This window comes from Halichoeres trimaculatus, unplaced genomic scaffold, assembly GCF_033239565.1.
Source record: "Halichoeres trimaculatus isolate MK-OKI-2021-1 unplaced genomic scaffold, fHalTri1.1 fHalTri1_scaffold_9, whole genome shotgun sequence".
Classification (NCBI taxonomy): domain Eukaryota; kingdom Metazoa; phylum Chordata; class Actinopteri; order Labriformes; family Labridae; genus Halichoeres; species Halichoeres trimaculatus.
Window position 1 is genome coordinate 15,434,026 of NW_027437188.1, and position 132,230 is coordinate 15,566,255.

Genomic DNA, 132,230 nt, shown 5'->3' on the forward strand with positions numbered 1-132,230 from the left:
GTTATGCAACAAAAATAAATCACTTCATACTAAATCCAGAAAACTCATCTGTCGGTAACTTTCACTGGCTGAGTATGAAGCTATAGGTTTAATACTGTCCTCTTCTACTAATTGTAAAATGTGAATGCTGTTGCTTTTATTTCTTTTGTCAGTTTCTATGGAAGCCTAAAATGGCCAACAAATTCTGTGAAATGTAGTAATTTGAAAATCATCTGTTTGTCAAAAACAAGTTGTCAGTTAGTGGCAACTGATTTTCTGCTGAAGGATTACTATCAATCAATAGTTCAGAGTGTACCCATTTCACCCTCGAATATATTGATATTGTATTTGTTGTTTAGTTAGTATAATTTTTTAAAAAAATGTAATCTTGTATATTTAATTGGTACTCTGACAGTGGTTATGAACTCTCCTCAATCCATGCCAGCAAACAAGTGTGATCATTTAAACCTGACCTTCATTTTTCAGATCCCATAACTATTCAGGGACCTTATTCAGGAATTATCTATAAAACAACAAAAGTTGTTGACTATCCTTAGGTAAATATTATAACTATGACAGTTTAGTGCAATAGAGATTAAAAAAAGTAATGTTTACTGATGTCATTGTGGTTGCGCAATACTGTCCTCTTTGTTGGTCACTGAACTTTCTATCACCTGTGTGTGAGTTTTTTCCAGATAATCCAGCTACCTCCCACAGTCCAAAAACATGATCATCTGGGTTATTCTAAGTTGCCTGTAGGTGTGAGTGTGTATGTGATAGGTTGTCTATCTCTGTGTGTCAGCCTTGTGATTGACTGGCGACCAGTCCAGGGTGTACTCTACCTCTCGACCAAAGAGTTGGGACAAGCTCCAGCCACCTGTGATCCTGAACAGGATTAACAGTAGAAGATGAATACATGAATGAATGAATGAATGAATGAATGCTAACGCTGAATCAAAATGTACAGCATAGAACAATAAAATATACTGAGATGTCATTCTGGTTTATTCTTGTGAAAAGGACACAAAGAGACACACAGATCCAACCACAGCCTGCAGTTTATCCTCCTGTATGAGTTTGACAACACCCATCATCTGATGGCCCTTTGACGACAGCTCCTCTCTATGGAGAGATCAGACAATCACAGGCTGTTTATTTCCAGCGTGTAGCTCAAGGGTGGCCAACCTGCGGCTCAGGAGCCGCATGTGGCTCTTTGCCTTTCATTGTGCAGCTCTTCGATCCATTCATTAAATATATATATAGTTAAGAGTAGTGGTGTTCAATCTAAAATATTGATATACTGATGCTAAAGTTGGGACCAGTGTTGATCAATGTTTGAGTGTACAGATTGATTCTTAAGTTTCAGTTTCTCTTCTCTCGTACAAATTTAAACACACTTACAAACACAATAAATCTTGCTTTGAAGCTAGAAATGTATTGATTTTCATTTTGTGTCATTTCTTTTATCTGTGAGAGGAAGTGTGTTTGTAACCCTGCATGACGCGGCTCTCTATAGTACCACGGTCACTTTTGTGGCTCTTGGTCTCTGACTGGTTGGCCACCCCTGGTGTAGCTGTTGCTCACATCCTGGATGAGTACATCTCTCTTTTGCAGCTCTCTCTTGGTCACATACACATATATATCATGTAGGACTCTTCGTGCTTTTCATGTATGATATGGGACAAATTTTCCTTGTTTTGGTCTCATAAAGGCCAGTGGTTTGTTTTATTATTGGACTGTGAAAAACACATTTGTCATATGATGAAAAACACAGGCCAAGTCAAACATTTTTCTTATCACTCTGTTGCTCAGTGTCTATCACTGGGCAACATGCTTATAGATTATTTACACTGAAAAGAAATGTATGATCAGCTTTCCTGCAGCTTTCATGTTAGGCTGTATTCACACTTTATACTGTCATAAAACACTTTTAATGACTCATGTGCATTTGAGGAATTAATCTGGGTTGGCTGTGTGACAACAAAACATTCACAATCCACAGGTTTTAAAGAAACATGACAAACCATAATGAGTACATTAAGAATCATTGAACCAGCACGTATTTGAATTGATGGTATATTCTATTTTGCTAAGCTCATGCTAAAGCTCATGGGCCCTCGTTAGTCTTTTTATATGCAAATCCACTTTCTGTCAAAACATAGCCCACATTATAAGAATAGAAATAGAAATATTTAAAACAACACATAGTTAATTGATTTTTTTATTACTTTTACCAGAGAAATAAAATGACAGTCTGACAGACACAGAGGAAAACAAAGCATATGAGCTGTGTCCTACTGCAGCCAGCAGAGGACGCCAAACTGCTACATGTGAAATGTGGCTGTTCTACAAAACATAGAAGTTGTAATTTATCTCTCATCTTCTGACCACCCAAAGCACTTTACTTTACCCTTCCCATTCACCCATTCATAATACATTCCTAAACTGATGATAAAGGTTATATCCCGTTAACAGACCACACTTGGAGCAGTTCAGGGTTTGGTGTCTTGTCCCAAAAATGGAATTGAACCCCCATCCCTTTGATTACTTATCCCATCAGTAAAGCATAGCTACTCTGCATTGCTGATAAAAATACGCATGACATTATTGTCATTTTATCACTGTGGTTCAATTTAGTAGGGGATTTTTTTCCCCAGTGCTACTTAAGAATGTAACTGTCTCTTGCATTATTGCGTGACACTTAATGATTATGTTTGCTTAGCTAAAGCAGTTTAAAGATGACAAGCAACATTTGTGATGCAGCATTTCTCAAGCATAAGAAGAAATCAAGAACAACTACTTGTATAATGCACAGTTTATTGTGAAAGCAAGCAGAAAAAAAATTGTCCAAGAGCTAGTATACCATTCAGTACCTTTATGGTTTTCTATATCATATAGGAGTCATTAGCCCCTTAATTATCTGCTTTACTGTACATGCCCACGGCCTACAGTGCCATCTCTTCATGAGCTTCCCAGTGTATCCTCTTTCTTCCCAAACTAAATCTGTATTCTCCCCTGGGCCGTGTTGGCATTGTTTTCTTGCATGGCTGTATGTTCAAAAACACTGAGCTTGTATGTTCAAAAACACATGCTATAATAGTCAGCCAAACAATTACTTTACAACTTTAGCTTCTCTACATAATAAATACATAAACTGACAAAGTGAAAAAAAGACATCATTGTTTTTTCATGCTTTACTAAGACTAGCCTTGAACAAGGCAACAATTTACCCAAAAAAAATAAAAAATAAAATTTGAGACACATTTTGTCCTCGTGGAATAACTGAATGCTTTGTAAAAATAGAACTAATGCTTTTAGGCATGTGATATGTGCACTTCAGATGCTTATGTAATATTCTGATGTTCTGACCTTTCAACCTATGGACAGTGAACATTGTTCTCCAGACATCTTTGTCTAGACATTATTTCTGACCCTGCAGCCAGAAGGATTACAGGAAAAATGAAAAGGAGAACATGGTTAGAGCACAAAAGAATGGCCAGTAAGCTGCTTCCAAACTGGTGATCTGGGATGTTAAGTCTCGGACATGAACAGGGACATTTTAAAGGAGTGACTCATGTGTGGATAGTGTAACAAATGTCTTCTCTCACCATGGGCACTTTAGTAAAAACACTGATGCTTCTTTACATTCTATATTTCAGGGGAACAATGGGACGTCTCAGTTGAACTATAACATGCCTAGCCAATAGCTAATGTATAGAATGAACCTGCAATGCAAGTCTGTGAAGATAATACAAGACAGAGTTGACATGCAACGGAAATTAACAAAGGCTGGTCCTGATTGGCTGGGGAATCCATAGCTTGTGGCAAGTGTGATCAACTTTCAGGCATTCAAGATGTTTCGCCCCCAAGATGCAAGTCTTTGAGTTAACACTATTTACACAAAGATTTATATATCTTCAAAACTTGCTTTTCTGTAGTCATACTTAAAATTTGGTTGTTTCAGGGTTTGTGATTTTTCTGTAACAGGACAAACTTGACAGTTATTTTGCACATTTTTTCCTTGTCATTGAATTTATACTGACTGAACTGTGTAGGAAGCAATCTCTTCTAAATTTGACATAAATTATGTTAGTTCAAAAAAGTTTTCAAGTTTTTCAGTTTATTTTCTATGTGATGGGCCAAAATATCACATTTCCCTCCCAACACTTTATGATGATCTTAATAAATGTCAGTCACAAAAAAACTATCATTTAAATCATTTTTTGTTTGTTGTTTGGAGGGAATCCAAAAAGATCAGCTGCAGAGTGAATGTGTAGAATCCACTGACATGTTAATCTGCCATGCATGAATGAATGCTGTCTTGAGATATGATGGAGAAAGTTTACAGTTATTGTATCTGTGTATACATAGGGGTCTATAATTAGCTGAGGGGAGGGCTTGAGAGTCACACCTCCGTGGTTTTGGGTGACTTGTGGCTGTCTGACATTATAAAAGCTGCACTGAATGACACCTGCTCAGGTACCAGTCAAGGTAAGATGGTGACTTTTAACATTCAGTGTAAAAATGCAGCATTTTAGAGAGAAGATAAAAGTGTAAAACTGAAAAACTGGCAGTAACATATGACAGTTCAGCACTGTAATTACTTGTCTTAAAGTTAAAGTTTTGTGAAAATCTTTTGTTGCAAATAATCTCTAGTATTTTTACTTATCAGGCTAAGTTGAAAAGATGTGCAGTTGTTCTTTTTGAAAAAAAAAAAATTTATTTGCTGATATTTTCTCTCCATAGAAATACATATCACCGAGCCTTCTCCAGACAACATGACTCTTCTGTTTTGTCTCCCTCTGCTGGTTGTGCTCCTACAGCCTGCTCTGTGTCTCTACAACTGCTCTTCTGTTTACGAGAGGACCCCAGGTAGGTTATCTATTACTTGGAGTAAGCCTCGGCTTCCAATCCCAAATTTACATTATAGACATTTTTTCTTATGTCTACTCACACAGGCATAACTGTATCACATTATCAAACCTCAGCTAAAGAACCCCAAAAAATACATAAATAAACGAGTAGAAGAAAAAAAATGAAGTTTTGATGTGAAAAATTTCTATTCTCTTTTTACCACTCTCTTAGACAACTCTGACTTGACAGTTGACTGTGGCACAAGTGTTATTACCCTGGAAATCAACCTGTGCACAGCGCAATGGTCCGGCTTTAACACCACAGACCTAGCTCTGAATGGCAACCACAACGTTTCAGACTGCCTGGGCACTGTTGACAGCAGCGTGGACCCTCCAATCATCCGTTACCAGCTTCCTGTAAACCACAGCCAGGATAATCCCTGCCGCCAATCCCTACAGGTCAGAAAGTCACTGCTAAAAGATGTTGTGTTTTGTTTTTCATTTGAGCTTTTAATTACAGTGTTATGTCTGACTTTATTTTGTGTTTCAAATAATTGGCCAAAACTAAGCTCTCTGGAAAAGAAATAAGCATTTTTAAGTAATGCTTCGTTGACAAGGGGAACCAAAACAAACAGAAATCTAAAGTTATTAACAGTAGCTTTAAAAATCATGAAGTTGTGTGATGAGCAACCAGCAAAATTAGCCAGTATTAGGATTTGAACTAAGCTACTACTTTATTAGCAAGGCATTGGTCAAAGGTGTTAATTTTGCAATGTATTATTCAATGAAACAGGAGTTTTCATTGTAACATAATGTTAGCTTGGATATCGCTCAGCGCTAAGAGAAACAAGAGACCTCCTCAGATGTTTGCTAGTTTCTGAAAAAATGAGAAATGTACAAAAAATAAAGTTGTAGGACACTCTAAATAAGAGTACAGACAAGCTAGATCAAAGCAGCGTGATAGCAACATGAAGATGTGATATAAATGATATGAAAAATGTTAGCACCAACTGACAAATGGTTATAACAAAAATGTATGTTGCCATATAGGAAAATGTGATGTAATATCCTGTTCAGATCGTAGATGAGACGCCAGACCCCACAGGTCCTTTCAGCAGCTTCTCAAGCATCCAGTCAGTTATCATCACAGGGTACATCGACACACCCAGATCTGACCAGGGGCTGATAAGTTACTCCACAGACCTCTACTACCACTTCTCCTGCCGCTACCCGCTGGAGTACCTGATCAACAACACAGAGATTATGGCGTAAGTATCCATTAACCTGATCAAGTTCGACATATTATCTGAGACACAGTGTCTAATTTGATAATCAGTTTGCACATTTAAGCTTTACTATGTTGTCTGTAGAAATGAAGAATAACTTTCTTTTCCAATGCTCTAGATCATCAGTTTCTGTGGCGACCAGGGACAACAACGGCACCTTTGTTGACACCCTGATGATGGGTGTTTATAATGTAAGTATCTGCGTCCAACTGACCAAAGAGCTTTTATCAAACTTGTCCTCTTTTAAAATCTGATGGGTTTTTTTTTGCTCCAGGACTCTAACTACTTCCACCAGTTGGTGGTACCTCCTTTAGGACTTGAGCTACGAACCAGGATCTATGTGGAGGTCAAAGCTGTCAACCTCACTGGAAAGTAAGCAAACCCTTTTGGACGAGTACATTCTTGAGGTACATCTTTGATCGAGGAATTTGTATTTAAGTTAAAGCACTTTGACTTTTTCCCGTTTTCAGTTTCCATATTCTGCTGGATCATTGCTTTGGTACTCCCACAGCATATAACATGTCCCAGACTGAGCAACACAACTTCTTTCTTGGGTAAGGATATGCTTCAGTAAGCATCAGCATCAATGGTGTTTACACTGTACCTTCACGACTCTGTTCCCCGTTAGCTGTTCAGTGGACAAGAGGACAACTGTGACAAACAATGGCCTTTCGAGAGAAGCACGGTTTAATTTCGAGGCTTTCCGCTTTGTTCAGCACCGTGACCAGTCCAAGTCAAAGATCTACCTACACTGCATACTGAGACTCTGTGAGCCCACCAAATGTCAAGAGCTGCTCTCTGTAAGTCAAGAACAAACTACATTGCTTAACAGATCACAGATAAAGTGACGGACATTTGATGAGTCTATCACACAAAATCTACATACATCATATGCATTGTGGAAGTTGATAAAAATAGACATAAAAACAAAAATATAACACTTAGCCAAAGTATAAATAAAGCATAAAACAGAGAAACAGAGAGGTAGAAAATGGGACCCACACAAGGCAAAATAATGATTGGCCAAGATCACCAAATAACCCATTTTAGCTTCATTCTGTACTTAGTTATTTGCATATATAAAACGAATAAAAAAATTGCACAAATAGAAAAAAAACAACAAAAGAAATCACATACCTCTCTCTAAAATTGAATACAAACAGAAATGTTTAACATCTATATTGTAAATCAGACTAACCTCAACTATCTATTGTTTTTCAGGCCTGTAATAACAGAAGAAAAAGATCTCTGATTCCTTTCGGAGAAGAAAGCTCTGAATCTGCTACTATTTCAGTCGGACCCATTTACACTGCCAGAGAAGGTTAGACCATGCCAAAACAAAAACACTGCTGTGATGAAAGGTTTGCCTTTTTATTGACTGTCCTTTTTCTCTCTCTATGCTGCTGCTGTTACCACTCCCCTGAAACTCCTCTGACTTATAAAGACAGTCAGTATTCAGCAGGCTACAGTGAGTACATGTGGATCACACTAATTCAGAAAAAAACAAAACAAAACAGGCTCATATCTCAGAATGTGTCACAACTCATAAAAGTAACTCTCATTTCTCTCCCCCTGCATATATCAGGTAACAGCGTGGCACCTGGTATGGAGGAAGTCAACGTGACGGGCCTGGTGGTGGGGGTGGTGTTTGGATCGGCGGCTGCTGCCATGCTGGTTTTGGGTGGCTGGTTTGCCCTGAAGAAGTTTTATTGGGCTGGAGGATTACCTCATGCCTTTGACTGACGAAACACCTGGAAAATGTCTTTGTGCTCCATGATACACTGTTTGTAGATGTTCAACTTAAAATCTAATAATGATGTGACTTTAAAGAGAATATAAAATGTTTTTAAGGTCAACTTGCAAACCATGTTGCAAACTGTTTATAAGTTACTTTTTTAATAATAATTATTTTATTTTAACTTTTGGTCTATTACTCTAGTTGTATCTGGAGTCCTTTGCAAGTTATGACCTCAGCCACCGAGGACTGAATAACAATGAATTTAAAGCTTATATATGAGTCATATCTGGTCTTACCAGTGCATTATGTACAGAATACTAATTCTATTTCTTTTAAGTGTTTGAATGTTTTGTGCTTTCAATCTGTATTGTGTCATGAAAGTTGTTTTTGTGTAAAGAACTGATACAAAATAAATTTTGATCTCATATTGTGGCTGTTTATTTACATAATTTGAAACAGGACATAATTTTCATTCTAATAACTCAAGTTTTACAAGCAGCATCTATTTACATGGTACAATCCATCCTATCCTACTTAATCCTATTCATCAATTTAAAACCATGCATTCAAAAATATTTACTCTGTATGTACAAGTGTATAAAGAGGTCAACTCATGGACAGTCATATGAATCACTTAAATGTACAGTTTTTTTTTTTGTCGCTAAACGCCCTGTGGTCTGTCACTACACCGAGTGCAGGATGTCTTCGATCAAAGCAGAGAGTTTGACTGAGAAGTCCTCTTGCAAAGAGCTGCCATGAAAGGAAGGAGGAGGGGAAAAACTGGAAGCTCCCTGGACCTGGAGATCTTCTCCCAGACCCTGAAACAGCCTCTCCATGCGAGCCTGAAACACTTCACTCTGCAGGGCTGCATTCTGGCAAAAAAGCGCAAGACTGGCTGTAACTTCAGAGTTGTGTGGGTTAGATTTGTCCAGTAGAGCAGCAAGCTCTGTTTTCAGAGTGCCAACCCTGGTCTGCGCTTCCTTCCTCAAGGAACACACTTCTTGTCCCAACCTGGAGCTCATTTCCTGCCACAGCTCTGAGTTCTCCTCCTTGAGATGTTCAACCAGCCTAGTTGCTTGAGCCTGGAAGTCACCAATGATGTCAGCCACCTTAGAGCTGCTGAGCTCCAGAGTTTGGCTCATCCAGTGGGAGGCTTCCTGGTAGAGACCTGGACTTGCCTCACCTGCCTGGACCTCAGCCGTCTCCAGCCCCTGTAGGTAGATGCTCAGCTGGCCACATAGTTCTTGAGTGTTGCTGCTCAAAGAGCTCTGCAGCTGCTGGGTGAGGGGGGCCAGGCGCTCCCGCATGCTGGCTAGGGTGGAGTCGAGCTGGGATGGATATGGAGACAGCCTCTCATGCAGCTCGGACAGCTCCTGACGCAGACGTGCACGCAAACGCTCTGACTCCATGTTGAGTTTTTGTTGCATCTCTTCTGCGACAGGGTTCTTGTTCTGATCATCTTGGATATAAAGGCTGCTGCTGTCTATGTGGCTCTTGTAGATTATTCTGAAAAAAAGGAGACAAACATTGTTAAATCCTGTCTTTACATGCATTGAAATTCTTATTGAGTGAGCTGATGCAGCGAACTTACTCGACATCCTTTGTTTGATCAGTCTTGTCATTGGCCTGGTTGGCCTTTGGGTCAGTCCATGTTGCTTCTCTTGTGTTACGATGGACTGGGTAAGCTACAGGCAAAAATAAAGATGAATTAAAAAAGGATAAACTTGCAGGATAGGGAATCATTATTTAAGGAGCAATGTTTACCTGAAGTTATCATGAAAGATAGGGCGAGGATCACAAGTTTTGGATACATATTCATCTTTCTGTGGAGGGAAAAAAAATCTTAATTATGTGTTAGACAAAGAAACAGCTGTAAGCTTATCACTTCCAATGATAATCTTTGATTCTGAGAGAAAAAGACAAGATCAATATGTAAAGAAGCTGCTGGCTTTTACCTGAGGATCAGATCTCTGAAGGCTGACTTCTTCTACAACCGAACTTATAAAGCTCTGTGTTATCAGAGGGGCCTGCCCCAAAATCTGCCTGTGTCAACAGTCAACACGTGGAGGGTCATAGTGGTGACTAAACACAGGATGCATAAACACACACACACACACACACACACACACACACACACACACACACACACACACACACACACACACACACACACACACACACACACACACACACACACACACACACACACACACACACACACACACACACAACTAACTAAGAGGAATTCTTTCTGGATTGAGTTGTGGAGATTATGTCAGTCTTGAAAGAACAGTGATTGGTTGTGCAGCAACAGAAAAAGAAATAAAAGACAGGTGACTTGACTACAATTCTGCAAACTTTATTTGGTAAAAGAAAAAAGAGGAAAAATTAAGTAAAAGTTCATTTGAAAATTGAACAGAAGTTCAAAGAGTTCAAGTTTATATGTCTGCAGCTAGATAACAAGTGTGACTTGGTTTTTGGCTTTTTACGTCAAAGGCCCAGTTTTCCATGAACCAGAATGATATGCGTATTTACAGTGAGGTCCCTTGTTTGACCCACAGTGTTTGTTGTGTTTTTTTTCCTGAACCTTTGATGTTTTGATGTAGGCTTTTCTGTAACTGCATGTTTTTTAAATTATGAAAGAATTTGGTGCATCCACATTTGGATTGGATCACAGAAGCATGGTGAGGTAATCTTGCTCAGGATGCTTGACAGTCAACAGTTTACACATAAATGTCTGCACTGTTTTTCAGGCCAGAGCTGCTCACGACAGCCAAGGTAAACACTGCTGATTAAGATAAAACACTGTTTATTTGTACTCGCTACAAACAATTAAGAAGTCAGCGTAAGCCAGCTTAAAGGCCATCACTGTGTTTTACTGCATGTCTTCAATTTCTGACAGTTATGGACTAAATGAGTTCATAGATCAGGTGCTTCTTACCTACGTGTAGTGTATTTCATGAATGTGATGTGGCGGGTTCTGATATGTGGGTGAAAGTTGAATCCTGCTTAGGTAAGGTACGGGACGTCATTCCAGGGTCAAGGTCCATGGCTACCGTGATGAAATATCTAGGTTATTCCACTTATCCAAAGTCCAACATTTATTTCAATACAATAACAGTAGAGTGGGAGACCTTTCACTTCTCTGCTGATGAACAGTTTAATGTTGTGGGTAAGAAATAAGAGAATGGTATGTACTCCATTGCAGGCCTTTTTTCTGTGTTAGCAGGAATATGTTGTTGACACACAAACTTGACAATATTTCTGATGTCTAAACACCTCAAAGAACCTGGTGTTAAAAACATTGAAAAACACCAAAAACACTGAAAAAAAATGGACGTCATCTTGCTCAACTCGAAGTGAGGTCTCCACAAAAACTGCTCCCCCTGGTGGCTGGCTGCAGTTTAGGTAAAAAAAAATTGGCTCTCCAGCCATTCCAGATGAACTGTGGTCAAACGTTAAAAAAAATTAATGCACCTCGTAGAAATGTTTTTCACTTTCGATTGTTGTGGTGACTTGAAAAAAAAATTGGCTGCCTTGTATTCAGGCCTGAAAAGTTTTATTTTCATTAGTTATAAGAGGTTAAAAACAAGCTTTGATGTCACGTTTAACGATGATTGACAGCTGCTGTTCTCGTGTATTTTTTTTTCGGGGATCATAAAATATGTCGGGAGGTAGAGTCAAGAAGTGATCAGACTCACGAAAAAAAAATAAAAATAAAATAAAATTATATATATATATATATGTATATATATATATATATATATATATATATATATATATATATATATATATATATATATATATATATATATATATATATATATATATATATATTTGTCACCCGACTCCACTCAGATTCTCCCAGAATCCCTCACAGTCTCTACTGCTGCAATTGCAACCAATGGTTGCGCCTGTGACGGGGGTATTTTGGCTTCAAAACCATGCAATGATAAATGGCGGGGTCACGCTGTCCACTCTATACACAGTCTATGGTTAAAAAAAGGCAGAGAGTGGATCTGCTGCTTCAATTAGTTTGCAGGAAAAACACAATACCAAGATTAAAGCCAAGTTGTTTTATAAATAGAACAAAGGTTAGCATGAAAAACAAAAACTCTTAAATATCAAAACTAAAAAAACAAAGTTTTGTTTGGGTTTGCAACAACAGCAACATGTTAAACACACTTTAATTGAGGTCCAAAGTGAACAAGTGAACTATTTTATCCCTTGAAGCACACGTTCTTCCTGCTTCTGTTTGCTGTTTTAAAGAAAATGATCACATTGTTTTGAACACAGAATTTCACTTTAAAAACTCTAGGATGCTCAGTTTAAAGGTTAAAGCTGATGTGCACTTTGTGTGGGATGGTATAAAAATACTTCAGTGCCTCAAATTTTAGCTGCAACTTGCTAGCTTAGCAGGTGAAGCCAGTCTGACCTATGTCAGCGGGAAACTGCATCACCTAAGTCAGCAAAGCACCATTTCAAGACTTGTTAGATCCCGAAATGTGACGACCCAAAATGTAACAAAAGTGCTGAGCCAGAAATTCAATAAAAACTGTAATAACACCCCAAATGTAATTGGTTTTTTGGGGTTTGTTATGTTTTTTAAAATAACATTTCGGGCTCAGTACTTTTGTTACATTGTCAACGGGTTATTTTATCTCAGGCTTAAAACATTTTTTTTTTCATTACATTTTGAGTCATTGTTATATTTAAGGTAATTGTTACATTGTAACCTTTCAGGCCCAAACAAGCCTGGTTTATACAGCTGACCATGTGCTGAAGCAGCCAATATGAGACCCTTTTCCACCAAGTCGTTCAGTTCGATTGGTCTCAGTACAGCACGCATCATCTCAAAGAACCTGGTGTTAAAAACATAGACCAGAAAAAAAAATGGATGTCAACTTGCTCGGCTCGAAGAGAGGTCTCCACAAAAACTGCTCCCCCTGGTGGCTGGCTGCAGTATAGGTAAGCACGCATTTTGTGGTGTTTCCAAAAGACTAATCCTGTGACAGATCCCCAGATAACCATGACGGACTGTCTCACTTTTTGGGACCCTTCCCTGGGGGTGCCAAACTGTACTGATCCAATCCCAAAAGGTTGATCTACAACAAGTACAACGAAATTGAAGTCACAGCAGCAATCAAGAAAACAAAAGTAAGAAAGTGTATAGAAAGTGCAAAAAGGTCCATAAGAAAATAGATGATGACAGCTTGTCCATCATTCTCCAGTTCAGCCAGCCTCCACCTCCACAGGGTCCAGGACTGAGCTTCTTCAGTCATGCTCCAACTCTGTCTCCTGGATCCTGTCTGCTCACAGCAGGTGAAGCTCTTCCAACGTTGGTGTCTGATGTTAGCTCTGTTAGCCATGTCTGTGAATAGCATGATGCTACTCTGCCCTCTGGTATGCCCTCTGTTGCTGGGTTAGCACAGCTAGCTCGTACATCTTATGGAGATAGATCTTATGTTCCCAATAACGATAGATTGAAGGACAGGTTGATGTCGTCACTTCTTAGCTCACACCTGAGAACCAGCACTGACATGACTTGCTGGCATATGAAGTTGTGAATTTAACTGTGCTTTAAGTTCAGTTGACATCCCTAAAGCAATGCTGTGTTGAGGTTCATCAAATCATTAATCAGTTTCACGGTGGGACTGAGAGAAACAAAGCAGTAATATGATCCTGGAGCAGCAGGCAGCTGTACTCTTTGCTTGTGCAGGTTTTGCAGTCCCTCCACTGTCACTGTCACCTTACCTCACAGGCTTCATGAAACATTCAGAGGGCCAGTGAAAGCTACACAGCATAACTAACCTGCTACCTAACTCCCTGCTCTGCCTACCTGCAGACAGATCAGGTCATGTGTGCAAGAGCACTTCAGACAGGAAAGGTTCCCTGAGGTAGTTAGGCTGACAAAACTGGATCATAACTAGTTCCTTTGCCATGGCCTGAGAAAGACAGGATGTTGAGAGACTGTTCACAGATGCCAGATGAACTGTATTTAATAAGCTGCAGTAGGTGGACAAGAAATATGCAAGCGACACTTAGATGCAGGTGTGTGTGGTGGCTGATGCTCCTTCCTCTGTTGGATGGGAACAACATGAGTCATCACTTCCAGGAGATGCTGCCCTGCCAGCCAGGTAAGCTGCCCTGCACATAATTATCTCTAAATAACACTGCAAAAGATGAACCTGACCTTGATCCACATCATATCAAAATCAGATTTTTCTACATTTTAAGAGTCAAACCAATTTTTATTTCATTTTTTATTTGTTCTTGAGGATTGAAATGTAACTCTTCTAGAGTCTCCTTTATATACAGGTTTTTAGCACTTGATGTGCTTTTAGACAACAATTCTTAGCCATCATTCATCCATTTTGATGAAACACATGGTATCATTTTGATTTTATTTCCATTAGGGTTTTACTGTCCTTTGGGGAGCTTTTCTCTGGTCCCCTGTCCCAAAGGAACCTATGGGCCCTCTGCTGGTGCTGTGTCCATAGACAGCTGTCTGAAGTGTCCTCCTCAGCATTACTGTCCTCGACAGGGCCTGTCTGCTTGTTTGCCCTGCGGCCCTGCAGCTCAACAACCTCTTTCTGGTCAGGACACGTGTATTTGCCTGGGACTGGGACAGAGTTTTCAGGTGACAAAATCTATTTTTCAGGACTGACCCTGTTTGAGTATGTTTTTAAGAACATGGAGTTTTCATCTCATCATTCCTAACTTTGCTAATCCACCTAAAACTAAGCCTATCCCTTGTGTTTTTTGTGTGTGTACTCAATAACACGAGAGTAGTTTCTCTGAGAAACTTGAGACTGAACAATCTGTAGCTTAAGGCTGGAAGCTCTGGATCAGGTTCCCTGTCTGTTCTGGATTCGGTTTCCCTGTCTATTGCAGTCCTGTGTGGGTGTTGAGCTCCCCACTCAACAGATCAAATCAAAAGAGTGAGATTTTTAACAATCAGAATTAATTAATGAATGTACAATGGAAGAGAAATGAAGCAAAGTGGACGGAAAACAAACAAAACAAAAAAGGTAGCAGCACGTGAGGAAATACTGGAAGAGTGGGGGAAATTGTTCAATAAGGTCTCCTCTGTCTTTACATTAAAACATTTTAAAAGACCCAGGAAATTATATAAAAAGGGATGATTTTTGCCAGTTTTATCCCAGTATCTTACCTGGATGTATTTTATCCCAGTATCTTACCTGGATGTATTTACAAAAATATCATCTTTATATGTTAAATTGTGATTAAAAGCTTGGCAGTTTAAAACTGCAAGAAAATGAAAATTCTTCCCAACAATATTGGACACTCATGGAAGTTTTTGAGCTTGTTGAAGCCTTTATGTTACCTGTTTTCAATTATTCCTTGTCAGGTTAGGGTTAGGACTTGACAGGTCATTTTAGGGCCTTAACTTTCTGAAGTACTTTTCCATACATCCAGCTTTTCTATGTTTTAACAACTGGTCTTTGCACCATTCTAGGGCTTGTGTCCTGATAAAACCATGTTACTTTAAGGCAGGGGTATTGAACGTTTCTCAGACCAAGGACCCCCGGACTGATGGAGACGGAGCAGGGACCCCCTTTCACATACGAATATAAATTGTGTTTTACATTAAAGCAGGCCTAGTGCTGTGTACAAATGTACCTTGTTAGTGAGCATTCAGTGTATTTAGTATTTAGAAGACCCCCTTCAGTACCTCCATGGACTCTGCTTTAAGGGGTTTAACAGCTTTACATACCACAGCTAAAAAGAAAGGAAAAAAGAAAAGAGACGCAAGTGAAAATTCAAAGTAGAAAAGATGAAGACAATGGAAGATAGATAGATAGATAGATAGATAGATAGATAGATAGATAGATAGATAGATAGATAGATAGATAGATAGATAGATAGATATCTTCACTTAGCTCATTGTCTATAAATGGATGAACAAACTTGACTTATTATGCAACAATGTGACCGATGAGTGAACTGTCATTAGAGTTATACAACATGATGTTTGAACCCAGTCGCCTCTCCTGCAGAACAGCGATGGGCGGTGTGAGTGTGGCCTCGGCTACAAACCTACCAACAATGGAGATGCATGTCTACACAAACTGTTTGATGTCTGCAGAGATGGTAAAAGTCGAACACAGTACGGGGAATGTCTGGATAAGCATCAGTGGTCGCTTCAATGCAGAGAACAGGTACGACTGTTATTATATCAAAGGTAATAGATGTGACATAAATCAGCACCTAAAAATGACAAACACTTCAACCATAGATGAGACCAATGAGTAGGTGTCTTTGCCCCTTTCTCTGTGAACCTTACAGCAGTTTATCTAGTACAGACTTGTATCAGCCACACTTAATGGTTAACTCTGAAGGGCTTCCTCTGACTGTTTGCTAGATAGGACTTCAGTCTTCTTCCCGTGCTGTGTTTATTTTTGTCTCTGTCCTCCTTTGGTAAAAATGACCTTACACCTAGTTACATGCTTGCACTGAAAACAACCAGAGAATGCCACAAGTTTGTGGATAATTTTTAACTTAAAACATGCTCAGACTAAGCTAATCAATATATACATTAGATTTATATAAAAGGGGGGGTTCAAAGTTTTGCACTACTTCTTTTCTGCAGGTGTGTCAGTCTGTGGAGGACTACAGAGGGTATGATGGAGAGCTTGGTCTGTGTATCTGCAGAGGTCCTGCTGGACGATCTTCATGTGGAGGCCTGTGCAGTAAAAGATTACTTAATCAGCTACAGCTCCATTGCCAGGCTAACGGGGAAATGGAGTTGTTTTTTGGCTTTGACGGTCAGGTGAGCTAATGGCAGCTTTGAGAAAAAGACGTACCCAGGTGAATGCAAGCACAAAAAGACAACATAGAGTAGTTTCATAATTCGTACTCGTTGAGTATTAACTGGTTGTTAATTTGATTCTGAGGCTTTTTTAAAGTGTTTTTAACTTTAAAAAAGCTTTTGTTGGTACGAAATTTTGTCTTCTCAAGTAAGAGTTAAAGGACGAGTTAAGAAAATTTTTATTTGGAAAATTCTTTAAAGAAAGCACTCACTAATGGATGATGTTACTATTTTGACATAAAGTTCACCAAACCACAGATAAAATGAAAGTTCCTTACTGTTGCATTAAATATATCATTTTACATTTGAAGTGACTTAATTCCTGGTTCAGTACCAGTAAGAATGTCATGAGTGTGAAATTGGCATGACTCTACGTGCAACCATGTAACCTCTTTTTTTTTGGCCTTAGTGCATTTAAAGTTAGGGCACGGTCACACTGGCCATTTGAACTGTGTTGTAACAAATGTTCGCCCCTCTGCAGTGCTGTTCTTCTGATGGAGAGTACGGCCAGTGGTCACACAACTCCAATATGAACCAGAATTTAGGCACACATGGCACGCCTAAGTCATCTTGAAGCATCCGTCTAAACACAGCCCAATCCCATCAGCTACAACTTCAGTGATTTTTAGGCTGGTGTTAAGTCATTTTGGTCTTACATAGCCCTCTAACACCCTGTTATGGTTTAAAGCAGGGGACACCAACGTGGTGCCCATGGGCACCTGGGTGCCCTCAAGAACCACTTAAAGTGCCCGCAAGGCATGTTCCAAAAACAGCACTGCTCACAATGGAGCTCCATCCTATCAATCAATCAATCAATCAATCAATCAATCAATCAATCAATCAATCAATCAATCAATCAATCAATCAATCAATCAATCTTTATTTGTATAGCGCCAAATCATAACAAATGTTATTTCAAGACACTTTACAAAAACATTAACAGGTCAAGATCCGTAAATGTTAATAAAATTTTATTACCAGAAATCCAACATCAAGACAAGATAAGGAGTCTTATCTTATCTTAACCCACCATGAGTACAGGACTTTGCAGCATTTAGCAAGTTACAATGGCAAGGAAAAACTCCCCTTTAACGGGCAGAAAAATCAGACAGAACCAGACTCATGTTAGACAGACATCTGTCTCGACTGTGTTGGGGTTAGAGAGACAGATAGAGGAGAGAGAGTGGGAGAGAGAATAATGGGGGGTGGGGTGGGGGGTGACACAGAGAGAGGGATAGACACACACACATGCGGGCGTGCACACACACACACACACACACACACACACACACACACACACACACACACACACACACACACACACACACACACACACACACACACACACACACAGAAAGGGAGAGAGAGAGACAGACAGACGCAGTCTGAAGTTTGGCGCTGTGGCGACAGTTAAGGTGAAACCAGCAGGCCGTTCCCGGCAACAATCCAAAGCCGTAGCAGCCCGACAGGAGCACAGCAGCAGGCCGTCTACTTCACCGATCCCCAGGAACCTACAAGACAAACTCAGAGCCTCCCAGAGAGGTGTATGGTCTGTAACTATAACAGGACATTAAGACTAGAATTTAGACTGACAGAAAAAGAGGGAAACAGGAGCCCTGTGTGTCAGTTCCCCCCGGCAGTCTAAACCTGTAGTAGCATGACTAAGAGCTAGTTCAGACCTGATCCAGCTATAACTGTAAGCTTTATCAAAAAGGAAAGTTTTAAGTCTATTCTTAAAGGTTGAGACCGTGTCTGCTCCCCGGACCTCAACCGGTTCCGGCTTCCTACCATCATTGTTCTGTAAATCAATAATAATAGTTGTGAAATAATTAACATTGACCTTTGAGCAGTCTCTTTACATAGTATTACCACTCATTGTTTGATTAATGTTATCAAAAAGTGATCTGTGCAGAATTTTTTTTCATCAGACAAGTACCCCTTTGTGCCACTCATTACCCATGAGGTAGCCCTTGGTCTCAAAAAAATTGGTGATCCCTGGTTTAAAGTGATTATCGAGAGAAGTGGTTGTAGCGGTTAAGTCAAACAATCCAGGCTTTAGGGCTTTAGGTTGGAGCCTCCTTAAGCACAGCATGTTTTGCCAGTGCTAATGTAAGAAATGTGATTAGGAAGCAATGCCATACAGACCTGCCAATTTCTGGTCGATGTAATACTGCCTACCTAGCTTCAGCTAGCTTATGACTTTTTGCAGTTGCTCCAACTACACCAGCCACTGTCACAGTACATGCTTAAAGTTTATCATCCATTGGCCCTTGTTATTTTTGTTTTTCATGGGACCTCCAAATTGAAAGAGCCTTCCTTCTATAACTATTTGTTGTCCCTTTAACCCCACAGCAGAATTTTTGCCTGACCAAATTACCTTGTTCCTGTTTTTTGTCCTTACAGCAGTTTTCAATTAAGGTTCTCACTACAAGGTTCTCCACAAAAAGTTTTTTTTTTTTTTTATTTCCGAGACACAACACAGAGTAGATAAAGAGAACATGGCATGGAGCTACACCACCTGGTAAACAAAAGCATCAATGCATTTATACAGTCTAGTCTTCGTTGCACAGCGGAGTGTGCCTTGTTTGTGTGTGCAGGTGACGGTCGTTTCAGACAGTGTGCTGGAGATGCTTTTCAAACAGTGGGACTCCCAGGGGACCCTTCAGTGCAGCAGCCAACACAGCTCCTCTCATCCTGTGTATATTGTTCAGACATCAGGTCAGACACACATCAGTTACAGAACACTCAGCGGTAGTTTGTAAGGCCATGGCCCTTCCTCTCTGAGGTTTTGTCTGTTTCCTCCATCTCTTCTGCAGAGACTGGATTTCTGGGCCTGATCAGTGGCTTCCCAAAAGAGCTTCAGCAGCTGTTTCCTGTCGCTCAAAGCTCAGCTGGTTCATCACATGCAATCAGTATTTTTTGCTCATTAGCATCTTAAGTCTCTTTGATAGCTTGCAGCGGGTTAAGCAAAAAAGTCTAACATGACTGCCCCACATGTCACTTTTACTGTCTTTTTGTTTCCTAGAAAGAGATTCTGCCATTACAGGAGATTTCAACAACAACAAACATGTGAGTAATGGAAGAGAGGATCATTTCAGCAGCAGGAATGGCCAAAAAGGAGCAAACAAGGGAGACATGAAAGAAACAAGTGTAACTGGAGTGTTGAATCCCACAACATGTCTTCATCTGGGTGACGTTTTGCTCTTCACTGTCAACACGCATCATTACCCTCTGTATGATCTGTACGTCTGATTCTCACCCAAGATCTTATGTGTATTTCTATACAGCTTTGTGCATTGCCCTCAATCCTTAACTCATGTCTTACAGCGACAACTTGTACAACACAAACAGTGACTATGACTGGGGGACATTCAGAAAGCTGGGAGAAGAGCTGACTCTGTCCTGGACTCCTCCTAGTTTCTTCTCAGTGGTCTTCAACCAACCTGGAGTTTATGTTTTCACTCTGAGCAGCAACAAGCACAAACATATGGTGACTCAGTCATCAATGTTCAAACACTGCCAGATATATCCAGGTTGTGTGGCACTGGAACTTACACCATTATCTGCTTTTTACTCAGTATGTGCGGGTGATGCCTGCAGGGGGCCAGTGCTATGAGCCGGGTACCTTCTTTACCACGGTCCCTCGTCATGTGACCAGAATGGGGATCAGCAGAAGACGCAACCTGTTACTGAGGCCAGATTGGCTGGTAACAGGAGGATTGCTATTTGGAGCTGTTGTCATCCTCTGCATATGTGTAACACTTCTGGTGAGTGCTCCTTACACACATATTTAAAGTACCATGATATATATATACATATACTGTGGGGAAAATAAGTATTGAAAGCGTCAACTTTTTTCTCATTTAATTTATTTCTAAAGCCGCAATTGAATTTTTCCAGACATTGGTATTAACTCAAATAAGCAGCAGGTACAATTGTTACAGAGAAAACAATAGGCATTGTGCTCCACCACCATGGCCTCTATGGATGCTAAGCCCTCAAGACTCCATTCCTCAAGAAAAGGCATGTTGAAGCTTGTTTAACATTTGCTAAACAGCATCTTGACAAGCCTGTAGAATACTGGGAGAATGTTGTCTGGTCAGATGAGACCAAAATTAAACTTTCGACTGTCGTACTACATACCATGTTTGGAGGAGAAATGGCACTGCACATCACCCAAAAAATACTATACCAACAGTGAAATTTGGAGGCATCATGGCATGGGGTTGTTTCTCATCTCATGGTATTGGCAAGCTTCATATAATTGACGGAGCAATGAATGGAGCCATGTATGGGGAAATTCTTGATATGAATCTGCTGCCATCCACCAGGATGATGAAGATAAGACGTGGCTGGAGCTTCCAGCAGGACAACAATCCAAAGCACATGGCAAAGTTGACTCTTAAATGGTTTCAAAAAAAGAAAATCAATGTGTTAGAATGGCCTAGTCAATCACCTGACTTAAATCCAATTGAACATTTGTGGAAAGAACTAAAGAAAAGGGTTCACCAGAGGGCACCAAAGAATATTCAAGACTTAAAGATAATCTGTGCAGAGGAATGGGCCAAAATCACACCTGAACAGTGTGGACGATCAGATAAAACTTACAAGAAGCCTCTATAACAATTATCCCACGTGTGCAGATCCTGTTCCGGGAATATGGATGGCCTGAGAAGAAGCCAATCAGAGCACAGTATCGCTCATTGCAGTCAGCATATCACATGGACGACTACTCGTCAAAAGGCTCAAGGGTGGTCTCGGTGAGGAAGATTCATCGAAACCAACAAGCAAGGATGACTCAAGACTCTATTCAACCAGGTATACTTACACACACACACACACACACACACACACACACACACACACACACACATACACACACACACACACATACGCACACACACACAGTCCACAGCCTATTCATTTGAAAGCCTAAAGGCCATCACGTTACATAACTGGCATTCAAACAATCTGCAACTGTCAAAAAAGTCCCTCTCTCTCTCTCTCTCTCACACACACACACACACACACATACACACACATGTTCTTGCATACTCACAGAGACACCATGCAGACTTTTTGTTGGTCTTTTTAGACCCAGGTTTCCTCTTATGTAACTACGACTCTAACCCCTGGGTGTAGCTCCCACCCAACCAATTAGAGCTGAAAAGGCTGCTGTCATCTACCTGATATCACGTGCAGTTACTAACAGTAAGAGTGACAACAGTTCAAATGTCACAGGACCAAGGAAATCACCTCAGATGATATAATCCTGGGATTGCATTTTTGTGGCCGTCACTCATCATACATGTGCACAACACGACCTTGTGGCATTATCTATCATTTCAGTTTTGAATACTGTTTAAAAGGAAATAGCTTTATAATATGCTTGAAAACAGAGAAAAGAATACAAAAAGTCTTAGATCTATGTCAGTTTTGTATAAAATACATAATGAAAGGGACCAAGGCAGATTTAAGGAACAGCACTTTGATTGTGCGAATAAAACCAATATAGTTTACCAAGGCATTAAAGCCACTGATAAACCTACATCTCACATAAAAAAACAACAATACTAAGAAAATAAACAATCCCATTATATTGATAAACTGGCAAGTGGTTATATTCATGATGTGACCTTTACTTTTTTTGTTGGAATTCACACCTTGTCATGTGTGGCAGAAAGAAATGCTCGAACGGTTATGCTGTTAGCAACATAGGTGAAGTTTAATGGATTCACAACTAGAAGGTTTATAAGTAATTAAGATACCAACATGTAGTAACCAAATGTATAAGAAAATGTGTAATCTTTGAAACAACTCATTGGACAAACTGTACAAGTTAGTTAACAACTACTTTTATCATCCAGGCTGGTTTGAGATAAGGCCCTAAAGGTAAGGCCTGCAAGAATTTTCGTTACTTGTTGGTAAACATATCATTAAAACTGGGCTCCTCCTCCTTGGCTCAGTGCCACAGTGCCACTCACGGCCTCCAACCGAAGCAACGTAAACACACTCACAAGCCCAGCAACCACCTGCAGCATCACATTTTTACGTGGGAGAGACTTTAGAGCTGTGCACCTGACTTGGCATTTTAGCACAATCTAATCACAGACATTTGACGCATACCTGGTTAGCAGAAAGCCAACTCGCGTCGCTCTTTGCTCCATGCTGCTCTCCAAGTGCCCCAAAATTAGTCCAAAAGCTCAGCCAAGCTTCACCCTCGTTTAGTAAAAAGCTTTATCTGTTTGGCATTGGTTGTGTTTTTCTTTCTTTGTGCTACATCACCTATCGTAGCTGCTCGGGATAGCTCCTTCCACTCGCCAATCAACACACAAAGTCACTTGAGCACTGGATGTTTAGTGACTGGCCGAGGTAACCACGCTTAGTCTCTGCCGAGAAACGTCCCGATACAACCAAAATATCAACATACAGACAGAGGCGGTAGACACAGACACTGACACACATGTATAGGGACCCAGAAGTGACAACTGAGCCAGATTATTCCTATAAAAGTCGACATTTTATTTTGTAAGAAAATCTTGCAGGCTCTTCCTTTAAATTCTAAATTCGCATAAAGTTGACTGAGAGCAAATCACTACCTCGACACTATCTGAATTCATTTTTGTGCTGGGATACTAACAGCTGTTTATAATAGACTTATAGATTATCTCTATCAGTTATCTGTTGCTTGTTTTGGATTTGTGATTAATACTAATTTTCAAGTGCGTCACATTTATAGAATTACACCCTTGACACAGCAGTATGTAATAATAATACAATATATTTGTTCTTCAAATCTTAAAAGTTTTGCTCTTGGTATCTCAAAGGGAGCTGTTGTCTCTGTTAAAAGTTCATCTATTAACATTTAAAGGTCATTGTTTTTATTATTGTTTGATTTATTTTTTATTGATGTTCATACTTTTTTGTTTTTAATAATATGTATTTAATTTTTGCTGTATTTTCTTAATCATTTTATGTGTACTTTGGCTTTGGCAACATGTTTTTTAAAAACTTCATGCCAATAAAACTCATTTTGAATTTGATTTTGAAGCTGAAGAAGGGACAAACCTGAAATGTGACTGACCTCTGACTCTGTCTCTTGGTTGCAGTCTCTGCTGACACCAAGGATGAGTTCTGGGATTACGAACATCAGGTGGATCTGGAAGCATTCAGCAGCAACACCTTCTACAGCCTCCTTCTTAAACAGAGTCTGTCTGTCACCACACGGCTGGGAAAAATCACCACCGAGGTCCCACTTCAAACGAGTTCAAATACTTGAATTGTTAACATATTCTTCATCGTTATCTAAGATTCACACTCCAGGTTGTGAATTATTAGTGTTGTTTTGATTCATTGTGTCTTTCTTCCTAAATATTGTTGAGTACAGAGTGCACCAAGAGTTGCATTTAAGATGAGGCTTCTTGAAAAACAAACAACAAAAAACTTGATGCATGATAAGCCCTATCTCAAATTGACTCACTTTTTATCTTTTGCTTCTTTACTGTCCCTAACAAACCTTCTTCACACAGTTCTGCTCTGATCATACACACTGTCACGTTGAAATACATTTAATTATTATTACTTGCCCTCATTGTGTTTACTTAATGATTAGACCACAAAGTCTTAAGCAACAGCATAAGAAGGGACAGTTTGACAGTTTGGCATCCCTTTGCCATGTTAACTTGTACTTATTTAAGCATCCTACGCTCCGCTTGGTTGGGGTTAGACATGTGGTCTTAATTATAATATCTGATAAAGATCCTGCCACTTACATATGTCTGTTTGTGTTCAGGTAAAGGAGCTATACCACGGGGTGCTTGAGAAGCTGCAGCTGCTCCACCCACGCCTGCTTACAGAGGAGAGGGTGGGGGAGGGTTATGACAGTGTCAGGAGGGAGGTGGAGAGGGAGGTGGTACGACGAAAGGCTCTGGCCTCACAGCTGGGGGCCCTGCTTGACAGCCAGCTGCAGGTTAACAAATTGTTGCATCTTATCTCTACTTCATTGTTATCCCTTTGTAGAAATCAGGAAAATTTAGTCCAAAAAAAGGGAAAGAAAAAAAATGCAGAACCTCATAATGAAGATTTTGGATTTATAATTTAAAAGCCTTTGTAGCTTTTCTTTGTGACTGAAAAACTTAAGAGTAGATAATTTTTTTATAAACCAAGTTGTCTTTCAAGCTCTTGATGTTTCTTTTATTTGCTCTAATTGCCCAGTACATAAAGCCTGTTTTGTTTCTGTAGGTTTTGAGGCAGGAGCAACAGGCCCAGCAGAGGGTCTACAATGTGTTCACATCTCAGCTCAGAGAGTGCACAAGGCTATTGTCCAAGGTTCATAACAGCAACCAGCCACCCTGTGAGCTCCAACAACAAAAGTAAACCTTGCACCTCTCCTTTTGAAAAAAGATGAGCGTGTGCCCTCCTCCATCTTCAGTCCATTGTTTTCTTTTTATCTTCTAGTTTGATCCAGAGGCTAACTTCCCTGGTGGATGAGATGGGAGAGCTTACGTCAGCAGAGTGTAAACGACTAGGTGCTTGGGGGCTGTTGAGTGAAGGTACAGGGGCCAAGTTGCTCTGCCCTGACACTGGAACTGTTCTGACCAAAAACCACATCTTTGGTAAGTCAGACACTCATGAGTTAGTTAACTGAAAGTACAGTTCTCCCAGGCTCCAAAGACTCTGGGTCTGAATATGAAAGAAACAGCACCACCTACTGCTAAATACACACACTTCAACAACAATGTAGTTTCACAAAGGAAAGATCAAGATCAATGAAATACTCATAGATTATGTTCTACAATTTTTCAGACTAACAATACAACATCAGAGGTCCTTAATTCTGGTCTGCTTTGAGTGCATCACCACAAGCTGTGCTTTAAATTAGCATTACATTGATAGAAGTAACTGGAAATCCACAGGACAGGACAACTCATTTAAAGGTATAATAAAGGGTATAAAGTAAATATTATGATCTTTTTATTGAAAGCTCTGATTCAAAAAAATCTGTTTTCTTCTCAACCTACATTTTTAAGCTTCTTAAGTCCTGTAAAAATAACACACCATTAAACTCTGAATTTAAGAACAATCTTAAAAATGTTGAAACAATCAAATTGATGATGTTCTATCTTTTTTCTATCTTATTTACTTCTCCCTCTCCTCCCTCCAGGTATTGATGGGTCCCTCCGTGCCTGTCAGGCTCTTCATTTTGATTCAGTCACAGGCCTCATAAGGCCAAACGCCCATAGCCACATGCTGTTAAACAGCAGCCACACCATGACAGTACCACCTGATTTCTTCCTCCACCCACAGACTGGGAGGGTCATGCCCATAGCTGGCAACGTTGCATATGATCCAGCAAGCTCCACTTTAGTGCTCACAACTGACTCATGCACAGGTAACGTACGTGCTGAAGTGGTCTAGATTTAGGGGAGGTGGCAGTGTGGGTATTAAGATATTCAGTCATGGATGCCAGTTACTCATAATTTACAAATTGTAATGACAACGGGACAACAACAGCAACACAGTCAAAAACCACAACACAACAAACTTTGCCTCATAGCTAAAGAGTTTTCTGCTCCTCTTCCAGAATTGCTTTTGACAAAAGGTAAAACAGTTCATTTAAATACTGCAGCAGAGTGGCACTGCTGTGAAAGCTGACTCCTGGGGCAAATCCTGCAGTTAAAGACTTTCTTTTCACTTTTGGGTGAAATGTAATCATCAACACACCCAAACGAACAAACAAAAAAATATGGCAGCATTACATGCAGGTTCAAGGGTTAGACCTGTGGTAGATAAAACACAGATGATTTGTTTGGTCTTCTGGCAAGTGCTCACTTTTAACTGCACATTTTAAAATGTTGACTGTAAGGGCAAACTTTAACTCTCTGATGCATGTATTTTGAGTTTTTTTGTTTTGTTTTATTAAGTCTTTTTATTTTCCTTAAGGTGTGTACTTCAACCCTCTGTGTCTGTGCACCAGAGGGTTGAAGTATACACATTTGAGTACAAACCTCTCAGACCCCAATGAAGAATCACCTTAAGTGCACCCTTTAAAATGTTAATTTCCATCAAGTCAGAGTAAACCCATTTCAAGTGCACTCTTTATGCAGTTTTGTGTGCCCCTAAAACTTAAACTTCTGGGTGTAAATTTCTGAAGTAGAACATTTAAGAATACAAATCTAATCCTGAGATGATTGTATTTCTATTGTTAAATCTTAGAAAAAAAAAATCTTTCAAAATTGATCAGCTAGGTGACATCATAACAAGTTTCCCGTTATGAACATGTTTAAAGACTAATTCATGTTTTCCCATGACGCACTCAGGAGACATGGGACAATGGGACAGTCCCCTACTTCCTTTCATTCCTTACCCAACCTCCCGACACTCAGGCCAGCCTCTGCACACTGCTAGACTTAGAGGACTCAAACCAGGCCAGAGACTTCAGCTTGGGGCTCCCATGGCAGACCCAGACACTGGGGTCCCAGTGCCCATTCTGGCTGTAACCATTCACCCCCAGTCTGGACTTGTATACCCTCTGGGAGGGATGTACATCTGTCCTTTCACTCGCATGAAGCAACCCATCCAGATAGGCTGTCCCATGCTGGACCCCAGAACAGGGAATCTGGTGCTCACTGTCGGGGTCAGTCTGGATCCAGTAATAGGTCAGTGCTATGGGGTATTCTTCAGCTCAGCCTGTAACCAGATCACTTAACTGTGTCGGTGTTAACTTTGTTATGTGTGCTCCTAGGCACGGTGCTGCCTGTAGGGGGAGTTCTGTTGGGGGAGTCCTTCATTGAACCTCTGAGCGGCCGGATGGTGAGGGTAGGAGGGGCTAGCTTACGGGCCGGGGTGCTGCTGCCCAGTGCAGGAGGATACCAAACACTCTTGGACAGCAAGGTTTTTGATTATGAACTGTGAAAAATACTACACTGAAGAAAATCCCTGTGCTCTGAATCTACTTCTGATAGCATAATAACATTCATCCATTTATCTATTAATTCACTCTGGGGGCGGTAACCAAAAATGATAAAGGTCATACATGTGGTTACTGGATGCCTCTGAGCAGTAACTTTCATTGTCCTTGTCAGGTTTTCCTGAGTCAGACAGATGATTAATAGAAAACATTTTGACCTCATGCAGGTCATGGCAGTGATGCTCAAAGTTTTGGCGCTCCTGAAGCCAGTAACTGAAGAATGGGCATCAGATCACACTCTGCAGCAGTTTCAGAGCATTGAGAGAGGAAGTGGTCGATCAGATAATCTCCTTGCTGCAGCCAAGGAGCTCCAGCAGTCCTGGAGAAGAAGCCTGCACTGCCAGCTGCAGCTGCAGACCAGGCTGGAAATCCTGCTGGACTGGGCTATAGGTTTCCAGCAAGATGGAGGGGCTCTGGGTAAGTGAGAGCCACGAACGAAAAAACCTTTTTCATTTTCTCCTCGTCTTGCATCAGTTTCAATAAAGTCCTTATCTGCTCTCTTTGTTTTGGGAAATGCTTTCTTTCCCCCCTTATTCTGAATATTCTTCACCTTCCTTAACCGTATCCACTTTTTTGTTAAGATCCTCTGGTAAAAGAAGATAACACTCCTTTTATCATTTATTCCCAAAATTTAATTTCTGCTAGACCCCTCTTATCTCTCTTTCCCTTAAAATTATTCCTTCCACCTTATACTGTGGTATACATAAATAAAACTCGTGCTGAAAAATATTATAACTTTTGAATGGTAATGCTTCAAAGATTAAATCTTATCAGAAACCCAGTGTTTCTGGTGACTGTGTTACTCCTGAAGTTTTGTCCTGAAGTGCCCTCTACTGACAAGAGGGAGAACAAACACAGTATATTTATATTTCACCTCTTGTATATGCAGCGCTTTACAAATTTATTAAACCACCCGTCGAAAAAAAAGAATACTATCCAAGATTATGAAGGGCTTTACTTTGGACTTCCTTTCTTAGTGAGTTCCCTACACTTCTCTATTTTCACAATGTGCAGTCAAAATTCACAGTGCCATCCCCAAATTTAAGCCAGCACACTGGATATCTTAAAAGTCAGAAACTGATTAAGAATAATACACAACTACTATTTTTTGGACAGGAATGCAAGTAAATAAATGTAATTTGGCAATCAAAAAATGGTATGTCTTTCTTTATATATATTTTCAAATAAAAAGCTACATTTGAAAACTCATATATAACAACAATAACTTTATTTGAGCATTAAATATATCATTATAGTTTAAAGTCTTGGAAATACTGGTGGATTAACCATTACAGAAACATACAAAAATAATAATGTGATCAACAATATGGACAGAGGTGGCAAATGACTGACAAAAGGTGGCGGTCTAATAAATGTAAGCATTGCATTTGTATGTACATATAGAGATGTATAGATTTAGACATAACCACAGTTATAAACAATTTACTGTTCTTTGGGATGCTTTGATTTTTCACATAAGGACAGCATGTGCACCTGTGGGACCTTCACGACCTGTATGTGTCACAGAAAGAAGCAGGTTTGAGATGCAGGGACCATAAAGCTATTATAGCATCATTATTTCTGACATAGATACACTGTACGAGTGAATGGGTAAACCTGTTATTTAGTATATATGTCTACTTAGTTTTTCTACATACAAATGGAGTCCTGTTTAAAATTCTTTAACTCACTCAATGACTAAATCAATTCAAGTCTCACTGCAATCAAATTGTGTATGTTCGACTGATTAATGTCCCACAGACTCATTTTCATGTCTTTTTAGTTTGATGCCTGAGCTTTTAACTCATCATTGATCTAATTATGCCTGTACTTAAAGATTTTGTTTGTGCTGTCATCTTTAATCATCGTTCAATGTCAGGCATGATGCATCCTGTATTTTGCTCACATTGCAACTCTGCTGTGGTCACTTTCTGCTGATGTGCCTGTACGGCCATGAGTGCTCTGCTCGCTGATCTGCTCATTATTTTTGCTTCTTGTATTGTTTAATGTGATTTCAGTCCTCTGTCATGGCTTTTTCATGATTCATGCTCTGTTATTTCTGGTCTGGCTTCTTCTGTGCTGCCTCATACAGGAGAGATGCCACTCACAGGCTCTAACATGTGTGTGCCTGCTCTGCTGGGGATGGAGTACCCTGACCCAGAAGGGTCTGGTCTTTGTGTACCTGTGTTGGGCTGTCAAACTGACCATGTTAATGGGATAGTGGTGCCGTTGGCAGGAACCATGGAAGACCCAGATGGCAAAGGTACTCCAGTGTAACAGTTTAGCTCAGGCTAATGTTCACCTGACGTGTTTTTCTTATTCTGTCTATAAATTTTATTTAACAGTAAGAAATAAAATGAAAAAAGCAACCTATCTCTATCTTCCATTTCATAGGTCTAGTGGCCATCCGTTATGGATCTCAGACTATTGATCCAGTGACAGGGCTGTTGGCCCCAGTGGTTGGAGCCAGGCTAGATACAGCCAAGAGAAATGTTGTTCCTGTCACAGCGTCCTTCTGTCAAATGATGCTGGATCAAACCGACAGCGTACAGGTGAAGAAGTCTTTGTAATCTATTTGTGATAAAACACAAGTTACATGGTGAAGTAAGGTTCAAAAAAGTTATGTTGTAAAGTAAATGTTTTTTTTTTCATTTCATTCAGTAATGTCAACACCAAATATTGTACCCAATATTGACATTTCAGACAAAATAATAGAATCAAGAGTCTTGTGTTAAAAGAATTACTGAAAGGTATAGGCAGAAGCAAAATCCTTATAAAAGCCTATCCTTTGTTATCAACTTTGTAGGCTACCAACCTCCAGAAAACCAAAGAAACAACAACACAGATAATTAATCATACTTTTAAGCTTCAAAAATAGCTTTACAAACCCTTTTCTTAAAAACCAAAAATATGACGTATTTAAATTTATGCTGGCATCTTTCCAGAATTCAACTCAAATAATGCAGATATATCTCCTTTTCATTCCTTTTTTGGCTTTTTGTACAGTACATTTACAAACACCTCTGAGATTATATGGACTGTCTTGAATTGAAAAGAACCTTTGTATTGAGTTAGGAAGCATTTTTGATTTTGCTTTGAAAACAATTGGCATTATTTTATAATAAAACAGATCAGAAAATTCCATAACATGAGAATTTAGAAACAATGGCGCTGTGTGAGCATAATAGTCAGCCTTATTGAGGATACATATAGCTTGGTTTTTGCTATTTTGTTATTGCATTTATGGTGGTTTTAGAGGTGGATCCCCACCATTCAGAACAGTAAGACATATAGGGAACAATCAATGAGTGTTAAATCAAATGCAAAGCCTTGGAATTCAACACATTTCTAGATTTATACAGGATTGCAAGTGATTTTGAGTTTTTTTCCTTTAATGTATTCAATGTGTTGTTTCCATGTTGGCTTTTGATCAATGTCAACACCAAGGAATTTATTCTCAGAAACTCTTTCAATGTCACCATTGCAGATTTGCACTGTCATTGAGATTCCCCCAAAAAAATAAATTTTGTTTTCTTGATATTTAGAGATAATTTATTGATATCAAACCAAGTTTTGAGATTTTCCAGCTCCACTTCTACACAAGACAAAAGCTCCTTTAAATTCTTACCAGAGCAAAACAAATTGGTATCATCTGCAAATATTACATATCCAAAAAAATCTGTTACATTGCAGATATCATTGATGTAAAGAATAAACAGTATTGGACCAATCACTGATCCTTGTGGTACCCCACATGTAATCTTTCTAAGTGCCGACATAGTATCATTAATTTGTACACACTGGTGCCTAAACGACCTAAACAACTTTCCAGCCAAGACTAAGCAGCCCCTCGTAGTCCATATACCTCTAATTTCTTCAATAACTGTCTGTGATCTATGCTGTCAAAAGCCTTCTGCAGATCAATATACAGACCAATAGGACATTCACTGTTTTCATTTTCATTTGCTATTTCTTCAACCATTTGCATTGATGCAAAAGTAGTAGTTCTGCTTTCTCTAAATCCATATTGATTTTCACTTAATAGTTTCTTTTTATTTAGAAATAGAATAGAATAGAAGAGAAAATACTTTATTTATCCCAGAGGGGATAAATAGCAGCAATCAAGAAAACAAAAGTAAGAAAGGGTATAGAAAGTGCAAAAAGGTCCACAAAAAAATAGAACAAAACACAACTATATAATAATAATAATAATAATAATAATAATAATAATAATAATAATAATAATAATAATAATAATAATATGTGTGATATAATAAAATATAATATAATATAATATAATATGATATAATATAATATAATACAATATAATATAATATAATATTATATTATATTATATTATATTATATAATAAAATATTATATTATATTATATTATATTATATTATATTATATTATATTATATTATATTATATTATATTATATTATATTATATTATATTATAATAAATAAAACAAAATTATGAACAAATTTAATTGTTTCACAAACAATTTCTCCAGAATTTTAGAAAACTGTGGCAGAAGTGGTATTGGTCTGTAATTTTCCATGCAGTGTTTGTCTCCTTTTAAATGCTTTTCATTTTTCCTTCCTCCACCATGAACAAATTGACAAGAACAACTAAATCTAGAGTTCTAACTTTTCTTTGCTGCTTTTCTGAGCCAGGTGGAGGCGCTGCAGAGAGAGGTGTGTGCCAGGAACACTTACTGGCAGCAGCAGAGGCAGCGGGAGGAAGATATTTTATCAGATCTGGATTCTGCTCTGTTCCAGTGTCTCTTTAAAGCCACAGAGGCAAACTCTCAACAGGTCAGCAGGAGCTTTGGCTGGAAATTTCTTATACAGCTTGGACTCAGAGTGGAGAGGGAAGAATTCAAAAGGGATTATTCTTTGATCATTTTAAAATGATTGGATAAAGGAAGTGAAAGACTGTTAGAGGCTACTACATCTTAAGAAACTGCTGAAGCGTTTCTTAAGATGCTGAAAAACTGAAAGCAGGCTAGTTTGTGGTTAGGTTTTTGAGGACAATTTGTAAGATTGCTTTTTGTATGACAGTCATGTATGTTTGTTTAGCATGAACCCTTGAACTGAAAAGGCGTCCACTTTTCATCTTCCAAATGTAAACGTGTGCTCTGCTGTAGGTGCAGTGGTCAGGAAAGCAGCTGAGGGAAGCAGCTGTGGAGCTGCAGGATTCAGCACAGACTGAAACCCGGAGAAGAGCAGCTCAGCACTCCCACTTGGCTCTGATCTTGCCTCCACATGTATTACACCTCCTTACACTGGGTAAAATTGTCTGGCAAGCTGGCAGAATGGAAAGAGTGAAGAAAATTACACTCACGACCCGCTTTGTGTTTCTATTCATCTCGCTCCAGAAGAGAAAGACGCATCCTGCCAGAGTCTCCTATCATACCCCCTCAGTTGCACAGTAATTTGCATAATTTCAATATTTTATTTGGGTTGGCAGCATGTCTTTGTGCATCTCTGTCTGCCTGTTTAGGTGATGAAGAGGAGTGGGATCAGCAGCATGGTTTCCACTCTGGGTTCATATCAGGCTTGGAGAAGGTGGATGTGTGTTTGGAGCAGCTGCAGCAAAACCAGGAAAAATGGGCAACAAAGGGACAAGACCAGACTTCAGCTCTGCACAACATGGTGTGAATGACTGGTCTATTTTTTGTTTCTCTTGTTGAATGAAAGACGCACATGGTTGTTTTCATTGCTTACCCTCTTTTCAGAGCAAAATGTATCAGACTCAAGATTTTACAGGGAGCTTAGAAAGCTCCAGTAATTAAATTTTAATGGGAGCTTTGTGCTGCGAGGCGACATTTTGAACATTTAGATCTTAATGTAAGTATGAACAATGTTTTTTTTTTTTTTTTTTTTTGCATATGCTTGTCTTCACACATCCTCCAGGAAAGAGACATGGAACAGAAAGAAATATGGGAGCAGCTTTGCTCTGTACAGGCAGGGTTGGAGGCTGCTGTTAATGTACTTCACTGTGTCAGACTCCTTTATCAGCTCCACGCTGACACTGCTCAGGTCAAATCACACACACCTGCACAAACACACACATTTAGTTAAAAAATAACTTAGTTGCAAGTTTTATTTCTCATTATTAATATCAAAGCTAATGGTTTTTAATGCACATTTATTGAGCATCATTGGGAATTTGAGACATAGACGGATATTTTCCTGAACTTCATGTCTCCTTTTGTTTCTTCAGGCTGTGTTGTGTGGGAACTTTTGGTACAGAGAGTATGGTCTAGTCCAGTGTTGTGTGCACCGACACCCTGTGAAGCTCATGGGTTTGTTCCAGCAGAAGGCTTTACCTCTGCTGCAAAGACTGAACCAGCTCCTGGAGGACAAAGCACCTTTCAGCTACTCCCCAAGCACCTGTAATCAGTTTGTTTCTGGTCAGGACCACATACCTAACACGTACCTTACAACAGCAGGCACGAAAGTATGATAGGACACATAGTTTGGCTGAGCCTTAATTTCTCACTGAATTCAGATTTTTATATATCTTTTTCTCCTGCATATGTAGATATTCTCTGACATATTGATAACAAGACATCAAAAAATAATTAAATAATGTCTATGCTTGAGACCATCTCAGCTGTCTGCTCTGATTTGTTTCAGATCTATCACCAAAGCAGGTCGATGTCCTGGGCACAGTCTCCAGAGTGTTTACATCATCTGCGCCTGTGGGGAAAGGTATGTGATTTTTTTCTATCCATTACTCTTTGGCTACATCTCTGTATTTGTGTGTAGAAAGAGTATGGTTATCAAGGATTGGGAAAGTACACCCCTGGAGCAAATGCAATACAAAAACATCACTGGGTATTCTTTTTAATGGTTAGTAAACAATGGATGTTTGAAACCCAGATTTCTTCTTTAAAGTAGCTAATGATGTCATTGAGTCAGGGTCAGAGAGTTTATTATGATACTGATAAGTCAATTAATGACAATGCCTTCCATAAAGAGGCTGCATTTAAGTTCAGCAATGAAGAAAACAAAACTTTAACCACTGTTCCCACGACACAAAGATGTCTCTAAATTCAAGCTGAACTTGGCCCCAAAACAGACAAACCGTGAAGACACAACAATCCGGCAGAGACTGGATTACAGTGTGGGGTTCTTGTAGGCAACAGTGATTGGATGATGGCTTGCAGAGGGCTGTGACGTGGAAAAAGAAAAACAAAAGAAAGTGGTCACAAAGTTTCCTGTTATGTAGAACTGGCTTCCCACAGTACGTCTGTTAAAACTGAAAAAAGCACTTCTGGGGTAACACCTTCAAAAAACCTCAACATGACCTAAATACTGCAATTGTTACACTGAACATTTCTATGTGGCTTCTTACATTTTGACTGACAGACTATGAAACCTTAAAAAAAAAACTAAAAACCCTTCTCTTCATGTTTTTTTTTCTCTTCCAGGAAAAGTGTTTATCTTTACTTAAAATTGACACAAATAACTAAATGATAATGAATAAATGAAAAGATAAGATAGATATAAAAACATGTAAAAACAAAAAAAAAAAAAAAACAACAACAACAAAAAAACACACATTAATATAAAATTAAAAAAAAAAATTAAATAAGCTGATCCAACCCCAAGTATTGCAAGAGTTGAGTCTGGTTTGATATGTTTCTGTAAAATCTCAGATAAACTTTAGAATACCTTGATCCAATGAGGCTGGTTTCTGTCCACACGGGTCGCAGAGTGAATTTACAGTATTTTTTAGAAAGTTTCAACTTTGATGGATGAAGCCTGTGTCAGATTTTGAGTTGTATCAGTCCATATCTGGTACATACAGATAAAGAGTGCACATGATCCTGAGCCTGTCTATTGGTTTCCTGAGGTTTCCACTGCAAGGCCCTCCTGTCAAGCTTCCTTTAGATGCTCAAACTGTGGCTGGGCTGCACTGTCCATTTGTACAGACGTACACTGCTCATTTTTCTGGCAAGAAGACAAAATAACAAAACCAAACAAACAAACAAACAAAAAAAACCCTACCCTCATTCTACTAATGTTATCAAACTTGAATTTTCTAACAGACAGCCAACCACTGAAAGAAATGGCCCAACCTACACATATTTCCATCCCCAGAATCTCAGGTAACACCATTCTGTAAAATAAAACACATTCCCAATATTAGAGTTACCAACTTCATTGATAATTTTGTATCCTACAGAAGAAGAGTGGAGCAAGCTGCTGGAGCTCTCTCCGCTGTTTCAGTCGCTGAAGGGACTGGAGCAGCAGCTGAAGAGCTGCGTGTGTGGGAAACAGCCACTCGAAGAAGAGCATGGTGGTATGTTTCAGTCTAGTTAAGGTTCTGGTTTTTAAGTGAGCAATGAGTTTGAAGGACATAAACAACACCTCTGGTAGGCAGCAAATGCACTATATAATGATGCCATTTAAAAAAAAGAAAGAAAAGGGGAAAAAAGCAACAAAGTGATAAAAATGACAAAAAACCCTAATTGGTAAGATTTTTATTAAACTCTGTGTAAAGGCCAATAAGCAATCAGTAGCCGTGAGAAATGAGCCCAGGGCTGAAGCAATAAAACTTTAGTTTATGGAGCATCCCAATGAGGCTGGTTCAAGAGGTATCTATTCGAAATATTGGTAACACAAATTAAAAATGCAAATTTTTACGGCTAAAACAAACTGATTTACATCCTCAGACAGAAAATGACTTAAGTTTGGATGGATCACTTCTCTAACTGCTCACAGGAGCTGAAAAGAGGTACAGCTGTGGCTGAAAGCAAAAGGGCTTTGTTCCTCTTTACCTCACACCAACTCCACAAAGTAAGGTTAAGTCAGGTTTTTCAGTATAACACCCTTCACCCTGCAGCTCCAAAACTTTGCAGAAACAGATGGGTGCATGCATGTATTAAAGACTCTATAGTTATAAGTTGGTTTATTTAGATCCAGAGACTCAAGATACAAAGATTCTCTCACATTTGCCCAATGCAACAATGACTTCACACATGTTTGGTGAGGATTAGTTTTGCAGTAATTTATGTGAATCTTGTGGTTTTCTGAATATATTTAATTAGAATTCTGGTTCCGTGTTTTTGTGCAGAGAGAGGCCAAAATTTTGTTGACATCCTTGAAGCTCAGTGGGAGTGTGAGGGAGAGCTGATTCCTCTGGACTTGTCAGTCCTTAACCCCAGAGAGTTCCTCGTGTACCAGCACGGACTTTTTCTGATGTTCAAGTTTCACGATCTAAAACTGGTTGGTGCAAAATCTCAGTCTTACTCCCACCCCTGCTTTTTATTTATTTAATAATAAAAATAAATGAATAAATAAAAAAAAACTTCTCAACCCTTGATTTTGAGACTTTGAGTGATGTTGCCTTAAGCTATCTTCTTGATGTCAATATATTATTCATAAGCCATGTGCAGCATGAAAAGCACATTTCCAGCCCTTTACTTCTAAAAGAACTGAAACTGCATGCTGGTGCGGGAGCTCTGACCCTTTATCTTCTTATCATTTGTTTTTTAAATTCATAATTCTGTGTCTTTTTTTTTACATTCTCACTGAACGCAGGTAGGCATTTTGTGATGGAAAGCTTGAATTGTTATTCTCTTTACCAACAGACCCCAACTGTTTCTCTTCAGATAGCAGCCAGTCTCCCCAACAACAACTACTTCAACAATGCCTTCAGGAATTCCTTCTTTTATCAGGTAACCATGTATCCTTTTTGTTTGAATATGTCATTCTTATTTCAGCCAGGGAACAGTTTCTCTGTGCTGTGTGTTTGCTCCAAACTAGACCATATATCACTGGCATTAGCGCTGATAAACTGACAACAAACATAAGAAAACAATACAGTAAATAAGACACACACACATCACCCTCAAGCTGTGTGTGAAAATACATCAGCTGAACTGAAACTTCTGATACGTTCGCTGAAACCAACAAAGAACTCAAGATAAGATAATATCTAACCCAAAAGGCTGCAGAGATCATGTGGTTATCAGGATGCTCAAGTATCAGTGTTTCACACAGTGAAGCCACAAGCTGCGTTTCCCTTACACCTGGAATAGTTTTTACGCTCTCATGAGGTGGGTTCTCAGAAGTTTGGATATTGAACTTTATCGCAAAAGTGCAAGTTTTCATAAAGACTGTTTCTCAGATAACAGAGCCCTTTAAAGAACCTGTCCATGTGTTCAACTACTGCTGGCTCACCAAAAACCATCATAGGATTAACATTAGACTCCTCTCTTGGTAGCCCAATATGTTCTACAACCCTATAGTCTTATCCTCCAGGTCGGTCTTGTGAGTTTGGGTTGGTGTGGGGTCAGTGGCCTGTTTGAATTTTGGAGAGTCATGGTGAAGTGTGCATATTTAGCTGTTTCATGATATTTGCTGTCAACACTTTTCAACATTAGACAGAACTAAGCTTTAAGAGGAGATGCAAAAGTTAGATTCATAATTTTTCCAAAGCCACAACACAACATCAGTGCAGCCACTATGGAAGTTAAGAGGACAGTTGTCCCGTCAGACACAGAGAAGTTGTGAAAGTAAATGATTGTTTTTTTTCAAGGGACTTTGAGGATTTTCTGAGTGATTTTGAAAAAGTCTCCCTTCTACCCACTATTTAATATGAGATTATCAGCGCCAATAAAGGTTATTTCAAAATGCTACTTCATAGCTTCCCACTGGGGTCAAGCAGGACCGGATTGATTTATGGCATGTCTAAGTCTCTATGACAACACTACGGCTGATGAAGTGAGAAGAGAAATCTGTGTTTTTCTCTGTTAAAATGATTTCTGTGATTAATTTTGTAGTGAAGACTAACTTTCAGACAGAAAAAGGTCAGAAGAGCAGAGGAAAGCTTAACAGGAGAGTGACACAGCCCAAGCTTCAGTCCAAAAAAGCTGAGGTATTTGTTATAGTGTTCATTCCAACCCACATGCAGCACTTGAGAGTCTATCAGTAAAATGAAGAGTGAGGTTACGTTAGCTCTGTTTGGTAGATGACTGGCAGGACATAACCAGGATTCACTGACATTACACATCACAGACACATCTCACAGCGCCAGGCTGTCAGTAGCGCTACAAACTGACAGTTTGGTTGTCATCACGTTACCCTTCGGATACGTTGTAGCACTGGGCTGCAAGTAGCCCTCAGTGGTGGCTGCTGGTCAGTCAAGGAGGGGAAGCTAATTTTTTCCTGCCTACGTCATAAATTTGTTTATTTATTTAGACGTAAATTCTATCCTCCGTGCCAGCTTGCTAGCTGCTGGAGCTGCTACGTGAGACTACGACAGGCTGTAAGTGTGAGTGACAGGGGGAGAAGCTCTGTAGCTGTAGCTGCTTATTGGTGAAAAGAGAGAGAATCTTTAAACACAATGCTCGTCATTTTTAAGAAAAGTAAACTTGCTGGGGATTGATAAAGCCTCCGGATCAGTCCAGAACAACTGACTGTTAAACTCAGAACATGCCCCGGTGGAGGGTTATACTTCAAGATTGCTGACTGGCTCAATTCACTGTCAATCAAAAAGGGAGTCGGCCTCAGACGGATCATCAAATCATCATGCAGAAGCCCAGCGTCCAGGCCAGCCCACTGCCTCTTAGACCCTCAGAGATGCTGAGTGTCCGATGGGCGGGACAAAGCCCAGTGTTTATCCAATGACTGTCCAGTTTCCACAGTGGAACAACCCACTCTACGCTTGCCCCCTGAAGTCAGAAGACGCTCAGCGTCCGACTGTGTTAAAGCGCTGAGATGCTTCGGGATGAATGAGAAGGACGAGCCAGTTACCTGTGATAGGTAGCTGATTCTGAACAAAAGATGAAGGAATTCTAGCTCAAATTTTGTCAATGAAATGCACACACAGCAGTACATATCACCACTTTTTTTGGGGACATTTTAGGAGAAGCTGAGCTTCCCTTGCAGTCTGAGAGCAATCGCCACTGATGAGATCTATACTTGTTATTCAAAAGAAAGATGGGGGAACAGTGAGACACTTAGGGGAAAGGAGGATATAGTGTAACTAAACAGCATAACGATCCACACACTGGCCAACTTGTCTCTTTCCCTTACTATTGTCTACTCAGGCCACAGCACAGCAGCAGCCCTCCGTGTCCATCTGCTCTTTACATCTTTTCAAAGTGCACTCTTATGCTGATGGTGCAATTCAGTGAACAGTCCCAGTAGAGGAAAACTTGAGAGAACATCATGTTCAGGGGACACAAGAGGCTCCATTCTCTGCTCACCCCTCCTGTTATCACAGAGTAAAGAGGTCAGGCTGGAAGACTCCTCATATCATAAAATCACAAGTATAAGCAGAGTCTATGAATTAAGGAGGTTGGAGGTTAGAAACTTTGTTTCAGGGTTGCGATTTTCTCAGACTTTAGAAAGCTTAAAACTTTGCTTGGAGAAGGAACCAACTACAGACTTGAGGCTCTAGTCTAAAACTAAAGACTTTAAATAAAGAGTTGACTATATTTAGGCACCAACTTCTTCACACCTACTGTCAGTTTATTAAGGTCAATCACTAAATTAGAACAAACCCTTTGAGTTCCCAACAGCAGACATTGTACTTTGTATTTTTGGGTGTAATCCTACGTGACACCCTACACATGTTTGTGGCGTGTCTCTGAGAATAACCCATGGATTCGTGTGAATGACTGCTTTGTTGACAGGAGGCCGAGGAGACGCTCTTTGTCCGTCGACAAAGACTCCAGTCAGTCGGAGGTTTCTCTCTGATGCTGCTCCACTGTCTGTCCCACATCAAAATAAAAGACATGAGTTCTGACTCCAGCCCTCACTTCCAGAGGATTTTCTTCAAGGTGAAGTTTAAAGTTTGCCAGAATAATTGAAAGTCTGACACTTTGTATTGTTTTTTTGATGTTTCTATACTGCGCTTTTAATTGAAAACTTTTCATCTTACGATGTATTTCACAGACACTGCAGGCTGGTCTTGGGGAGTTGTTCCATGCCAGACTTGATGTCTCTCTTTCTGGCCAGGAAGCTAATTTGTGTGTATCGCCTCTCAACCAAGGGGCCCCATCAGAGAATGTTAATAGGCCTCTTTCAGACTCTCGTTCTTCTTCACTGCTACACCAGCTCCACAAACCAAGCAGAGGGTTGCTGTCTGAAGATGTAGGAATATGATAATTCTGCTTACTGTGGTCCTTTCTTCTAGATTTACTTCCACTTTTGTGTACGTGCAGTATGCAAGGTATATGCTGGGGAGGAAAACAGAGCCCCGGCAAGGGTCTTATTGTTCTTCTTCTTTTTCTTTTTAAATTCATTTTAGGAAGTTGAAGAGCTGCAGAAGAAGCATCAAGAAACTTCTCTGTTCTCACACCTCGAGAATCTGTTAAGGGAAAAATCCTCTGAGACCACAGCGAACTGCGATAAGCAAAACAAGAAGACAGACGACAAGACTCAAATTCTTCTATAGGAGTGTAAAGTGCAAATTAAACTTTTCTTTATTTTTTTTTTAACATATGATAAACAATTGTGCCAAATTTGAAGTGGTCAAGCTTCTGTTGAAGTAAAATTCAGTTCTTTCCAAAGTTTGTCGCCTCCTTAAAAAAAATTTGAGCATTCATTTCAGCATTCATTCTGCTTTATTCTTGTAATCACTCATCAGAAAAACACTTGTGCTATGTTATTTTTTTTTTCAAACAAAACAACACAAGTATCTCAATGTGTTTTAGATACAATTTTATTGCTTGAAAGTTCAGACATGATTTTGGAATTATTCCACAAAAAGCATCACATTACAAGAAGATTCATTGAATTTTCTAACCTGTATTTGTTTTTTGTTTTTTAAAAAAGGACACAGACATGCACATACATAAAACCTGTGTACAACATTGATGTACAAACATAAAGGCTTTTAAAGTCACACAAAAAAGACATCTGTCCTTATTTCTTTGTTCAATGTTAAAAGCAGAGGAAGTTCAGTTTGGCCAAATCTTTGCTGGATTCCCACACCTCAGTGGCCTTTTGTGTTGGCTGCTTGAAGAGCGATGATAATAATGAGCAAAATTATTCCACAGACAAGTGCGATGATATTCAGCATCTTGGCTGTCCTCGATGCATCCATGGCTGCAGCTGTTTGTCCAAGAGAATTTGCTTCTTGTACCTTTTAAAGTCAAAATTAATTTCCATTAGATTTAAGTCCAGCTCTCCAGAAAAAAAAAATGAAATGTGTAAAATGTGCAATTGTAGAACCAAGAAAAAAAACAAGTAAGTTTTTGATTTCAGGGTGTCTCAAAAGTAGATAGTCAAAGGCTTGTTGAAATTTACCCACCTTACAGGAGCAGATGAGGGCAGCAATCCCCAGCGGTAGACAGCAGCACAAAGTGTTAAAAATTGACCATCCTATGTAGGATGGAGCCACAGCTCGGGCCTGGCCTGCTTCCATTCTGGCTCCCTGGTTTCACTCGAGAGGATTTTGGAGTTGTGCTTCGATGGCCAAAGTCTGGATCAGATGAGTAGAGGAGCTTACAGTCCTGAGCTTTTTATTCTTCATGGGTGGGGTCTAAAGGGGTGCATACAATCTTCTGAGGAATCTGAGGAACCACTTATGAAGAAAAGTAGGGCTGAACTGAAACAGAGGCGGCTCAAGTATTCTTTGCAGCTTTCACTTTACCATCTTTTGTAAATAAAAACGTAAAAACGTACAACTCTTGAAGCCATATGAGAAGTGTGCTCTACTTCACTATAACTGTACTCTTACCTTCTTAGACAGCTTTAAGTTATGCACCTAAACATAAGTGTGCACACACTAGGCTAAGACACTTTAATAATTTTACTTCATATTGTTACTAGGGTTGCCAAATATTTATGTCAATAGTTTATCACATTTTTTTGTCTTTCTTGAAAATCAATGAATTATGTATTTTATGAACATTATTTTTCAATTATCATTTAGATAAATACTGGACTGCAGCATTTAGTGTTCTGAAAATATGACTCATTGAGTTTCATCCGCATACCCATGAATTTTGCGTACTCTTGAATCATGCCCTGTTGAAGAAAGAAAGAAAGAAAGTGAGAAAGAAAGAAAGTGAGAAAGAAAGAAAGAAAGAAAGAAAGAAAGAAAGAAAGAAAGAAAGAAAGAAAGAAAGAAAGAAAGAAAGAACACATGATGGTAGGTTATCATAAACATGAAATACATACAAGACCAACAGGAAACAGCATGAAGTGAATATTCAAATCATATAATGTATGCAAAAAACAACAACAACAACAACAACAACAACAACAACAACAACAGAAGAGCATAAAATACAAAGCATAGAAGTTAAACAGGAAACACAATAAGTTTTCATTAAAAAAGGGAAGTGGTACAGACCTATACAAAATGTGATTTATAAAATCATAAAGGCTCCTACTCAGAGTTTGTGAGGTGCACACAATTCAAAATGCCAAGTTTTTTTTAATCATCTTCTAAAAGAATAGCAATATATTGACTATTATGATATCCCACAATTCATATCATCTTAAAACTTTGGCAGCCCTTTATTCATTTTTCACTTACCAAGCAATACTTTACAGATTTTGCTCCTTCAGCTTTGAGATCACTTTTCTAATCTCTCTTCATTCTTATTTGGTTTCAATTTCTGCTCTCTTATTTTTGAAATATATATATATAAATATATATATATATATATATATATATATAAATATATATATATATATATATATAATATATATATATATATATATATATATATTTTTTTTTTTTTTCAGTAATTCATCTGAGCTGCATCAACATTTCATTGAATTGAAACCAGTGTTTGACTCTTTGTGCAGAGCTGCAAAGTTTGAGCAGCTGTCGACCACACAAACCTCACTGTCCTTTGAGAACCCCAACTGTTAGCGTGTGATCAAAATGCTGGGTGTGCGTTTCCTCTTGCAAAAGTTTCCAGTAACGGGAAAACCCAGATTGCATTGAAGGTCATGACCATAAGGGTTGTTGGTAAAAAAAATATATATATATCTAATACTTTTAAGCACACATTGTTCAATAAATAGGAAATCTTTCTACCTGTTAGAGTCAAATTCAAGATCAAAGATGTGTTTCATAAAATGGGACCATCATCTGCAGAAAACATGATAGGGGAGAGAAGAGGAAGCAGTGAATTTCCTGAGTTGTCGGTCAATGGTTTCATTTTAGGAGGAGGGGTAACTGGGTCATAAAGCCACATGTAGAAGACATGCAACTTGTCAGTTCAACAGACTTTCTTTTTCTTTGTTTCTTTCTCTTCTCCTTGTTTGATACACAGCCTGACAAGAATCAGCCTCATTTCAGCATCACTGAAGTGGTGCTCATCTTTCGAGATAGCCCCAGAAACAAACTGGAGCTGTGAGTGGCTGTTTGGCCTGGAGGGAGATAATAGGAAAGAATTTAATCAATGGGGGCACTGTGCTGTCTGTATCTGTCAGCCTCTGAGACGCTGTGGCATCCACAGCAGTCCAGTCTGGCTACAGACTGTGTCTGTGTGGTAAGCCATTACAGCAAAAGTCCATACAGTCTGCATGACTACAATCTAAACATGCTGCGGCTGCTATATTTAGAGCTCAAGAATGTACAGTGAAGCTCTGGTAATTATATGAAACAGTGCATGTGCACCAGCTGCATAGTCAACCTTTTGCAGAAGCTTTGTTTTGATAGCAAGTGTACATACACTACTGGTGAAAAGGTTTACCATACTCCCCAATTTTCAAAGTTTTCACTGAAAAAGATGCCATTTAGTGCCTCATTGTGCTCTCTAAAAATTAAATCATGGAATAAATTTATAAACCAAAATCTATTCTAAACCTTTGACTCATCAAAGTAGCCACCTTACTGCATTCCTGGCTTTCTTTGTACAATGGAAACCAGCTGTTCTTCAGAAAACTCTTCCCACATGTTTGGTTTTTGAAGGTCTTTCCTTTCTCACTTCTGTCCAGTTCATCCCAAACCAGCTCCATAGGGTTTTAGTCAGGAGACTGTGCTGGTCACTCCATGTTTGGAAGCTTACTGTCTTGTCCTTTATTATACTTTACTCCTGTAAAGTAGTACTGGTACAGCTTTGTCTTATTTTGCTGGATCAAGCAAAACAGCCCCGGACCGCCATGCTTCCTCTTTTATGCGTACATATGATGTCACACACTAAGGATCCATCGTCTCACCTACTCGACGGCGTACAAACACCCTGTGTAATGAATGAAGATTTCAAGTTTTGATTCCCATATAACCATATTCCTGCCTTCAGTAGTCCTGACCTAAGACTTGCTTCCAATGACCTTATTCATTTATTTATTTTATAGATGTGCTTGAAACTTTTCTGTGAGCCTCTATCTCTCAAGCTTTTGACTTTTGGAAACTTGACTTGTGAATAGTTTTGAACTATTTCAAGCTATTTGTTGGTCCTAAACTGCCCAAGTTTCAATACAACTGGAAAAACCTGGATGTTCCAAAAATTTTTGATCAATGGTGTGTTTGTCTTGCTTTTTTATATTGCACTTTTATTTTGAAGTCATTGTTTGTTCTCTGTACTCTCCCTGTGGTAACTTTTTATACTTCATACATACACTATACTTGTTACAACCTGTAGAAGAAAAAAGGGAAGCAATATAAAACCCATTTTGTTGTATTTAACAATTTTTATTTTTAATCGAAGAAATAAAAATTCAACAGTAACTGAGGTGAGTGAAAAGGGTTGGGGAATGCTGCTCAAAAGAACAAATTAATAAAACAGAAGGAGTCTCCTCTAACCTAGAGCTATGCTCACTCCCAGGATGGACCTGCAGGCCCCTGTTGATCAGCCAGTCATCATCCCTATCATCCCAGCAGCTCCCGAAAGACAACATCACAGCCCCCACCCACCCATCCACACACACACACACACACACACACACACACACACACACACACACACACACACACACACACACACCAAATAGGGTAAACTGGTACACATGGGGCAGGGGAGTGGCTGCGGTCGTAACACTCCAGTCTCAGGATCTGGCTGTGAACTCTTGACCTTTGGGATCCTGGTCGTGGAAAGCTTTCCACTTTTCTATTTCGAGACTTCAAAGGCATATCACAGTGGACTCTATCAGAAGTATTGTTAGCACATTTTGTAGCAGGTGTTTGTTGCCATCACTTTCTAACAGCAATGAAATTCTTCAGCTTAACATTTTGTCCTAAAAGGATAAAAATAAATTGATGGTTACAATTGGTGGAATGTTTTGTCCTTTTTCTGCAATGGAGACAGAGCCTTTTACAGTGAACAGTGATCATGGAGAGATTGAGTCCATGCTCTCTTTCTTTTCTCAGAACTCTATCATGATCACAGTTTTAAGTTTTTTTAAAGTTGGCAGTTTAACACCCTTAGGGTGTTTTCACACCTACAGTGTTAGGTCGACCCAAATTTAGATCGACCTATATTTGGTCCCGTTTGGGTTGGTGTGAAACCAAAATCGGACTCTGGTGCGCACCAAACTGGTGCGGCCAGAGGAGGTGGTCTCGGTTCGGCTCTGGTCGCACTCTGGTGCGCACCAGCTGTGGTGTGAAAGCAGCCGCACTCTGGTGCGATGCAGCTGTCAGGCAAACTCGGTGAGTTTGACATTAGAGGGCTCCCGTGGAGTTTTGTTTGTGATGCAGGACAGCTGCGCACTCCAACATCCTGAACTACCAGTATATACTCATCTAAAAAGCAGAGCTCTCCCCTGACTCCTCACGTCAAAAACACATGGCCTATCATATTACAGGCATTAATTACCTTGTCGGTCGTCTGTATCTGTGTCTGATGAGGATCTCACGTAAGAATCATTATTTCTGAATTTCCCCTCGGGGATAAAAAAAAAAAAAGTATCGGCGTCTCCAGTGCATCTGTAGCCTATGCTTTTTCAAGCCGCAGTGGCGCTTCATTTTCAAACACTATCGTTTGTAGATGGTTATACACACAAACAATATAGAAATGAATTTTAAGCACTATAAAAACTCGGCGTAGGACTATTTGACTCTCCATCATCTCTGATTTAAGCAAACAGTTCTCTCGGCGCTTCCAGCTTCCAACTGAAAGTACGCTACACTCGCTCTAGCCGTTGTCGTCATGGAAACATGACGCTCTCAAAATACTGCGGCGTTTGGTCCCGAGTGACAAAAAGCAGAGGTGAAAGGAACCGCACTAACTGCAAAATTGGAACAAAGTAACAATATGACATTCCAAGCCGCACCAGGGTGCACACTATCAGGTGTGAAAACACCCTTAGCAATGAAGCTACACCCTGTTATTTTCCTTGTGGGACAGGCCTGTTTAATCTCTGTACTGTTGCTGGATATGACGCCTTTTCCCATCTAACTGTTGAACACAACTTCAGTCAAGGTGATCTGAATTCAGTAAGAGCTTGTCCTCCATCCCATCTTATATTTGGGAGAGAAAAACCAGATAACCAAGATCTAGTCTGTCTGCAAAGAGTAACCATTTTTAAAATACATTTTAGGCTCAAAAACAACAACAACAACAACAACAACAACAACAACAATCTCTTCAACAATAAAATAATTGCTTGACAGAATCTGAAAAAATGTGCACTTCCTGCAATTTTTAAAAAAATAATAATGTGAAGTATTTAGTAAAGTATCCATATATGTAACTTCCACTTGGATACATTAAACAGTAATTCTACAGAAGATTTCCGGACCTTACATATCCACCAACACCCTGCTAAGTTTCTGTAACTGTTTTCTCATGCCCAATATACTCAATGACAGATCATTGTAACTTTACTGGTATAAATTATTTTAGTTTTCTGTGATAAAATAACTCTTTCAAGACATGCATTCAGCTTTTTGCATATTGAGAGCTTGATGTTTCTTTGTAACATTTGTATTATCGTCACTGAAAACTGTTTTTGTACAACTTATCAAACGAGTCTCACCAAACCCCATAAAACTGTTTTAACAGACTTGATGCAGCAAAATGTAGCTCAGCCCAGCTGTTGCTCTGTTTAACCATTCAATTTCATTCATGTTTTTATGAGTGTGGCAAAATGTAAATAAAAAACACAACTTAACATACTCTTTATGAAAAAATATTGAATTATTGGTTGATTTAAAATCCACAAAGTTGCAACAATCATATAATTTTTTCCCAGATCAACTGTCAGCTGAATTATAACATTTTTACATAGGAGTAGGCTTAACCACTGAGTGGCAGTGTTGTTCTGCTACTCAGAGCAACAACAACTTGGAACGACTCGAACTGACTGTAACAAAACAGAAAAGAAAAAAACAAAAACAAAAAACATTATATTATAAAACAAGTGAATGTAACATAATCCAAAGAAAATGAATAAGTAACATATTAAAAAAAGGAATTGAAGTGAAAGAAAAAAAAAGTTTAAGTATAAATTAAATAAAAATTGAATTGTATAAGAAAATGAACACCAAAAACAACAAGAAAAAAAAAAATAGAAAAAAACATTATTTCTTAAAATTTCTTTGAAAAATGTAAATCTGACATTATTAATTTAAAAATAAATAAATAAATAAATAAATAAATGAATAAATAAATAAAATGCACAGAAATAAAATCAACAAGTATGTTTTTAATTACGAAACAAACAAATTATGATAAAAAGTATCAATTAACTTTTAGAAGCTATAATTTCTTTAAAAAAGTAAATAATAAATGTAAATTTTAAAAGTAAATTGAAAAATGTATCAAAAACTAATAAATGAATTATTTATATAAATTTTGAAATAAACGGAAATACAATAAAAAAATACATAAAAAATAAAAATACATCATAAGAAATAATTTGAATTACATATATGTGAATAAAAAATAATTGATATTTTCAATAAGTTTTAATTACAAACCTACCTACCTACCTAATATTAACACAGGTGTATGTAGTTCTAGGTGTATGTAGTGTATGTTCTTCCGTAGAATCATCACAAGTTAATAAATTAAGTATTGATATGGGCTCATGACATTTAGTTTCTTTAGGACTGAGTCAAAAACTAGCCTTTCGAAATGCAGGGTGAAACCTGCCTTCATTAAGAGCTTTGAAATCTACAGTTGGAAAAACAAAGAAAAAACATTTCTCACTTCCCACTCCTTCATAAGTAACAACCAAGTGGTGCATTTTACATTTATGGAAAAAGACAACAGCTTAGAGCTTATAAAGACAACTGGCTAAAGTTCAATTAGGTAGTTCATATTTTGAAAAATGGGTATTTAAGTATACTTTAACTATTGCAAATAGTGTTCCGTCAGACATTGAGTGCTTTTCCGGTACAGCCTGATAAATGTGGTGCCGGAGTTTACGAGTGGTCTTGAATGCGTCATGTCGTCATGGCAACCTAACGCGGAAACTCTGGATAAAGACTTTCAGCGTCAAGTAAATTATAGCTTTACCTAGTTTATGTAAGACAGAGCTGCATAGCTACATGAATGATTAGACATTTCTTAACCTCTCGTAAGGAACATGGACAAGCCTGATGGTATTGAAAGTTTCTTACAGAATGTGGACAAAATAAGTGAGTAAAACGACCTCTTAACTCTTCTTCTGTTGGCTAACGCTTGCATGTTTGAATGGCATTTAATAGCGAGCAAAATTAAGGCAGGTTAACAAACAAATTAGTTCAATCTGAGTGTCATAATTTGCCTTTTATTGTTGGATAACAGAAAAATAAAATTACTCACTCGCAGTGATTAATTGTCCTAAGTATAGCCAAAGCTTAGACGCTACAAAATACCAGTCAGTATAAGATAACAAAAATCATCTATGTCCATGTAAATATTGATCATTGTTAGTTGATCTTTTGTTATTATTTGATTTATTTTAGATTGATGCTATTGCTTTTTTGTTCTTTATATACGATTGGTGATAACATTTTTTAAATTCATTTATTTCAACATTGGCTTTTGCCACATGTTTAAAGAAGAAAAAAACATGCCATTAAAGCATATTTTGAACTTTTTCCCGTCAAAACAAATGGTCAGTGTTCACGACATGCACTGCATGCATAAAAACATTATGCACTACATATGTTAAGGGCCGTGGCAAAATATCTATACTTGTTTTCAGGTGAGCTGGTGAAGGGTCTCAAGTCTCCCGATTCTGCAGTCCAACAGGAAGCGATAGAGAATGCTGATTGCTTCATTGCTGCCTTGGATGAACCCTTCCAGACAAGAGTTGACAAGACCACACTGAACACAAACCCACCTCCTCATTCGTCCTCAGTAAAGACATGCACATACTTTTACACGTTGTCCCTCACTTTATCTGTGTATCTTTTTGTCTCTCTGCCTGAATATGTCCCAAAAAACAGTGTTGGTAGGTGTTACCGCACACACACTCGTCACACCAGAGGTCGGGACTGTAACAGTAGGTTGTAATATCAACATATAATTTCATTATGAATGTTTTGATGGTTCTTTTTCTCTTTTTCAGGGTCTGCAGACTGGAAGTCCAGGTGAGCAAATGATCAGGTCAACATTCTCTACAATGAGGCACACTAGATCTTTGAAAACATCTGTCATTTGGATCAGTTTATTTCATAACCTGTAATGTGGTTATTTTTCATCAAAAAGTAGATTGTTTTCTATTATGAATCAATCAATTAAATCTCTATTTATATAGTGCCAAATCATAAAAAAAAGTTATGAGGCTACATTCAAACTTGGAGCATAAATTAATTGTGTCTGGTTAGTGGGTAGATGACTCAACAATACCAGAAGGAGAGGTATGACATGTGTCAGTGTATAGCACTGAAGCATCCTTTGGGATTTTTTGTCTCAAGGTGGCTATTTTTGTGCTATCTGTCACTTTTCTGCAGAATAGACACCCCCACATTTTATGTTACTGACTATCTTGTGGACAAAAGTTAAATGCAGCTGTGGACTGACTCTTTCAAAAATTTCTTAGTATGTCCTGGTAAAAGCTCATAGGCTTTGATTTTGACTTTGGAGGCCACCCTTAGAGACTGACATCTGTGACAAAAGCTGCACCAGCAGGAAAAAAAACAAAAACAAAATTAAAGTGCATATTACATCAATTGACTGTAAATAAATTGTTTATATTAAGCTTCTGACCACTCAAGTGCTTATAAATTGCATGTGACATTTACCCATTTAAACTACAGTCACACACCAATGCTGCTTTGTGAAGCACCATCAGTATTAGCTTATCTCTTTCAGACACTGATGGCAGTATGGGGTGAAGTGTCTTGTTGGAGGACACTGGCATCTGGAATAGAATAGAATGGAATAGAATAGAATAGAATAGAATAGAATAGAATAGAATAGAATAGAATAGAACTTTATTGTCATTGTAACAAGTACAACAAAATTGAAGTCACAGCAGCAATCAGGAAAGCAAAAGAAAGAAAGTGTATAGAAAGTGCAAAAAGGTCCATAAGAAAATAGATGATGACAGCTTGTCCATCATTGTCCAGTTCAGCCAGCCTCCACCTCCACAGGGTCCAGAACTGAGCTTCTTCAGTCATGCTCCATCTCTGTCTCCTGGATCCTGTGTGCAGCAAATGAAGCTCTTCCAATGCTGCGTTGGTGTCTGATGTTAGCTCCGTTAGCCATGTCTGTGAATAGCATGATGCTACTCTGCCCTCTGGTATTCCCTCTGTTTGCTGGGTTAGCATGGTAGCTCTTCCATCCAATTGGAAATAGATCTTACGTTCCCAATAACGATGGATGGAAGGACAGGTCCATGTCGTCACTTCTTAGCTCACATCTGAGAACCAGCACGTTGTCCTCACCTCACGTCAGGCCTTACACCAGTTAGCATTGACATGCTACAGGCTGCTAACAGCTGAGTTTACATGTAAACAATGCAGCCATGGTTACATGAAGGATCTCCAGACAAACACAGGAGAAAAAGTAGTAAAAAATATCACTGAAACCACAGAAAGTTTGGCGTCCATGACCAACAAATGAGCCATACAAAGTGATGATCCACTCCAAATACAAAGATTATTAAAAAAGAGAAAAAAAATGACAAGAAACTGACAAAAAAGAGAGAGCTGCAGTAAAAGGCAGCCATAGCCAACAGGGCAGCGCCTGGAGTTGAACCCCTTATCCTTAGCAGGAAGTCATTTTGTAAACCACAAAGTATTTGTATTACTTTTTCACAACATCCCTCTGTTGTACACATCTACTGGGCAAAGTGGTTTTCCGTATACTGTGAAAGTGGTATCCAAAAAAAAAAAAAGAGAAAAAAAACATTTGCTGCCCATCAGCTCTTCTTTTTATGTCACTCAGAGGTACAACTCACCAAAAGCTGGGAATAAGCTATCCTTTTACACCTCTGTTTGTGAAACTGCTAATTTTTTACCTTGATACATCAGACATTCAGTTCACAAAATATGCAGGAGATGTAATTCTGTGCTCAAGGCTGTAGGAGAAAGAAAAAGTTAAATTACAACAAACCAAGACCAATTGTGAATCGGTTCTGGTGGGTGGACACATATTTACACATCCCACACAAAATTTCAACCTTGTGGAATTTCAACATTCAGAAAGCACAACCGTCTTTTTTCTTTTTCTGAATGCAACTTCATGTCTACCAACAATTGTATTATCAAACAGATTTTTATTATCAAAAACTTGGTTAAGAGAGAGAGGGGGTTAGGAATCCAAAATACATTGAAGTATTGTACTTTTGAGTAGCCTATAGTTTCCCCTCCTGGTGTAGAACTTACTTTCAATATTTTTTTTTTTGACCAGAAAGTTTCATGAAGATCATTGAGAGGGATGCTGCAGAGAGGAGAGCAAAAAGGACTGAAAGAGAGAAAAAGGCAACTGGTTTGTGATTCACTGTTCTTTGAGTTATCTTGTTGGAAGTGAAGAGTTGGCTTCTCTTTCTGCTCTGTTTGGCTACCACGGGAATGCTTTAAATCTTGTGCTGTTTCTGTCACTGCAGCTCTCAAAGCCAGGGGGAATGAAGCCTTTGCTCGTGGAGACTATGAAACTGCTGTGAAATATTACAGTGATGGCTTAGCAGAGCTACGGGACATGCAGCAGTTATACACCAATCGAGCACAAGTACACATCTTTGACCTTTGTTTGCCACCTTAAAAGTTAACAGTAAAGACACAAGTCTGACAGGCTCTGTGATACAATGGCATTCATGTCATTTAACTCATTCTTTAAAACTGTTTAGCAAGTGTGTAATATTTCCACATATTCAGGCCTACATCAAGCTGACAAAGTATGAGGAAGCCATCAGTGACTGTGAATGGGCCCTGAGGGTAAGTCTTCATGACATCAGTGGTCAGTCATTTCCTGCCTCGTTCTTCATGTGGTCCTCTAAAGCACCATTCACTGTGAATCTGACTGCTTTGAAACAGAAATGTTTGGCAGGAAAACAACTTGTTCTGCTCTGCACTCAAACAGTAGTAATACTAGATGCAGCTCATGAAACATGCAGGAATGTTCTTTGGCAACTGGTTTGGCCTAGCAGTGTGAGCGCACACACATATCTATGGTTGTTGGTTCCACTCCAAGCCACAGCCCTTACCTTCTTCTTTTACCCTGCCCTCCCAACATCTCTCCAGGTTTTTCAACTTTTGAAGGCAAAACATGTCAAAGCAATGCAAGACAGTGTAGATCACACCCTCCCAATGTTCTTCTATGAGGTTCTTTAGAAATGTAAATTTGTGTTTTAGATAAAATATCCCAAACATCTGTTTATTTATTTATTTATTTTACTGAGATTTCTTGAGTGTAAGTCTCTGAGGTACAAGATATATCGATGCATTCACATTAAAACACCATTATGTAGATGCACTGCTGATGAAGTGCTTTAACTAATATGCTTCCATGATGATTTTCCCCCTATCAGTGTAATGAGAAGTGCATAAAGGCATACATACTCATGGGGAAAGCATATCTGGCATCCAAGAAATATAATGAGGTGAGTATGATTATCGCTCATTGCATCCAATCAAACCAGATTTTTATTACACATCCCTCTTGCATACAAATATCTAAGCTTGGTATCTCATCTAAATATAGAAAATATATAGCGGAGCATAATTTTGAGGCTTGACACATTAAAACCCCCCAAACCCAGGGGATTTTAGGAACTTGAGCTTATTAATTTTTAAATTGTACTGCGTTCAGTATTTAGCTTTGACGCAGGAATGCAAGTGTCCGTTGAAGTTGCACGAAACATATTTTAGATTGATGAGGATTACAAGAAGTTATTCACATCATATGATGACACAATTTTTCTCTCTTTCAGTCGAGAAGCTGCTTTGAAAAGATAATAGAAATAGAACCTGGGAGGGACAAAATGGTGAAAGGTAATAATGTTTTCAAAGTTATAAAAACATAACCAGATTGAAATTATTGCCCAGTTTCTGATTCAATTTAGATCATCAACAATTTTCATATTATTGATGGTGGTCTTGCTACATTTTGGCACAATTCAAAGTTCAGCTGAACATGGTTGTTTTATTTATTTTCTTCCTTTAAAAGAGAATCCAAAAAAATAATTTTCTTTTACTTCACAATATTATTGTGTTAAGCAATGCCATATATTTATTGTTCTACACATTTATAATAATATATTTGACTTGACAGTCTGAAAAGTTGCCTTTGGCATAGACTAAATATTTGGTCAACTCAAACCTTCCTAGCTTTTCGCCCATTTACACACACTGTAAAAACTAAAATCTCAGCCAATGTTTATGTCTTTTTTATTTATTGATTTATTTTTTGTTAATACTGTTGTATTAGACTACACATGAGCCACATATACATGTCAAGTCCAGAAATATCTGATTTTGAATAATTAAAGGACAAATATGATGCCTGAATTGCATTTAAAATTCAGCCATAGGGCATGAAAAAAGCTCCAGTCAGGCCCCTTGGATAAAGAATAACGAATTAATACAAGAAACTAAACAAGTACATTTGTTTTACAACATTGACACATTTTCTCTACTCTTTACAAGAAATTTAGGTATTATTTTTCTGGACTTGTCAGGTGAAAGTTCCTTATATGGAGTCTCATAAGACAACTTTACTAAAATATTATAGTTTTCACTGTTTGTTCATAGCATATGTGGAGTACTATGTCTTATACCTGGCCAGCAGCCCCATGTGTCTCTTTTACATTCACCACATTTTGCAGAACAGGTTGTCACCTTAGGATATCTGTCACTAGAGTAGACTTAAGTTTTCTCATTATGTTGTCAGTGAATCAACAGTGACTGCTGGACTAACTTTCTCTCTGATGAGAATCTTCCTTCACCCCTGTCTTCTCTACCCCTCTCTTGTTTGCTCTTGTCAGAATACCTGACACAAGTAAACATGGTGGAAGAGAAAGTGAGTCAAAAGATAAAGGCAATGGAAGACTTTCACAAAGGAGAGGAGAAGACAACTAGAGTGCCCCAGCTGCTGGAGAAGCTGTCAAGGCCCAGCCAGATGCCCATCTACTACCGCGGAGGACTGGAGCTTCTGTCACAAGCAGTTACTAACTGTGAGTGTTCTTGAGAGAGAAGTTTCACGCAATTATCTTTATCCTCTCATCTCCTTGTCCCCCTCTCTTCTCTGTAAAACCTGCTTCACTTGTCCCCTTGTTGTCCTGGTTATGTGTCTGCTAAAAAAAGCCCTTGGAATGGGGCAGGCCTGAGAGGTTAAGAGTACCTGAGGTAGAAGGAGAGTTTGTGCAGTGCTTGAATACTCACAACAAAAAAATTGAACTTTACATGGTTCATCACTGATTTCTCTTCATGCTTCATGCTTGTCACGCTGAACACGTCCATTATCTATACTCACTGAAAGATCACTGTGTCTTTACTGCTTGATGGGCTTTTGGTGCCGAGGGAAGGTCTATGTATCATTACAGAACATAAAATAACACTTAAACAATTTTCTGAAATTGGCTGTGCATAGCAGTTCTTATGTTTGTTTATTCTGTCAGATCAACATCAGCAGGTTATACACTAATTTATGATGCCAGGTAATGAGTGAAACCTCAGGTGATGGTATGATTTGATTTGTGCTCCGATAGTGATCATCGCCATTATCAGTTTAGGACATTCCCTTGATATTGGAGTGTCTGTGTAATCTGGTTGCCGAACTGCTGAGTGAGTTGTTTCATGCCAGCAGTGTCAGCTGTTCCATCCTTCAGGTTTTAAGAAGTCATATATTGTTTAGGTGGAATCACTGTAATAGCCTTTGTTATAGATATTGGGCTGTGTAGACAATGCAAGGTTTGTAATGTGCTGGGCAAATATAGAAGGAGGCTTCATTATTATACTGCAAATGCTATTAAGCCTTCTGGAGCTGTCTCAAATGCACTTAATGAACACCTGTGATAGCAGGTGTCTGTTTCATAACCTCAGTGGCATACCTGCCCACCCTGTCAGAGTATGTAGACAGTGAAGAGAATGGTAGCACCTGTCCTCTGGCACACTTATGAAACCCAGGCTGAGGTCCTCTGTGTGGACAGGAGCCCTGAAACATGCCTGGTATTATTGGTGGTTATATATAATAAAAGATGAATCTCTTGTCAGTGAAGCCAGAATTTTAAGATAACTCCTGGATACAGAAGAGAAGCATTTGAATAAGTTTCAGAATAGCTTTGGTCTACAATGTATGTTGCAGTTCTGTAAAATACCTACTGTAAAACTCAGTGGTACAAATATCTTCCAATTAAATTTGCATCAATTAGTTTTGACCTGGCTATGATACAGACTAAAGTTAAAACTGGAGCCTCTAAACTTCGTTCAAAGGCAAAACAAACCATAAGCAAAACAAAACAAAAATACCTGAGATTTTTTGTCAGAAAACACAGCCTCAGTATCAACTGACAAGAGTAACCAAAAAAAAAAAAACAGACTTCCCAAAGGTGCTTTAACACATGTACTCAATGCAGCTAACTTATAGCACAATGCTTGTTGCTCAAGACTGAAACAAGAAGACATCAACCAAATCTGGTGATCTTTTCATTTCAGCTAACACATTTGGATGCCTGTTATAGAAAAACCCCACTTATGATGATTTCATCAGATTGAAAAAGTAACTAAAACTGGTTTAAAAAATCCTCAGCTGTAAAGTTTTTGTTCACAGCAAACAGTTGCTTTACCCCATGGCATCCAAAGTTTAATAAAAAAGAATTTTGGGTTAAACTTTGAATTGCTGTGACCTGGATGACTGAGAGCACTCATAGTCATGACTCTCCCTTAGGTTGTCAGTCCAGCTGGGGCTACATTTTTAGAGTTTTTGACCCAAAAATGACTTTGAACCACAGGCAGCTAATGTGGTACGTTCTTTTTTTAGTTACCACTAAAGGCAGAAACTGTAGCTTTCGTGTCACAAGTTTGTTGTACAACTCACCAAGGTTAACAACACTGAGAGAATTAACTTAACTTTTCCATGCTCCAGCTGAGAAAGTGTGTTCCTCACTGTCATTTTCAAACAGAATATTGTAAAAGTTACACTGACCACACAACGAATGATGATAATAATTGAGCAATCCTCAAACCATAGCGCTTTAAAGGTCTACACCACAATGTCATGTTGCACCTTTTTCTTGTTTTCTACTTGATCCTCTATTTCTAAAAGTCCCTGTTCTTTTACATGACATGTCTAATACAGAATGGGAAACATTTCTTATCCATACTCCCATTTTTCATCATTTAGATGAATAAAAGTCCACTGTCAGATGATATAATGCCTGTCTCACAGTGCCATTCAATGGAAAAGGGCAAAACTTTCACAACTCAACTGAAAGGATCAAGCCTGACATTAGAAGCTTTTTGCCTGAAAAGTGTTCTCTCACTGCTCTGACTGACTTTCACTGTTTGTGGGAAATCAAATTTCTGACTGTCTTCCTCTCTTAACTTATTTTAATTCATATCCTTTATCGTTAATGCCTTGGCTTTGTATACTTCTGTTCTCTCACACTATCTAATGTTCTTTCTCAACAGGTACGGACCAGACCCTTTTTAGGTTGAACAATGGCTTCAGTATCATCTGCAGCAATGACATGGTGAGGAGGTAAGTAAACCTGGGGGAGAGGTAGCTGTCAGCTCTCAGTGGTGCTGTGACAGATGGACCCAGGGACAGAGGAATGCAGAGACAATGATGGCCTAAACACTAGAGATCATCCCCCTCTCCCCTCCTTCCTTCCCTCTCACTGTTGTTGTTCTGAAAGCCCAAAGAGGAAAAGATGATAACACCGAAGATTGAGATGCACCCTGAAATAAGCCCAAACCCTGTGTTTTGTCCTAGAAAAAGAGGGGCTGTTTTATACAAGACACAAATTATGACTCCTGCATGTCAGTTCTGAAGAATTATCATTAGTTTGTCACATACTTCCTGTGTTGCTCATAGTTAGCACTGTCATTATTCAAGTTTGAGCACAGTGTCTGTAAAGTAGACAGTGCCAAGAAATTGGAGTAAGGGCCAGTAAGGATATTGCTGTCAGCAAGAAACAGCCAACTGAAACCAATGTGAGCCCTGTAGCAAAAAGGAGCAGTGCTTTGTTGTCTGTCCTGATCCCAATCTGAAATAGCACACTGAGTTCATGTCCTCCTGGCGCTGCTGTTGGAAGTTATGATACTTTTTGAGAGTAAATCTCGGAAAAAGATCTGGAAAGACGAGTTCACACTGGTACTAGTTGATGGTGCAATGTTTTTTTATTGCTGAAACACCCACATTGTGTGAACATAAATGGACTGACCGAGGAAATTATGTTATAGTGTGGTATCTTTATAGACACAGACACTATTTGCGCAAATCATTAGTGACACTTTATCTTCACCATGTAGCTGGATTGACTTTTACTCTTTGTGCCATCTGTTAAAGCATCAATATAGCACATAAAGTAAGGCAGTTTGTGTTTGGTAGATTGTTTCTTTATTGTAACATTGTTTTGTTAGAGGTAACAACTGACCCAGAATGTAAAAAGTTTCATTTAGGGCAAAAAGTAACTACATTCCAGGTTTTATTACACATTGGGTTGTTGTTGTGTTTTGGGCCCTAACATGCCTCTTGGCAGTAAATCATACCGTTACAAAGCCTGTTTGGACTGTTAGATATGAAACCTTAAATACTGCAGTTGCCCCCTGGTGGCTTTTTGCAATACAGGTCAAATGAGTCTGTTAACACTGACAATAACATGAACCATCACGTCAGTTTGGATTGAAAATTAGTGTATAAAATAATACGTCTTATGATACAATATCAGTTTTATGTTTTTCACGAGCACATTTGGCTCTTGGAAAATGTTGATGACCCCTACAACAAGATTTGTTGCCAAGAAGTAGGCTTGCATCAAAGGAATAATCAGCCAAACACAAGTTGCCTTACTTTTTGTGCTGAATTAAGTTCGGATAGTGTGGTATTTGGAAATTGTTATTTCTCTTGTAGTTTTCTAGAATATCTATCATTTAACCTAAAAGTTAAATGTCAATAAAACTTGCATAACTGATGTTTTTTTTTTTTTTAGTTGCCTCTTGCAGGAAACAAATGATCCAGACAGCAAAGACTTGTGTCTGTGCACTCTCAGATTATGGAGAGCGATTTGTGATGGAAATGGTATGTTGGTAATCACATCACATTTGATTTTTTAAAATTTTTCAATGTACAATTTGTTCATATAGACCGAGAAAAACAGAGGATGTGTGATCTTTCCACCTTCTGTTTTCTACATCCTTATGTACGCCTCAGTCAAGCCAAATAGGCTGCAGCACAAAAAAAATTAGACAGCAGTGATGAAGTTAAGGGGTATAACAGAATCCTGTGTCCAGTGAACTCATTCCTTAGAAATGTTTTTTGTATTTTCAGATGAAAACCAGAAGATGTTGATGACAAGCCCGGTTATGAAACAGTCCATTGTTCTCTTGGTAACATCCGGGCATGCTGAAGTACAAAAAGAATGCCTGGCATTGCTGTATCTGCTCTCACAGAAGCCACATGGGAGAAGTTTGGCCCTTGACAATCTGGATATGCACTTGTAAGTCACAATTTCATGATGTTATCCAACATCTGATCAGAGCAATAGTATTTTACAATCCCACCTCAATGATTCATTGTCACCCCGGAGCTATACTTGAATGATTTTCAGTCCAGTTGCTGATTTTATTTTATTTTCTCATTTAATGAGATTTTTCTGTTGCCCTGGGACCTAGTTTTAAATGAACAGAGTGGCCCAAGTGACTCACATTATATTTAGGTGTGATAATATCAGAGTTGCAGCTTAATGGATTTGCAAAAAATTCTACCTTGTGGCATTGTTATTAAATTTATTGGTCCAAAGGTGGACAGCATTATTATTTCTGTGTGAAATGTTCACTGATACCTGATGATTTCCATTATTTTTCTGTGTCCCTCTCTCCGTTTTGCCAATGTCTCCCTCACCTTCCCGTGCTCTTCAATAAATCTGGATCCAAAGGTTGGTGAGGAGCCTTATGATGTGCCTTGCAGAGCAAGAGCGGCAGGACAAGGACACTGCTGCCAATATTCTGAAGGAGTTTGCCACAGAGAAGAAGTATTATACACAGCTCACACAAAAACATCAGTTATTCTATCATGCTTGAGATGAAGAATTTTACTCTGCACAAGGAAATACATCATTTCAGATACTGTGCAGAGTTCAGTTTGCGACCCATAAAGCAGTCTATTATCCTTCCATACATTATACTCATGTATATTGAAGCACTTAAAATCCCTCGCCACATCATGTCAAGAGGGTCCCATGGGAAATGAAAAGTGTGACATCTTAAATTATTCAACATGTGCTATCTAAGTGATAATGTCACTCGAAGGCAAAAGGCCGTTTTCAACCTGTTTTTCTCCCTGGTGCCGCATGAAAGAACAACACAGGATGTTGAACACAGGATGAAATAAGGCAAAGGTGTCAAACAGTGAATGAGAGATCTGCTTTACCTTTTCCCATTTATAGCTTATCAAAGAGAGTAACCCACAAAAAATGGATTTCTTTTTGTAGGAGCTCAACTGGGTTAATGTTGCACTTTAAATTAATTTATGCTGTATTTATGATTGATTTCAATACCTATTCAAACAGATTATACTTCTCATACATAGCATAATTAAGGGGTAGAGTGTTGGTTGTTTCAGAGGGTTGAAATACTTCTGACTGTGCAGAAGTGCTAAAATCTGCTGTTTCTTGAGTGTCTGTTTGAGGCTGGCTCCGGAAGCACCAGAAACCACATACACACCAAGCCAAGAAAAGCTGATTTCATAGCAGAAATAACATGTTTACGGCCTGGTCTAAAAAACATCTCCCACCTGAATCGCTTTGGCACCAACTGTACAAGGGGGTGTATTGTTTTCCTAACTCAGTGCTTTAGAAGCTCTTAGGATCCTGAGTTCACCCAAGTAGAGGCACAGCCTTTCTCACGTGACTGATGGGCTTCTTATGGCTGTTAGTGTGGAGATTCATAGCCCGCCCCATATCCAAAATGGCTGCACCAGCTGATTATCTTCAAAAATGGATAGATGACATCACTAAGTCCATTTATTACACAGTCTATGCTTTGCACTTATTTCAGTTTTAATGCAGATGATCTAAAAGACACTGAAATTAAGCAACCCTAACCAATTCTCCCCCTATGGTGCATATCAGTACACCAAAAACTAACACTCTATACAAACTAGAGTGTGTCTGTATACATGCACAGTAGTAACATTTTACGTTCTCTAACAGATTCCTCAAACAGTTGAGAAGTGTGTCAACAGACTCTGTCCTTGTTCCATTTGCAACAATGCTGGTAAGACTCATGTTGATAATCAATACAAAACACAGTTGAACATGTACAGGTGTATTTATGTATGCTTGTATTTGTCTTGTATGATGCCCTTGTTGTCTCTGTTTCAGGAAAGCATCAGCGCATCCAATCAACATGTCCTTCCAACTGTTATATACGCTATCGACTGTCTGGCAAGAGATGATGTCATCCATCAAAATCTTGCTCATGACTCTGAGTGCTGGGGAGCATTTTCAGTAGCCATTGTTAGTATCACTGTAAAGTGGTTCCATTGCATAGGAAAATTTACATGTATTATTCTAAAATAAGTCATCATCATCAGTTTCATTGAGAAAAATGGTAACAATAGAAATAATATTTAGGGGATGAAAAAATCACTTTTTCTTGATTTACTTGATTTTTGCAGAAGCAGTGCACTGATAGTGGCTACAAAGATGTACTTTATCCTCTTCTGGGATTAATCATCAATCTGTCAAACATCAGCTCTCCAGCCATTAAGGTAAGCAAGTCACAGCTGATGTGTTTGAAGTGTCATTGTTTAACCTGCTGTGGATGCAAAAACATACTCTGTAAAAATCTGTAAAGTGGTCACTACTGATTTTAAGAAGATTTTGTATTTTTTAAGATTTTAACAGTAAATAAACAAAATGAAACACCAATACCACTAACATCCAAAAGGTTAATACTGCAATATAGCAAAAATGAAATCCATAGAAAATGGGAGCGGGGGTGGGGGTGAGGGGGGTGTTCTTGTGTGAGCGTGGCACAGCCTAATCAGCCACCTCATCTGCAGTAATATCTATGTGAAAATTGGTTTTGACACTTTTCTGGCCTCTTGTTTTGTGTAGGAGCATGCCGTTTCACTCTGTGGCTGCTGCCTGGGCCTGTTGAGGGACAGCGATGGAGGAGTTGTAACTGTGAGTGAACTTTACTGTAACACATCTCTACAGCCCTCACGAGAACTGATAAAAAAAGGAGCTGTTGTCTGTGCTAATGTTTGTTAAAGCAGTTTCACGCTGCCTAGCCTCGACATACAAAGCCCTCAGAGTCCCACTCTTAGACCAGCCTGTCTCTTTATTCAATTTTAACGGTTGCTTTGTGCCAGGCTGACATCTTACTTCCTCGTCACCCGGTGTCAACATCCTGTTCTTATTCCCATGAAAGAAATTCCATACTATCATCTCTTTCTGTCATGTCTTGACATCATCTGCTTTCAGCTCTTAATTCATCGTAATGGCCAGTTTTTTTGCAGCTTATTTCTTTTTGTTTGTTTCTTTTAAACATCAAGGTTTTTCTTGTTGTAAACAGGATGCATGCAATGTCTAAACAATGGGATTTTTTTGCCATTAAACATCCATTTTGGTCTTGTTGGGGTGATGTCCTGGAGACCAGTATTTTGTGGCCTTTGACCTCTGATTTCCTGAGAACTACACCTCAAAGTGGCTAACCTTCTCCATCTTTCATTCTATGATGGCAACTATTAATAAAGTAATAATTTGAGTCCTTTTTTGTTCTCCTTATTATACTTATACCTCCTTATACAATCTCATACATTCAAAATTGGAATCGAGTCAAAAACCTTCATATTTTCAATATATTTTTTTGTTCTAATCTCCTGATGACAACTCATAAAGTAAAATTACTGAATCGTGCCCTAATTTCTCCTTACATAACAATGTGTCCTTCAACATATTCTTGCAACAGAAATAAGACACCCATGTAATTTCTCTAATTCTTTCTAATGCTTCAAAGCCTCTGTGGTGTTATGTTCATTCAGATGAGTTCTCAGACACCCCCTTCTTTTCTTTGATTTTTATTTGAAACAGAAAGACCACATAACTTCTTGTGATCTTATGTCCCGAAATAGCATATCTACATTTTCCATTTGACCTCTCCTACATGCCTTTTTGCACTCTTGTAAGCTGAGGTGTCTCTCTTTTTGCAATCATTCATTCATTCATTTTCTGAACTGCTTATCCTGTTCAGGGTCACAGGTAGCTGGAGCCTGTCCCAGCGCTTTTTCCAATAAATTGTTCTTTGTTAAAAAAAAGGGCATGACATAGTTCAATGACAGCAGTACAATAGGTTACAGTTCCCTCTAAATAGCAACATTCCCCTCCCTTAATCCCTTAATACAGAATGTAGTTCTCTGATCTCTTCTGTGTTCAGTAAGTACAGGCAAATAAAAAAAGTAATAAATAAAAATACATAATACATAAATAAATGAAAAAACAAACCCTAACCCTAACCTCATTTCAGTAAGTCTTTTACTACTACGCGATGGGCGATACTGACCAAAACGATGTAGTGTATAATTTTTTGATCAAGGTTTTTGGAGATGTGTCCAGATTGTCCCAGACAGTTGACCAACCCATTTCATCACGGGTTGGACCTAATCTGGTTTACACCATAGACTATATATAGAGTGGACAGTGTGGCTCCGCCATTTACCATTGTACAGTTTTGAAGCCAAAATACCTCCGTCACAGGCGCAGCCATTGGTAGCAGTTGTGCAGCTAGAGTCTGCACAGTAGAGACTGTGAGGGATTCTGAGAGAATCTAAGTTGAGCCAGGTGACAAAAATAATATATTTTCTTTCTTTTGAGAGTCTAATCACTTCTTGGCTCTACCTCCCGACATATTTTACAGTCCCTGAAAAAAATACACAAGAACGGCAGCTGCCAATCATTGTTAAACGTGATGTAAAACCTTGTTTTTAAACTCTTATAGTTAATGAAAATGAAACTCTTCAGAAAAAAAGAGGACTTGAATACAAGGCAGCCAAATGGTATCTTCAAATTACCACAGCAATCAGACGTGAGAAACATTTCCACGAGGTGTATTGATTATCTTAAAGTTTGACCACAGCCCATCTGGAATGACTGGGGAGACAGATTATTTGACGCATACTGCAGCCAGCCACCAGGGGGAGCAGTTTTCGTGGCGACCTCACTTTGAGCTGAGCAAGATGACGTCCATTTTGCTTTACAGTCTATGGTTTACACTTGATGAACAACCAGAGGATTACAAGAGGGTTCTAGTATGAAGGAGAGAAGAGACAGAGACAAGGCCTCACTCCCCTAACATGCGTAATGTGTGAGTGGGGAGGGGAGTACCTGGAAGATTATAAGTAACTTGCAGATCATTAAATGTCCTCAGCCCCTTGTCATTGTGAGTATCAGATATAACATTGATCCCCTGTTGCTCCATTCTCTAAAAGAGAAAGGCACCCTTCCAGTTATTAGAAAATAGTTCTGAAATATAGGGCTTTGTATATGCCACTTTAACACGGAACCTGTCATCCTCGTTGTATCGTTTGTATCGTTGACTGGAAAGCCCTGGATGGATTAAATCTTGAAGTCACTGAGGCAAGGCCAAATGTTCTTTTATAGGTCTCCATGATATTAATGTCTGGGGATCAAGCCCAGTTAGCTTGACATGTGGTCGTCCTCAGCCCCAAATAAACTTTGATATTAATTTATGCATCTTGTCCCAATAGCCTTTAGGTGGGGAAAGGGGCATCATAATAGAGTATAAGTTCACTCTGGGGAGGACCATTTTAATAAAAGGCATGTGTTTTTAAGGAATTCAGAAGACGCATCAACCTTTACAGATTTGCCTCAACCCATTTCATTAAAACAAGTAAGTTTTTGCTAGAAAAGGAAAACAAGAAGGGGTAGATATCCACACCCAAGGATTTGAAGCTCTTAACTTCTGTTATATGCGTTTGCAATGAAGCGGCATCTGAGAGTGAATTAAGGGGCATCAGTGAGGATTCAGTCCATTTATTTTATAGCCTAAGAAGGCATTATTGGGAAAAATATTGATGTGTTATTTATGTATAGTAGAATGTCGCCAGCAAATAGTGACATATGGTGTGAGGTGTTACAGGATATGGGTGAGAAAGAGGGATGCTGCCTAATTGCCTAATTGAGGAGGAGAAAGAGGGCATCCTTGATGCTGATCTTGCCCGCCGATGAACTTTAACCTGGCTGGGTAGAGCGGAAAGGCTTGGAGTCCCTGTTTCCTTGCTTCCTCCATGGAAGGCGAGAAAGCCCAGTGTTGTGTTACAGTGTAGTTGCTCAAGATGGCAAAAAAGGTTAGCTTAAGGAACCATTTCTGAAGATTTGTGGAGATGAATTGGGAGGCATTGGGCCCTCTGCACCCTCAGAGATACAGCTGAGGTGTCTCTTGATTATGTGGTAATCCATCTACTTCTGCTTTGCATCTTTTCTTCAGTTTTCCTTTCTTGTGTCCTCTATAATCTCATGTTGTAATGCCATTATCCTTCTTTGATTTACAGAGAGCCACAGGTGTGCTGAGCAATGTCCTCCCTCATTCCCCTGAAGCCATCCAGTCTGTTATTCAGGGAGGTGTGGTTAAGAAAATGCACAGGCTGCTCAAGGTGCTGTATGAAGCTAAGTTTCCACTAAAACATCAGCGCTTTGTTGTATGTTAGTGTATTTCATCAAAGAAACATTGTGCTATTTCTCATTTATCCTTAAATAATGCAATACTCAAGTTTTTACAAGGCTTAGGACAGTGTATGATAAATATCACAACTGAAAATAAAACACTTTTTGCCTTGTATTCTTTATTGCAAATATTTTGTGCCTCTATGAATAAACTTCTTTGTTTTGAAGAACTGCATGTATTCTCATTCAAGTGTAGAAGCACTCAACGAAAGTCTGTTTGCTGAACCATGAGTCATTTAATTGAGTTTTTAGTTTAACCCATTTAATGTGCTCATTTTTGTTTTAGTTTTTAGGAGTCTTTAGAACTTAAACTAAACTGGTTGTGCTGTTGGAAGATCTGGCATGACTGTAATTTTCCTGTCTGCTTCTCAGAGCTCGGGCCAGGTTACGACTAAGTATGCCATGAAGACTCTAACAGTTTGCACTGCTGCCAGTGGGTTGGCACGAGAGGAGCTGGTGAAGTCTGATAAAAGTGAGAAATGACTGACATGTTTGCACCACTCTTGCAAGCTTTTCATTACTCCATTAAAATTATTCAAAGGATGACCTGCTAGTTAGTTATGCTAGTTAAATGTGCATCTGTGTGTGTGTCCATGAATATCTTAGGCTAAGGATTTTGTTAGAGTGTATAACTGCAGCATATAGATCACAGCATGTCAATAAATGTCTTTTTCAAGTGCCATTTCTTCCTTTGTATTTGTTTACCACAGAACTGTCCATTTTACGTCGTTTGCTGGGTTCAAGCTGCGATGAGATGGTGACAGGAAATGCAGCCCTTTGCGTGGCCCACTGCCTTGTGTTGGAGGGAATTGCCAGCAACCTGCTGGGCACTGATATTGTGCCGTTACTTTTACGCCACGCTGCAGGGGATGCTAAGAGGACAGCTGTGAAGCAAAATGCAGCCATTGCTCTTGGACGGCTGTGTCAATCTGAGCCCAGGTGCCCTCTCACCTACTCTTTACATCACATGCTGTTGATTGCTTAGGACATGCTAGCCTCAAGGAAAACTGAAAAGCCATCCACACAATAGAGTGAATAAGGCGATCTGATGTTTAGGGCTTGGATCAGAAAGACATAAGACAGCTCACTTTAAGCACAGGCTGAATTTAAATATTGAGAATTATATTTTTTCATTTTTATAAGACATATTCATTAACCCCTTATTTTTCACGTTTGTCATCTAAACATTAGGTGGTCTCTCTCTTGCAGACATCCTCTAAATTAACTTTCGAGTCATGCTGTGCATGTGATAAACATCCTGTACTAATGTTCTACAATAGCTTCAACACTTAATGGTTAGACTGCTCATTCCTGATGGACTTGCTTAATACCATATTTAGACTTTACTTCCAGTCTTCACTACAGTACAGTTTTATATTGTGTCCCTCAAAACCTCTTTTAGAATGATGCAAAAAGGCTTGGGGGGGAAAACAGTTTGGACTTCATAAAATTGGTCATAGGCTAAAGACTTTGTTTTGGACTGAGCCATATATTGTAATGTTTTTTGACTATGTTATCAGGAACATTGTTGCCTTCTGGATATGATCAAATTCCACCATTTTTGTCCAGCTGTTCTTCCTGAAGGAGGGTTCTTTCAAAATATTAGTATATTGTATAGTATATTCTTTGTCTGAGTCCAAAGTGTTGTCAATGTGCTTCCTTCGTCAAACTACGTCGGTGGTGCAGTTGGATGGTGCGCTCGGTCAGTGATCAGAAGGTTGCAAGTTCTGGGCGACACATGGCGATGTGTCCTTGGGCAAGACACTTAATCCCAAGTTGCTCCCACTGCTGCGTCAGTGGTGTGTAAATGGGCATGAAAGGGCATGAATGTGTTAGGTATACAGGTGGATAACTGACATAGATACTCTGTACCATCAGTGAGTGAATGTGAGAGCGAATGGGTGTGAATGGGTAAGTGTGACCTGCGGTGTAAAGCAGCTTTGAGTAGTCCATGACTAGAAAAGCACTGTATAAGCTCAAGTCCATTCATCATTTACCAAACTTACAAATAACAATCACATCTAGTTATGCACCGATTTAATCCTGGTATCAGGAATTGATCAAATACAGACTCAAAAAAGTTAGATCAGATACTTCTAACAAGTGGCCAGTCCATTGGGAAGATCTATCCAGCTTAGGGCACGTTTTCACTGGCCATCCAAACCGTGCCGTGCTAGGGCACAATCCCCGCCCCCTGCAGCGCTGTTCTCCAGCTGGAGAGTACGGCCAGCGGTCACACTACCCCAATATGAACCAGACTTTAGCGGGTATCACACATGCGCACAGCCCGCCGACAACATTGTGAAGGGTTTGTTAACATGAAGCGCGATCTCATCAGAGTTAGCACAGTGAGACACAGATAGCACTGCTACAACTTTTGAGACTTTTAGACTTATAGTAAGTCATTTTCGCCCGACACAGCCATCTAACACCCCCGCTTTGTTTAAAATGATTGTCAAGAGATGTGCTCACGGTGATCATTAGTCACGGATTGCACGTGCTGTCTGCGTGCTTGTGCATGAAGTAAACCGCGCCAAAGCCCACCTCTCTGAAGCGTGCCAAAGCACGGAAGCGAATCGTGCTTGGGCACGGCACGATTGTGGTTACACTGGCCATTCCAAACGTGCTTTTGGGCTACAGCGTGCTTAGGCACGGCATGGTTGGCCAGTGTGACCGCGTCCTTAGTTTATGGTTTTTCTGTTTGCACTTGTGCATGTAATATGTCATCAGCGCTGGTAGGTCGGTGCGTTTTTGCTCAGGAAAGCTAGAATAGCATGTGAAGCCCCGTTTCCACCAAGCAGTTGATCAGTACAGTGTGGTACCTGATGGATTGGTAAAGGCTAATCCTGTTTGCGTTTCCACAGCCAACCGTGCCTCCCGATGGGAGGCAGCGTGTAAGTTTCTTAATAGCGTGACGCCATAGCAGCGCAACACACAGTGTGCCCTGCTAATAAATACTAAGAAGAAAAATGTTACACAGTAAAGAAGGAGCAATGATGGAAGTTATCCTGCAGTTAATCATCTTTGTGATTGGCATGTGGCCCATAGTTACAAAGTGCAATCAAGCTTTCTCATCACCGCTGTGTGCCGTGAGGAAAAATACAGCTGCTGTCGCACAGTAAGTGACGATTTTTTTGACCAGTCAACGGTCTGCAGTGTTGTAGCTCAGCCTTCTGGGACTGGATTGGTTTAGTCTGGCACCCCAACGGAAGGGTCCTAAGAAGTGGGACGGCGAGTCTCGGTTATTTGGGGATCTGTCTGGGATTGATGTATCTTTCCTTGAGTGAGGATCACTCCTGGTCCTCCTGACTGCGTGCGTACTAACTTTGTGATCTAAATTCCTAATGCTGGCTTGAAGAAGACACGGAGTTCAACGAAGGAGATGAGAGTTCTGGCAGTTTTAGTTCAATACTTTATTTGAAGCAAGGCAATGGAGATGATGCAATGATCTTGGTCAGGACAGCTGAGGGCACTAAATCAATCAATCCTGGCGAAATGAAGTAATCATCTCAAGTTGTCCAAGGGTCAAAGGTTAGCTCATGCAGGCTTCCAAGACCTCTGCAGGGTCTGGCTCTGGCAGGCTTCTGCACTTTACTAAATGAATCTTCAACAGGGTTAGTCAATGGAAATGCCACAAAATGTGTGCTGTACTGAGATAAACAGAACTGAACCGCTTGGTCGAAATGTGGCTAAAGATGATAACTACGGCGGTTTGCAGTTTGCAGGTATTTAACACTTGTTTTACCGACAACTCTGACAATGACTTGCAACATGTGCAAGTTGAATTTCTGTTAGTTTTGGAGATCTGCTCACCACACATTATTACTGTTACGTTTCAACAAGTCTTGTGAATGACAGGGGTCACAGACTGGGATACTAACAAAAGAAAAACTGCACGTTAGTACAAAAACAAAAACAAGGCCTTTGGGGTCTCAAAGGTGGAATGGAGGTTTCATGCTCCACAACCACCCACTAAATCTATTAAAAGAGTAGACAAACAGAAAAGAAAAGGCCTGAAACAAAGGTGGAGTCACTTGGTGGGGGAAATGACACTGTGCAAAAGTAAATCTCCTTAGAGATCAACCCTCTCAAATCTTTAGTAAATACCCTCTTCCCCTTAACACATACTCACACACACACTCCCAAAAACACTAATCACACAAACCAAAAGAAACCAACTGAAGGTGTTGGCATCACTGGTGTCACACGCCCAACTGAGGAATAGAGCCTCCTCTTATAGACTACCCAGGCTGATGAGCACCAGCTGGGTGCACTGAGGACAGGTGAGCTGAATGAGAGCTCGTTAGGAGGGCTGGAGGTCACAAGCTACCTCCATCCGTAACATTATAGTTAAAATTGCATAAAATACGTATGATAAATAAAGCACCACTGATTATGTTGGAAAAGTTGTTGGGTGAAATTGTCCCAAATAACAGCAACAAACACACCTCATTGTACCCTGGAATATCTTTATTGTACCTGAAGGTGATACATCTCTGCTGCACATGTGCAGCTCTTAAATCTAAAGCTTCCAAGACAACAAGCTCTTATCAGTGTATGTTATTTTAATTTCAACCAATTCACAACACTTTCTCTGTGCTTTCTTCTAACACATTTTATCTTGTCTTTATTCCAGACATTTGAACAAACTTCGTGAACTACATGGCCTTGAAACTCTGCACTCCTGTATGAAGCTCATCTCATAACCACACATCATGTTACACAATCAAACTCAGTGTCAATGTTGTTTTCTTCAACTGTTAACAATCAGATATTAAAAAAAAAAACCTCTTCTTTGTATTATTTTTGGTCATTGTTTTGTGTTGCCGAATTATGAAAGGATTCTATTTTCGTTTAAATGAAAGAGTAGATTATAAATTTAGTGAGAAAAGCAAATTATTTCTTTATAATAATCAAAAGTGTGCTTGATTTAAAAAGAAAATCTGCTTTTCATTGCTTACAGTTTTTTTTCCAGTTGTTTTGATACATTTTTAGTATATTTCGTAAAACACCAAGCCAGTCTCTTTCTCCAAATTCTTAGTTGATCTCTCAAATGTAAATATCTGTGTGTTCGATTTTGATCCAAATTTTTCACAATATCTTGCTATTTACTTGCGTCGTTGATAGGCAAAGACCGTCAGGATGCTTTTTGAACAGTGGCCCTGACCTGTAAACCAGTCAGATCTGTAGTTAGCATTATGTTTTTATTGAATTTACAGGAAGGCCATAGCCCTGAGTTTTATGCTGATGAAAAGACTTTTTACTGAAAGCATATAGGTTCTCCAGATGACCATAAACTGCAAAGTGTGAAGAGTTGGACACCATGTTGGTTCTGCCATGTCTGTGTTACTTTGGAATTGAGCATTACTCTAACTCACAGAGAGAGACAAGCCTATTGACTTATCTGAGGACTTGTGGAAAAAAAGGTCAGGGCTATAACTTTCCCAGCCTAATGTTTGCACTCTGTGATATCTGGTAGAATTATATTACTGGGAGAGCAAGACAAGTGGCCTAAGGCTGCTGTATATTGTGGAATAGTTTAATGGTGTGGCAGATGTTGTTAACGGCAGGTGAGGGTGTATGCGTGGCTCTGGTCAAACTGCACTTTCCTTTGATTGAACAGCCACAGGACAAGAACTGGCACCAACTATACAAGCAGCACTTCATGAAAACAACACAGTGCTGCAAAACCCAAGGAAGAAAACTATCACTTATTTTTGGACTTTTTTAACTGAACAAGCCTTCTGCCAGAGAAGATATTGGTCACCATGTCAAAACTTTCAGTGTTTTTGCACAAATTGCAGCACAAGCCAGGGATGATGATGTCCTCACTTACAGTTTTTCTCAGTCCCTTTGGTGCATTTCTCTGATCAGAATTAAAGTTCTTATAACTGTTTGTGCACATCATAGTAGAAGTTTCCTGTTCTTTTTAACAAACTACAAATGCTTTTGGACATGCATCAATTGCTTTTCTGCAACTCCCTTCTGTTTTGTAACATATCATTTGCATTTGTTATGTCAGTCAAAATGAACTATGTGTATGAATGCTGAAGAGTCATTCCATAAAAGCAATACTCCTTGTTTTATTGCTTGAGTCATTACATTCAAAAATGTTGAGCTAGTTGTCAAAATCTGTCATGCTTATTTTACACATTTCTTTTTCATTTTTTTAATGAAATGTCTCCTAAAATGAACAGTTTTTCTCAGGTGAACCTCAGCTCTCACTGATGAAAAGGGCTGTGTGAAGCATTAAATACAACCAATGAAAAGCCTCTTCTCCACAGTCACCCAGAGCTAAAGTACGAAATTTAAAATAAAATGTTCATTAAAGTCTGATTGCACAAGATGCTTGTTCTTTGCATAACATTAGAATACTGTTGATAGAAATAGTAAAACCACCATCACGCCAGGTATATTTTACCTTATATAGCAAGAGAAAAAAACATTAAAAGAATTCTTTACATCAAAAATATTGAAATACAACAAAACATGGAAAAGTGAAGTACTCTTCTTTTACTTTTCCATATACAAAGTCTCATAAAATAATAATAGAAAAAGTATCATAAACAGACCTAAAAGTAAGGCACTAAAATTTGTGAAAAATAATTTAGTCATCAAAAAAAAAAAAACAACCAACCAACCAAACAAACAAACAAACAAAAAAAAAAAACTGACATGGGAACATTCTTGTTAATCTACCTATTCCTCAAATATGTGACCCTTGTTCAGTGAAGGTTATGAGAACATTTTTTTTATTGTTCAATTATAAATTATGGTTAAGTTATTTTACCTCTCAATCACTAATGTGGGGGGAAAATCACCCATCCACGTCCCTGCTGAAAAACCCAAGGAGGGTAGCAGGAACACACACCTAACTTCGATGACATCAGTGAGTGGCCTGAAGCTGGTTTGATATTAAACTTAAAGTACTCTGGCTTTATTTCTGAAACATTACAACTTTAGACCTGCTACTTAATGTCTTTGACGTTGTTGTGATATTTTATTATTGGAACATTATGACTTTAAACTTGTGACACCACATATTTATGACCTTACTCTGTAACAATATAACTTCAATCTTACATTTCAACTTTATTTTCATTGGATTATGACTTTATTCTTTCAATCTTATTTTCTTGCTTGTTGTTCTCACCATAATGTGTGGTGATTTCATTGAGCTGTAAGGGTACAAATAAAAGAGAAAAATGTTCAGACAAATACAGTCAACTTATGTAGTTATTTCAGTAATTCACATGCAATTTGGGTCCAATAATAAAAAAAATACTTAATTACTTACTTAATTAAATAATTAATTAATAATTAGTGACAGATTTTTTTCTGTGTGCTTATCTCTTTGCTTTGTATATTTTGTAGTTATGACAGCATTTCACCTGTTGTAACCAAGACATGCAAGCCATGTATTTGTGACCTGAATGGGACAATAAGCCCCATTGTAAAGTCTGACCCCATCTTTGTGTGTCTGCAAACAGCTGACACAGCCTGCTCAGTTAGAAATGAAATAATGTTTGGATACTTGGGTTTGTGTTATGGACCGAGAAAAAACTGAGTGAAAATGAGAGAGTTTTACAGCTTCATTGTTGGATTTTTCCTGCTTTCAGGTAAGTACTTATTTTTCAGTGTTTATCCCCTGTGTGTTGTTGGCTCGTTCTGTCTGCTGTTTATTGCTCAAATGTATCACAGTTTTTAATATTCTATGAATTTTATGAGTAGGCCATTAAGGCGATATTAATTCTGAATATTTTTACATATTCTGCCTTTCCACACCAAAGTCATTGCTAAATAGCTCTGGACTGCCATTACTCCTTGAAGGGAAAGAGACATTCATTTAAATTACAGAAAATATCCATTTTGTCTTGTAATTGTGCACATGAACTACAGTAACAAGTAATTTATTACCCTAATTGACAAGGGAAACAGAAGGTCTGCCCTCTGCTGTGTTATCTTATCCTTTATAATGTGAAGGAAAAAAACTCATTAGTACAATACGGTCTTCATAATTACGTTCTTTTGTTTTCAATATCTATTCATTGGGTAATTTCTGCTCAGACTGATTGTTATCTTAAATAAAACAGGCTTTATCAGTACCTAACCTTGTACAATTTGAGCCTAAGCAACAACACCTGAAAACACACTTAATTAGAAAACAGTTTCATATTCATTTCATATTACTGTTTCAACAAACAGTGGAAATATTAAAACTCAAACATGTCAAAGTCATCAGTCTCTCACCAGGAGGAGTCTGCATCATTAATCTCTAAAATCATTATATATATTTGTTGAGTTTTGAATGTGGAGAAAAGTTTTTCTTTTCTCTTTCTTAAACCTTAAATTCGCTTTGAATAAGTTCATTTCACACAGTTAGAAACAGAAGAATTTTGAGTCGTCACTTTAGTGTCCTTCAAAAATGATTTCCTCCAGTCAGATGAATTTATGTTTCAAGCTCATATACTGTCCACAACACTAGACAGATGGTACCATAGGCTGAAATATAGACCACTTTCTATGATACTGGTAGCTACGTTCATGAGGACACAACAAAGGACTTCAACAAAGGACGAGCATAAATCCACCTTCGACCTGGTGTGTCTGTGTATTGTGACTGAAGCCTTCTGCAGGCTGCAGAAATGTATTATCACAGTTTGTCCCCTTGTGATACTGATGCTGTGTTGACACATTGATGATAGCCTGTCATTACATCTTTTAGTGATGGAAAACTAAAAGGGACCTCAATCTTTAACCAAAGGACCAAAAGAAGAGATGCATAAGAAAGATTTTTAAAGGAGCCAAAGCCTAAATTTGGACTTCTTTGTTTGAAAAAGCCAACTTCACTCTCAGGATGCTGCCAGTGCATAAAACAGTAAATTACTTCCAGGTTCAACATTTACTCTGTTATTTGATCCAATATTTAGAATTATAACTTTGTTTGAATAAGCTTTGAGTTGGCATAACAGTTTGTTTGAGGATCTAATCACAGCTGGAAGCTCTGAAAAAGTTTATATGAAATGATTAACAGGGGAACTGCCATCAAACATCTTTGCTCAAAAGACAAATCATCACTTTGTGGACAAAAGCTTGCAGGTTGGTCAGCTATAAGCCACTAATATGAATTAAAACACCATAAAAGAAACAAAATACTAATGAGATTTGAGCTTTGAACCAGAATTCAGTGTTTATTATTCTTTTGTTTCCTTCTTTTTTAAAATGAATACATATGATTGATTGACTGCTAATGCAGCAAGCTGTGGGACTCTCTTTCCTTCTTTAACTTTACAGGACTGTCCAGTGTTTGGAAAACTAAATAAGTAAAAGGAGAATTCAGTGATGCCCCCATATACAGCTAATATTTGAATACTTCAGAGAAGTTTTGTATTTATTGTGGACTTTCCGAAACAAAAAAGGACTTTTTTTTTCTTACAGCACCTTGGATACCTTTCTCTGATAGTGTTCTGCAAATAGCTACCTCACTTCTAGCTTACTTTCTGATTAACCTTCTTAAAAGGTCCAGTACAGCTTGGCCGCTTATCTGCAAAAACCAGATCAGCCACTTTTTGTTCTAGTTATTAACTCTGAGAAAGTGGTCAAAGTGGGGCATGAAGTTTAGCACATATAATAAGGGCTTTTAAGATAACTTGCCAATCACAGTTCCCATCATGATTCTGAGAATATTTTGCTGACAGTGGGAAGGATGCCAGCTGGAATAGAAAGTAGAAAAGAGGCTGCTGGCCCAAACAGAAAATTGCACCAAGCTGCAGCCTGAAATGCTGACTCATGGGATGCATGATATTAAAAAAGTTGAGAGGTATTGGTTGAACAGTTTGGTTACATTCATTCTGTCCATTCAAAGAAGAATTCAGAGTTTGAAAATAACAGTGGTGCTTACAGATGTTAAAAAGTATTACCTTAACTGGTGCCATACTAATTTATGAGCTTTTCTTAACATCCTGACAGGGAAGCTGAGCTCTTTCACGCATCAAATATGTATGAAATGTTTAGAGGTCCCATATTATGCAAAATCCCTTTATTAAGTCTTTTGGTAAAATTTGTGGGTCTTTGGCTTTCCTCCCAGCCCACAATTAGTGATATTTAATAACAAAACCTGTATTTAGTAGTGCTTGTGAATGTAAAATCCTGACCTTAAACGAGCTGTTTGGATTTTGGGGATTTGCCGACGTCAGTGATTCTCTTTTTTGACCAATCAGGAGCAAGTCTGACCTGATTGGTCCACCGGAGGAGATACCCCCGAACCCTCTCCCCGCTGCTGGAGAAAAATCTCTCCAGCCGGGAGGAGAATGTTGAAGTTGAAGAGCCATCACTGCTCTATTTTTGGCTTTAAACAGGCACATAGTTCCATGCACAAGCTTCCCATCTCAGAAGGAGACAAGACTAAGTGGCTAGAGTTCATTTATCAAGGAAATGTTTCAGCTACACTCAGTAAAATTGTGCATGTGTGTGCTAGTCACTTCACGGCCGACTGCTTTTCCAACTTTGGACAGTACAACAGAGGGCTAGTGAATAGACTGGTCCTGAATCCAGGCGCACCAACCATCCGCCAACAAACCTCTGACCCTGGAATTGTGAGTATTTTAAATGCTGTGTGCTGTGGAGCAGATGTAAGAGCTTTTCCTCAGTGTCCCCCCTGTCTCTGTGTTAGCCTCAGGATGCTAACTGTAGCTACAGTTAGCCTGTTGTTTTAGTCTGTAATGTTACGGTAAATGAGCTTTGCTGTTTTCTAAACATTGTGCACTCGGAGTTTGTGGTGCCACTCTCAGTGACGCGGAAGAGTGGGGCGGTATCGGCGCTGGCTCATTTACATATGCAGGTCACGCCCACTAAATCAGAGCGTTCTGAACAGAGGGGCTATGAGAGCCTGGAAACAATGCTGCTGTGCTTGATTCATTGGCTTTTTGGACCAAAACATGTTACTACCATTTCATGAAGACATCAATGATCCATATTAAACTGCAGAAAAGGAGCATAATATGGGACCTTTAAAATCTCCTTGGTTTAGCTTACTGTTGACAAATAACTGTCACTTTCATAAATTAGATATGGCAGTTTGCTCATGGTGGATTGTTCTTGGCACTATAACTAGCTAATACATATACAACTGAATTTTTCCGTTTTGCATACTAACTGAAAGCACCAGCAAAAGCCTTTCAAATCCCATTTTATTAGAAAGAAAAGCAGGTAATAGTTGGTTTTAGTTTACGTGGATGTAGTTTAGTTCCAAATGAAAAGTTTTCTGTGACCAATTTCCTGTTTTCTTTGCAGTCAGAGCAGAAAAAGAGGATTTCCAAGGTTTCCTGACAAAACAAACAAAAGGCACACCTGTCACAGGGGATGTGCTGTTGAGGAAGGAAAACAGGATTGGTCATGGCACAAAAGCAATACCTCAAGAAAATTCAAATCCAGACACAGCTGTTGCAGTGACTGCCAAGTTTCCAGGGGCGGTTTTGTTTGACACCGTACCAACAGCGCCTCGTGAGACCACACAAAACCCAAAGGTAGCAGCAACAGTTGCCTTCACGAACGGGGAACGTTTTGTTCTCAGAAATGGGCATAACTATAGCACGGTATTAGGACACAACTCATCAGCAATGAGGATTCACACTGGATCAGAGGAACCATTGATCTCTTATAATGAGACGATCGTTTTCTCTTCCACACAAGCTGCAGTCGAATCAATGATGAATGGCACCTTTCAACCTGAGGCTCATTTGTTGGCAGATGCAGTGAAAGCCTCTCTCTGGCTTCATACCTTGCTTGATAACAGAAATCAGAGAAACAATGACTCTGTTACTCTTACAGCTGCTGACAGAGGGCCTGCAGAGCCAGCACTATCTGCATCTTCTCCTGTAATTGATAACCCAGCCACTCCGATTAATGACAATGATGACAAACGATCTGAAGGGGAGGATGAAAGGGGGATTTCAAACCCGGGAAGAAATGTGTTTGAGCTCAGTATGAAGCAATCTATCATCCAAAGTGATACAAGTGAGGATTCTGCGAGAGGAAACCCTGGGATAACTTTATGTTTAACCTGCAGGAATAATGGGGGAGCAGCATCAACTGAAAAATCTCTAACTCCGTCTGTTCTTTCACCTCATGGCTCTTTCAACCCTCTCCCCACAGACGGCCTCGCTTTAGATTTCAATCAATTTACAGCCCCATCACACAGTTTAAATCAACAGTCTGCTGGAGAACAAGAAGGCACTGTGGACAAAGAGATCAGTCATCAGAACGTGAACTCCAGTTTCAGTGTGGGGAAACGATTGATTCACAATTTAAAATTTTCTGCTTCATCCTTGAATGAAACCATAAACCAAAGCATATCCAATGATTCGCAAATCAAATATTCTCACTCAGACGTAAGGAGAGCTGCGTTTCAAATGCAGGCTGCTGCTGAGGTGTTGCTTGTGGCACAAAAAGACACCAGGAAACAATCAAGGCAAACCTATTTCAGGGACAGCTCAGTCACGGAGAGGCCAATTTCAGCAATCTCAGTGCTTCATGGCTCATCAAAGTTACTTAATACTTTCAAGAAACCATTAACAAAAGGGGGAAAAGACATGTTTGAGAAACAGGCAGGTATCGGGGACACAAAAGAAAGAAATGAACAAAGTTCTTCCCACAGTCCCTCAACGGCAGAGTTAGACTTCAGCCGTGATTCACTCAGCAGAGTATCTGTCATCACAGACGCTCCTAACAGCAGTATTCAAAGAGTCAGCAGAGCATCATATCCAGCTGTAATGATGACGTTAAGTGATGCTCATTTAGGGATGACATCTATAAAAAATCTTGAGCTTCAAACTCAAACAGAAAGAGTTGCTTCTTTTTTTTCTGTATTGAGAAGCCGAACTGAAGCCACATCAAGACCTCCAATAAAAGATCCCATATCTCCTTTATTTTTGCTGAGAGATTCCAGGAACATGTTCAGGTCCGTAGTCACAAAGAGTCGGCAGATGGATGATCAGGATTCTTCAGTGTTGAACACAATAAACAGCAGTATTACACCGCCCTCTGTTGATCCCTCAGGGTCTGTTATGAGGGATCGACAGACGCTGTTTTCTACAACAGGAAAACATGTTACAACTGAGAAGCTTTTTCTTTCAGAAACAAGACAGAACTTTAACAATAACATGTTTGTTTGGACTTCAACAACCCCATCAAGCAAGTTGATTTCTAAGAGACCAGCAACTGTGAGGGTTTTAGAGGGTGTATCAGAGAACATGCAGAGGAAAATATCAGATGTTAGTAGTGGTTACCACACTGAACCAACACGTCAATCTGTGGTAAGATACGGCATAGATTTAGTAAATGACAAACATAATCCTTTATCAGCTGAGGGTGAGGGTAAAGAGACAGTAAAGACTCAGACTGAAGAAACTAAAGAGACTCAAGGCGTGCTAAAGTTAAAGGGGACAGAGAGGACTGCGCATGATAGAAAGCTGGAAAACAAAAGTAAAGTTCTGTTTCTATCCGATAAGCTTGAAGACAGGGGAAAAGACACAACGGTTACTAGCGGAGTACAGATAACTGAAAATACAGATCAGGGGGAGGAAGAAACCAACAAACGTGAGATAAACACAAATACAGAGGAAAGTACCATGAGAAAAAAGAGTGTGACTTTGAGACAAAACAAAAGTCTGAGGCCATGGGAGGTAAAGGGTGAAGACAGTGCAGAAAGAAAAGGTGTGACTCAAATAATACTGCTTCTCACCAAAGATGCTGTGAAAAACCAGAGAGAATATTTAACAATGGAAGGAGCAAAGAAAATAGCAGATGGGAAAGATTTGAAACATAAAAATGAAACTGGGCAAGAGGGCAGAACAAATGTTCCTCTTGAACCTAATACTAGTCCTCTAGACGTTAATAATGACAAAGGACGAGGAGTTACAAGCCTGCCCTCATGCTACAGTTTGATTGGACAGCTGGGAGCCACTGAGCACAAGGTCATTCAACTGAGTGAAAATACTGCACAAATGAAAAGTAAGCCATTGTCCTACAAAACGACAAGCAGTTATGCACGTCACTCAGCTCTTATGTCTCAGAGCCCAAAAATATCAGGTATGACTTCTTTCCCCAAGGAGACATTCACAGACATTAAACCCCATCCATCTCCTCGCCTAGCTGTGCTCACAAACCATGTATCTGTGTCTTCACTAACCAAAGAAAGTGCTCAGAAAAAAGCTTCAAAGCTCATATTTTCTATGACTGCAAAACCACAAGCAGCCCACAAAATCGCCCCAACATTTGGAGTTAGCACAACATCTGTTTCCCCACGCAGCAGCACACATCCATCAGCTCCCTCAGATCTGAACAGAAGCATGCTGTCGATCAATGCATCGAGTTTGAGGCTAACACCAAGCTCCTTGCAAGCTCAGCCCCACTTTTCTGTAAACACTTCTATTCTCAGTGCATCAATTATTCAGAGGATCTTGTGGGAAAAGCAGAAATTTAGTACTTTAGGTCTGAAAAAAACATTACTTTCACAGACCACTGATGAGAGAGTGCAGGCAGATCACATTACCCAAGCTACCAGCAATGAAGCAAGTGCCAAGAGCCCTTTATCCTCTGCCCTGATTGAAGGAGTAAATGAATCCACATCAGTGACTCCACCTCTGTTTGAGCAACTACAAAATGATTCATCCACTAGGATACCTACAGTAGCAGCGTTATCGGACTCCATTCACGGCCTGCATCTTCACCGAGGACGACCCGTGACTCAGCTACCTCTGCCCTTCTTTTTTGACATGATCACAGGTCAGCCATGCTCTTGTAATCTGACAGAACAAGATACCCATGTGGACACTTGGCAAGCTTTTGTTGATGATAACAAGCATCGCTCTGTGCAGGCCCAGATGTCATCAGTGAGCCCCAAAACAAGAAACAATCAATTTTCCTTCAGCAGCACTTCACTGCTGCTAAATCCCATGCTACTTGGAAGTGACAGTTCAACTCGCACTCTTAGCCTGACAGGCCTAACAACATCAGCCTCAGGAAGAGATGCTGACCATGGAAATGAGAGGAGTGGCTCTGTTCAGACCTTGGTAGGAGCTGGAGTTGAGACAAATCAAGCTGTGGAGGACAGCAGTGTGCAAACGATGGTGACTCTGGACGTAAAGCAGTCAGATGTATCCACAAAGAAAAGGACAGAAAACCGAGAAAATAAGTATGGTTATCCTTTTGTGGTACAACCAACTGGCTGGTATAAACACCACAGGAGTAACAGTGATGAATCTGACTCTTGGCCTGTGAAACAAACTGAGAAACCAGGAGTAAAACACACTAATGAGAAGAACCACAATGACCTGCGCACTGTAGAAGCCAAGAGAGAAATGGCTGCTCTCGAGAATAATCATCCCTTTCAATTAGAAGGATATAATGAAATGACTGCTACACCTTTTACGTTAGCGAATCAGACCACCCAAAAGATGGAGCAGACAATAAGTGAAGATTTGGAGCCTGTTTTAAGTGATTCTACTACAGCTGTGGTCGATCCAACTGGCAACACTAGTAATAATGTGCCAGAAATACCCAAAGTCCAGACTAATGATGTGTCTAACAGAACAATTTCTGAAAGTCGACACCCTGCAGGCAGACATATTGAAAAGGGACATGATCCAGCTACACCACAAGACTCTGTAGTTGATGAGGCTTTTCAACCTCCATACAGAAATTTCAGGAGTGACCTCAAAATCCCCATTATAGCCACACAGCAGATTGCAAACCAGATAATGGCCGATACCTCTGAATTTCAGATAACCTCTACGAAAACTAATGATTTTGTGTCCGTGACACAGGCTCACAGGAAAAGTGGGCTCATTTTGTCCCCAGAAGCTTGTGAATCAGCACTGACTGCAAGTGAAAAAGGGCCAGCTGTTACTGAGGAGTCTCCTGACCGTCTGCTACAGCCAAATAATCAAACCAAACTCAAAACTGCTTTGGAAAAGCAAAACATCACAGAACCAAGAAATGTGGAGCAGCCTGAGCGTGAAATTTCTATACAGGATATCAAACAAAGCCAGCATGCCTTGCTTGGCACGATTGAAATAACAAGTCCTATCAATAACCCTCAGCAGGGTGCACAGGCAGAGTTTTTAAGCAGAGCTGGTGAAGCCACTACAAAAGTTAAAATAGGGATTTCTTTTTTCTTAAAAAGAAACTTTGAGGCAACAAGTGCTGCTTTTGACGCCAAACATCTCCCACATGGGGGTCCACATGTGGACACAAGAGTCAAGCATAAGAATGCATCACCCACAGAGATCTCAATCAGTTCAATAGCGGTGGATGTGCCAGCTGATCCCGTCTCACCTATGGGGATAATGCTGAAAGAGATGAATAATAAAACAAGGTGTGGGGCAACTGGCTGCACCAAATTAAGCGAGATGAGCAAAACAACAACTCAGGCAGGTGAAATGTATCATTTAGCCCAAGAGGAAATATATGAAGCACAGGTTGCATACATGGGAAGAGATAATCTTAGTGCATCTGAAACGCAGAGCAAAGGTCTGGCAAGCCCTGAATGCAGCACTGACTGTTCTGTACCTGGAAAAACTACACCACAGATCGACATTGCCATCCGTGCATCACAGTCATCAGCCGTCATCAGTTCTTATGACCGCACCTTTATTGATGAGACTATGACACCAAATGTCAGCAGTTTGAACTCTGAAACTTCAACATCGAGAGCAGCTGTTGAAAACCATTATTTAGATGGACAGGGGACACTTGGGCAGAGTGAGATTGTGGAGAAAACAACACAAAGACACTCTCACAGAGAGACCTCTGAAACAGCAGAGGTCACTGTATCTGAACCTGGAGCAACCAGTGAGAAGGCTATTGAGCAGACACTCCTGACTGGAAAAAATACAAAAGCACATTTGAAGAGAAGAGCCAGGGCTGATTTGTATGAAAAATCAACCAAGCCAGAAGATTCTTTGCTGAGAGGAGTGACAACATTCACAGAGTTTAAGCACAGGTTGTTACTTCCTGAGAAAGCATCTGAATCTGAGCTACGGAGGCTGGAACAGAGGAGACAGAGACCTGCTCACCTGTGTCTCTTTGGGTAATCTTATTTTGAAATATTTGTTCCAAGATTCTGTTGATAATACATTAAAGTCACCGTTGGCTGCTGGTGGATCATGCACTTCAGTAGTCTATGGTAACTTCTGTCTCAGAGAAGTGCTTTACTTTTGTAAATCTTGTCACACAGTTGGGTGTTTTTGAGCCAGTTCTGCAAACATTTCATAATGATAATTTTAGGCCATTAAAAAATAAAAATAACAATAAAATAACTAACTAACTAAATAAATAAATAAATAAATCCAATATACGGGTGATTGCTGCTCTAAAGCTTTTCATTTGTAATCTATTTTATTTTTCACTCCAATCTACAAAAACAGTCAATGTTAAAAAGGGACTTTTTGGTCATTTTGTTGTCTTAAATCTACTGTTGTTAAAGAAAGGATCTTCCGGAATTTTTGAAAATGAGATGTTAACTTTTACAGGAATAATCCTGCGCCCCTCCCCTCTGCCTGTATGTTTTGGTTGTAACAGGACATTTCTGGGTGGAGAGTAAACATGGGCACCCAGAGCACAAGAGACTTTGCGTGTTGATTAGCAAAAAGAAGCTATCTTATAGCATAGCAAGTAGCATGGAGGTAGTAAAACACCACCGAAGTGAAACCAAACGGTGCTGCTGCTGGCACTGAGCCAAGGAGGAGGAGCCAAGTTTGAATTGGTGTTTACTAACAAGTAGCAAAATTCCCTGCAGACCCTACTTTTGAGTTGATCTAAACATTACCTTGGTAATCTATTTCCACACCATACTTACATGAGGATGTTGTTCTTGTTGTCTGGTTTGGTATCCTCTGCACCATTTACATGCCAACAGTCCCACCAAAAGTGCAAAAAAAAAAATCAAAACTTAGGAAAATGTGCAAAAGTAGGATGAACAGGTTAAACATTACACCTGTTAAAAAAAAAAAATCCTTGAAATGTTGGTACAATAGCACGTTGACCTGACTGTTTAACTCTCCAAAGCTGTTCAGCCTTTGAGATCCTGAGACACTGTGGTGTTTAACTTTGGAGTCATGTTTACAGGATTTATTGAAAAAGATGCTTTTTGGCAGCTCATCTGAATCACTGTCAAAGCCCCCTTTGGTGCTCTCACTCTGAGCTGCAGGAGAGTTTCAAAACAGTACCTGCTCACTTTTGATCTAAGATAAGAGTGCTGCAATCAGTCATCGTGATGGATTATAAAAATCACAGGCAAGTTTCAGTTCCGTAAAGTTGAGTTACACCTAAATGGATGGAAATATATTACTGCCCCAGAGGTAAGACATCAATCTTAAACCTTCTGAAACCTGCTAAAAATATTTTCGCCTTGCCTTGACAAGTTACTTGATTGGAATGTTCCATATTGTCCGTGTTGTTGTTGTTAAGATGCTTGTTAAATGACAAGCATGCTGTTATTTCCTGTTACAAACGGCAATAATCCAAATCTTTTTGCAGTGTAACAGAAGTTTCAGATGATCTATGTGGCACTGGTAACCACACAGCAGAAATGAGTCTGAACCTGGGCAGAGATTTACAGCCTGGTGATGCAGTGCCGGCCCTGGGGAACCTCAGAGTGGTTATAAACCTGAAGACAAACAACAGTCTATTAAACCTTGGGGTCAACTCCTGTTGCCTGTCTTCAACCGTCCAGCCGGACCCCCCTAACTCCACCTGCTGCCTTTTCTCCAGGTATAGAGGGAAGTCTTCCATAGTAGTGCTCTGGTTTCAAAACCAAGGTGAAAAGATTCAATTCAGGGAAATAACAAGAGGAAATGTAGCTTGAAAGAGCTTTTCTACTATGGTTTAAAAGCTATGAATAAAAAAAAACGAGTCGGCAAATATGTAGCAGGTACATGTTGGGAAATTTACAGTACATGAACTGACCTCTGTGCAGCCATCGGGACTTCGCTTCATGATAAGAGAAGCAGGCGTCTCCTCTTTTTCAAAACACTGAAGATTTTTTTTTTTTGTTAATATCCTCACTTTACTTTGTCATTATCAAATTTAGGCTGTGAACACACATGTCAAATATTTTCTGAGTAAGCCTGAATGAAATGCTGCTTAACATGGCAGAAATTTGACTGTTTTTTTATTCTTTTTTTTGCTTTATACGAACATTATAAAGGCATATAAAGGCATGAATTATGCAAACCTTTAACCTCTTAAAGAGGCTTAACATAACTGGCTAGACTCCCAATGCTTGCAAAACTGTTTTCTGGGAGGACAGAGTTGCTATAATTCCTATTAATCTAAGGAGTTGGGGATTCATATTTTAGAGCGTAATATTCTCTCTTTGGTAAACAGAACTGCTGTGGGTTGATGGTGTTATCTCTCCGAGCCAGCATCAGTCAGATAAATGGAAATACAGGGCACTCTGTCACTCTCCGAGACACAGTGGTATAAATCCAGTGCCTGTAAAATGTATCATGATCTGAACAGGCAGACTGTTGACTGTGTGAACAGAGCATCTGTAAAAGGTATGTCCACCTGGGAAAAACATTTTGAAGAAATAAAAGAAGAAGAGTAAGTGTAGAGGTTCAAACATCCTTTAATCAATATCTTATGTGAAATCAAATTGTTCTTGTTCTTGATGAGTGATGATACTAATCTGACGGCAACATCAAGTCTTCTCTGACCTTAACCTCACATTACCTGCTTTCTCTCAAGTGTTCCCCTCAGTTCAGAATGAAATATTGATAGCTCACTGTTCTGTGCTCTCCTTCCTGCTTTCAGCTTATTGATTTACCTGCAGGATACTCAAAATTTTACCATGTTACCTCATTAAATTTCAATGCCTCTTTCAAGGGAAAGTAACACTGCAGAACCAACTGCTGTTCAGGCTCTCCTCTGTTTGTTTTGGTGTCTAAGGTTAGCAGCAGAGCCAGCAGGGATCACACTTCTGCCCACCAGTCTGCCAACCAGCGCCAGCTTCACCATCAGTCTCTTCCAAATGATTAATTACTCAGTCGTGTACCTACACTGTGATCTCAGCGTCTGCCCGAGGAACCGCTCTGACTGTGAGAGGGTAAGGCTGCGGAGTAATGAATGTGAAAGGGCAGGAGATTGAGCGGCAGAGAGTGGTTTAAATTTGGTGACACGAGCTGCAACACTGAAAACAGGGAGACAGACGAGGAGCAAACGAACAGACGAGGGATCATATAAATAGGAAAGAGGGGAGGGGAGTCAGGGTTAAGAAATGATGTTATAAGGGGGAGATATGCTGATTCAGGCTGAGGCTGACAGCTGGAGACATGCAGACTAAAAAACCTGTCATGTCGTTATTCACTCTGGAGGAGAGATAAGGTCTGCACAAAGTTACACAGTAACACCTACAGAGGAGGAAGGAAGCCAATACCATCTGCAGTCTCCTGCTGTCATGGGCAAGGCTTTTGATTTGATGGGAATAACTGTATCAGACGGCAGGTTAGAGAGCAGAGGTGAACTCAAGATGTAGTGAAGGCTCATTTTAACATCTAACTTTGTGGAGCACAACTACTGCCCAACTTTTTCTAAAGGTGAAGTCTGCAGGACTTTCCAGAAAAACAAAACAAACAGAAACGAAATAAGTTGTCGACTTTGAGTAAGTGTGGTTACATCAGCCAATCAGAGAGCGTTGAGTGCATAAATGACTTTGTGTGTTTATTAGCTAGTAGAAGAAGCTACCCTGAATGGCTACTATAGTAGACATAGCAGAAAAACTGAAAAACCAAAGTGAAACGAAGTGCCAAACAAGTAAAGCTTTTTACAACTTTCAGGCGAAGAGCGTCCCGAGGTGGCTTTTTACTGAGCAGATTTGTGTCAGATAACCCAGTGATTAGCTTGTGCTAACATGCCAAGTCAGGTTCAAGGCTCTCAAATAACTCCCATGATGCAGCAGGTGGTTGCTGGGCTAGTGTATGTGTTTACATAAGCCCAGTTTCTACGGAGCGGTTCAGCTCAGTTTGTCACGGCATGTCACACATTTTATAGCGTTTCTTCTGAAGAATCCTGGGATGGATCCTCAAATAACCATGACGAGTCTTCCCACTCTTCAGTAAGTACAGAGCTACAAAACTGCAGTCAATTGATTGGTCGAAAGAATTCTCACATACCGTGCAACAGCGGCTGGGTTGCTCCTCGTGGCAGCCTTCTCTGAAACAAAACTTGATTGAGCTTTGTAACAAAGAGCCACATGCTACTCACAAAGAAGACAGATTGCTGGATGTCTCCCATCGTTGCTCTTTGTTTACTGTGTCTGGTTTTTCTTCTTCGTTGGATTTATTAGCAGGGTACACTGTGTTGCGCTGTTACGGCCTCATGCTAATATTTAACTTATGCGGCTATCAGCATCCGGCTTACACATGAGGGGGCAGGGTTAGAAACCCAAACAGGACCAGGCTTAACCGAGCCAGTACCAAACCAGACTGCTTGGTGGAAATGGGGTTGTAATCATGGTCGGAGGCTGAGTGTGAGCTGCTGCTGGTGCTTTGGATATGTGTTTACAAACAAGTAAGGAAAACTCCAACAGACCTTACCTTTAAAACTTCTTTTCAATAATACAGACCATTTTACTCTTCACCGTGTAATCATAAAAAAGTTAGTTTTTGATGCATAAATGCATTCTCAAACGAGGCTGCAGCCCATGTAATCTTTAGGAGGAAACTTTGAGCCTTACACTTTATCTTCAGCCTTTTCCCTCGTTTACCAAATTAATCTTTTCATCTTTGTGGCCTTCATACCTCAAATACTGTTTGTTTTTGCACTTAGCGTTTGCCTGTATGATTTGCTCCAGACCAATCATTTACATTCAAATTGAACGCATATCTTTGATTGTCTGTTTAAACTGAGAGCATTATTTTTTATGTATAGTAAAAAGATTGAGTGTTTTCAATTAAAATTCTTTTTGTAGCTCTTTATATGGAAAACATTGAAAATGATGTTTGTACTTTTGCCCCTTCAGTCCAAGATAGAAATGCCACAAGGAAAAGCAAGTTTTTGTATACCCACTCTATCATTTTTCACACTCACAAACTACTTATTTCCCTTGTCTGTTTAAAGCAGTGCCTCCAGCAGAGAAGTGTGTATCCCTTTGAGGAGCCAGAGGCGGCTTTTACTAATATAAGGAATCGCATATCCTTTGGTCCTGTACTAAAAGAAGAGAAGAACTCCACCTTCCCTGAGGAGCTAGGTAATTATTGGATGTGCCTTAAAACAAAAGCGATCAATCTGAGATAACAGACCGTGAGCAGGGAATGCTGCAGGACAGGAAATGAGAGATGACCATGCCGTTTATATAGTGCATGGGAAGAAAAAAGGGCGTAGTGAATCATGTGAAAAAAATACAGCTCTCCATGTATTTTTCACAATAACCACCTTGAATCATACACACTTCTTTTTTGATAAGAGTTAAAACCAAAAATGCAGATACTTTGTGTTCACTATGTATTTTTCTTTAGAAAAATTTAAAAGGCTAAGTGCCTTGAGCCTACATTAGTTCTTTATCAGGAAGAAAATGCTTGTATGAGTCTGGGTTTACACATGTTTTTGGAATGAAATGAAGAAAAATGTTAAGAGGGGGCATTTTACTTTGAACAGAGCATTTCCACAAAAAGCATTAAAGGCTTTTAGTCCCAGGAGCTTATTTCCAAAAGGATGGAAAGTCCTTCAAGCTACAATAACATGAATTCACATGAGTCTTAGGAAATCCATAGATTGAACAAGTTAGTTTATCGACTTGTGCACAGAACCTTTTTATGTCTTTACACCACATATACAAGGGACTCTGGAAATCTTCCTCACAATTTTTGTGGGAATACAAACAGCCAAAATTACCCCACTTGACTGATCAAGGCTTATTTCTCACCAGTTTCCTGATGAAATTTCCTTGTGAAGACTTGGTGAGCTCATGGGAGAATGCAGCAGGAAATAGTCAGGAAGATTCACCATGACATTTATATGTTGTGCATGGGGTGAATTTGCAAGAGTGACATTTAATGGCATTAAATACTGTAATGCAGTGGCAACACCAAATGCGAACTCACAAATTTAAACGCGCCACACGCCTGTACTGTGCCATGTAAACGCCCGAGTCTAGACGCTGGACTATTTTGACAAGCTGAGGGGCAAACTCGCGTTAGTGCGCCACTGCGCATGCAGAGTAGAGAGCTCGTTCATTTAAAGACCGAAAGCCCTAAAGAGCATCTGAAACACAATGAGCTGTTGTTTCAAAAGCAGGACAGGAGAGTGTGTGAAAGCTTTGGAGATCACAATCAAGACCTGCTGCCTCTCCCTGCTAATCCACCTCCCCTGGCCCTGCCTGGCTGTTCCCTGCGACCTCATCCTCGACCCCTGACCCCATGTTCCCAGAGGTCTCCCTGGGGATAATGAAGGGGTCAAGGAAAGAGAGGACCGCAGAGTACTTCCATCTTTTCCCTGGCTCTGTCCCTGCCCCGCTCCTCCCTCCTCTCTATTAGGCTCAAAACTCCGCTGAGGAAAACACAGTCGGACTCAGTGATGACCCGTGCAGGCAAATGAATATTTACAGAACTTACCTTCAAAACCTGTCTCCTCAGCGATTTTCACCCAAGCCTGCTCCTTTTTTTTCTGGTCACTGTAGAGTACACACGTTGTATCGAATCACTCTGGATAATGACACACCACACAGATTGTTTTCTCCTCCATCTTTCAGCAGGGCTGGAGTCGAGCAGGTGGCAGTTCCCCCCCAACGTCATCAAATCAATGACGTTGTGGGGGGATGTCATTGCTGATTGGCTGCCGCGGCACAGCCTCATGTGAATTTGTGTCGAAAGTTAAATATTTCCAACTCGAGTGTAGAGGCGTCTGACGTCCCCAACGTGCGAACGCTCCAAATGCGGAAACGCCCCAAACGCGTCCAATGCACTGTCCGGGGCAAATCGGTGTCTAAACGCGTCTTTGTATCGACTTTGTATGTAATCTCGACGCAAATTCGTGTTTGGTGTGGCCGTACTATAAAACATATCGAGTTACAAAAGGAAAAATTATTTCAGGATGATAAAATTAAAATGTCAGCACAATTTACATTGGTGCATTGCTGTAAATGCAACAACTGTCATCAAAGCTGTTTTTTTCTTTTTTTGCTCAATATGCTACCCTGTTTTAGATATTATGCTGTGGCTTCTCCTTTGAAACAACCCCTGTCTTCAGCCCATCAACTCCCCCTTGAAATTTTAAGACCAGATGTGTTTTTTTATTTATTTATTTTTTCAGCATAAGCTTATCTTGTTTTATCCAACTATTCTCCTTTGTGCTCATACTCAACCTACTGGTATATAATGATAAAATGAACTTAATGGTGTAAGTACATGAACAATCCAAAATATTTGTTGCTGCAACACCCACACCTAAAGCCCCTGTTGTTTTGGAAAGTGCTTCCCCTGGAGGAGAGGCCTCTTGAATTATGAAATAAACCCAAGACACTGCAGTGAGACCCTTGTCCCTGAAGTGATTTACAGGGTACCTCCAAAAGTCTCTTGTTGCTGCTGAAAGTTCCTGTCATGGAAATGCAGTACCTATGAAACTTTAAACTGACACGCGGTGAATATATCATGACACTAGATTCATGTCACTTTAAACCATTCTGTTTTAGACCCATCAGAACTGGACCTGGTTCTTGTCATCATCAGCCTGGTGGTCGGCTCCTCTGTTGTCACAGTGTCGCTGCTCCTTGTGTGGCTGGCTTACCGTCACAGGGCGATCAGGCTGCTACCATCAGCTGCTGCACCACCACCAGCCTGCTGCTGCTGCTGCTGTCTGCACCCAGGAGATGACTTGATCCTACCGTGACCAAGGAGGAGCCACCGCCAATTACGCTGATCGCATCCTCACCAGAATAGCTGCCGACTATTCCATTAGTCAACAGACAGTGGAGCAGTCAATCATATTATCCATAGAGCTCAGGCGGCTGGTCGTATCGGCTGGTGTGGGCCAGACTAGATGATGAGGAGCAATCCAATTCACACCTCCTCTCTTAGGTGACACAGCTGTTGCAGTCAAATTTCACACTTAACCATGAGCAGTCTATTATCATTGATGGAAAATAAACACCTTCCCCAAATAGAAAAGCTGCTCTGATCCTTTTATTTTCCCTCTGTGGCAACAAATCAATACTCTTTGTATCCCACTTTGAGACTAAAGCTCATTAATACTGCTTTTCTATAATGTATGCTGCAAAGCCTGACAAGAGTATCCAGCCTCTGTGAAAAATGTATTTCACTGTGTTGTTAAAATTCAACTGACTATAAAATTACTCAGAGTATAAACAAGCTATCTTTGTTTTCTTTTAAGATGTTCATTTAGAATAACACCACAACATACTATGTAAAATGTGGAGTCATATATATGACTCATGTATCCTTTTTTAGTTTTTCTACTGGTGAATATTCTCCCTCAAAGGATTTATTGACCTTGATTGGTTTAGACTTTAATTACACTCTGAATCTCTGCCCTGAATCTTTAATAATCATAATTAAATCATGAATACTCAGTGTGAGCTGTTTATTCCTATATCAACATCATATAGAGGGATTATAAATCTATGGGATTATAAAGATGTGCACACATTTTGATGGCAGAAGCAGCATTTAGCTACATACATTCAGATGAGTTACAGTTTTGATAACAGTAAATTCAATCTGTTCACAACATAAAAATGTACGGTTGTTCTGTGGTCAGTTCACTTTACAACAGAGGCAACATCTATCAAGTTTTGATGGTTACAGAGCAACCAATGTTTTGGAGTGAGTAGCGACCACGCTTGACTGGAGACTCTCAGCTGAAGGTATCAGAGATTGACAGCCAACTTCTAAAGGCAGAACAATCATTGAACACATTGCATCTCATTCATAGATATTAATGGATAAGCTCAATGTCAATGTCAGGCAAATTTGATACGAAAAACATGAATGATCCCAGGGGAAATCATATTTATTATATGATTTTTGTTCAGTTTGTATTAATTTGAAATGTTTTAACATTTGATTATACACCAAAATCATTAAAGGTCCATATTAGGCAAAAATCACTTTATTAATTCTTTTTGTGAAAAGTGTGGGTCTCTGGCTTTCCTCCCAGCCCACAAAATGTGATATTAAATGACAAAACCTGCACTAAGTAGTGCCTGTGAATGTAAAATCCTGACCTAAAACGAGCTGTTTGGATTTTAGGGATTTGCCGACAGCAGCGATTCTCTTTTTTGACCAATCAGGAGCAAGTCTGACCTGATTGGTCCACCGGAGTTGATACCCCTGAACCCCCTCCCCGCCCACTTCCCCGCTGCTGTAAACAGCCACATATTTCCATGCACAAGCTTCCCATCTCGGAAGAAGACAAGCCTAAGTGGCTAGAGTTCATTTATTAAGGAAATGTGCCAGCTACACCCAGTAAAACTGTGCATGTGTGTGCTAGTCACTTCACAGCCGACTGCTTTTCCAACTTTGGACAGTACAACAGAGGGCTAGTGAATAGACTGGTCCTGAATCCAGGCGCATTACCAACCATCCGCCAACAAACCTCTGACCCTGGAAATGTGAGTATTTTAAATGCTGTGTGCTGTGGAGCAGATGAAAGAGCTTTTCCTCAGTGTCCCCCCTGTCTCTGTGTTAGCTTCAGGTTGCTAACTGTAGCTGCGGTTAGCCTGTTGTTTTAGCCTGTAATGTTACTGTAAACGAGCTTCTCTGTTTTCTAAACATTGTGCACTCGGAGCTCGTGGTGCCGCTCTCAGTGACGCTGAAGAGCGGGGCGGTATCAGTGGTGGCTCATTTACATATGAAGGTCACGCCCACTAAATCAGACCGTTCTGAACAGAGGGGCTATGAGAGCCTGGAAACAATGCTGCTGTGCTTGATTTATTGGCTTTTTGGACCAAAACATGTTACTACCATTTCATGAAGACATCAATGATCCATATTAAACTTCAGAAAAGGAGCATAATTTGGGACCTTTAAATGGAAAAAAAAAAAAATTATAACAATGGAGGTGAAATTTATAACGACTATCTCTGGTGACTGGATTGTGACTGAGAGTGTAACTTCTCTCTCTCACACATGCTTGTAATTCTATAAGCATACAGGTGGAAAATATCTGTTTAAGATAAGGATTTGATTAAAAATCATGTTTTTTAATGAAAACACAGGAACCAATTAGTGTCCTCATCTCAAACACAGCTTATTAAAACAGTTATCACAGCTCTCAGCAGATCAACGCACTCACCTCATCACCCTCCACTCTGTCATTCTGTTGATTTGGCTCAGCACCTTTCACTTTGACAGACTGCAAGTTAGAGACGATGGAGTTAAGCTTGTTAGTTATTCCAGGACATGAGGGGCAGTAAAAAGCCCGTAGCTCCAAACAGTCAGCTCAAGCAGTGTGGTGCAGCCTGCTAATGTGACTGGCTGAGCTGTGAGATGTGGGTTCCATCAAGACTTCTCCCCTCAGGTGGCCTATCAGGAAACTGATCACGGCTGCCGCTTTTCAGTGAAACATTAATCCATGAATCTGTCCTGTAACATGAAAGTTTGAGATAGCACCAAACTGTTGCCATTACATTATTGATTCTTCTGCTCCAGCAGAAGAATCAGTATCTGTAGTTGGGTCTGATATTCCCTGGAGAAAACGAACCCATTCCCAGCGCATAGACCTAAGTCTCTTTGATGACACTGTGGCGTCGGGCAAAGTTTAACAGAAATAAGTTGACCAAGTGGAAAGCAAGATCAGGTCTTTTGCTGGAACTTAAAAAAAAAAAAAAGATTTCTTGAGGTTAATTTGGTGTTCATTGGTAGAACTGGAGGTTTACCCAACATTACATGAAACAGTCTAAGGGCACCAGGGTGTAACACTCAGCTGAAAGTCTGCTCACCTTCTACATACTAAACCACAGAAGAAATTGATTTTATGAAGTTTGTTTTTGTTACATTTCAAAAAATGGCTCTATGAAACTACTAATAATTACGTCATGGCTTTGCATCCTGCAAAAAGTTGTCTTGACAAGAAAACAAAATCAAACGTCTCATAAAGATCTACTCTCCTTTTTTTTTTTTTTTGCTTCAAAACCAAATTAATGTCTTGGCAATTATCATGTCTTAGTGGGTGATGATGCTCATGGGAAACTGTGTCTTTGGTTTGGGAAAACACCACCATTTTGGTCTAAAGTCTTTTTGGAATTAGTTGTCACAGAGAGAGGTTGTAATATCATGAGTGACAGCGCTATTTAAAACTCTGGCTTCTGCTGAATTCTTTATCAGGATGGCCAGTAGTACAGTAGGAACCCACACAAGAACCAGTTCTTCCACAAACAGGGATCTTCGCCATTTTATCAGAAAGAAAAATGCATGCTTTTCACACTAATGGTTGGTTTGAAAATAACCCAAAACCCAAACTGGTTTATAACCCAACCGCTGGGTCATTATGGCACCAGCCCAGCAGTAGTTAGTGTGACCCATCAGGAAGGGTTGGTCCATTTTAACCCAATAGATGAGTGAAATATCCTACCCAAATTCTGGCTTTAATTAATTACAATTCTGGGTTGTTTCAACTACATTTGTTTGTTCAGTAATCTATACAAATGTTAGGTTAAATTAACCCATACAGGCATTAAAAAATAAAATTAAAAAAAGGCTGGTCCAATTTAATTTAATTTTAAACAAACTTCATAAAGCCACGAAGGACTGACAGCCAGCCCATGCTGTGAAAGACAGACAACTGGTTTGTGCTGCAGTGCACAAATAGTTAATTCATGGCACGAACGGCACGAACAGTTAGTCATCCTCACATGATGTTGCAGCGTACAGCAGGGTCTCAAATCCACTGTGTTCCTTCCTCACTCACAGTTACATAACGTCACAGCAAAATTATTTTAGCAAAAACCATTATCTTAAAATTTAAAGCAGCAGGTATTTGAAGTTTACAAAGAATACTGTGTTGAATATTTAACACTTATCTGAAAAGGTGCTGATATGTATGAGTGCTTGGTACAAAGGGCGTGGCATGGTGTCTGGTTGGTGGAGCACATCTGTCCATGTGATGACATGATGTTCAAATCACAAACAAACCAGGTGCTGAGTCAACTGATCTATGTTGGGTTGATGGATTTTAGCTCAGCGGTTGAGTTGCACAAAAATAACCCAAATCCATTATAAATATATAAATATATAAATATATAAATAACCTATTATGTGTTTAATATTTCATAAACCAGCAGGTGAGTTTATGAAATAACCCAGCTGTTTTTAGTGTTTAGGTTTATGAAAGGGGTGAGACCACATGACTACATCAGCCAGATTACTTATGTGTTTGCTTTGGTTCCAAATTACCTCACCTGTATGATATTTTTTGGGAAAGTATGGCTTCTTTAAAAGGTGGCTTCAGTGTTCTATAATATAAGGAGATGGAGGTGGACCATCAAAATTAATTTTCAGTCGATGCATTTACCTCTGCTGCTGTGTGCAAAAGTATTTTTGAAACCCTGATCCAATCACAACAGCAATAATCTTTCACTAATGCATTATTGATAACTGCCATCTCATATTTCAGCTTAACACATCATGACAGCCCTCCACTGAGCTACCATTGCATCCTTAACTAATATGGTGAAACAACATCAATATTGTGTAATGATGCTGCTTTGCATTTTCAATTTAAGATGTCTGCTGCCTGATGGAAACACAGAAACATAGGCCAGGGGTTGAGCTGTAATTTCAGTCCCACAGAGGATGTATCTGGGTGAGCCAGCAGATTTTAAAAGATGTAGAGAGGGGAATTCCTTTCATTCTTTTAAAAACAAAATATCATAAAAGAGCCTCCATGAACAATGAATGCCAACTGGTGACGTGCCAAAGCTGTCTATTCAGCCTCCAGAAAAATACTGAAAAATGGAAGCAATGAAGAGAACATTGACTGTAGAATATATGAACGTAGTTTACGTCACCCGTCCATTCCTGAACAGTCATGAAGCCGACTCAAGAGGCAGACTTTGAGCCTCTTTACTTAAGCTGAGCTGTGCCTCTGATTCACTTCCAAATATCTTCTAAACAGCTAAGTTGGAAAAAAATACCCCACAGTATGTGCTGATATTGAAATTAGTGCCTCAGACCCAGGCTGTTTTTTGAACCAGGCTTTAAAAACATTTTTTTTTGCCATAATTGTCTGTTTTATTATTGTTTCTTTTTTTCTTGGTGTGTAAGTGGTTTCCTGTCTTTCTGCAGCCAGCCTCAGGCATATACATGACTCTGCGGCTTTTTGTACTTCCTCATAGGCCACCTCTGTTCAAACCGTGGGCCACATACGGTCCAAAACCAATCCTTGAGTGACCTGAAAAGCAGCTGCTGTGTGATTGGGACTTAGGTGCGACGAGGAAATAATCTTTTATTCACACAGGTGCTTACAATTAATTACAAATGTTGACTGTAAAACCTATAATAACCAAGCAACTAACCCACAACACATTGTGTCATTGAGCAGGTGCGTTTGAAAAGTTAACATTAGCAGTCATACAAAGGTGAAAATAACATGTCTCTTTCTACCCTAAAATGAAAATCAGCTAGGGAAATCGTCAGTTTAATTCTGCACGGACTGAAAAGTAGTTATTTATTATACCACCAAGTCCAAAACCAAACCAATGAGTACATTGCAGTCAAGGGGCAACATCCGGTTAGTAAAAAATGAAGCCTATGCAGAAGTGCTAAATGTTGCTGTTCATCGAGAATCCGCTCGAGGCTGACAGCAGAAAGACCAGAAGTCACAAACACACCCAGACATAAAAACAGACTTTTATGACATTAAAAACACATTTACAGCCTGGTTCAAAAACAGCTTGGGTCTAAAACACTGATTTCACTAACGGCACACACTGTACGGTAAGTGATCTTTCTTCTATCTCAGCAGTTTAGAAGTTATTAAAACTGTTTGATTGGCTTCATTTCACGGTTTCAGGAACAGATGGGTGACGTCGCGGTTGCTACATCCATGTTTTATACAGTCTATGGATTAGAGACACCACCCTGAAAAACACGCAGCATTTCGTACAAACGTTCCAGAGGGATCTCACAAGGGGGCTGCTAAAATTCAGAGTTTGACTGCGTCTTACCCGGAACCAGAACCAGACCTGTACTACAACAAAGCAGACTTGTACCGCTCCCAGGAGCAGGCCACAGCAGCTTAACTTTGCTGCTAAAAAAGTACGGCCTATATGTTCTTATTCTGAAAATCTGACCTGACCAAATTTTTAATTGAATAGCCCCGTCATAGGCTCGATTTTTAAAACTGGATGGTGCCCCTCGGATGAGAACAAACAATGTTACATTATTTATTTATTTATTTATTTATTTATTTATTTATTTATATCAGCCCTCTGAAATATACTTATAATACACTCATTAAGCTTGTATCATGAGGAAAAATCCCCATGAAACACACTCATGAACACAGCTCAATTCATGACAGCTGGAGAGACGAAGACAATGAGAGCGACCCCCAGAGAGTTTCATACAATTGTGAGCTAGTGTTTAAGATTTACATCATGCACTCTGCAGGAACCACAATGAATCTAAATGTGCCATCTGTAAGGAAGAAAGAAACCCAAGGGAGATGGCCCAAATATCTTTGTGACTGCTAAAGCTAGTGTGGGCCCATCACAGGAGCAGTCCACATTTGTTTGTGTGTTTATCTTTCTTTAACATTGAAGCAAAACTGCTCATGTCCCTGGATAAATTACGCTGTAGAGAGGTTGAGAGGTGAAAAAAACTGACAAGCTAATCAAACAGAACAGCAGGTGGAAACAAAAAAAGGTGGTAGAGGACGTCATTGCGTGTGTTCCCTTGCCTTCTTGATAAACGTAATATCATCCAAATCCTCTCACATAAGCCAGGGAGTTTAAAGCTTTTTTCCCCACAAATAACACTCTGCTTTAATGATGCATTAAGATGAAATCCTCCATTTCAAGGTCTAACAAGAAGTCAGGGTAGACAGCAGTGACTGTCTTGACACACAGGGGAATGAAAAGGTTGCGACTGACAAATCACAGCCTCTGCCATCAGGGAAGACGTTAAAAGTCAGCCAGCAGCACTGAACCCATTTACAGGAAGACAAATATATTACATGAGGTCTCTCAGTGTATCTGAACTGAGTCATAGTAAACACAGAAATAGGGACTTTATTGCTGAAAAAATAATTCCCTCGTCGATGTCTGTCGGAAATAATAATCCTCCAAACACAAATTACTTTTACTTTTAATCTCACTTTGTTAACTTTGTCTGCTCAAGCCTGAAAGAGAGCAGGGACAACCAGCCAGTTTGATGTTTTGAGAGCTTATACTCAGTTTTTTTTTGTACGGAAAGAACTTTTAGTTTAAAGGGTTGTGAAGAGTGACCTTGAAAAAGTCTCACGTCTAGATAGATGCCTGACCAAATCCATGCTTTAAATGAAATTATCAGCGCCAATAAAGATTATTCCTAAATGCTACTTCTTAGCTTTCTGATGGGGTTGAGCAGGACTGGATTGACTTACGGCTCACTAAGTCTCTGACAACACCACAGGGGCTGACAAAGTTTAGAAGAGAGAAGAAATATATGATTAAATGTAAGATGTAATCCATAAAACAGCTTCATGGGTCAGGGGTGTTCAAAGGTGAGGTGTGTTAACTCTCTAAGAATGCAGTTTACTCTGGTTCATGCCATAGACTGTAAAAAAAAAATGGACGTCATCTTGCTCAGCTCGAAGAGAGGTCTCCACAAAAACTGCTCCCCCTGGTGGCTGGCTGCAGTATGGGTAAAAAAAAAAAAACATCTGTCCAGTCATTCCAGATGGGCTGTGGTCAAACTTTAAAAAATTAATACACCTCGTAGAAATGATTCTCACTTCCAGTTGTTGTGGTGATTTGAAGATATAATTTGTATTCAGGTACTCTTTGTTCTGAAAGGTTTCGTTTTCATTAGGTATAAGAGGTTTAAAACAAGGCTTTGCGTCACGTTTAACAATGATTGACAGATGCCGTTCCTGTTTTCTTTTTCAAGGATCATAAAATATGTCGGCAGGTAGAGTCAAGAAGTGATTAGACTCGTGAAAGAAAAAAAAAACTTTTTTTTCGTCACCCAGCTCCACTTAGATTCTCCCAGAATCCCTCATCGTCTGTACTGCGCAGACTCTGGCTGCAATTGCTGCCAATGGCTGCGCCTCTGACGGGGGAATTTTGGCTTCAAAACCGTACAATGATAAATGGCGGAGCCACACTGTCCACTCTATATACAGTCTATATGCCATATAAACTGTAAAAAAAAAAAATGGACGTCATCTTGCTCGGCTCAAAGTGAGATCTCCACAAAAACTGCTCCTCCTGGTGGCTGGCTGTAGTATAGGTTTAAAAATACAGCTTTCCAGCCAATCCAGATGGGCTGTGGTCAAACTTTAAAAAATTAATACACCTCGTAGAAATGTTTCTCACGTCCAATTGTTGTGGTGATTTGAAGATATAATTTGGCTGCCTTGTATTCAGGTCCTCTTTTTTTTCTGAAAAAGTTTCATTTTCACGAGGTATAAGAGGTTACAAACAAGGTTTTACTTCATGTTTAACGATGATTGACAGCTGGTAGAGTAAGGAGGTAGAGTCAAGAAGGGATTAGGCTCACGAAAGAAAAAAAAAAAAAAAATTTCACCCAGCTCCACTCAGATTCTTCTAGAATCCCTCACAGTCTCTACTGTGCAGACTCTGGCTCCAAACTGTAACAATGGCAGCGCCTGTGACGGGGGTATTTTGGGGAAGGGTCTGGCTGCAGACTGTATCTGGATTTTTGGCTTCAAAACCGTACAATGCTAAATGGCGGGGCCACACTGTCCACTCTATATACAGTCTATGGTTCATGCCTTTTTCTCAGCTACAAAGCCCATGCACTCAGCAGTAGTTAATCATAGTTATGAGGTTTCTGCTTCAGTCACTCATAACCTTCTCAAGAATTTGCATTATTTCATTTTTGTAGTTTTTCTCTCTGTTAGTCAATCTGTGACCCTGGTGATCTGAGTGCTTGCCATATATTCATGCTGAAAGCTCAGGCTGGTGAGTCATGCCTCAGCTGCTGGGGGCTAAGTGCCTTGTTAAAGCCCAGTTTGATAGGAGTGGATGGTTCATTAGTTCTTGTGCTATATATATGTACCCAAATCACAGTTGCTTTTTCTTTCAAGATTCATGATTCATGCGTGTTAATTTGTCCCAAGGTAGATACGTTTTGACTAAAAAGCTTCCATAAAAAACTTTTAACAACACTGCAACCCTATGTAACTGATACTCTTTTGGTAGAGTACCTGTAAATCTCTTTGGCATTCTTCTGTGGATGTAGTTTCGTCGTCTCTGAACTGCAGGTGAGAGATGAGTAGTCATACAGCATGCCTGGAAGATTGAAAGCTGAGTCAGTTGGCCAAAAAACACATCTAAAAAAAAACAGGTTCTACCACATTGCAATACAAACAAGTTCTGCGCAGCTCCTCCCACAGATCAACAGAGTTACCAAGTATGGATGTGACTCCACATGCCTTTCACACAGTCACAGATTCAAATGTGTAACCATGCTGCACAACTTTCTCTCTCCCCGCATGAGACAGGAGCTCCTGCGGTGCCACTGATCAATGAAGATCTGGAGGATGAACCCTCTTCATGTACAGGAATAATCATTCAGTGTGTTAAGGAGGCTTTGTATCAGGCCCATGGATTGCCTTGATGGAGCCCTGGAGGAGTTCAGGAACTTTGAGAAGGATGACTTTGAGGCAGACTGGATTAAAGTGGCAGAAAACAGATTTGGTCAGGTGTACCAGGTCAAGCTTAAGCTCTTTCAGGTACAATGTGCCCTGAAGACCTTTGACACAACGTGTTCAAACAACATTTACAGGTAAGATTTAATTTATAAAACTTGTATGCATTTTCCATGCAGGTAAAGAAACTGCCTGAGTATCTCCAAGCTTAGGCTTCAGGGTCATTGCAATGCTTCAATAAAGAAAATCTGTTTCCTGTGGTCTGAAAAAGTACTCACTGAAGACCAAATCATCATATTTCTATCCCAGGAGAATAATAGAAGAGGCATCGACCATTGCCAAAGTGAAATCTAAGTACATTGTGCCCATCTATGGGCTGTGCATGGAACCAGCAGCCGTGGTGATGGAGTTCATGAGTAATGGATCACTGAACAATCTCCTGGGCAGTCACACTTTGATGTGGCCAAAGAAATTCCAGATGATTCATGAAGCCTCGATGGGCATGAATTTCCTCCACAGCATGAAACCTCCTCTTCTTCACCTCAACCTTAAGACATCTAACATCCTGCTGGATGATCATCTGCATGTCAAGGTCAGTACAGCTCACTGAAAACTTAGACATCTCTTTGCTCTAGGGAGTAATAATATCAAGCCAGTACTACTGTGGAGTTCTTGTTTTCCCGTTAAGATTGCAGATTTTGGTTTAATCCACTGGGAAAAGGGCTTAAACAAGAAAATGTTCATAGAGAGCCTGACAGCAAGAGGGAACATAAGTTATATTCCTCCAGAGACCTTCACCCAGAGCCCTGATCCTCCAGGAACAGCCTTTGATGTTTACAGGTGACTTGTCAAGAGCATTTCTGAAACTACACAGTCACTGATTTTTTTCTGTTTCAGCACACAGTGCAACCTTATACTCTACACATTTCTCTACAGCTCTTTACTGACACACTCTACTATTTGTAATTGCTGCTTCTTTAGCCTGTAGAGTTTATATATATATGTATATATATATATATATATATATATATATATATATATATATATATATATATATATATATATATATATATATATATATATATATATATATATATATATAAAGTGGATAATTTTTATTTAATTATTTTTAGAGATACTCTGCCACTAAATTCCCTTAATTCAGAAAATGCAATAGTGTGCCTATCTCTGCTTTATTCCATAGCTTTGGAATTGTTATATGGGAAATCCTGACACAGCAGAAACCATTCACAGGTATGAGTTTTATTTATTTTGAGTACTTTCAATTTTGATACTAGACTGTATTTTTAATGTGTAACTTGAGCAAAAAAATTCGAAATACTACATTGGGCTCAACTGCATAAGCCTTGAGGCATTTCAGTGTTTACGACCATTTAGCTTTGAGTGTTTCGGGCATGGAAATTCTGGTGGAGCCTGCAAAAGTCACACAAGAAAATATGATTCAGAGATACAATCTATTACATTCAGTATAGAGCTATTATTGTGGCAAAATTATTTGTGTGTGTGTGTGTGTTAATGTATCCACAAATATGTAAACTGATCCACAAATGGGTACGTCAATCCACATATGTGTAAATAGATTTGCAAATGTGTAAAATAATTACGAATGTGTGTGCAAATCCATAAAAAATGTGTGAGTATCCACAAGTGTGTATGCAAATCCAAAAATCCATGCACAAACCTATAAATGTGTAAACTGATTTTGAGATAAATACACAGTCTCAAATGGCTGAAAAGTTAATGTGTTTTTTCTTCTTTTGCTACATTCCTCCATCTGTAGGAGGACGGTTAGTTAAGAGGGTTGTACACAGACAGACAATTTTGAGGCCCGTCTCACTTGTAACTGATAATTTGTGCGTATTCTAAGGTCTTGCAGAAAAAAAAACACTTTGACTTTTCAGTCATTTATGACCATATATTTATTTACATATCAGTCTTCACAGTTGTGGATAAGTGGATAAGTATGGATAAGCTCTAGCTAATTTACATCTAAAATATCCGGACCCCCCACAAATATCCAACCTGTGAGAGTGTCGCAGATCTCTCAGCATCAAACAAGCCTGCTCTGAAGTGAAACAACACAGTGCAAAAGTCTTGTCAAAAACGGCTGGTAACTTGTTGTGTCCTATCAGCCTTTCTGGATGATGTGTGAGGTTTTACACCTAGGTGTAGTTCAGACAGTTCCTCTCCAACAAGAAAAAAAAAAAGGGACAGATCTTTCATTGATGTGCTTTTGGTTTGCCAAGAAAAACAGCCCGAGGATGTAATAAGCAGAGAGAGAAGGTAGTTAGCATAAATAATTTTTTTTAAAAAAAGCAAATTTCCCCCATTATCTGATACTATCTTTTTTTATTTACAAGATATTTCTTCTGAAAGTGTCACATGTTAAATTATTTTTGATATTCACTATATGTCTAGTCGTGGCCCAGACATGGTTTGCATAGCTTAGCCATAAGACAGAAACTTTCCTCTCCCTACACATCTCAAAAACCCTCCCCTAGCTTATTCTGGCTTACAAGGTAAAAAAGGTCTTTTAAACTGTTTAGGACTGTCACGCACACAACTCACAGGTGAAAAGGTATGTAGAAGAGCATTGCTAGAACTGAGCACTTGACATATTTCAGCCTAGATGAGCCCCTGACAAAGTATTTAGGGAATGTGTAAAAACATCTGCTCTAGTTTCAGGCTGTATGAGCAGATCTTGATCTAAAGTTTTTTCTGACATCTGTTTTTGGGGACCAAGGTTGCACTGTGACCACGGTGCTCCTTCAGGTGTCACAAGGGAAGAGACCGTCTGTGGAGTTGATATCTGAACAGAGGCCTCCTGAGTGTGATCTGATGATCCACATCATGAGGCAGTGCTGGGACCAGGACTACTGGAAGAGGCCGCAGTTCGTAGGTAACAATAAAAAATAAGATGATTTTGAGCTCTTAATGGAAAAACAACATTACCTGAAGCTACAAGACCGACAAAAGACACATACAAGTGTTGTACTCTTAACACAGTAGAGGTGAATAAATGCAAATTAAGGTTTAACAAACTCAGTACTTTTTTCTGCTTGTAAAAACTGCTCTAACAACTGTTTTGCTGATTGATTGTAACATGCCCCATGTAAAGCTGTTTTGTCTGGTTGATTTTAAAAAGTTGAGTTGTGTTGTGTTTAATTGCTGATATCTTTTTTTACGCCATCTCATCATGGTGCATTTTTTTGTGTCTATGAAGTTGTGACATTGTTATATCCATTTACATTTGAAATGAGGATTTCAGCTCGTTTTTGTGCATGTTGGTGTGTATGTGTGTGGGTTTGTGTGTGTTTGTGTGCAAAGCACTCAATGAAAAGGTGTTTGAGACTAAAAGCACTGCAAATGCTTAGCACTCTCACACTTGAATGGGCTGATAGTGCATCATGCTGAAAAACAGAAAATTGCTTCACATTAAAACAGCAGGTTCAGTTTGATGTCATTGTATCATCTTTTGACCAGTATTATCTTTCAAAAATGCACAGGAACATTTATGGTCACCAATAGCCAGGACAGCAAAGTCAAAACAGTCAATAACATGCAAGAAGTTATTATCAAACATACCGTTTTGTACATAGTAATTATATGTAGTTTTGAAGTTCATATGAGATTCTCTATGTTTGCACAGAGGGGAAGGTCATCTTTATAAAGGAAGGCACGTATGGCTTGATAAGTTGTGTTAATGAATGCAAATTAATGGCATGTTTATTCATAAATACCAGCCATTATGATTTCTGATTATTAAAGACAATCACCGTGCATAACAATGTACGTTCTGTTGTGCAATTATGAGGGGGGTTGCAGTCGTGAGTGTAGGTAGCATTTGTCTGATGCACATTCAGAACAGTCTTTTCCCTCTAACGTCTCCCTGATGTTTTATCTGCAGACACAGTGAGGAAAACAGAAGCACTGAGTGAAATTCTAATTATCCCTGGCCCAACCGCAATGCCAAACAGTGACAGCAGTCAAAAATCAGATTGTCCATGGCTGGTTTCTCCCATACACAAGGTAAGTTCTTGCAGATGACCTGTTCTCAATTAATTAAAATTAATTAAGTAAAAATCAATATTGAACTTTTGTCAGATTTTTTTGTGACTGCTGCTGACAGATATGACATTTTACTCTCTGCTTCTTTTTAGTAATTTAATGATGGGCAGTTTTTAAAACTATGCACAGTTAATTCTTATGTTCTGTTATGTTTCTTAATGAAACCTTTAGGTCCCTTTGATTTGTTTGATTTTCATTTCTTACACTATGTACATCACGTTTGGAGCCACAAAATTTTTGCTGAAATAAAAGCAGTTAGCTGTGAATATATTTATACATTAATGAGCATCATTATTATTCATTTGGAGAAATGTTTATTGCCAATTGGAATAACATGCAGTCTCTTTTCTATCAATGATCTTTTCAAAGTTTTATGGTATTAAAAATTGCTAAGAGTGTTGTTACACTCACTATTATCTGTTTACCAGATAGATGCTAGCTGTGTCTGCAACTGGATGCTACATGATTAGCTTTGACAGCATGACCACAGGTAACAGCTCCCTACTTTGCGGCTCTCATGGCAACACTCTCATTTTTAGATAATACACATATGCTTTATAAAACAGTAATAGCAGGTGCTAGCATTAGCCTGCTCACAATTTTTTTTTTATTTATTGCTAACAAGCTGATGTTAAGCAGCAGGCTTAATGTTTACAATGGTTGTTAGGCTCTATTTTGCGATGGCTTTTTTTTTCTTTTTTAACCATGAAGGATTGATGAGATAAGGGTTAGGATTATCAGTCCATGTCATCACAAAAATGCGCACGCATCCTGACCACAGAAGCAGTGTTTCGCTCCAGTCATTCAGACAAGTTACCGTTTTAAAAACACTCAATTCAACCTATTTTCGGCATAAAAATGTGTGGTTGTTCTGTGATCAGTTTTTAGAAACGATACCATACAACAGAAACAACGGGTAACAAGTTTGGACCGTCACGGAGCAACAGGTGTTTCGGAGTTAATAGCGACCATGCTAACTGGTGACTCTCAGCCGACAGCATCCAGTCTATGAACAGCATCAGTGATTAACGGCCGAGAGTCACCAGTTAACAGGGTCACACTTTACACTGAAACACCAGCGACGTCTGCGAGTAAATAATTAACTCTGGACGTAGTTTTCTGGTTCTTTCATTATGAACCAGGTCTCAGAGTTAGCAGTCTGTGTGCTTTTTTTTGGTTTGGGAGGATTTTTTATTTATTGACACACGTTTACATCCTGGTGTTTCACTGTCAGGTAAGTGTCTATGGGTAATGCAGTCATGAGCATCGAGTGACAGTTGTGTGTTTAAATTGCTCTCTGGCTACACACCGGATTTCTCCACTAAAAACGTCTGTCCACCTAATATCTGTCCACTTGCTGATCTCTTCTGCTCCTCTATATTTACATTGAAACAGCTTGGTTTATCTGTGGTAACACTGATGTTTAGCAGCAGGTTAATGTTTATAATATCTCAGTATTTTGCTAGTAATATCTTATTAAAAGTATAATTAAAGCTGAAGAGGGTGAAGTATCTTAACACCAAAGTCATTGACATATGGGATCATCATGGCAGTATTTTTAAAGTGTGTGTGTGTGTGTGTGTGTGTGTGCATGTTTGTCTCACTAACTGATAGACTGTGTTGATGTACTGCTAATGTTTGTTTAGGTCAGTAAAAGAAGACACCCGTTGTTTTGAGCTGATAGATTATAAAGTGTATCCTGTTGTAAATTCTCTAGCTGTTTGGCTGGTTAGCCCCCCCTCAACACCCACCATCCCCTTAATGTGATACATGTCCATTAACCTCTTGAGATGGTTTGTAACGCCGCTAATAACATTTGTTATATTCTCTCTTTTGCTTTTGTCTTTCAGATTGATTTGCCTGAACTTCCTGACCTACCCTCAGGTAAACACATGTGCAGAAAAGAACTGGAAATCAGACTGAAATGCGAAGCAAAGCCTGGAGGGCTGACATTTACAAAGTGCTATTTACAATGCTGTCACATTTTAGTTTTTCCGTCAGCGCTGAGAAGCAGAGTTAACTACCACTGGAAGAGAGAGTACAGAAAGATTTGTGCAGTTACTTATCCTTTTACTCACATTATTTAGCCTTTTTATAAGTTTACAAAACGTGGTCCTTCACAATCTCTTGTTCATGAAATAAAAATGCATTGGTACATTTTTTAAAACTCGCATTCCAAATTTTGTACAAATAACTGACATTGACTGAGCTCCATGGCCTTCAAAACATATCACCCTCTGCAAGCATCTTTATGTAACAAAAGAGACTCCGTTCTTATCATTTTTATGATATGCTACGACCAATGCTCCTGCAGCTACTTATAAAATAATTTCATCTTACAGATGTGCAACAAGCTGAGGATGGAATTCTCTCTCTACTTTCCAAAAAGGACTTTGGTACTTTCAGAGACTCTGTGAGAAAAGAGCACGTACACACACAATTTTCAGGAGAAAATAGCCTCCTCCACTACACGGTGGCCAGTGGGGATGCAGAAAGTGTTGAACATGTGCTAAGTCTGGGGGCCAATGTCAACTGCAAAACTACCAGAGGCTACACTCCTTTGATCATTGCTGTTCTGCAAAGGTTGGTGTGGGATGTGTTTGTATCTTGTAATATGCACATAAAAAAGAGATGGACTGTTGCTTATGTTTCCAAGAGGCTATTTTCATGGTGTTAAAACAAACAAGGGGATCAAAACCTTCTTAAACATCATTTTCCTGATAGTTAATGAAAAACTTTGGTAGCACTTTTGTTTTGGGATCACAGCGCCGATGTGGAGAAAACTGCTTGGAGATCATCACCCACACTAGATATGGTCTCTGACCATAGTCACAGTGCAGTTTCCAAAACACCTCAGTGTGTCGACTCTGAAGCCAGACCACCAACTTTACAATAAGATAAACAACACATCTCCTCCTCTTCCTGTTGTGTGAAAAAAGCCAAAATATTTCCATCAGCTGCCACTGACATCTTGCTCCTGTGATATTTGTACTTGAAGCAAGAGTCTGTGCATCCAGAGGTGCTTAAGTACCCTCCCTGCACTCACCATGAATGCATATTTAACCTAGGGATAAGTGACAAAGCTTCCTCCAATAAATCAGTTATTTGTGGTCTTTTACAGACATCCTCAGTTTTCAAAAGTTCACAGACTTCTGTGTCTGTGCTTACAACATTTCCTTTGTATGCCCTTCCCCACTCTGCTAATGCAGAGCTAACAGCCCAGCAGGGGTCAGCATTTTGCCAACAGAGCTGCTAATCAAAACTTAATGCTCTGTTTTAAAGCATCAAGCAACTAAGCTGAACTAAACCCTGGATCAAAACAAACACTTGGACATAAATCAATGTGATTACTAGAATAACGGCAGCAACCTTATTCATAAACCATGTATTGTTTGTATTCTGATCCTAATGTCCCATCTGTTTACAAAGAAGAGCTGAATATTGTGACTTATTCTGCCGCCAGTCAGTTGGAGAAGTTCAAATGCTTTTTGGAGCTCTATCAACTCATCCATCTTTTTATACTGTCCATGGGCCAGAGGGTCTCTGCTGTCCGCCTGTTATGCTCATTGAAATGAAGACGTGTTTTTACCCTGAGAATGAAATCTCTTTCCACAGGCACCATGACATCATCTCTTTATTGCTGGAACACGGAGCAACTGCAGACCTCGGGGATGAAGACCAGTGGACAGCGCTCCATTTTGCTGCTCAGAGTGGGGATAACAGGACAGTTCGTCTTCTTTTGGACCAAGGAGCTGCGGTGGATGCCCGGGAAAAAGCTGGTTGGACGCCCCTTCACCTAGCATGCCAGAATGGCCATGAAACAGTGGTGCGCCTGCTGATTTCACGGTTGTCGCAGGAAGCTGTCGGAGAACGGGAATCACAGGGGAGGACGCCGCTTCACCTCGCCTCCGCCTTTGGACATCTCAGCATTGCAAGGCTCCTCCTCTCTCAGGGAGTAGACCCTAATGCCACTGACTTCTCTCTGCGCACCGCTCTTCACTCAGCAGCTGATGAAGGCCAGAACAGAATAGTTAGACAGTTACTAAAGAGTGGTGTAAATCCTGACGGTGCAGACAGCAAAGGATTCACGCCGCTCCACCTGGCTGCCCTGAAGGGTCACACAGGCATATGCAGGCAGCTGCTGTCAAATGGGGCCAGTCCAGACCCTAGAACTCTGCAAGGCTGGACACCCATTCACCTTGCGGCCCTGAAGGGACGTGAAGCCACAGTGGTCCAGCTGGTGAGTCAGGGTGCTTGTGTAAATGCTAGAGGTGAGAATGGATGGACCCCCCTTCACCTGGCCTGTCACCAGAGTGAGGCGGAGGTGGTGGCAAAGCTCCTGGCAGCAGGGGCTGACCCAAATGTGTCAGAGGATAGTGAAGGATGGACACCATTACACGCAGCATGCACCAGTGTCAGCTTCCCCAGTGTCCTCTACCTGATATCACATCATGCAGATGTGAACGCAGTAAACTTGAGGAAGGCTTCGTCTCTACACCTTGCTGCCCAGCATGGCTCCACACATATCGTTAAAGCTCTGCTGCTGAATGGAGCAGACCGAACTCTGCTAGACTCTTCTGGATCCATAGCTCTGAATGTTGCCGAAAGGTGTGAGAAATGGGATGTAGTGAAGCTGCTAGAGACGTAGATCTTTTAAAAGAAATATAAAACAGAATGACTGAAAGTATAATAACACCAATGGAAAACTTAAACCCTGTTCTGTGTGGAGATAATAATCATTTCAAAGATTGTGTTCTGTAAGTTTAAACAACCAAATCACCTTAACTTTTGTTTTATTGTCAGCCCAAATCAGGCTTTGGTGGAATAAAAACACAAATATGTGTAGGAATCCACAGAGCCAGTAGAGGTGGAAAATAAAGCAATCCAACACCTGGGGTCAGAACAAGGTGAGGTACTTTGTAAGGACGAAAGAAGGATTGGTTCTCACTTTGAATAACCTTTCCCATTCCTGGGGTGTACTTCCCTGAATTATTGCTGCCTCCTCAGAGAGATCAAAATAAAAGATTTAAAAGAGCGCTGCTCTAATGAGTTATATCGGCATTCTTTGATTAAACCTGTCAGACTTTATGAAGGTGTTATGTAGTTAATAATTTGGTAAAAGTATAGATGATGGATTGGATCACAGTTTTGGTATTAATTTAATGCATCTATTGAGTACTTTGGGCTATAAATACATGTGTGCTTTATGACCAGGCAGTGTCTTACTTTCTCTGCAGACTGAAGGAAGCACTGCCCAGCTCATGTAATACTCATTCACCACAGTGACACCTTATTAAATCCAAATGACATGTATGGATAAAAGGGCTGTATTGACCTGCACATTCCTTTGCTTTTTACCCACAGGAGACTGAATGAGCTGAAGGAAGGAGATGAGCTTCATGAAGTTATATTAACTTATAGGTTTGTGCACTGAGTAGAGTTAGACACAAAGTGATAACAGTTTCATGTTTGTCTTTCTTCAAAACTTTTTTTTTTTGTGTGTGTGTAAACATTTTTTATTCTCTTAAAATTGAACTTTTGAACTCGATGTCTTAGCTTGTTGGGGTTAAAACCAAACAGTAACCTTTAGTGTACAAAAGAGAGGGAAATGTCTCAAGTGCAGTTCAATAAATGTCCACTTGGGTCTGAAGCTGAAAAAGCCAAGGAAACTCCATTATTAATATTATTATTATTATTATTATTATTATTATTATTATTAACAACACAATTAATCCATCTGCAGCATAGACTGAGTCAAAAACCATTCAATGTTTTCTGGCAATATATTTTGGGCAGTTTTTCAAAGTAGATTTGAGAAAAAAATTAAAAAATATTTTTTTCTTATTACACGTGATATGAGCCACATTCAACTTATCAGTCCAGTAAAACATCTTGTTTCAAGTTGTTTAAGAAACAAAAATAAGGTATGAATGCTTGTAACAAGTAAAAAAAAAATCCTCTACAAAGACATTAGACTTTTATTAGGACTAATGTTTTAGTAGAAGCAGATTCCTCAAAAACCTCAAAATTTTAAAATCACTTGATAAGATATCACTTAATGGTTTTTACAGTGCAGTTTCAGCTTGTCTCAGACAAATTGATGCAATTGCCAAGTGGCTTTCAACAAACGCTTGACTTATTACTTTTAAGAACATGAGCAAACAAAGAATGAAAAAAATAAAAATAAAAAACAGATTTAGCAAGTTGCCTCTCGAGACACATTGTACAAGGCTTCATCAAGAAACACATCCTTCTGTTTTGAGTCTGTTTGCTCATGCAAAGTAAAACATGATTAACATAGATTAAAAATCAATGATATTTAATCAAATTAATCCACAGGCAACCTGTGATTAGTCTGATTAAAGATTTAAATTGTTTGACAGCACTATCATTATAATTATGGAAGTAGGTTGTATTTGTTGGCCAGAGCCTGAGCTTAACATAAACTAAGTTGGTCATGTTTCTTGTGTTTGAAATAGCTATAACTGACTACTTGACATTTGAAAGGAGCACAGTATCATCGTTTGAAGACAATTCCCCCACCTTCATCACAACTGGGTAGTACTAACGGCTCAAAGCTGACCGCCTCACTTGCATGAAACCTGAGAGCAATCAGCACCTGCAGGCTGGACAGCTCCCACTTTTTGTCTGCCACATACCACATGGAAGTGTCATTAAAAAAAAAAAAAAATTAGCTGAACCAAGAAGCAGAATGGAGCCAGTCACACTGTATGACTTAAGGGCAGAGGGAAACCGCCTCCTGGTAGTAGAAAGGAAGGCATTCAAAATATTCATAATTGACAGAAGGGAAAACAGGCCTAGACTTTGTGACATGACAAACTGTTATTGGCACAACAGCCCTGCAGGGACTGACTGTTGCTCAACGGTTCTTGAAGGAAGTCTATGGTAGCCATTATAGAGGGCAGGTGCTGATTTCAGATCCAGAGCAGGGGAACAGAGACTGATGATGACAGAGGGCAAGAGGGGAGACATAAGAAAGCAACAAGCTCTCCACATTCACATTAAACCTTGGGTGATGGAGAAAAAAAAAACCTTTAGACCAGATGTCACAGAGGAGGGACTGTGGCATAAGGAGCTCTTAATTGAATTCAAACAGGGATTCAAATTCTTGCCCAAAAAGTAATCTTGTTTTTAAATCAGCGGTGTGTCTGCACTGTCCAATCACAGATTTCTCTCTCACGCCTTAATTCACATGTAGGCAGGTGTGAAAACAGAAGTTTACCTCCTATATTTCAACAGAAACCCTGTCCCAACAACAATGAAGACATGGTTTAGAAGTTCAGCTGAGCATACCAAGCTATCAGGTCACGGTAAAGCGTTATCAGTCTGTTATGTCAACTGCCACTGAAGAGCATTGTGCACATGTGTAATGAGAATCTTCTTTAGTGAGAGACAGATGTAAACAGTGTTCTTAAAGCTGCACATGGATGGCTGAATTAAAACCTGCTGAATCTGAAATTGTCTAATTTTTGATCCTGCACTACAACACATGAAAGAAGAGCAGCCAATTTTCCAGGCTGACTTACTTGCACAGTTCATATTTACATCAATTGCCATTCACAAAGAAACTCATGTCAGTGTCATCCTAAGCTTTAGTTTTTGCTGTTCACAAAAACACACCCAAACAAGAGTTACAAAAAATTCTTCACCTAAGACCATTTTATTAAAATTCTTTATTTCCTATGACCTTTTAGTGTATGGGTAAAAAGATCAAAACACACAGAAAAAGCAATATTTTCAGAAATACCTGTCTACGCATAGACTAGGCCTTAACATACTTTCTTCAGTCATCCTAAAAAACAAGGCTCGCCACCATGTTTTTCTCTTAATAAGAAAAACACAAACAACGTCTATTGTCCCAGTGGAGCACTTTGTTTCCAAGGACGCTTAGGCCCACCTGAGTGCCACCTATCTGTTTCCAGACCAATTATAAGCTAGCATAGGTCAACAGTTTCAATATGGCGGTAGTAACCTCAGGGCTTTGTAACTTTTATTCAAAAACACTTCAGTGACGTCACCAAGCTTTAGCTGTGGTTGTGTCTAATGCTTGCCACTTCGAGTGTCTCCTTGACAACAAGAACCTTCTTTTGTCCTTTTTCTAATCTGCAATCATGTATTATGTGGAATTATGAAGTATTATGTAAGGTGTGCTTTGTGGAGCTGTAAATCTGAATAATAATACTCGCCCGTGGGTTTGACTTCCCCATTGCTCTGTGCAGAATCAGCAGAGATAAAAAGTTCTTAAAAGTGTCCATTCTCATCAAATTCTCGAAGTAAAAGTCAGACTAACCTGTGTGAGGCTCATTCACAGTAAAAGCCTTGGAACTATTGACATAGCTGAAGAAAGTATTGTTGCACTGAGAAGCTTTCTATTTCACTTTTTATTTATTTGTTGTCTTTTATGTGATGTGACCTTTGCTTTTGATTAAAATTCTAACCACTTTTAGACAACCATCAGGAAGCACTCACTTTCTCCAACTCACATAGAATATATGATCTTTTATGTCTGTCTTTTTTATTAGAAAGCTAACAAGGTTAGGTATCACTAACTTAACTGTTTGTGCCATTTATTCTCCACAGTTTGAAATAGAGCTATCACTTTATAAAAAGGAGCTCTCCAGAGAGGGAAATGTCATTCAGGATGATTTATGGTTGAAACACTCTCATGTACTGCTCAGCTCCCAGAGTATTTTAGGATGCGTTTCATGTCTTCAACACTATCCTAAACCCTATTCATGGGATTCTTTTCCACATTGTCTAATGATGGTGGCACAGATGGGTATGACACACATCTGTGGAATCCAGTGATGTGTATCTTTGTCTAACCTGTCTAACAGCGTTTTTGTTCTGCTGTTGCTCAAATGGAGCCAGTCTTTGTGTTCAAACATTGTTCTAATGTCGCTTCCTGAAAAATTAAACTCACTTTTCCTGCAGCATCTAATCAGGGCGACCTAAATCAATGGTGCTGCCCCAACCTTTTACACGCACAGTGACACATTGGGTACCATCTATTGGCGGATAATTGGGTTTGCAGGCCCCCTAAACTAATTTCATTTTCTAATAGGGACACAAGCAGGAAGAAGATAATGTCATGTTAGTCGCTTGTAACACAAGCATAAGAGCTCAGGAAGGAAAAGCAATGGTTTTCCCAGAATATGAGGGACCAGGAAATTCTTTTCCCTTAAATCAAATGCGTATGTTTCCTTCAGTCTTCAACACCTTAGAACTACTGAGGGTTTTGTTGTCAAGACAAAAATTATTAGTGATGCTTCTGTATGATGCTAAATGAAACCACTAGAAAAAGGAGAGACTATTTTTGTTGTTTAACATCCCATATTATGAAAAAATCACTTTATTAAGTCTTTTAGTGAAATTTGTGGGTCTTTGGCTTTCCTCCCAGCCCACAAAATGTGATATTTATTGACAAAACCTGTACTTAGTAGTGCTTGTGAATGTAAAATCCTGACTTAAAACAAGCTGTTTGGGGATTTCCCAACGTCAGCAATTCCCTTTTTTGACCAATCAGGAGCAAGTCTGACCTGATTGGTCCACCGGAGCTGATACCCCCGAACCCCCTCCCTGCTGCTCCAGCAGCCATCACTGCTTTGTTTTTGGCTGTAAACAGCCACATAGTTCCATGCACAAGCTTCCCATCTCGGAAGAAGACAAGACTAAGTGGCTAGAGTTCATCTATCAAGGAAATGTGCCAGCTACACTTAGTAAAACTGTGTATGTGTGTGCTAGTCACTTCACGGCCGGCTACTTTTCCAACTTTGGACAGTACAACAGAGGGCTAGTGAATAGACTGGTCCTGAATCCAGGCGCATTACCAACCATCTGCCAATAAACCTCGGACCCTGGAAATGTGAGTATTTTAAATGCTGTGTGCTGTGGAGCAGATGTAAGAGCTTTTCCTCAGTGTCCCCACTGTCTCTGTGTTAGCTTCAGGATGCTAACTTTAGCTGCGGTTAGCCTGTTGTTTTGGCCTGTAATGTTACGATCAACTAGTTTTGCTGTTTTCTAAACATTTTTTACGCGGAGCTCGTGGCACCGCTCTCAGTGACGCGGAAGAGCGGGGCGGTATCAGCGGTGGCTCATTTACATATGAAGGTCACGCCCACTAAATCAGAGCATTCTGAACAGAGGGGCTATGAGAGCCTGGAAACAATGCTGCTGTGCTTGATTTATTGGCTTTTTGGACCAAAACATGTTACTACCATTTCATGAAGACAATGATCCATATTGAACTGCAGAAAAGGAGCATAATACAGGACCTTTAAATGAATTGGTGGAGCTATTGATGTTAGAAAAGTTATTGTCAGCATGCAACCAAGGCAGCCTTTCTTTTGCGTCAAGCACAATAACAATGTTAAGCTGGTACATTATGCCTCTGAAAGCTGACATTCACAGCTCTCATCTTAATGATGGCTTGAAGCCTGGCTACTTATCTGCTTCTCAGAGGAGAGCCATTACAAACCCTCGGCAGAGTCCCTTTTTAACAGGCGGGGTCAAGCTCAGCACTGAGATGTGCCCCGCTGCTTCATGTGATGTGCTTCAGACTTGGCTGATGCAGCTGTGCCTTTTGATCCAGGTGTGCAGCCTCAGCGGGGCTGTACTAGCTTTTAAAGCAGGGGGCATCTCAGGTCACTGATTGAGCGATCTATCATGACTCCAGGGGGCTTTTTTTTCCGAAGAAATGATATGGGAAACATTTTTTGATCTTGTCATCTCTCAGTGACCTCGCATTCTGCAGTTAGATGTCGGAAAATACCCCAGGTTGGTTTCACTGTGGGCTGTTTGCTGCTCTTTTTCATCTCAGTGAACCTCCATTCAGACTCCTATGAAGAAAAATTTTTTAGATAGCTCTTCGTATGACTTCTAATTATATAAATCCTCTGAGAAGAAAGCAGCAATCATTGAGTTTGTTCGTTTCATTTGATCATTTCAGAGATTATGAAATGATAATCTATTCTTATATTCTGCAGAGTGTAATCTCAAAGGGAGCTACTGTAACTGAATGGCCTTGTTTTCTGCGATGCATTCTTCCCCTCTCAGCTTCTTTCCCTTGTGTTGTCATGTTCCTGTAAGATGATTAATGGGTGATATAACTCCCACTGTATCTCTCTAGCACAGAGACTTCCCACCCCCCAACTTTACCCTGTTTGATGATCCTACAGTGCACTTTGCATAGAAGCATCGCAGCATGAGGGGAGAGCACATTCCCTCACTTTGCAAGAGAGATTCAGACGATGTGTATTTATTTTGTGCTGCTCTGGCTATTTTTTATCTCCCACACAGAAAATAATCTTATTTAGTGCCTGAAATCATGCATCATTCATAATTACGGCTACAAGCTTTTAGCTCTTGTGTCCTTATTACTGCCTTCCTCAAAATTGCATAGATAATCCCTGGAGTAATTTAGAGAAAAGTGTTTCAACTCTGTATCCATTCAGTGCGATAAAAATGTGGGTTTGGTGCTTAATTAACAGATGAGCAGTCCATTTAATTTTTATTGAATCATTTTGTTTTGTTAAAGAAATACTTGACTTTTCTTTTAAGTGTACACAAAGAGTTGCAGATGTGATGTCAGTACTCAATAGCCCTATATCACATCTGCACAGTGTCAGCCAAAAACAGCCAAAAAAGTAATTAAATTATTAATGGAAGTACTCCTGTATTAATGTAAAAAGTTACCAGGGAAAGTAATTATTGCGTTACTTTTTGAAAAACCTTCAAATATGTAAAATATTTCAGACTATTGAGCATGTTTCACTCCTGGGCATTATGTTCATTTCACATGTATAATCTTGCTTTTTACACCAATGACACTGAAGTAGTTCCTGTACTTCCATCCTGAAAACGCCAGTTATGACTCGACAGACTGCTCTGGACTCGACTTTGTTGCATCTGTGTTTCCTTGTATGGCTGTTTGCAATGCATTGAAATTTGTCATTACGAAACCTGAACAGAAGTAAAATGGTTTTCATGATCATTTAAAGTTTGTTATAACACAGTAAAATATATCATGCACCCAGTTAAAACTGATCTCTGCCAAGACCAACCCTCTATACGTTACTCTCTGATGGAGCTCAACTAATTTCTATAAAACTGCAAGGGATAAAGAAGTGTATCTATCTTACAAACATATTTTCAAGTGTTTGAAAGTATGCGTCTGAAAGTAGACAAGACACCATGCTAAAATGTAACAAGTTCTTGTTGGTTTTCTGATACTGCATCTTTCCATACCATACCATACCATACTGTACCGTACCATACCATACCATACCATACCATACCATACCATACCATACCATACCATACCATACCATACCAAACCATACCATACCATACCAAACCATACCATACCATACCATACCATACTATACCAACCTTTATGAAGCACTTTTAAAAACAACCACAGCTGTAAAAAAAAAAAACAAAAAAAACAAAACAAAAGTGCTGTACAGGTGGAAAAAAAATAAAATGATTAAAAAGCAGATAAGAAAAACAATTCCTCTTTCCTGTAAACATCAGGACCCAAGGAGTGTCTGGGGGTTGGAGGGCCATGAATTAACCTGCATGAAGTTGTGTTTGCTCTATATCAGTATTGGAAGAGATAAAAGTCACACAGGAAATAAGTGCAACTCCAAGCAAACTCTGTAAGAATGTCATTCTTGCAGTTTAACGACAGAAAGATAGAGTGCTACAGTAGACTAAGTGCATTTGAGATCACCTCAGACAAGCTGCCAGGAAGTTGGTACCAACGGTGAAATAAGCACCACTCAGATATGTATCTGTTTCATTTCCTCCTACCTCTGCTTTTTGTCCTTCAGGCATCTGTAAAGATTAGGTCCAACCTCTGCACATGAATGAAAATTGTTTTCATCTCAAGCCTCTCCTCCCTTAAAGACAAGATGCTTCAAACCATCAGTGAATGCTGCAGCTCACTTCCTGTCACTCTTAACAGGCTCTGCTGTCACTGACTTTATGCATTATTGAGTGCAAGTCAGGAGAGGCATGCAGACACGTCAAACAGAAAATTTAGTGCACTGCAGGAGACAGCACAGCCTTTCAGCTTTGCTTCATGGTGGTATGACAGAGTTTATCATGATACAGCTCAGCTGAAAATGTAGTTTTAAAGTTTCCTGATGTCAGGCTTTAAGTCAGCACATAGTGAAAATGACCAGCACAAAAAAAGTTTGTGCAAAGTGTAAAGTATTGGCTGAAACACAATGTGAGTTTTACAAATAATAACACTTTCTACTTAATGGAAAAACAGCGAATAAACATCATATCCCGTATTCGTTGTTTTTATAAAAAACATAGCCTCATTTAAAATTTGATTACAGCAACATGCTCAAGAAAAATTGGGACATGACAGGACAACACTGACAGAGTTATATATATATATATATATATATATATATATATATATATATATATATATATATATATATATATATATATATATATATATATATATATACATATATTCCCCTAAAGGAATATCTGTCATCAAATGAAATGAAATTAATGAAATTGCTACTTGTTAGTAACATGACTGAGTATAATACAGTGAGTTACAGAGCTGTTAGGTAACTCAGCAGTACAGGTGGGAAGAGATTCACCACTCGTTTTGCCAAAAATGGCAAAAGAGTTTTCATAGATGTGAATAGGAATTCTGAGAATCTGTGCTTGATAACTTGTACCCATAGACCGGCAGTGTGTCTGGCTGAACTAAAATTTAATTTAAAAACTAAATCTGACTTTAGTAAACTAAAACTTTTTTTTTTTTTTAGTTTACAGAAAATAAAGAGCTGAAAGATTAAATTTTTTTAATGCAAATATTTGAACCGAGCATTTCAGTTTGATATTATCATTCAATTGAAATTTCTAGTGGCACATCTCTTCGTATAGTTTGTGCTGTTTTTAAAACAATTTTTTGAATTAATATATATTGTTGAAATTATGTAACACTTTTAAATTCAGTTCTTTTAACATTCTACGCAGTGGCCCAACTTATTTGTGATTTGGTTTGCAGCTTTTAACTCAGTTAACTCTTAAACCCTACTAAAGGCTCATTTGCTCTTTGGCTCCCTTCTGTGGTCATTTTTCCTAAAAATAGATGGGATGCAAACCTGTTGAATTTAAAAATTGATTTGGCTTTTTTTTTTTTTAAACAAATGTAATGAGAAAAAAGAAGTGAACAAATACGCGGCCTAACATGCTCCTCCTAGAAAATGTAACTACCTAGAACTACGGCTCTGATTGGCATCATAGTATTTCCTTCAATTACAACATTTACAGAAGTGTTGTTCATTCCATGCCTCTGAAATATGAGGGGTGGGCAGAATAGCCTTGGTAAAATGCCCTTTGTACGGAAGGAAAAACACATGCTGCATTTTACAAGCAGTAAAGCCAGGACAAGGAAAGAAAATGATCAATACATTCAATACAAGTATGGATTATAGTGGGATGGAGGTCAGACAATTGGATACAGCCTTAAACCTTTAATTAGGTACTGCATGGACTGTCTGTACAGATAATGCTTCATTAAACAACTTCTTTATACATGTAATATTTATGATGTTTTCTCTGTGTTCCTTCACACCTTGAATTCTTCTGACACAAGGTGACTGCTTTTGTCAAACATTATTGCAGAATTTGCAGAAACACATAATAAGTTAACAACACCGATGCTTGCAGCCTGTTACAAAAAATTACTTTGGTCTGAATGGTTGATTTCTGTAACAAAGTATTGAAGAGGGGATACATTTTCTTACAACTCGGTAGTTAAGACGATGTTATGACAATCAGATACACGGCTGACCTGACTGACAGGCAGGCACACTGTAGCTGGCCCAAAGCCTGTCTCAGCTCTGCCTTTTTACCTCATATTACCTTGACTGACTTTAGGTTGACTTTAACAATTCCAATAAAGCACTTGATGACAATAGGCTTCAAAACAGATGCTGCAGACACAGATGTACACTTCACAGAAAGTATGTCCTATATTATACTGTTTATGCATTACGCCAGTAGCTCGGAGTTTACTGTCAGGTGGTATCTGTGAAGCTCTCCGCACTGTCAGTTAACTTTCTGAATAAATCACTCAGTCATATTTTTTGTTCACCTAAAAGTCATCAACACAATGCTGATCCAGTAATGAGCCTGCAAAACACATACCACATGTTTTGTGGTTTGTGTATATAACATTTCTCCTTGAGCTGCTAGTGTGGCTGTATTGATGGCTATGAACACTTGTTTACTGACCTCATTAGCCCAATATTTAGACAAAATATTGGAAATTTACAGTGTTGTGTGAAAATGCAGGCTGGTGATACCTTTGGTGTCAAAATTCTAGTTGTGAGTGAAATATCTGTAAACCAGACAAATATGTCAATAAATAAATATAATAGTTCATAAGTTCAAAATAGATGTTACAATTCAAAAGAGTTGAAGGAATCAATAGGTTTGTATAAATATGGTTAAAATTGTATTTCATGTAAGTGTTAAAAAAGGTTTAAAAGCTGTTAAAAGTGCCTGAGTATCAGTTAGAAACGAGTGAAAAACAACATATTTTTATGTATTTTATTTTGGTTTTATTGCGAAAGAGCTAACAGGAAGTGCCGTGTACACAACCCTTGCCGATCAGTTTTATATTACCTTTACTAAGTCAAACCGGAAGTTGGATGCGCTAGCTTGACCTCGAGAGACGCAAGTTAAATCCGCCATATGGCTGCTGTTTTTAAGTAATTAGAAGAGTTTTGTGGACGGTAACTCAATGGTCGTCAATGAATTACCTTTGGACAACTTCTGCCAGAAGTTTGCCCTGCAGTAGGTTGAAGAACTTTTGAAACAGTTTAGCACCGTAGCATGTAGCATTCGCTAGTCTAGGGATGTCGCGACGCCAACGGACTAGTTTTGCTCACTCAGCTTTCTACAAGACTTCTTTATCATCATTCCGGACTGGAAATGAAGATTGGTAGTTGTCGACGTGCTAATAGACTGCTGGAAAAGTACCAAGTGTGGATTTTATGTTTTCTTTCCTGGATATCGCCTGCTAAAGTCTATTCCTGAATTCGCCAAAGTGGGAGGATCGAGCTGTCCTCTCAGGACACGGTTTGGGTTTCTCTTCATATGAACTTGGACTGGAGGCTGTGAGTACTAACTGAACTACAAGCTCAGGATTATTTTATTCTGGTTTTCTCCTAGACTCAAGTAGCCATTAAGTTTTCGGCCTCGCTCACACCTGCCACCATAGGGTTTTCTAAGCTTTGTGAGCAGGCTGGTGTGAGTGTTAGTGTGTGTGAATGGTAAGAGGCCCCCTTACATGGATTATTATTTCAAGTTAAGAAACAGAGAAAAGACAGATTTCAGGAGAAATAATGATTTATTGTTGGTTTACATGTTATAATATTTATTTTATAAATGTTTAGTAAACTCGAAGTTTGCATTTAACTTAAAAGTTTGGTCATTTCATCTGATCTTAAGAGTGTGTGACAGTGATTTGGTTTCTTTGCATGTTAGATCATAATAAGAGTGGGTTTCGTACATTAAAGGGACACTTGGAATTTTTTTACACATAGATAAAGCAGTATCTCTTCATTAGTTCTCATTATAATATTTTAGAATCTGGGGCTCTTACCTAATAAAGATGGTAAAGGTGGGCTACATATCTAAAAATAAAACTATTTAAAGGTCCCTGATTATGTGGTACAGACATTCTAGTGCCCCTGGATTAATGAAGTCTACGAGCTAAAGCTTGAAGTGAACAATTTTAACTTCCTTTTTTAGCCATTCTTATACTGCCCCACACTGAAGTCAAGGTGCAAAATGTTACCAAGGCAAGCCTACACAACAGACAACTAACCCCACTGCTGGGGTCCAGTGAGCACTTATGGGCACTAATAGAGTCGAATTAACATAGAGGGACACAACAAGGTGACAGCAGCTCTGATCTTCCTCAGAGAAACACAACACCCAGGAGGACGCTGCCTGACCCCTGGGTAGGTTGGGCAGGGACCAGGTGCCCCTGTGTTTTCCCGGTAAAAGCAGCTTTTGACAGAGGTTGACCAAGATGCTCCTACTTAAAACATACAAATAAGTGTTGAAATAAATGTTCTCCTTTGTGTCAGTGCCCAGGGCACATACACTTCCAGTGTCTGCACTCCCCAGAACATGAAAAGGCTTAAAAATGAGGGGCTAAAGGTCTTCAATGATGGCCCATGTCTTCTAGCTTCGACAGTGACAGTGTGGTACACAACTGCTCTTATTCTGTTGTCAGCTACCTGGCAGGGGGGTTGTCTTAAAGCTAATTATTCACAATGTTGCCTGACCCTATGAGTCAGCCCCATACATATGGAATACATTACGAAGAGGAGAGACAGTCTGTATACCATAGAGAATTTCCATTTCGACAAGGTGAATGGGAGCTCTATTTGACATGAACGCCCTTATTTAGCGTCCTGTCTTTTTGGAGTTTTCCGGTGGACACTTTTTAGAATGCCAATAATGCATTTTTACAACTAGGGCTGCACGATATGGCTAAAATCCAATATCTCCATATTTGTAGGCTTTATCTTGATACATATTCAGATTTCTCCTCTAAATCACTATATTACTGTTAAATCCAACTCTTTGATGCATAAAATGACAGCCTTATAATGATTCAAGCAGACCTTTTAGTTTAGTTGGTTTTTTAAATTTTAAATGCAAAAAGAGGAAAGTCTCAATCAGATAAAGTTTAGAAAACCTTTAATTTTAAACCAAACTTTATGTAGCTACATATTTTTAGTTCCAGTAACATAATTCATTCAGATTTATTCAACTGGCTGATTATATTATATTATATTATATTATATTATATTATATTATATTATATTATATTATATTATATTATACTTTCAAAATATGAACTAAAGTTGGAGATAATATTACTTTTATTTCCATAAAGCAGCTACCTGGGTAATGTTAGTCATGCTGAAGGGACTCTAGTGACTTCTGTCTTTGAGCCTGGGGTCTGGTTGAATTGTATTGCTTTTGGGTTTGTCTTCTGATAACATTCCAGATAGCAGTATTTTGGTATTCAGCGGTAAAACAGCATCAAACTCTTCTGCCGTCATATTTCGAATAGTGCACAGCTGATTTTCTGTGACCAAACGGCACTCAGAGAGTGTGGCAGAGTGCGCAGTAAAGCGAAAGTAAAGTTGGGATCATACAGGCAGCAAAGAAAACCCAAATAAACAGCTACACTCTTGGAAACAAGCCCTGGGTACCTGCAACCCGTGACTGATAAGACGTGTAAGCGACTTTATTTTTCCCCTCTCCAATCATAACACGCATGTGCAGGGGAATTTTTCTGGGTGGGCGGGGGAGCTTGAGCAGCACAGAGTGAAACGAATGAATCACCGAAGAGATTTACGTTCTGACGTCTGAAAACATTTAGTTTTCTGTTTGTACTCGATGATTGCGATATAGCCGTTTTATACATCTCACGTGCAAAAACCTGCGATACATCGAGTATATTCGATATATCCCCCAGCCCTAGTTACAACTTTTAATAATTTTGCAATGATCACTACAGCTGAAAATGAAAGTTACTTGCAGTTGGTGCTGGATTTAATGACACAATCATCATCCACTTTGCTCTTGGATGGTTTAAGTGTCTGGGGATCTTACATCTGTCTCTGCTGGCTCTATTTTTTTTTTTTTTTTGCAGGCACTTGCTTTTGTTAAAAGGTTTCACAATATAGATTGATAATGAAAGAAAAGGAAAAAAAAATGTCACACCCATTACAGACAAGGGAGAAATGTGCCAGACTCCTTTATGCAGGCTGAGTTGATGTGAGTGATGTGATCAGGCTGTGCCTGGCTTTGCTGTTGCGATGTGAAAGGGTAATGCATACTTAGTCATTGGTAATTTCAGTATTCTTGGATACAGGATTGACACCAGCACTTATGTAAGATCCTCTTCCTCATGACTTTCAGTTAACATCCTCTCACTCAACCAGCACTGCCAAATCTCATACCATAACGTGGTTTTTGACTGACTTTTATCCAGTATTTTTAATTTGACCTGTGTTTATTTCCCTCAGCTCTTTATGTGTTAAAATATTTTCACTATTTTCTTTTTTTTTTTTTCAGAAAAAACACAACCAGATGGTCAGCTGTAAAGATGTTTACGAATGAGAAATTACTACCCATCTTGTGTTTTTTGACCAATCAGAATCAAGTGTTAAGCACATCTAGGCAATAAATACTTATTAAAACACCTGGTGATTTCTGGAAGGCAGTTTTCTGAGCAAGAGGAGGCAATTTGTATGCTGGTGAAAAGACCTCTCAAGCCCCAGAGCTTATATGTCTTTATCTCAAACTGTGCCTCATTTCTCATTTTTATATAGTGATAAATGTTCTTTGCAGGTAGGATGCAGTGGGAAAGTCTGCTTCAGGAATTCTGGTATCCTCATTAAAAAGTGCATTAAACACTTGTTTCATTATAACACATTAAAGCAAAAGATATTTAGCTCTCTGCACAAAATGCAGGTTTTAAATATACGTGAATATTTCCTTCCTATTCAAGAGCAAAGAAAAAAAATCCCTTTAACAAATATCAATACCCTGTCTTTGACTATTTAAACACGCAAAAAGTCCAACCAATTATCTAATGGAACTAATGACACAGGGGATGTTATTAAAAACTGATGGGTGGGTCAGGTGCAACACTCCACTGCAACTCATGTCTCTGATTGCAGAGTGGAGTAAAGCGGGGAAAGGACTGTGGGGAATAGAGAGCTAAAGAGGAAGACATCAAACTGACTCAAGTGGAAGGAGAGAAGGGAAGAGGGGAGGTCTCATCTCACCAAGAATATGATTATGACAATCTACACCAAGAGAGCCCTCCAATCTCTCACATTGACTCTCAGCACAATTAACAACACATCGTCCTTCTCCCACACCAACCCCTGGTTCCTGGTTCGTTAGACTGTGCGAAGATTTGATTGATGCCCTGCCTGTGGGGGTGGGGTGGGTGGTGGGGGGCTCTGACCCATCTCCACAGACCTGCACTAACTCAGAGAGGAGTCAGGTGAAATCACTTAGTCACACAGAAGTGGAAGCGAGATGGAGCTGAGTTTAAAGGCTTTGCTCACTGAACTTCACTTTAGTCATTTGCTTTCAACATTTTACTGCCATGCATGAACAACCAAGTCTGCAGAAAAAAGGAACTTGACAGGGAGCATACCAAATCCATCAAATTGTACCCACTGCACTTTTTCTAAACTCACACTTTCTCTCAAGCATTTTTTGGTTAAATACACCACTTTTTTTTTTTAAGATTCATCGTGTACTGTATTTAACTCATCCTAACCGTTCCCTTAACCCAGGAGCAGAACTAAGGCTGCCTCCTCTATCGTGTCATCATGGTCACCACTTCTTCTCCTGAAGACACAATGTGGATACATTATATAGAGCATCCTCATTACCATTCAATTCAAGGAACACAACTCCCAAGAAAGCCTTAATTAATCAGGAAATGCATGCAGAAATTAATGAATGGTTCATCAAGACAGTTAGTTTGACTATATTGAGGGCCGATCCCGATTCTACCCCTTAAGCGCCCTTCACACTGCCGCGTGGTAACCGCCCCGAAAACCGCTTCTCTGCTGGCGGAGATCCCTGAATTCAGAGCGTTTTTCAAAGTGGCTCCTGCCGCCACGGCATGAGCATGGGGTAACAGGCGGCAGTGACGAAGAGGTGATTCGGGGAATGTTACAGCAGAGCGCACCCTAAAGTCACAACACTCCCTCCTCAAAAACACTTATTATTATTATTTTAGAGCTCTGGATATTCAGATACCAGCACTTTTAGCTCCTTCATTGCTTGTTTTTCCCCGTGAAGCCCGCTATTTCCTTGTTGTCTTCTTCCTTTTATGTGATTGACTGTTCCCAGGCGGCTGCCGCCAGAAAGTTCAACACGCTGGACTCCAGGGGCAGGGGAAAATCTGTGCGCGTGCACGTGGGCGGCGACCGCTTCTGGGTCCTACCGCCGCAGCCAAAACCGCTTGCCGTCTGCTGCCCGTCCCTCATTAAAATAACTGGAGGCGGCGCGTTGCCGCGCGGCTGTGTGCAGCCTCCTTTAGTCCTTTGTTTTGCGCATGCATGTGCCCCAGTTTGCCGTAAGATCAAGGGGCTACACAGTCCTAGAAACAGCTCTTGAAACCAAGGGGCATGACAAATTTCACATGAATCCATAATTTTTTTATCAGATGTCCATTCTTTGGTACCTCATGTTAATATCAGCCATGTTTTTAACTGTTGGTTCTATCTTGAAATTGCTCATTACAACAGTCTCCCTATATCACTGCTATAGTGACAGCTACAGCTACAGCTATTCCTGATAATATCTCACCGATGTCAGACCAGGGAGACGGGATCACAGCAGATGGACTTCACTGCGGTGGGCTGCGTTTCATGAGTGAATGAACAGATAAGTTACATTCAGGAGCTGCATCAGCTACATAAGCTATGAAAGGTGAATGTTACAGTATTCAGAAGCTACATAATGCAGCTTCTGAATACTGTAATGTTTGGTGGTGTCTGTTTGCTGTGAGGTTGTCACCCTAATCTGACATCAGTTCATCATCAGTTTGTAGAAAATGTGTTTTGTTTAGAAGTGAATTAACAGTTTCTCTGCCTATGACAGCCAGCGAGCATCTGAGGGTGATGACATTGCGGGGATGAAGTGGCACTTTGTTTCTAAGAGATGATTTTTGTCCCCTTCCCCTTGGCTCTCAAAACAGAGGACAAATTTGAAGGAGTAAGACGAAAGGGTGAGACACAGGGGAAGGGGTAAGAGTGACAATTGGGATTGGCCCTATGTCTTTAAACTTGTATCATGAGAAGACAATGGAGTCTTGCTACAAGATGAGAAGGTCCAACTCTTTTTTTTAAGTACTTAACACTGAGGATGTTTGGTGTTTTTTTTTTTAATGTGCAGTCTTAGTGGTCATTTAGTTGCTTTTTGTCAGCCTTGTGTGTTGCCTTGTGGTTGTTTAACTTTTTAAGAATTTGTGCATCATAATTTTTCTTACATTTTGTTGTTGTTTGGGTAAGGTTGGTTTTTTTTGTGTGTATTAGTCACGTATGGCTTTTTGTCTGATGGGGTCAGTTTATACCTCCTAATGGTCAGCATGCATCTCTGTGCTGTTTAATGCACTGTGTTTAACATTTATGGTTCTTCTGCTCTTAAAAGCTTTGTGTGTGTGTGTGTGTGTGTGTGTGTGTGTGTGTGTGTGTGTGTGTGTCTCTTTTTTTGGGGGGGGGGGGTGGGGGGGGGGGGTGGGATTTAAGACCTTTTAAGTCCAGTACATGTGCCCTACCATGCTATGTATTGACCATCAACAACAAAGTAACTCTTAACCTGTTTGTTTATTTATGACAAGAATATCATTTACAAGAGTATGCACAAAAGTTTAGTGTCTCTTTGTTATATATCTTTACATTTATTTGCAGTTTTTGTAGGCGTAGCTTTCATGTTCTATTGTGGGCAGAACTGTTTGCGTTGTTTGGCCCTTTTGGTGATTTGCACCATTTGTTTTGATGAGAATCTTTGATTATTATTCATGTATTTTTATTTTTTGATGACTGACAGGTATCTTGTGCACTGCGCAAAGAAGCTCCCTGTCACTTTCATCCCTCTATTTTATGCATTATCTCTTGAATAAGGACACGAATAATGATAATTATAAAAAAACCCAAAACATTTTATTTGAATGGCAGCTTCCAGGACATGCAAGGACACCTTACAATATCAAAGAAGTACAAAAGTTAAAGTACAAAAGTACAAAAGAATGTGGAAATAACAAACAATAAAAATGATGATTAACAACAGCTCGGGGAGGGAATGAATTAGACAGAGTAGACACATTGAAACAGAAGTGTTTTGGGGTGAGTTTTGAGGAGAGAAAGGAAATCAATGTTGTGGAGCTCAGGGGGGAGCCAATCCCAGAGCTGTGGAGATGAGCAGCTGAATGCCTTACTTCCCATGGGAGAGAGATAGACATGGGGAACAGCTAGGTGGGTGGAAGAAAAGGATCTGAGTGTGCGGACAGGAGTGGAGATGAGGAGGAGCTCACAGAGGTATGGAGGAGCAAGGCTGTGGATTGCTTTGTAAGTGAGTAACAGTATTTTGTACTGTATATGGTGAGTAATGGGGAGTCAGTGGAGTGGCTGTAGAGCTAATACATACATCCCAGGGGCCTGATCTTCTAAAGGTTTGTATATATAAAAACACGCATGCCAAGCTGGTTTACTTACCAGGTGCACTGAGGATTGTGTCTGTCAGGTGAGCAAAATAGCACAAACCGTCCATTTAGGATGTTCGCCTGCATAAATATGTGCTTTTGCATCTTTATTTAGCACATTTGAAAGGCTGGTAAGAACTGGCACAGAGTTGCACACAAATGTCTTTAGTCATTGTGGTGAGAAGGAGGCAGAGGTGCAATGGCAGGGAGAGAGAATTTTTAGTGTGCTTGTCACCATATTTTGCCATTTTTGAGCTGCTGGATGACCTAAGGGCTGATGTGGAGCTAGTCATAAAAAGGAGTCATGCCAAATCTCAAATGGAAAAACCATAGACTGTATAAAACATGAACGTAGTCTTGCCAACGTCATCTGTCTGTTTTTGAAACGGAAAATGAAGCACATTGGCTATAGCAGCCATATTGGTAGTGGCAAGGGCTTCGTGTACAGCTATAGGGCGCCTGTCAGTCACGTGACCCTGAGCTGTGCCTCTGATTGGGCGAGCTTGCGATCTTAATATCCTCTAAACAGCCGAGTAAGAAAAAAAATCCACCTCCTGTAAAGTGTGTGTCGATAGTGAAATTAGCGATTCAGATAGGAGACATTTTTTGAACCAGGCTGTAAATAAGTTAATTTCTGCTTTGAAAACGACATTTTTTGGCTTGGTGTGTCTGTGACTTCCGGTACCTCCGGAACCAGCCTCAGGTGGACACTCGTGAAACAGCAGATTTTAGCACTTCAGCATCTTTCTGCTTTCTTCCTGAAAATGTGGAGGAAAATGACGACCTGCCATATGCAGACATTGGCCACTCTGATTCAAAGTAATTTCTCATGAACCTGAGGTAAGCTTTTAATTAGGGCTGTCATTTTAACACGTTAATTAGATTAATTAATTACATCCCAAATTAACGAGTTATAAAAATTAACGCGATTAATCTGGATCACAAACCCACGGGGCGTTCAAAGATGCACTTATTTTCAAATGTCTGGCATTTACAAACCGTTTGTCTTATTTAAAAGCTGTCAAAAAAAGTGGTGTTCTCGTCAGAATCTCAAATTTCCGACGGTCCCTGAATGTATCACACAAGACGCCAGCAACATGCTTTAAACCGGGGAAGCGAGAGATTTTTGAGACTGCCGTCCACATCCTGTTTATTCACACGTCCTTTTTGAAAATCTGCAGAAAATCAACCGTTTGCTTTAGCTCAATTCTGTAAAAAACAGATAATTCTACACTCTTTACTGCATTACACAAGCCCTGAATGATCGATATTTGTCCTGTAGTTAAATCAAAATAATTCTTTGAAAATGTCCTTCCATCTTTCTGGTGTCATGTTTCAGCTTGGGGCTGCTCTGCACCAATCAGCAACAGTTTGTGTGTTCAGAGCATGTAAAACTGAAAATACTTCACTCTTCTTTGATCCAAGACTTGAATAAAGTGTTTTGTACATACTTCCTCAAAGTTTTTAGCCTTGAGCCCTGGTTCTCCTGACCTCATAGAAATGTAGAACTTTATATTGCAGTAAAAAATTAAGTCCTCGTTAATTAAAAGTGTGACTGAAGCAAAAACCGTCCTAAAAATCAAATCAGCTTATCTTAGGTGCCAGAATATGTAGATTTTGTAAAGATAGAACCATAAAACTTTTTTCATGTGTTCCTTATGCCTATAAATGTGTTGTATAGTCCCACCTTATTTTCAAATGTCTTTTTAATGTCTTTTGATGTAATTTTAGTGTCCTGGACTTCAAATTCTTTATTTTGGGGCCTTAAGCAGATATGAGATTAAAATGTGATTAATTAGATTAATTAATTACAATTCCTGTAATTAATTTGATTATTTTTTTTAATCGCCTGACGGCACTACTTTTTATGCAAGTAAACCAAAATGAGAAATAATTCAAATATTGTGGCTTGTTTTGAAACCAACAAAACTGAGCTTTAAGAACCACCTATCCAGTGCTATTGACTGTGTCTTTTTTTTTTTTTTTTCCTTTGAACAATTCTTGTGTTTTTGCCGGTTGTGCTGGTCTCCACCCTTGCATAATGAACGTTCATCTCCTGCGCTCTCCCTTCCCTCTTCATTCACCAGTGGCTCAGTTGAAGGACCACTGCCTCTGAATGACTTCCAGACTGTTACTAGGGCATTGATGGTCATTGTCAGCCCAGACACAGCACTGACCAGCTGCATCGTGTGAGCAACATTGGCCCAATGGTCATGGTAGCAGACATGCGCCACATTGGACACAGCTCTCACTTCCTGTGCAATACCCTGTAAGTCATCTGTCTAAATTCTTCAAATCCATGGCTTTACACGTTATTTGTCGTTCACAGCCTCTCTGCTCTTCCAAAAATCGTAACTGTGACAGCCAGTAGCATGTGCGAAATCCTCATTTAAATGGGTAGCAATCTTAGCAGCAGCGCTTATGCAATTTTTTAGTTTGCACATCCAATTTGAGTTGCATTGGGATCTTAGTAGATCAGGCCCTGTATGTACTCTCTGTCTGTTTGATCCATGAAACTAGTGCTTAAAAACAAACTATGAGATTTCAGAGTAAAGAGAAAATAGAACAGTATAGCTGAACACATAATTCAGCCTATTAAAGAATGCCATCATTTAATAGATGCAGAGGCTGTGAAGAGGTAGTCCAGCAATTGGAAAGTACTGCAAAAAATGAAATAATATCAGGTAGTCATGACAAGAGCCTCATTGAAGCCATAATGATGTACAGAGTTGCTGTCCTCGAAGGGGCCTTCTTCAAATGTCATATCAGCTCCTTGACAAATAATGTGGCAGCTGAAATGAGTGCTTTTCAAACAGCCACACAATTTCAGCAAATTATTCATGATGACACAACAGTAGTACTTGAGTACTGAAAACTGATGAAGGCAGTGTTTTACCATCATCCTTTAAAGTTTGGATAGAAGTCACTGCAGCAAATAAAATGACCATCTCTTTTCGCTTAATGGTGCACTTAAATGTCGCAGTTGTAGCTCAGTGGAAAGGTCAACCGTCTCCCAATCAGAAGGTGTTCAATCTAGGATCCAGGTGTCCACATACCAAAGTGTCTGTAGACAAGACACTTGACCCAGAGCTGCCACTGCCGCTGGGCCATCAGACTGTAATTGGGAATAGTTAATACACTAATGGTCACCTCTGCCATCAGTGCATGATTGGTACACATGGTGCGTAACACAAAAGTGCTTTGAGTGCTCAGGAGAAGAGAGAAAGACTTAAATAATCACAGTCCATTTATCTATGACTGAAATGCAGGGTCAAAAGCTCAAAAGTGGTGCTGTTGTTGCAAGGAGGATTCTTTCATAAATAACACAATAATTTCGCCAATACCTTTTAAAAAGTATGAAGAAGAATGTTGTTTCGCTGTTTGGCCCTGGAATGTTTCAAAACTGAACCACGGCCATAGTAAAGTGAGGACAAGGGTGGGAAAGCGTACTGATTTCTTGTTGATTTCCTCCAAATTAAATGTATTGTAGCAGCTAATGATGAGTGAATGATTCATAGAGTTAGTTAAAAGAAATCATGGATCCATTAGTACCTCTCTAATACATCCTCAGTGAGGACTCCAGCAGATAATGATGAGTAGAGAACAGATTCAGTGTTGATGATGAATGATTATGTAATGACTACTTCAATCATCAATCCTACCAGCGACTTTCTTTACGAGTCATGATTGATTCTGAACCACTCAAGGAGTTAACCTGCAATCAACAGCTTCAGTGTCACACCATAAGAATAGAGATAAAATATGGTTATTGCAGTCAAAGGTGACCATAAATTTTACACCTGATAAACCTGCCACTTGCAGCTCCAGAGACCAACCTTTTGGTTCTGTGACAAAAAAAGAGAAAAACTTATGAACAGACTTGAACGTGAACAATATCACATGAGAGGAAGTGATGTATGGAATGTCTTATCCATGTACTTAACCCCCTGCCATGATTTAGTCATTGGAATGAGGTAGCAGATGTCAAACATAACCATGGTGTGTTCATTTTTACAATGAGATCTCAACCTCAGATGGGTTCAAGGAGGACAACCACTGTCTGGAAATGATGTCATGTTGGCATTGTGAACTGCAGTGTTGTCCTGCTGAAAAA

At 39.4% G+C, this 132,230-nt stretch overlaps 6 protein-coding genes across 7 annotated transcripts; 5 read left to right on the forward strand and 1 right to left on the reverse strand.

Annotated features, from left to right (window-relative positions):
- The first annotated feature begins 4,757 nt into the window (after positions 1-4,757).
- On the forward strand, positions 4,758-7,861 carry LOC141798442 (zona pellucida-like domain-containing protein 1). Its single transcript, XM_074680394.1, has 10 exons — positions 4,758-4,851; positions 5,065-5,291; positions 5,910-6,100; positions 6,237-6,309; positions 6,393-6,490; positions 6,589-6,672; positions 6,747-6,918; positions 7,340-7,439; positions 7,563-7,586; positions 7,704-7,861. The coding sequence occupies exons 1-10, from the start codon at positions 4,758-4,760 to the stop codon at positions 7,859-7,861; spliced, it is 1,221 nt and encodes a 406-aa protein (XP_074536495.1).
- Positions 7,862-8,539: 678 nt separating this feature from the next.
- On the reverse strand, positions 8,540-9,680 carry LOC141797350 (uncharacterized). The gene is made up of 3 exons (XM_074678656.1): positions 9,621-9,680; positions 9,448-9,541; positions 8,540-9,362 (listed from the first exon to the last, which is right to left on the reverse strand). Exons 1-3 carry the CDS (start codon positions 9,673-9,675, stop codon positions 8,540-8,542), a joined length of 972 nt encoding a protein of 323 aa, XP_074534757.1. The 5' UTR covers positions 9,676-9,680.
- A 4,273-nt stretch (positions 9,681-13,953) lies between these two features.
- LOC141797840 (uncharacterized) lies at positions 13,954-41,474 on the forward strand. Its single transcript, XM_074679524.1, is given in 33 exon segments — positions 13,954-13,993; positions 14,273-14,496; positions 15,878-16,039; positions 16,471-16,650; positions 19,287-19,407; positions 19,506-19,601; positions 19,715-19,931; positions 20,017-20,179; positions 20,268-20,456; positions 21,333-21,507; positions 23,799-23,938; positions 24,482-24,658; positions 24,931-25,010; positions 25,093-25,304; positions 25,853-26,080; positions 27,009-27,347; positions 27,434-27,582; positions 27,826-28,075; positions 29,751-29,921; positions 30,053-30,210; positions 32,338-32,478; positions 32,811-32,952; positions 33,167-33,318; positions 33,580-33,705; positions 33,890-34,079; positions 34,306-34,380; positions 35,724-35,783; positions 35,861-35,977; positions 36,752-36,903; positions 37,269-37,355; positions 40,320-40,466; positions 40,582-40,779; positions 40,937-41,474. Coding segments are annotated over 33 exon segments (5,205 nt in total). The 3' UTR covers positions 41,084-41,474.
- A 7,525-nt stretch (positions 41,475-48,999) lies between these two features.
- Positions 49,000-72,155, forward strand: ttc12 (tetratricopeptide repeat domain 12). Its single transcript, XM_074679791.1, has 21 exons — positions 49,000-49,174; positions 49,726-49,880; positions 50,092-50,113; positions 52,380-52,457; positions 52,576-52,697; positions 52,844-52,903; positions 53,497-53,568; positions 53,899-53,959; positions 54,952-55,140; positions 57,596-57,665; positions 59,119-59,207; positions 59,457-59,625; positions 60,064-60,159; positions 61,339-61,402; positions 61,510-61,644; positions 61,806-61,898; positions 62,248-62,316; positions 65,703-65,804; positions 66,247-66,346; positions 66,585-66,813; positions 70,511-72,155. Exons 1-21 carry the CDS (start codon positions 49,123-49,125, stop codon positions 70,578-70,580), a joined length of 2,097 nt encoding a protein of 698 aa, XP_074535892.1. The 5' UTR covers positions 49,000-49,122; the 3' UTR covers positions 70,581-72,155.
- Positions 72,156-78,944: 6,789 nt separating this feature from the next.
- Positions 78,945-91,274, forward strand: LOC141798208 (uncharacterized). 2 transcript variants are annotated; one of them, XM_074680036.1, is made up of 4 exons: positions 78,945-82,963; positions 85,825-85,981; positions 87,994-88,123; positions 90,563-91,274. In XM_074680036.1, the coding sequence occupies exons 1-4, from the start codon at positions 79,035-79,037 to the stop codon at positions 90,757-90,759; spliced, it is 4,413 nt and encodes a 1,470-aa protein (XP_074536137.1). In that variant the 5' UTR covers positions 78,945-79,034; the 3' UTR covers positions 90,760-91,274. The 2 variants fall into 2 exon arrangements, with proteins under 2 accessions (XP_074536137.1, XP_074536138.1); XM_074680037.1 differs by having other exon boundaries at positions 87,997-88,123.
- Positions 91,275-100,511: 9,237 nt separating this feature from the next.
- Positions 100,512-109,441, forward strand: ankk1 (ankyrin repeat and kinase domain containing 1). The gene is given in 10 exon segments (XM_074680203.1): positions 100,512-100,646; positions 100,648-100,841; positions 101,014-101,296; positions 101,393-101,544; positions 101,909-101,958; positions 103,469-103,624; positions 104,633-104,754; positions 106,644-106,677; positions 107,136-107,376; positions 108,409-109,441. Coding segments are annotated over 10 exon segments (2,400 nt in total).
- Positions 109,442-132,230: the final 22,789 nt, after the last annotated feature.

Excerpts from the sequence above, each read along its gene's own strand:
- LOC141798442 (XM_074680394.1), top strand. The coding sequence starts at position 4,758 with ATGACTCTTCTGTTTTGTCTCCCTCTGCTGGTTGTGCTCCTACAGCCT. Across the intron at positions 4,852-5,064 it reads TGTTTACGAGAGGACCCCAG|ACAACTCTGACTTGACAGTT; the intron begins GTAGGTTATCTA and ends CCACTCTCTTAG. Across the intron at positions 6,491-6,588 it reads GCTGTCAACCTCACTGGAAA|TTTCCATATTCTGCTGGATC; the intron begins GTAAGCAAACCC and ends TCCCGTTTTCAG.
- LOC141797350 (XM_074678656.1), bottom strand. The coding sequence starts at position 9,675 with ATGAATATGTATCCAAAACTTGTGATCCTCGCCCTATCTTTCATGATA. Across the intron at positions 9,542-9,620 it reads ATCTTTCATGATAACTTCAG|CTTACCCAGTCCATCGTAAC; the intron begins GTAAACATTGCT and ends TTTTGCCTGTAG. Across the intron at positions 9,363-9,447 it reads GATCAAACAAAGGATGTCGA|AATAATCTACAAGAGCCACA; the intron begins GTAAGTTCGCTG and ends CCTTTTTTTCAG.
- ttc12 (XM_074679791.1), top strand. The coding sequence starts at position 49,123 with ATGGACAAGCCTGATGGTATTGAAAGTTTCTTACAGAATGTGGACAAA. Across the intron at positions 52,904-53,496 it reads ACTGTGAATGGGCCCTGAGG|TGTAATGAGAAGTGCATAAA; the intron begins GTAAGTCTTCAT and ends TCCCCCTATCAG. Across the intron at positions 65,805-66,246 it reads AAATGCACAGGCTGCTCAAG|AGCTCGGGCCAGGTTACGAC; the intron begins GTGCTGTATGAA and ends TCTGCTTCTCAG.
- LOC141798208 (XM_074680036.1), top strand. The coding sequence starts at position 79,035 with ATGTTTGTTTGGACTTCAACAACCCCATCAAGCAAGTTGATTTCTAAG. Across the intron at positions 82,964-85,824 it reads GCTCACCTGTGTCTCTTTGG|GTTAGCAGCAGAGCCAGCAG; the intron begins GTAATCTTATTT and ends TTGGTGTCTAAG. Across the intron at positions 85,982-87,993 it reads ACCGCTCTGACTGTGAGAGG|CAGTGCCTCCAGCAGAGAAG; the intron begins GTAAGGCTGCGG and ends GTCTGTTTAAAG.